Source organism: Spermophilus citellus, assembly GCF_964194105.1.
Source record: "Spermophilus citellus genome assembly, chromosome: X".
In the NCBI taxonomy this organism is placed as follows: domain Eukaryota; kingdom Metazoa; phylum Chordata; class Mammalia; order Rodentia; family Sciuridae; genus Spermophilus; species Spermophilus citellus.
In genome coordinates this window covers 146,873,555-146,994,456 of record NC_138190.1, presented here as the reverse complement: position 1 = coordinate 146,994,456, position 120,902 = coordinate 146,873,555, and the positions used below count along the sequence as shown (strand labels likewise).

Below are 120,902 nucleotides of genomic sequence, written 5' to 3'. Positions count from 1 at the left end.
GGTAATCCCCTCTCTCCAGCACCAGGCTAAGTCCTGCTTTGGCTCAGTCAATATTTTTGTGAAATGTCATTGTCAGTTCCCCTGCCCCAACACCATGTGAATGTAACCCAAGAACATTTCCATTCAGAGAAAGCACTGAACCTGTCTTCAGGTTGGATACAGGTGGTGGCTAAGGCGATTTCTCCCTGAGGGGCTTGGGAAGCTAGGTACACTCCTTTCCCAAATTGTTCCACAGCCAACCTCTTGCCCTCCTCCCCCACAACAGGACACAGGCAGGGAAGCGAGACTGCATTTTCTGTAGGATATTTTTACTGAGGGGACTAAGGGGGGTGCCCCCGCCCACGGGCTGAGGGCCCAGGAAAGGCACACAGCGGTGGTGGGGTCTCTCTTGGCGAGGGCTGGCTTGGTAGAGACAGCGCCCCCTAGGACCCCTCTTTGGCACTGAGCAGGAAACACTGTGCCCTTACTCCCCCTGGCAGGCAGAGCACGCCCCCCAGTGGCGGCTGGCAGTATAGGCTGGTGGGGGGGCCAGGCTTGGCACCCGTGGGAACAGGGCCTGTGGTCTCAGAGGCTGGGCAGCTGGAGGGACTGCGCCTGGTGGCCTTCCCTGCTGGCAGGGTGCTCACATTGGCAATTTAGATGACTACAAACAGGGAATCCAATAAATTAGGCTGTAGAAAGAGAGAAAGCAAGGGAGTGAACCAGCCAGGCTACATTCTTGTGGCTGGGAGGAATGCTGAGCCATTCTTTCTCCCCAGGGCTCTCTGCGACCACCATGGGGGAGAAGATGCACGCATGGGACTGGCTGGCCCTGGGCCCCATCTGGTTGCTTCTATGGCAGGAAAGATGCTTCCCGGAACAGGGGCCTTGGCTGGCTACCCTGGAAGGTGGCAATAGAAGGAAGGACCAGGGGGTCTGCAAGGTATTGAAGAGGTAATAACAGGAACTTGAATTTCAGGAGGAAGATGACACACAGTCACCAGGCTTGCCAGTCTCTGGCTGGTGGCAGTGAGCAGGGGCCTGAGGGGTCCCTGATTGCTTCCTGTGTATGGCTCAACCATACATAGGTGCAGGGTCAGGACTGTGGGCTCACCCCCCCCCCCCAGAGAAAAGTAAAGGACTTGCTGCCCTGAACAGGACAGTTACTGTGGAGCAGCCCCCAGAGTGATAGACAGTTGGGGGCAGGAAGTAGGGTGCCACCCTCCATTCCTACTTGCCTGGGGGTGGTGGTATGGGGAAGAGGACAGGTTCCCTGGGGTCTTCTACAAAGGGCAGACCCACAGCAAGGAGGCCAGGAAGAGGTAAAGGCATGCAGGGACTGTGAGGACAGGGTGGGAGCTGCAGTTTCCTTCATGTGATCAGAGAGCCTGGGGAGGGGGAGGGGCAAGGGACTGGGTCTTCATCAAGGGCCTGGGAGGCTGGCTGCTGGGGGCTGCTGTGGTGCCATGGCCTCTCCCAGGATTTGGCGGAGCTCCTGGAGGCGCCGCTGCATCTTGGGAATGCCAGCCAGCTGCTGCTCCAGACGCTGTTTCTCCTCGGTCAGGCTCAGGCGGGCAGCTGAGTCCAGCTTCTCGAACTTCCAGCCCCCCTCCCCATCAAACTGCAGCAAATGTGTGTGGTACTTCCTGGCCGGGAGAAGGACAGGGATGTTTGCTGGTAGCTGCCCTCCCCTCCTTGGGTGGCAGCCCCATCCCCCTCCTCCAAGAGTGGACCTCTCTGAGGCACCTACCACAGGGAGGGCCGGTGGGTAATGGAGAGCAGCGCGATGCCTGCATCCTTGGCTGCCTGGAAGATCTTGCCTTCCACGTCTATGCTTACAGCACTGGTGCACTCGTCCAAGAGGGCATACTTGGGCCTTGGTGGAAGACGGCCGACAGGGAGAGATTGTGACCCTCCATTGCCAACCCCTGACCAGGCTCCAACCCCACCCAGCTACGTTCAGGGTAGAATCAAGGCTCCTCCTGGAAGGTGCCTTTGTCTTGAGGAAGGCCCTAGGGAGCACCAATTTCTCTCTGTTGCTGGCTTGGACCACCCCAGATGGCCCGACCACCAGAGGCTTACCTGTGGTAGAACATGCGGGCCATGCCGATTCTTTGCTTCTCACCCCCTGACAGGACATCCTTCCAGTCACATATGGCCTCCCAACCTGGCCAGAGGGCAAGGAGCTCCACTCAATTCAATAGGACCCAGTGCATGTGTGTGAGGGGCAGGGGTGCTGGGGCTTATGCAGGGAGAGCTAGGGTAACAAGGATGATGGAAAGACAGGACACATGTGAACTCCAAAGGAGCTTGTCCAGTTGCCTACTTCTGCTGTGTCCTTGTCTGTCTGTGATACTTTAATAACTGAAAGAGTTGGGACCAGAATTCTTCCTCCCCAAAAAGACATATTAGAGTCCTATTTCTGAGAATGCAACCTTATTCGGAAATAGGGTTAGTGCAGGTGTAATTAGTTAATATGAGACCATTAGGGTGGTTCTAATCCAATAGGACTGGTGTGTTTATGAAAAGGGGAAGTTTGGACACAGAGACAAGCAGAGGTGGAAGACAGTATGAAGAGAAATGGAGAAGATGGCTTCCATTAGCCAAGAAGAGAGGTTTGGAGCAGATTCTTCCCTCACTGCCTCAGAAGGAATCAGCCTTGCCAACTCCTTGAACTTGGATGTCCAGCCTCCTGAACTGGGAGAAGATGCACTTCTGTTGTTGAGGCTCCCTATGTGTAGCCCCAGTGGGGTGCCAACGAAGAGCTTGCCAATACCTCCTTTAGTGGGCAGCAGATGCCCATGGCAGAGAGCCCCAGGGATGGACAGAGTGGTCTCCCCTGAATGGAGCTCTTTGCTGGAAGGACTGAGCTACATAGCATGATCTGGTGCCAGTGCCTTGGCAGGGCTTCCAGGTTGTCTGAGCAGGCAGATGAGTAGGGTGATTTGTCAGGATGGTTGTGCAGAAGGGGTGCCTCCTCTCCTATCATCCATCTGCCTTCCCACAGGACTAGAAGTTTTGCCAGGGCACGTGGCAGCTCAGAATCAAAACATCAAGATTCTATTTTCCACCGGGTATGGTGGCATATGCCTGTAATCCCAGGGCCTTGGGAGGCTAAGGCAGGAAGATCACAAGTTCAAAGCCAGCCTTAGCAAAACCAAGATGCTAAGCAACTTAGTGAGACCCTGTCTCTAAATAAAATAAAAAATAGGGCTGAGGATGTGGCTCAGTGGCCGAGTGCCCTGAGTTCAATGCCCAGTACTCCTGCATCCCCCAAAAGAGTACTTTCTAGCTTGCCCTGCAGTGAGGTATTACTGTGTGACTAAATTCTGTACAATGGGATAGGAATGTGAGTGTCACACATGTGGCAGCTGATGGAACCTTCTTTGAAAGACAGAAGGCAAGCCTCTCCCCTCTACTTCCTTTATCTCATAGCAGGGGACATGTATGTGATGGCTGCCCCAGCTGTCTTGGATCATGAAGTGACTTTGGGAATGGAGGCCATACATAATAGAATAGCCTGGATTCCCAGAGCCTGCACAGAGAGGGGCCACCCCCTCCAACTGTGGCCTACTTTTTTGGGGACTCAGCACAGTAGGCTAAACTTTTGAATCACTATGGGACAGCATAATTCTGTTATAGCTAAACTCAATCCTAATAGGTTGTGATGACTGGCCACAGGTCCTAGGCCTTCAGGGGCACCATAGAGGGCAGGAGCAGGGATGTCCATCCAGGTTGAAGGTGGCAGGAACAAAAGAAGTAAGGCCAGGCCAGGGGAAATATGGGGATGAAGCTCCGAAGTGAGCAGAGCTGCAGTGACCTCACCTCTTGTTCCCCTTTTCTGTATGGGCAGGTGACAATACCTGGGAAAAATCTTCCTGAATCCTCATACCCCCTGCCATTTTTTGAAAATGCACTAGTGCTCCTCACAGGAGTTATTGCATTTAATGCTGCAGGTGAAGAGTCAGAGAAGTGAGGTCTTTGTGCAAGGGCATCTTCTATCTAAGTGGGGAAGGCAGGAAATGGAGCCCAGATGCTTAGACTTCATTAAGAAACTCAGCGATGACCTCCATTCTGTGCTTGTAGTTGGGTAGCCCTCTCTTTCTTCCCCTGGGCACAGTGGACATTGCAGACAAGCACTGTCCCTCCATAAGCCTTTTCTTCTCTGAAACAACTTCTTTTGCCAGCTGTCCCTCCCTCCTAAGGACTCTTCCAAGAGTCCCCTCTGACTCTGCTCTCCCCATCCACATTTCAAGCCTCTGCATACACAGCCTGGCTAGGGCACTTGCCCATTGCCTGGAGGAGGGCCATCTTGTTGAAATGCAAAAGTAACCTGTCACTTTCTCTGCTTATACCCTTCTAAGGGCTTTTGATGCCTCTCAGGGCAAGTCCAGGCTTCCATGGCCCACTGTTAGCCAGCATCTCCCTGCCACAGAGCCTATGCTATACTCTGCCCTGCTGTCCCTTGGTTCCCAGGTTGGGTGACTTCTTAATGTTCCACAGTTCTTGGCTCAGGCCTCTCTTCTCTGAAAAAGGGTGTCCTGGGCTCCTATAGAGAGCCTTGTTGAAAGTCCCCTTGGGGTTACCTGTTTACTGCCTGTCCTTCCTGGTAGGTGGGGCTTGCAGCAAGCACTTTGGACTCTTAGTTGCTGAGATAATCCTCATCCCCCTGGGCTGGGGGTGGCAAAAGGTTCCCCATCAGAGTCTTGGAACAAAGTGCAATTGATTGCTACCTGCAGTGGATGATAAACTGGATAGCAGCCCCACCCCTACCTCCTTCCCGCTGCAGGATATGGTGGAGGTGCACGATGTCCAGGATGGCTTCCAGCTGCTGCTCGGAGTAGCCCTTCCTCCGCATGTCCTCCACTGAGTCCGGGTAGATCACCTGGTCACGCAAGGAGCCCACGGACATGTAGGGCCTGTGGGAAGGCTGAGTGTTCACTGAGGGCAGCGTGGCCCTGTTTCTGTGAGGGTGTCTGTGCTTGAGTGGGCTCTATGGTGGCCCTGGCTGAACACAGAGCCTTCCAGGTGGTACATGCCCACCATGCCCATACACCCACCCACACTAACATGCGCACCACATATACATTAACATGTGCAGGCATACAGTGTGTGTGCACCCCCCAACATCTGTGGGTACCCGTGCACCAACCCTCCCACCCAGATCTTAAATGGACAGAGTGGATGGGGGTGGGAAGGGAGGGCACAGGCCTCATAGCCCCTGACCAGCTCAGAGATAATGTCTTGTATCTTTTCCTAAGGGGCAGATTCTAACATTTCCCTGGACCTCTGTTGTAAGCCTCCAAGTGCACAGGTGGGAAACGGTGGGGCACAGATATCTGGGAACAGGGCTCCATCTCCAGCAGCCTGCTGGGGAGGCCTCTCCTGTGGCTGGCCTCCTTACCTTTGTGGGATGTAGAACATACGCTGGGGTGGGGGCTTATAGAGTACACCACCGTACGTGGGCCAGAGCCCGCCCAAGATCCGGAAAAGAGAGCTCTTGCCACAGCCATTGGGGCCCGTGATGAGCAGGTGCATGCCTTCTTCTACCTGCAGAGGCAGCGAGGCAGCAGACTGTGACACCTAGGCATGGGCCTCCTTTGCCACACCCTGTGGCTTCCTTCCTAGCCTCAGAAGGCTCCCTCTGTCCTAGGCTGGCAGACAGGCCATTCTCAATCTTTTGATAAGGGATTTTAGGATCAGAGGGATGGGGTCCAGCATCCAGAGCCCTAAACGAACACCTGGCCCAACATGCAAGGAAATAGACAAGACCTGGTCCTGCCCAGAAAGCACAGGCCAGCATAAGAGGAAGGGTGTGTTCCAAGACAGTCAATGTTACCCTCAATTCCACTTCACTGGGAGTCCAAGCACAGGATCAAGAGGCCCAATCCCTTTTAGGAGCTGCCCAGGGCGAGGCACTTTCTTTACAGTTCTCACTTACAATCCAAATCTCCACTGCCCATCTCCCTGCCCCCATAGTCCTCTTCACGTCCACAGGTGCCAGGGGGACACAAAATGCCTGTGTGGCCCGTGGGCTTAGCATCAAGCACATCAGAGTCCTCCAGATTCCTGGTTAGCCTGCTGCGTTATCTGTGCTGGACTTAGGGAAATGTGGTGCATAGGAAGGAGGGGTCAGAGTGCAGCGAGGCTCTGTCCCAGCCTGCCAGATTCACAGTGAGCACCGGTGCTGGCAGGTGTTAGAGAGAGCCCAGGGCATGGAGTTAGGCACCGTGGAGCAGAGATTCCCTGGCCACCACCAGCATGGTCACACATTGTGTCTTCCCTCTCTCAGTGTGTGTTTCCTTATCTGTGAAAGCCACAGATAACAACACCATGCACAGGGCTCCTGGGAAGATTTAAGGTTCTAGCATTTGGTTTACTTTGGGCAGTGTAATGAGTCAAATTTTGTCCCCCAAATTCATGTGTTGGAATCCTCACCCCCACTACCTCCAAGTGTGACCTTATTTGGAGATTGGGTTGTTGCAGATACAACTGGTTAAATTAACAGGCAGTCCTACTGGAGTTGTCTCTAATCCAACAAGGCTGGTGTCCTTAGCAGAAGGGGAGATTTGCACACAGACACATGCAGAGGGAGGACGTCATGTGAAGACAGGTCGGGGTGGTGCAGCAGAAGCAAAGGAACGCCTAGGATTTGCTGCAAACCAGAAGCTGGGAGGGGCCCATGCCAGATTCTCCCACACAGCCCCCAGAGGGAACCCATCCTACCAGCACCTCAGCACCTTGATGTACACATCTGGCCTCCAGAACTGGGAAGAGTCCATTTCTGGTATTAAAACCACCCAGTCTGTGGTAACTTTGTAGGGCCAGCCCCAGAACATTCACACCATCATGTGACTCTTAACTCCAGAGAGCAAGAGGAGACAAGAGGGCTACAGGATCACTCAGGACTCTGCCCCTGCTCTTCCACCCACCACTTCCCCTTCTCCCCTGGCCTTGTTTTCTAACCAGCTGTGTCCCTTTTCACCTAGGATCTTTGCCTCCTTGGGCTTCTTCCAGGTTAGCCTGGAAACCACTCATCTTGGATCCACTAGCAGCTGGCTGCTCCCCAGCCCCTAGAGTGACCAATACTAGGGGTAAAGTGGATCACATCACTGAGTTGTGCTACGTTGGGTAGTGACACACGCCTGCCTCCATCTGGCTCTCAGGGGCCTTCTCCCATCTTCGTCCCCTCAAGGCCTAGGCACTCCCCCCTCCTCTTGCCCTTCCCTGCAGGAACATGGCAGGCCCTGGTGCCTCCTCCCTCAGTCCTTTGTTCTAGTCATGCCTACCCATCCTCCTGTCTGTGACTCCTAAGTGAAGCTTCACTGGACCTCCACTCACCCCTAGGATGGTGACCATTATTTTTTCAGCTCCTGTTATACTCTGGACAGCTGTCTAATTGGGGTCCTTTGTAACACTGTAGTGCCCCCCAGAGTGAGGACACCTTGAGGGCATGGGCCTCCTAATTTATCTCTGGCTTCCAGTACTCAGCCCAGAGTTCAGGGAACATTGGTCAAATGAATGAAGAAAGGAATGAATCCCTCTTACTTCCTCCCCATTCCCCTGCTCATTCTTCCTCTTACTCCATTGCTTCTTGACCTTACCCAAAGCCCTGATTGGGCACAAAGGTGATCAGTAGATGGTTTAGCTCCCAGAAATTCCATTCCACAACCTCTCCAGGGCCTGGGAGCACTCCTCAGTGAATAGCTCTGTGCCCACCACATAGACCCTGTATAGGGAGCTTCTCAAAGCAGATGGGACAGGTACCTAGCCTGGAGAGCAGAGGGCCCCAGATGGAGAGAGCAGCAATCTCCTCCCCTGCAGCTGGAGTGGAATGAGAGCCCCCAAATCTTAGCTCTTTCAGGGTGTTTGGAAGCTGGCAACAATCAGACCAGAAACACTTGTGTAACTGTTGGCCAATCTTGGTGATAGTTAGTCTCTTTTATCAGCTCTGATTCTATTGCCTCAGAACACAGAGGCACGTTGGTCTCTCATCTTGACCTTGACCCATCTGCCATGTACATCTGGGGACAATGGCTACTGCCAGCACAGTCAGATGGGAAGCCAAAGGCTTGGGCTTGCAGATGGCAGATGGCCAGGACCCAAAGCCATGTATCCTGGACCTGTCAACTAAGTCTATGTGATAAGCACTACCTGTGATTTATATTCATTCATTCATTCATTCATTCATTTATTTATTTATTTATTTATTTATTTATGCGTGCTGGAGATGGAACCCAGGGCCTCGCATAAGCAGGCAAGTACTCTATCACCTTCCCAGCCCACTGACCTACCCTCATGTTGAGGCTGGCCACTACGACCTCTCCTGTGGGCGTGATGATGGGGATGTTCTCGCAGATAATCCCCTGCTCCACGTCTACTACTTTGCCTGCAGAGAGAGTGCAAGGAGGAAGGACAGGCAGCAGTGTTTTGGTGAGTTCTGTGTGCCCCTGGCTGCCCTCCCTTGCTTCCCCAGTAGCAAACCAGTATATATTCAATTAGCATGGTGCAGTACTAGGTCCTTTGGTAAAACAGCCAGGCCTTCTGACAGGCAGATCTCCCCTTTCCCAGTGTCTAGTACTGTGTGTGGGCTGCCACCCTGTGGTCTTCTTGGAACCAGTAGCATTGAGTGTCTACTCCTGCTCTGTGGCCCTACCCTCCTGGCACCATGTCAAAGCCAACTCCAATGTCCAGGTCCCTCTTCTTATTGTATTATTATAATCCGACAGCTGGCTAAACTGTCGCTCCATGCTTGCACACTGCCTTGAATTTTCTCTGGCTGCCCTTCATGGATGCATGATCTCCTACACTCAAGGACTACCTGCCTTTCTCTCCTCTCTTCTCTTCTTCTTCCTCCTCCTCCCCTTCTTCTTCTTTCCTTCCTCACTTCCTTCCTTTCTTTGATATTGGAGATTGAATCCACGGGTGCTCTACCACTAGTCATATCCCTAGCCATTTAAATTTTTAATTTCGAAATAGAATCTCTCTGAGTTGCTAAGGCTGTCCTGGAACTTGCAATCCTCCCCTGACTCAGCCTCCTGAGTACCTGGATTATGGGCATATGCCACCATGCCTGGCTACACCCCCTTGTCCCCACTTTCTTAACCAATAATTCATCCAGGGCACTCAGGAGGCTACATTAGCAGTCTGGCTGGCAGCAACGACTCTAAGAAGGCATGTTGCTGAACCAGCACCTCTCCTGGAGAAACCCTCCCTAGGGACCCCACTAAACCTGGTGAAAGTTTTCAATGACCCTGCTGGGAAGCCCTCTCTCCTGGATAGACTGGATAATCCTTGAGTGTCAGGATGGGAACAAAGCCCAGGCAGCAAATAGTGAGGCAGGGATGAGAGGGGGTGCTCTGTGTGGGGGAGACTACCATACCTTGGATCTTCAAGGGCCCTTCCACACGAACACCAGATCGTACCATGGTCCCACACCATGCCTGACTGTCCTCTGTCTCGCCTGGTCTCTTGAAACGACAGTGCTGGACATCTTCAAATACCTGGAACATCTCATGAACCCGTGCTGTGTAGCCAGCTAGCTCTGTCACCTGGAAGAAGAGCAGCATGGACTTAGCCCTGGCCAGCTGTTTGCAGGGGTGGGGGCTGTGCTGTGGTTACCTCCTTGTAGGATGACATGATCCGCTCAGTGGCATCTGCAGCAGCTGTGAGGAGGTTTCGGGCAATAGTAAAGGCTTCTGTGCGCTCACTCACAAGCTCTTCCTTCTCCAAGGCTGCCTTCTTCATGTCTTCCGAGTCTGCCCACCAGTGGAAGAGGTGGAGGAGAGACAGTGGAAAGTCAAAATGAGCCACCAGGGGAAAGAAAGCTGGATACATACATGCACATAAGAGTGATCCCTACCTCACACCAAATACCAAAACTAACTTCAAGAGGATCAGAGGTTGATGTGTATAAGAGCTAAATCTATAAAATCAGAAGAAAACAAAGATAAAACTTCATGTTTTTGGATATGGCAACAGTTCCTTAACTATGACATCAAAAGCACAAGTAACTAAAGAAAAACAGATTAACTGAACAGCACCAAAATCCAACACTTCTGGACACCAAAGAACATCGTCAAGAAAGTGAAAAGGGCCAGTATGGTGGTGAATGCCCATAATCTCAGTGACTCAAGAGGCTGAGGCAAGAGGATTGTAAGTTTGAGAGCAACCTCAACAACTTAGTGACACCCCAAAGAATTAGTGAGACCCTGACTCAAAACAAAACAAAAAAAGTTTTAAAAGGGCTGGGGTTGTGGCTCAGTGGTTAAGTGCCCCTGGGTTCAATCCCTGGTCCCCAACCCCCTTCCCCCAAAAAGGACTGGGGATGCTGCTTGGTGGTAGAGCACCCTGGGTTCAATTCTCAGTACTGCCAGGAAAAAAAAAGAAAGAAAGAAAGAAGATAACATAGCACTGGGAGAAAACATTTGTAAGCCACATATCTGGTAAAGGTGTAGTATGCAGAATATATAAAGAACTTCCACAACTCAACCAAAGATAGACAACCCAATCAAACAACCAGCAAAAGATCTGAATAGATATTTGTTCAGAGAACGTATGCCAATGGCCATTAAGCTCATGAAAAAAAAAAATGTTCAACATCATTAGTTGATGTTGCAAATGAATACTACCCAGAGATAGCACCTCATCCCCACAAGTGTGGCTATAAAATAGGGAAATAATAAACACTTGCCAGGATGAGAGGTTGGACCCTCATCCACTGCACATGGGAGATAAAATGGTGCAGCTGCTCTAGAAAACAGTATGGCACTTCCTCACAAGTTAAAACTAGAATTACCAGAGGACCCACCCAGGAATTTCATTCCTAGCTATATATCTACAAGAAACAAAACTGTATGCCCACATAAAAATGCTCACAGCAGAACTATCCAGTATAGCCAAAAGGTGCAAACAATCCAGATGTCCATTGGTGGATGAATGGATAAAGAAATTGTGGTACAAGCTGGCAATGGTGTCACATGTCAGTAATCCTAGCAACTCAGGAGGCTGAAGCAGGAGGATTCCAAGTTTGAGGCCAGCCTCAACAACTTAGTGAGACACTGTTTCATAATAAAATAAAATTTTAAAAGGGCTGGGGATGTAGCTTAGCAGTAGAATGCTCCTGGGTTCAATCCCCAGTACTGCAAAGAAAAACATACACACACACAATGGAATATTATTTGGCTATAAAAAGGAATGATGTACTGATTCATCTCATCACATAGATGAACCTTGAAATAATTATGCTCAGTGAAAGAAGCCAGTCACAAAAGGTCACATATCATATGATTCTATTTCTATGAAATGTCCATAATGAGCAAATCCATAGATTGAATGTAAATTAGTGGGTGCCAGGGGCTGGGCAGGGAAGGATTAAGGAATGACTGATAGATAATGGGTCTGCAGTTTATTTTTAGGGTGTAAAAATGTTCTGTATGTAGATAGTGGTGATGGTTGCACAACTCTGTGGATATATTAAAAAAAAAACACTTAATTGTCCATTTTTAAAGGCTGATTGATCCCAGTGCAGTGGTGCATGCCTGTAATCCCAGATATACAGGAGAGCAAGGCAAAAGGATCACAAGTTGGAGGCCACCTGGGCAATTTAGTGAGACCCTGTCTCAAAACAACAAATAGAAATGGCTGTGGATTAGGTCAGTGGTAGAGCACCCCCCAAAAACAACAACAACAACAACAACAACAACAAGCAACAAAAGGCTAAATTACATGGTCTGTTAATCACATCTCAATAACTTTAAGAAAATAAGTTACAGGAACATGACTTTGTTTCTTGACACAACCAGCTCCTCTCACCTGGACTGTCCCAGCCCCTCTGTACTGTACCATATCAGCCTCTGGATTTCCTCATCTAATGCCCAGAGCTGTCTTTGAAACATGAATATCTCACTTCCTGACCTCCCTGGGGCCCATTCTCCCTCATGGCCCTTTGAGCTATGATCTCTGACCTCTGTGGCAATGGCTATCTTGTTTGCTCCTAAGAACTGCTCCAGTCTGAACCTGCTTTTCTGTCTGTCTAAATCCCATTGTATGCCCTTCAACCATGCTTGACCTTGGGAGTCTCCAGAGGAGCAGGGTTTTTACACAAGGAATCTGGAAATCTGGCAGTGAGGAGTGTGGGTGGGTGAGTAGTGAGCAACTACCAGAGAAGCTCCAGGGCCCAGGGCCCCTGGGACTGAACTGGGAAGGAACACTATCCAAGGACATATGTGATCCTGAAGTGACAGCCTCAGAGATCAATGACAGGGAGGGGAGGAAAAGGGATAGTGCAAGGGGAAAAAAATAGATGGACAGAGCACCTCACATTGCCTACTGGGGCCTGGCCCAGGAAACCAGGTATATAAACTGGGTGTGGGGTAAATATCAATCCTCCAAATCTAAGGTCCTGAGCCTTTCTTCCCACAGTGCCCTCTAGGAAGGGTAGGAATACAAGTCCTCTTCCTCAAGGTCCTGATAGAGTGGACAAAGGGAAGGGGTCCACAAGTCTGGCACCTTCCTGGAGACAGAACTCACACAACTAATTGCCCTCTGCAGGTCCCTTTTAGTACCTTAGGAAGCTGAAGGCCTGGCTGCAGCAGAGCAAGCCAGACCTTTGGGCTGGAGTGGGTGATAGGTTGTGTTCCTTTCCTGGGCCCTCCAGGCCTGTCACATAGGCTTATCTAAATCTTCCCTAGTAGTTAAGTGCCTGTCTTCTCCCACTGGCTCTCTTTGAAGCACCTGGAGCCCTCACTTGCCTCCAGGTACTAGGGGTACTGCAGGGATAAAACAGACAAACATCTCTACCCTTATACAGCTCTCAGTGGAAGGCGGGGAGAAAAGGAAGAATTCCACAAAGAAGTGACACATGCTGTTTGGGAGAGGGGAAAGGAAGGAGAGAGGGATGGTGGTCAAGGCAGGCCTTGCTTACCTGATACCTGAGAGCAAAGCTCTGGCAGAGAAAGGGACAGAGCCTCGGGGGCAGCAGAGGAAAGAACATTCCTGGCAGGGCACACAGCAGGCGCAAGGACCCTGAGTCCATGAATGCGTGGTATTTAGGAAAATAACAAGGAGGCCCCTAAGACATAAGTGGGGCCAGCAAGGAGGATGGGAACATTCTTTGTATATTTTCTAAAGGTTACTAGCTATGAGGGCCAGGTGGCAGGGGCAGGAGCTCACTCTTTTTTTTTTTTTTTTTTTTTTTTTGATACTGAGGCTTGATCCCAGGGGTGATTTACCACTTTATTTATTTATTTACTTACTTACTTACTTTGGTGCCAGGGATTGAACTCAGGATCATTTGGCCACCAAGCTACATCCCTAGCCCTATTTTTTTAAAAAAAAATTTAAATATTTATTTTTTAGTTGTACTTGGACACAATACCTTTATTTCACTTATTTATTTTTATGTGGTGCTGAGGATCAAACCTGCGAGCACTCTACTGCTGAGCCACAATCCCAGCCCCCTAATTTGTATTTTATTTAGAGACAAAGTCTCACTGAGTTGCTTATCACCTCACCATTACTGAGGCTGGCTTTGAACTTGCGGTTCTCCTACCTCAGCCTCCTGAGCCGCTGGGATTACAGGTGTGTGCTACTGCGCCTGGCCCCTTTTATTTTTATTTGAAGACAGGGTCTTGCTAAACTACTGAGGCTGTCCTTAAACTTTCCATCCTCCTGCCTCCAACTCCTGAGTTGCTATAATTATAGATGTGTGCCACCACGCCTGGCAGTAGCTTGCCCGTCTTTGAATCTCCTACAAGCCTAGTTGGTTTCCTCATGGCTGGCTCCATGTGCCATGGGCCAGGTATGCTGGCTGTGCCAGGCACCCATGACTGAATCAAAGCGTCCCTTTGCATGTAGAACCCCCAGAGTTAGATTTCTTTACTGGAAGGGAGGGTTGGGGGTGGTGTCACCCAGAGAGGGACACAGAGCTGAAGGTATGCAAGCCCCAAAGTGAAAAAAAAAAAGAGGGAAAAAAATAAGAGAGACTTCGGTTTCTAAAACAAGTCAGGCTTAGATATATATATGTATAACTGAAAACCCTCTTATCAAACTAGCTAAACTAGAACACCTTTTAAAGCAGAACTGTGCTTGAAAGAAAGCAGATGGGAAGAAGACAGGGAGTCTCACCAACCTTGCCTGGGTTCTAGGTGCCCTGAGCAAAAGATCTTCTCTAAGAATTGGTAATTATATATCTGGGCTTCAAATGAACATTGCCTCCAAGCCCTGGAACCACCCTTTTCCTGCCCAAGCTGAGAGCTTAACATGAACATACCTACAACTAGTTAATTACCCCTGGTGCACGTGCCCAAAAGAAAAGAAGAGAGGCACACAGGAATTACACCCTCCATGGATGCCACAGCTATTCCCACAAGGGAATGATCCACCATGAGTGAGGACCAGCAGGGAAGATGATGGTGGATTAGACCCCCAAGAACTTCAGATCATCAAGTCTTTGGATAGATACTGTGAAATAAGCATGACTAATATGATATGCAGCATAAAAGGAGCAGACAAAAGAGGAGCAAATAAGATACAAAAACAGTTTAAAATTTCAATCTGAAAAGTTTCATTTTCAAATTTCTATCTGAAGTAGAATCAAATAGAACTTATAGAAAATAGTCAATGAGAAGTAAAAAAAATCAACTTAGATGTGATTAAAAACTGGTGAGCTGGAGAATTAGTGAGCAGAAAAAACACTGAAAACCCTGAATTTTCGAAGGATACAGAAGTCTCCAGCAGGAGAAACAGAAACCTACACCTAAACGCAGAATGCTACAGGGAAAGAGAAAATTATAAAGGCACCCAGAGAGAAAATGCAGGTTACTAACAATTAAACCAATCACAGTTTTTTTTCCAACAGTAATGGAAGTGAGTCGACAATGGAATACCGACAAAGGGCTGAGAGAAATTAACTGTCCACCTAGATTTCTGTACCCAACCTAAACTTAGCTCAGGAATAAAGACAATTGCAGACAACAAAATAATTGAGAATATCCCAGGTTGAAATGCATCCTGAAAGAGATTTTTAAAAATGTCTACCTGGAAGAAGGAAATGGAACATGGAGAGGCAGACTGAGGTATAATGACTGAATGCCAAGCAGGTAAGTCTACACACCCAAGGGACTTTGGTTCATTTTCCATTTAGCTGGTGGCAGCTAAAGCATAGCTAAGAACAAAAACCATGTGAAACCAAACTTCATGCTGGGCTGTGCAATGGGGATTGGTTCTCCAAGGTCCTATGTTCTAAAGTCTAGGAAGAAGGGAGATATTGATTAATATTGATTAATTAGTCTCAGGACTTAGAAACTTCTCAAGAGTAACTGCTGAAAGTCTGAAATTAAAATGAATGAGCTGCAAATCAGTAAAGGAACAAAATGGGAACAAAGACAACCTGACCAATAACAGGATGCGCTTACTGCTTCCCCAAAAGGCTTCAGGGAAGAGAGATAGATCTCTATCCTCTGAAACCTGCAAGAACTACTTTAGAGGTGGGAAAACCAAGGCTGGGCCCATGAAGGGGCTCACCCAAGGTACTCTCCAAATCCTCCCACCTCCAAGTTATAGTTGGGCTGAGGACAGGTGGGCAAGGGTGCACGTGCATGGTGGAGTGGCATGCAGTGTTCCTGGGTTGTGGTCCCAGGCTTGGTTGGGCAGTACAAGGAATGTGCTGGGTGAACGGCAACAAGGAGCTATGAAAAGAGCTTGACTTCTGGTAATCTTTTGATGCCATCAGGGGCTCAACATCCCCAGTCAAATGGGGAGGCGGCCAGCTGAGCACTGGGTCCTTGCAAACCTAGCATCCAGTACTACAGGAAAAAACAGGGACCCTGTCTCATTTTCCCACAGCCCCGGCTCTCACCTGACTCTGAGTAGCCAGTTGCAGTGATAATGGGGACGGCCACCATGAGAAGGCCCGAGGCACTCCACACATACTTCATGAGGAATTGCTCCAGCATGACGTACCACAGACGTTCCAAAAGGATGAGGTTGATCTGCGAAGCCAGGTTCTGGTAGGAGTGCTGCAGCTGTGCCAGCTCCACCTGCCAGGATGACACATACCAAGAGGCCCTGTGGCAACTCTTGTGGGGGTGATGGTGAGAATCTCCAAGTACTGCTCACACATACTTCACCGTTTAATGGCCATGACCAGGCTAAGAGCTGGGGGTTACAATTGGGGTGAGGCCATGTCCCAATGTGGGTAGTGGTGATGAGAAGGGACTGCCTGAAGTCATAGTGTAGTACCTGTCCCCTCTTCCCACTATCTCTCTAGCTAGGATACTCACCACTCCCCTCTCTGTACCCTGGGTGGCCTCTGCATGAGGGGCTCTGGACTCCCTCAGCACCACCCCCATCAGTTCTAATTTTTCTTTCTTTTTTTGGTACTGGGGATTAAACTCAGGAGCACTTAACCACTGAGCCACATCCCCAGCCCTTTTTGATACATTATTTAGAGACAGGGTCTCACTGAGTTGCTTACAGCCTACCTAAGTTGCTGAGGCTGGCTTTGAACTTGAAATATTCCTGCCTCAGCTTCCTGAGCCACTGGGATTACAGGTATGTGACACCGCACAGGCTAGCTCTAACTTTTCTACCCTAAACTAAGCAAAGAGCAGTACACGAGAGCAAAAGGTAGTGTTCTTGGCTTTGACAACCTCCGGCTACTTTCCAGGGTTCCTCTCCATGAGAAACTTGCACTGCTTTTCCCCACCAAAACCAGGAGGGTATGTTCCCCTGCGGTCTGCATCCCAGCCTGGCTCTCCCTCCCTCAGCAATGGGTAGGCCCTTGTGCATTGGCTACTACTTCCTGCTAGGTTAGGATTGGGTAGGTGCCTCTGCAGGGAACTGAGTGCAGTCAGATAGGTAGGGGAGGACAGAGGTATTGGAAAGTGCTCCTAGCAAGGTGGCTACTGGGTCCTATATTTTCTGGTTCAGTACAGGTACACATCCTTGGCCCTGACTTCCATGCTTAACTGATGAGGGATGCCCAGCCTGGCACCATTTGCCAAGTGCTTTCACATCTATTTGATTTACACCCATATCACAGCATGTGTATTCTCATGTCCACTGTAGGACACTGAGGCCCAGAGAGACAAAGTGCTCTGCCCAAGCTCACATTGCCTGCAGGAAGCAGGCAGTACAGGAATGTGGAACACACGGGCAGGGCTGTTAGGAGAACCAGATTCTTATAAATGGTGCTTTGACTTGTTAAGAAAGGTTTACTTTGTTCTCTAGCAAGAGGTTGTGTGCATGTGTGTGTATTTAAATGAGCGGCCTCATTGAAACCTTAGTAAAAGGAGAATACTCTGCTGTTTGGCCATTGGAGTAACCTTTCCCAGTCCGTCACTTCTGTCCTAACCTGTTGATCTGAACCCAGGCCCTTGTCCATGGGGACATCAGCCAGTGGGACTTGAGTGAGCCACATGCCTGAACAGCAAGGGCAATCAACCCACCTATGGGGGCCTGTCACCCCACACAGCTTTCCAGCTGAGGCCTATCCAGACTGGCCAAGAATGCACACAGGGCCCTCCACCCTGGCAAATGAATGACTTCATGAAGCCAGGACCAGAGGAAGTCCTTCAAAGAACCTGCCCCTAGCACCTGGTGCTGCTCCCATAGCTAAGCTTTTCTCAGGCCCAATTTCCTGTTCCTGAAGTGACAGTGTCTCCTCTGAGCACCCTGATGATCCAGGCTCGTGCTGGGAGTTGGCAGGAGTGCCAGCCAAGGCTGACGATGTAGCTGCAGGTGATGTGCCAAGCACCTCACCCAAGGCCACGGCTGCCTGCCAAGGCCCTGCAGCCTGGCATGCAGGAGAAGAGGGAAGCGGGAGAGGGGATACCGAAGAAGGCCAGGCACTTTTCTCCTAATCTGAAACCTGATCCCACCTGGAATGTCTCTGAAGTTCAGAGTTTAGGGACAAGCCCTCTTAAAAAAAAAAAAAAAACAGATGCAACCCTGCTTCTCTACTTGATGTGCAACCAATGAGACAGGGTCCAGGGGCAAGAGGCCACCTGACCTAGGGAACACACACTGGCCTTTAGGAGTTGGATGTTACCGCGCCCCTCCCCCCAAGGCATTCAGGAACCGAAAATGGAGTTGCAGAGAATAAGACCTGAGGCAGCTGCAACCCCAGGCACGAGGAAGGGGAGGGGCTGCAATGATAAAGGGAGCATTGGCCTGGAGTAACCTTTCCCAGTGCCTGCCCATCGGCGTAGGCCCACCAGGGAGCCTTGAGCCTGGGACCTAGGCGGAAGGGCGGCCACGCTGGGGGCAGGGCTGCTGCCGGGTGGGCAGGAAGTGTGTCCTGCCGCGGTGGCGGCTGGGGCTAGGCATACACAGCCCAGGGCAGCGGGGAGGAGGCTAGGTTGGTCTGTAACTCGGCAGACCCACGGCCTTGGGCCTTGACCCTGACTGCTGCCACCGCCTCCACCAAGTGGCCGCTGAGCTGGGCGATGCTCGTTAACCTCGGCTTGGGCTGAGTCATGCCCATAATGCCGGCCAGCTCTGGTGGACGCCAGCCTTCAAAGGGCCCAGGGAGAGGCTGGGCAGCAGGCTGCGTCCTACCGTCTCTGCTCCCAGATGGCAGGAGTCTCCTCCTGGCTGGCTGCAGCATTGGGGTGAGCCAGAATGCTAGCGTCTCAAACCGCTAGGATCTGCAGCTCCAAGTCCAGGGCAAGCTCATCAAGGTAGCAAAGCAAAGAAGCAGAAGTGGATCAGAGTTGCACAGGCAGCCGGCACAGGCCTGCTCCTACCTGGTTGTCCTGCTTTTCCTTTTCTGCACCTAAGACCACAGCCATCCAAGGCCTCACCCATCCCCAGGCCCCTTTCCATGGCCTACTGCACCTTTAGCATCAGCCCCAATCAGCCCTGGGCTTTCCCCACCATGCCCAGCTGCCTGCCCTGGGCCTCCCAGCTGCATGCTCTATTACATGCCCAAAACTGCCCCACCTCATGGCCCCCATAGAAGGCGATTTCTTCCGAGTTGGCCACTACACGAGAGTGCATGTAGCGCAGCTCCCCCTTCCGACGTGCCTCCTCTGCCACCAACTCTCCAAACTTGGGTGAGAAGGCCCGTAGCACGTTTGCCGTGAGGAACACCACGAGGCCAGCAATGGCCGAGGGCCAAGCAGTACCAGCTCCACGCGAGCGGGCTGCACGAAGCAGCGTGTAGGAGGTCACAGCCACGTCCAGGAGTGGCTTGGTCAGGTTAGAATAGAGGTGGGCCACAGAGGCAGCGAAGGCCACCACATCCTCTGTCAGAGACTGGTCAGGATTGCGCAGCCGCCCGTCCATGTTGCTCACTCTATAGTAGGTCTGCTGGGAGAAGTAGAGGCTATAGGCATGGGCCACCAGACGGCTGCGGAAAGACAGGGCCAGCTGACCCTCCAGGTAGCGGATGGCGCTGTTGATGAAGGTGGCAGGGAGAGCGATGAGGAGCCACTGTAGCAGCTGCCAGCTGAAGGCCCGTGGGTCCTTGCGCACGATGCAGCGGGCCAGCCGACCATCCAGGCGGGCCACATATACCGACAGGAAAGTCCGGCTCACCAGGGCAGCAGAGTGCAGTACCAGCAGCGCCGTCTCCCGGCACAGGACTCGAGGGAACAGCAGCCGCAGAAGCACCAGGAGCCGCTGCAGAAATACTCGGTTCATGCCAGCCTTGGCCGCTGTGGCCCCCAGGGCCTCTTGCGTGGGGTCTCCAGCCGGCACCTGAGGGCCCCTGGACGAAGCCAGGCACTGGCGCACCAGAGGGTAGATTTTGTGGACTCCGTAGGCTGTGAGGGCCAGGACCACAGCTGTGCGCCTCAGCATGGTCACCCTCGAGGGCCGTGGGGTGGAGAGCACCGGCATGTCACCTGGACTGGCAGGCACGCTTGGGGCTGGGAGTGATGCCTGAGGCAGGTGCTGGAAAGGGCTGTTGCTGACCCCTAGGTTCGTTGTCTAGGCAACTGGTAACCTTGCAGTGGTCCCTAAGACTGTCGCTTTAGGCCCTCGGGGTGGTCCTAGGGCCCCTGATGTGGGTGGGCTCAGGGCCCTCCAGGGTCGCGGCCTCTTCAGGCAGAGCAGATAGAGGAACTTGGCTTCCCTCTCCTGTCAATCCCCTAGTCCCTGAGATGAGAGCCTCGAGAGATCTCAGGCAGAGGGTATCTCTTCCCCTTCTCCTCCTCCCCTGGTGGCGCCCCTTCCCGGGGCACGGGGTGCGTCCGTCCGCTTCGCAGCCTGGCTGAAGCGACAGTGACTCCGCCACCGGCCCAGAATCCCCACCCATCCAGCCCTCCCCAGGGGCGAGCCAGGGGAAGGAGAGGAGGCGGAGGAGGGGCGAGAGGCGGAGTCCAGGCGCGGGGCGCTCCACCCCGTTCTCGCTGCACGCCGGTCCCGCCCCCCACCACAGAGACGAGGGACGACCCGGCCGGCTAGAGCAGTTGCCCTTGTTTTCCCGCCAAGGCTCCGCCCCATCCCGCCCCCTGTGCATCCGGAGTGCCCAAGGCACCGCGGACAGCCGCCCGCTGCGAGGCGCCGCTTCCTCTCCAGCCCTTGGAGACAGGCCCTAAACTGGCGATCGAGGCGGAAAGAAGCCGTGGGCGGAGCCGCCGGGGCCTCGCGAGGGCTGGTGGGCGTGGCCCTGTAGGCAGTTCCGGTTTCCGGCCGCGGGAAAGGGGCGGGGCTGGGACTGTGGTGAGAGATTTTGGTGGTTGCGGCAGGGTGTGCGTAGATTGTGAGGAACTCGGTGAGTGGGGTCCATGCGTCTGGCTGGGCTCTGGGGTTGCGAAGGCTACCCCATCCCCTCAGCGAGGGAAAGGGACCAGCAGCGTGGAGACACCGAGGGGTCTGCGGAATCTAGGGATCTGGGGCCGACAAGGGAGTGTGGGAGAGGGCTGGGCTGAGAGAAATGGGCCCGCGGCGACGGTTGGAGCGGGGCTTTCGGGGATTGAGGGCCAGGGGACGGTGGCGAACCCCACTCGTAGGAGCTCTGGGAAAGCCTTTGGGGAGAGTGCCGGGCCAGGGCTACTCCCAGGCCGCCTGATGCTGCGTGGGCGGCTCGTGAGCTGGGTGGCGTTGTGACCCACTAGGGCTTCGAGGAGACTCGCTTCTTCTGGAACTTTCTTTGGATGAGGGCTTGGGATGCTCAGTCGAGACCTGAGTTTGCTCTTGGCCCTGACTCCTGCCCTCTAGGAGTCGCTGTCTTGGGCCTTTTCAAGGCATCTCGAGGCCTCCGGCCCCATGGAAGGCAGGAATAGTCGAAAGGCTTTTTTAGCTCCTGAAAATGGTTCCAGAAGGAGGCGCTGTGTTTTTATCTATGGGTCGGAAGGGTTGGGGACCGAAGGGACTTCTGTTTCTGTGGGGGAGTAGGTGGTGGTCGCAGGGTGCAGTTATTAAAATACTGTGGTCCCGGGGCTGGCTGTAGCAGGGTTTTGAAAAATGCCCAGCCTCTGCAGCACGGTGCAGCTTGCCTGGGAAGGGAACCCCAGTGGGTGCTGAGGATTTCCTCCTGCTCATGTACTGTTGTTTATGGAATACGTTTTCTTAGTTAAACAGGCCCAAGGAGTCTCTGGGACTCCCCGGGGAAAGGAATCGTCAACAAAGGTGGCTCTGGACGTGTTAACACACATGCTGGAGGGCGGCAAGTAACTGTCCCCGTAAGCGGAAGTTTGTCAGGCGGTTGGGCGCCATTGGCCAAGTAGTTACGGTGGTCCGTTGAATCCCGATTTATCCGGTGATTTAAGGGCTCTGAAGCAGAGTGCTGGGGTCCAGGGTGATGAGTGGCAACCTTAGCCTCTCCAAATACCTAAACTCGAGGTCAGTGGTTGCCCAGTTCTCATAGCTTCTGTTCCTTCTGTTCCCTGCTAGGAAACAAGCTCACATCTCTGTTGGAAACCTGCTAACCACAGGATGAGTCTGCAGTGGACTGCAGTTGCCACCTTCCTCTATGCAGAGGTCTTTGCTGTGTTGCTTCTCTGCATTCCCTTCATTTCTCCCAAAAGGTATGGCCTGTGGAGTAAGCTGGAGGGTGCCTGCCACTGAGCCCTGTGGCTTGTGCATGTGCAGCATTGGTGGACCCTGGAATTGGGGCCAGATGAAAACAGGTAGAACCTGTCTGGGTTGGAGGTGGCATGGGTATGTTTTTTACCATTGTGCTTTGTCACATTTTGTTGAATTCCTTTCTTACGCACCCTATTTTCTGGTGTTCACAATGCTCCAAAAGGAGTTTTTACAAACTCCTACTGCCTACCCTTGGGCCCCAGGTTGCGGAGGAGGTTGGCTGTGTGTGGGATCCAGAACACTTGCACCACTGGGTCACATTGTTGCTGATTTGCTGACTTTTGTCCTAACTAGCTTCACTGGCATTGCATAGTAGCCTCATGAGCATTACTCAGCCTGTGAAGGATGAAGCCATATTCCCTTTTAATGAGCAAAGGAACTGTTAAAAGTTAATTTGAAGTTAATTTTTAATTATACACAGAACACAAACACATTATCCTTGTCTAAACTTGAATGTTAACAACTAAGGCTAAGTAGCCACAGATATCTTTTTTATCATTTTTTTTTAAATGAAAAATAGAGTCCTGATGTAAGGGCCTGAAGAAAAATGCAATATCACCTAAGGAATGCTTTTGTTTGCTACAAACCAAATCTGTGCACAGATTAGCAGGAAATGTAGAGCCCCTTGAAGCTGTAATCTGGGAAGCTTCCTAGGGCAAACTTCTTCCTTCCTACGCAGTGGTGATGGCAAATGCCTGAGGCAGGAGGATTACAAGTTCCAGGTTAGCCTGGCAACTTAAGACCCCTTTTCAAAATAAGAAGAGATGGGGTATAGCTCAAAGGTAGGGCTCTGCTTTGCATAGAGGAGGCCCTGACTTTAATCTCATATCAGAAAACAAAAAGGGGGTGGATGGGTGGAACTTGCAGAGTAAGACAGACTTACTTACCAGATGCCAAGTCAGAACCTTGTTGGCTCGTAACAAAGCAACTGTTAAAACAATTGGGCTTTCAAACGCTGCCTCTGATAATGAGGGTGCCTTTCTAATTTTAACAATATGTAAACATTTCTGAAGATAATTCTCCACATCCCACAATATTCGTGGATGGACATGGTGGCAGCTCTGGAGTGTTTTTATAATCAGAGTGGGAAGAACTAGACAAACCAAAATTTATCACATAGAAAGTTTAAAGAAATACCAGTTGTGGGGCTGGGGATGTGGCTCAAGCGGTAGCGCGCTCTCCTGGCATGTGTGCGGCCCGGGTTCGATCCTCAGCACCACATACCAACAAAGATGTTATGTCCACCGAAAACTGAAAAATAAATATTGAAATTAAAAAAAAAAAGAAATACCAGTTGTATAGGGCAAACACTTAAATACTGTGAAGCAGGATATGATGAAAATTGTTTCTCCTCACTAGAGAAGGCCTGTGGTTTGTTTTTTTTTTAAAGAGAGAGGAGAGGGGGAGAGAGAGAGAATTTATTTATTTATTTATTTTAGTTCTCAGCGGACACAACATCTTTGATTGTATGTGGTGCTGAGGATCGAACCCGGGCCGCACGCATGCCAGGCGAGCGCACTACCGCTTGAGCCACATCCCCAGCCCCAGAAGGCCTGTGTTTTAAGACTTGTGTTTTAGATTTTTTTTTATGTGTGGGCAGACATCTTTTTATTAACACCCTCCCCCTTCCTTTTTTTTTTTTTTTTCCTCGTACCAAGGATTGAACGCAGGGGCACTTAACCACTGAGCCACATCCCTAGAACTTTTCTATGTTTTACTTTGAAACAGGGTCTCACTAAGTTGCTGGGGCTGGCTTTGAACTTGGGATCCTCCTGCCTGAGCCTCCCAAGCCCCTGGGATTACAGGCATGCAGCACCATTCCTGGCTTATTAAACACTCTTGAAGGGACATCATTAATTGGAGAATTACAGGCAGTTGAGGTTGACTTCGTATGGGCTGTTTGGCCACAGGAGAACAGCTGGTTTTCTGTTTTGCTTAGGGCCTACATCTCGTGTGTGTGTGTGTGTGTGTGTGTGTGTGTGTGTGATTTTAGTTCCTATGCTTTTTATTTCCTTTACAGATGGCAGAAGATTTTCAAGTCTCGTTTGGTGGAGTTAGTAGTGACCTATGGCAACACCTTCTTCGTAGTTCTCATTGTCATCCTTGTGCTGCTGGTTATTGGTGAGTGAGCTGGGTCTAGGGACAACTGCTTGTCACACGCCTTGTGCCATGGCCTCTGCTGCAAAACCCTGTGCCACTTTGGACATATAGAGAACAGCTTTGGCTTCTCAGAGACAGAGACTGATATAAGTGCCCTGATCATTTGCTTGGCTCTGCTGCAGATAGCAGTCCCATTTGAGAGCTGTGACACTTGCTTAGGTAATGAGTACTTCTGTCCCTTGGTGCCCAGCATTTCTACCTTAGTGTGAGGGACATAGGTCAGAGGACTGTACAGAGCCCCACCCACTAGCTACATTATTGGGTATTTCTCTTTCCTGATGTCTTGGGGCCCGTGGGATTTGTTCAGGCAAGACTGTTTCTGAACAGGCCAGGTGTGGCCTGCCAGTTCCCAGGCATATAGAGTAGGTGCCAGCTGCCCACATACCTCACTGTTCTTGAAATACTTGGCAAGCTCTCTAGAAGCAGCTCTTTTCAATCAGGGTTCTCTCCCTGAGCAGCCTCTGAGCCAGGAGTCGGTAGGGAATATTTGTGTCAATCTTGGTTCTGAGCTGCAAAGCCAGGCTACAGAGTTTTTGAATTGAATTGAGTGTCAGTTTGGGAAGAGGGCAAGAACTGGAGGAAGGATGGACCATGTTGGGCTTATTCCCTCAGGGTCTTGCCCCTTCCCCAAACCAGAGCCATTGTGTCTGTTTTCTAGTGCAGCTTACCACTAGAAAAGCTAGCTTACCAGAGAGACCTTTTGGTAGTTGGCAAAGCATTCTTTTTGGGGATCATGGGTCTGCTGTGAGTTCTAGAGAGACGTATGACTATGATTTAGAGACATAATTTAGAGACATCTGCAGATCTTCTGCAGGTATAAGTGTTAATAGTAGAACTACTGAAAGGTTATAGGTATAACTAGCATGAGCTACAGCGCTGGCCAGCACTATTCACCAGGAGTGGTCTATATCAGATGTGATTGGGAGAGTAGAGGTGATGAGGTAGGGTCCATCTACCTGGGCTGGGACCCAACCTGGGGGTGGGGGCTGGGTTCTGCTGTGGGCCTTGGGTTGTAGTACTCAACCTCCCCCCAACTCCAGTCTCCTCTCGGCTGTTAGTCAATGTAGTCTTTAGGATGATGGCATTCTTGGATTGCAACAACAATGTGAGAATTGATATTTTTAATCTTGTTTTTCTGATTACAAAATAGTGTAAAGTTATTATTAAGGATGCAGAAATTGCTGGGTATGGTGGCACTTGCCAATAAGCACAATGACTCAGGAGGATTGCAAGTTCAGGGCCAGGCTTGGCAACTTAGGGAGGCCCTAAACAACTTGGAGAGAACCTGTCTCAGAATAAATGAAAAGGACTATGAATGTAGCTCAGTGGTAACTTGCTCCTGGGTTAAATCTTAAGTACGCCCCCCCCCCCTGAAAAGATGGAGAAATTAAAGATAGGGAAGTTGAAGTCCCCCATGATCCCATGTCCCATAGGTAACCATTATGAATATTTTGTGGTGCATTGAAATGTATACAGTGCTTGGGTCATATGCACATTGTTCTGGGTTGTGCTTTTTTTGTTTACCTTAGGAATCTTTTATAGCAATCTCATTGTTTTTAAAGATTGCATAGTGCGAGGTGTGTTATTGCATGCCTGAAATCTTGGCACATTGAAGGCTGAGGCAGGAGGATCCCAAGTTGGAGACCAGCCTCAACAACTTAGGGAGGCCCTTAGCAACTTGGCCAGATCCTGTCTCAAAGGGGGGGAGGTGCTGGGGGTGTGGCTTAGCAGTTAAGCACCCCAGTTCATCCCCAGCATGAATCAATCAGTTGGGTTGGGGATGTAGCTCGGTGGTGAAGTGCCCCTGAGTTCAATCCTCAGTACTGCCCCCCCCCCAAAAAAAAAAAAGTTAGATAAAAGATTGCATATTGATATGGCTGTGCTATAGTTTAATTCCCTTATAGGCATCCTTGTATTGTACATGCTTCTGTGGGATAAATTCATAAAGGCAGAGTTGCTGAACCTGAGGGTATGAACATTTTACATTTCTTAATGGATATGTTGTTGTACCAGCTTATACTCCTACTGGCAGTGTTTGAGAGTGCTTACATCATGACACAGATTTAACACACAGACACCAGGAAGGGCAGGTAGATTTTTGTAATGCAAGATCAACATGAAAACCAACCTGTCCAAACCAAAAATTATAAACCAAACAATACCTAGACATTAAAACTCCCCACCTTTTTGGGGCGGGGGTCATACTGGGGATGGTATCCATGGACTTGAACATGCAAGGCAAGCACTGTACCACTGAGCCAAACCCTCAGTACCAGATAGTGATCTCTTGCCCTCTTACATGGGGGTCTATTAAGAGTATTCTTCAGGTAGATTTTATGTACTTAAAAAGCTATCTCATGATAAGTGGGGAAAAATAGTAGGTGTGCTCTAGTTCCATGTACATCTGAATGGAACCATAGAATTGTGCATCTGACAGTAGCCCTTTTGGAGGCAGAGTTATTCAATAATTATTTTGAATAATTTCAAAAATTATTCTTTTTGAATACTCACTCTGTACCCAGAGGTATGCTAGCTCTTGGGGGAAATGGTGGAAAAGGCTTCTGCTTTCATAAATAAAGTCTACTTTGGGGAAGACAGACAAGAAACATGTTCTAAGATAATTTCAGAGTCAGATTTGTATTATAAAGCAGATAATAGGGTGATGTGACTGATAGTGACTTTATATGAGGGGACCACATACTTATATATGTATCTTTTCATTTTTTCCTGGTACTAGATGTTGAACCCAGGGGTGCTCTATCACTGAACTACAGCCAGTTCTTATTTTGAGACAGGGTCTTGCTAAATTGCCCAGGCTGGCCCTAAGCTCGAAATCCTCCTGCCTTGGCCTCCCAAGTAGCTGGGATTACAAGAGTGCACCACCGTATTGAACTTTTTTTGTTGTTGGGGGAGGGGGTCCTGGGGATTGAACTCAGGGATAGTCGGCCACTGAGCCACATCCCCAGCCCTATTTTGTATTTTATTTAGAGACAGGGTCTCACTGAGTTGCTTAGCACCTTGCTTTTGCTGAAGCTAGCTTTGAACTTGTGATCCTCCTGCCTCAGACTCCTGAGCCTCTGGGATTACAGACATGTGCCACTGGGCCCAGCATGTTTGAGCTTTTGATGAGCATAAGTTCCTTTTCTATTCAAAATAAGACATAAATAATAAAGCCTATTGTAAAACTTAAAAACAGAAACCCTTGATTCCAAGGCATCTCCATGCTTCTTAAGCAGGCATTTCCACAAATAGGATACCTGGCTTGCCAGTGGGGTAGTTGGCAGCCTGACTTAAAAGAAGGAGAACAAGCTGAGATTGGGGGCACAATAGGAAAGGGATGCTGCCACTGTTGCTAGCAATACCTAACCTGGGTTAGTGTCTTGAAGTATAGAGCAAGCTTGTGGTCTGGATAGAATGGAGCAGGTATTGATGTGCAAAAAGCCAGAGCAGAGAGGAGGCCTGAGGGAGGAAGCTTTTGATAAAGCCTCCCATGGGTGTGTGTGGAAGTAGAAGTAATTAGGGAGATGGATATGAGGGAAGTGAGGCCAGCCCATTTTATAGTACCTGTTTCCCTTGCCCAAGTGACAGCTAAATATTTCTGTCTTCTCTCTGCTTCACCATAGATGCCGTACGTGAAATTCGGAAGTATGATGATGTGACAGAAAAGGTGAACCTCCAGAACAATCCTGGGGCCATGGAACATTTCCACATGAAGCTTTTCCGTGCCCAGAGGAATCTCTACATTGCTGGCTTTTCGTTGCTGCTGTCCTTGTGAGTGGGGAGAGGCCAGGGGCTGTGAAGTGAACCCTAGCCTAGTCGGCGACATGGAGCTGTGTGGGCTCAGCCTCCTGTGGCTTCAACTATTCCTCAGGCTGTGGCCTGGACCCAGCGACCCTGTTTGTGTTTATGGAGCCACAAAGTTGACTCCTCATCTCCAGAGGCAGCATGGAGCATGGGAAGGGATTGACTGAATGTCAAAAGACCCTGACTCACTCTCTGGTCTCTGGGAAAAAAAATGTATTACCATCTTACAGTCTCTTTGCATGTAGATCAAAGTAAATGACAAAGCCCTTCCCTCATTTCCCTCCTCTGGAAGAAGACATGTGGAGCCCATCTCATAAGGGACTGACTGACCAAGGGCCTTTTCTGTATGGGGTGCTTGAGAAGAGTACACAAAAGTGACCCTTTCCCTAAAGCCTTTCCAGGTGTAAGTCTGTATTGGCTGCATGTTGTATTCCATGATGCCCTGAGTATTTTTGGTGTTTTGTTTGTTTTGTTTTGGACAATGCCAAGAGTCTTGGTCAGGGCCTGGGGTGGCTAATTAGGCAAGACTGGACTAGTAGGAAGTGCCAATTACAGTCTTGGGCCTTTTTTGCTGCCTCCTGTTTCATACATGGGTTCTGATCAATGGGGCCTGGCAGGGAAGTATATAGAAGCTCAGATTAAGGGTGAATAAAGATATTAGAAAGATTTGCTGCTATGTGATTCAGGGCTAAAAAAGCCAAGTATCTTACTTATTCCATCTGTGCTGCTGTAACAGAATACCTGAGACTGGTAAGTTATAACAGAAAAATTATTTCTTACAGTTCTAGAAGCTGGGAATCTTAAGATCCAAGACACTGGCATGTTTGATGTCTGGTGAGGATTATTTTCTACTTCTAAGATGGTGCCTTATTGCTTCATCCTTTGGAAAGGAGGAATACTGTCCTCATGTGACAACATGGCCAAAGAAAGCCTTAGCTGGTTCCCTCCAGGTCTTTTCACTACTGGAGATTGAACCCAGGGGTACTCTACCACTGAGCTACACACCCAGCCTGCCCTCCACCCCTTTTTTGAGACAGGGTATTGCTAAGTTGCTGAGGCTTATCTTGAACTTGGAATCTTCCTGCCTCAGCCTCCCAAGTTGCTAACCTCCCGGCCTTTAAAAGGCACTAATCCATTTATGAGGACAGGGCTTTCAAGAGTCACTTCCAAATAGGTACCACCTCTTAATTCTACCACAATAGGAATTAAGTTTTTTTTTTTTTTTTAATATGTGGCCTTTTAAAAAAAATCTTTGTTTATTTTTAATGTGGTGCTGGGAATCAAACCTAGTGCCTCACATGTGCGAGGCAAACGCTGTACCATTAAGCTACAACCCTAGCTCTCTCTATTTAGTCTTTTAATGTGCTGAATCGTGTGTGTGTGTGTGTGTGTGTGTGTTGCTAAGGATTGAACCCAGGGCCTTGTGACTGCTAAACACATACGCTCCCATTGAGCTATACCCTCAGTTCTAACATCTTTTTAAGGTGATATATTTGATTGCAGATATAATCTGCAATTCCTCAGTCTTAGGAAAGTCAGGAAATGAGAAGGCCAGGAGGAGTCAGACACATACTCTAAAGTTTTAGGAAGGTCCAAAAAAGTATGATGTTGTGGTCTGAGAATGAAAGGGAAGCATACTCAGAGGACTGAGGCTCACAAACAAGGTTCTGAGTATGACTATGATCTAAATGAGGAAGGAAAGAGACCAGAGAGGAAGCTGAGGGAGGATGCCTGCCAGCAGCACCTAGGTCTTTGGGGGGTTGGGGGTGTAGCTTTAGATAGTGGTAGAGTACTTGCCTGATACGCAAAAGTCTGTGGGTTCCATCTCCAGCACTTGCTAGGGGAAAGGAATGGGAAGGGCAAAATCCTTCCATGAGCTCTGAATGGGGAAACAGGAAGAACTGGGGGGATAGCAGGTTGCTTTACACGATTGCTAAGTAAAGAGATGGGGGACAGAAGGAAACATGGTAAGAGAATTGAAATCCCTGGTGGACAAAGTTCTGCTAGATTGCCTAGCTTCTCCAAATGGTGTAATTTCTTAGACTTGGTGGAATTATGTACAGAAACTATTAAGGTTGGCTGCAGGTGGAATTGCTGCTGATCCTTAAGGAATTATAGGTTGGAAGAGATGCTGAAGGGCTGTAGATAGGCCAGCCTCCCAATTTTCAAAGGAAGGAGGTGGGTGAGGAAATGACCAAAATGGGAGGGTTTGATTGATCTCAAGCTGTACTCTAGAAAGAAAAGCTTATGTGCTTTTAGAAAAGATAGGGATTATTGGCAACTGCTATGAATTCTGGAGAAGTTCATCAACCTTAGCCCTGCCTGTTGTAGATCAAGCATAGATGGAGTGTTCACTAAGCTCCAAATCTGTTCTCATAGACCAAATGCTGAGGTGTGGGCAGGGCGCCAGCCTAACATTGTACTTAGGCGTGGCCATAACTCACATGAGTGGCTGCTGTGTGGATCCATACAAACCAATTAGAGGCCTCAGGAGGTCTGCTGCCTTCTTCTGGCCTATTCCATGTTTATCTGCTTGAAGGCATGATGGGCAGATGTGAAGACAAGTGGAATGGTAGAAAGACTAGCAGGTAGGCTAGTGGCATGTCAGTGCTTCCCATCTTTCTAGCTTCTTTTCTCTTATGACTCTGTTTTGCTTCTGGAAGGACACATCCAGCTCAGGTGCCATAGGTATTGTCTGACCATGCCAGGGCATAGTGGTCACCTCTCTTCTGCACCTTTGGGTGGCCAGGCTACCAGAAGAATATGTGCCCAGTGTAGTCCTCTTTGTGCATTACTATTGGGCCAGGATATTCAGTTTATACTTATGTGCCATGTAATGACAGGACATGTTCTGAGAAATGTATTGTTAGACAATTTCTTTTTTTCAAAGGGTGCTGGGAATCAAAACCAGGGCCTCACACCTGCCAGGCAAACACTGTACCTGTGAGCCACATCCCCAGCCCCCAATAGGCAATTTCATTGTGGTAACGCAGAGCACATAAGCCTAGAGATATAGCTTATGCACCTAGACTATGTGTTCTAGCATGTTTCTTTTAAGCTAAATCCTGTACAACATGCTACTTTGTGGAAGTATTTGTGTATCTAAACTTAGAAAAGGTATAGGGCTTGGAATGTAGATCAGTGGTAGAGTGCTCACCTAGTACAAGGCCTTTGGTTCAGTCCTCAGCACTGCAAATAAACAAAACCCCCAAAACAATGTTGATTAGAAAAGATACAAAAAGATGAAAGTTCGTATACCTCTGTGGGGCACATCCCATAAATGGAACAGCTGCTCTGGGTTAATTGGCTAATGAGTAGTGAGTGGTTGTGAAGGCTTAGGACATTACTGTATACTGCTGTAGACTTTATAAACACTGTACACGTGGGCTACACTGTGAATTCATAATATGTTTTTCTTTAATAATAAACAAGTTTTAGCTTAATGTAAATTTTAAACTTTTTAATTTTAACTCTTGTAATACATGGGATAAACCAAAAACCTATTGTACAGTATAGCTGTACTAAAGTATTTTCTTTTTTTATGTTCTTATTCCTATCTCTTTCCTCTTAAAATTTTTATTATTACTTTTCAAATGTTATAAATAATGACAAACACAATCAGCCTAGGCCTATACAAGGTCAGGATCTTCAGGATCACTCTTCTACCTCCACATCTTGTCCTACCATTAGGTCTTCAGGGGCAATAACATGCATAGTGCTGTCACCTCCTTTGATGACAATGCCACCTTCTGCATCTCCAGAATGACATAGCCTAAGGCTCTCTTTGAGGATGTTACTCCTTTTAGAAATATGTCCATGATGGTTTGCTTGATTTTTTTTTTTTATCATAGATTTGCTTGTAAGCAGATTATGTGTGAAAATTCCACTCTCTCAATGAAAACTCTTAGGGATTGTGATCCATATCTTCAAACTTTTTTAAAAAAATATAGTGTTGGAGATGGAACCCAGGGTCTTGCACATGGTAGGTAAGTGTTCTACCACTGAGCTACAACCCCAGACCCATGTTTTCAAACTTTTCAAGGAGCTTGTTGAGGTCTACAAAAGCTTCTGCTAAATGCTTCACTGTGAATTTTCTTAGGGAGTTTTCTTCTCCTACAGTTTGCCTTTCTTTTGCTATGCGTTCACTATAGGCAGCCTTTTCAGTACATGTGGTCCATTGTTGCCTGAAATGTCATTATATGGCACATGACTGTGTAGCAAAATTTGCCATTTTTGACATACAGTTCTATGAGGTTTTGGGTTTTATTTATTTATTTATTTGCCATGTTGGGTATCCATCCTTGAGCCTTGCTTATGCCAGGCAAACACTGTACCATAGAGCTATATCCCGAGCCCTGAAAGCTTTTGGACAAATATGCATTTGTCCATCACAATCATGATGCAGAACAGTTTGAGATTTTCTTTCTAACTTAAATGCTTCAAATAAGGCAGCCCACATTTACCCCATAAAATATTCCCAAAGTGATGCATGGGGGTGGAAGAATGGAGTTCAGTTTGATTGTGCTGTTCACAGTCTGTTCTTATGGTCCTAATCCTTTCTCTGTTGTGTTGGCAACCTACTCCACTTCACTGTCATCTCTTCCATTGACAAGCATCTAAGGCTTTACCTAATTTCCTTTTAAATGTGTCAGACAAGATAAATAGCTGATGTCCCTTCTTGTTCAGATTGTTCAAGCAGCCACACATCCCACCTCTCCATCTTTTTTTTAATATTTTTTAGTTGTCAGTGGGCTTTAATTATTTATATGTGGTGCTGAGAATCAAACCCAGTGCCTCACACATGCTAGGCAAGCGCTCTACCACTGAGCCACAACCCCAGCCCTTACCTCTCTATCTTAGCTGTGGAAACTCATGTCAGCTATCTTATTGTTCCTGCAGCACCCTTCTGTGGCTCCATCCAGTCACAAGGTGGGTCTTGTGGGACATCTACTTAGAAAAAGGCACAGTGATCTCAGGAATCATTATGGGTTCATCAGTTGCACACAAATGATCTATTTAGTCACTTCTAGAATTTTTCCAGAAATACATACTTCCTAGTCTAAGGGTTAGAGCCTATGATGATGGCTATCGCGCATAAGGAATTCATCGTTTTTAATTTTTAATTCTTTTTAAAAAAGAGCTGGACATGGTAGCACATGCCTGTAATCCCAGTGACTCTGGAGGCTGAGGCAGGAGGATCACAAGTTCAAGACCAGCCTTAGCAACTTAGTAAGGCCCTAAGCAACTTGGTGAAACTCTGTCTTAAAATAAAAAGGGTCCACATCTTATCTCTGCAACCCATATGTGACTTGCAGGAAACACCTAAAGATACAAAGCCATCCTCTATTATTTTGTTCCAATTACAAACATTGTACCTGGTCATAAACAGGTATAAATAAATGAAGCTCTCCTCAAATATACTATAAATAATGCAAAACTTTAAAACTACAGGTAGTAGTTTTAAATCATTTTTACACATGTGCAACACTTTCCTTATAAGTGCCATGTTTTTTAACTCAACCATGTCTCTTAGCGGTTTTTCCAGATGACTCACACAGACCTCCCTCATTCTTGACAGCTGTGTAGTGTTGTTTGTGAGAGGAGCATCATTGGTTTAATGAATTCCCTGCTTAGATATGTGAGCTAGCTTGAAATTTAGGGGAAAAAAATTCACATGCAGTGTCATGATGTTGTCCAGACTGGTCTCGTTGAACTTCTGAGCTCAAGTATCCTAAGCTTTATCTTTCTGAGTAGTTGGGACTAGGGCTGGGGATGTAGCACAGTAGTAAAGTGTTTTCCTGGAATGCATGAGGCCCTGGGTTCCATCCCCAGTACTGCAAACAACAACAAAGTTGTGGCCAAGTAGCTTGGACTACAGGTGTGTGCCACTGTATCCTGCCAACATTTTTACTACTGAAAATCCAGCATTCCATTCTGTGGTTTCCAGCTTACCCTCTGCATGTTGGGTTCCCACTTTCCTTTTTTTCTAATCATTGGAAATGGGCCACTGCCACGTGGTGCCTTAGCACCTTGCTACTGTAAGTGTGGCGTGGAGCCCGGTAGCCTTGGGAGGACCTGAACTTGCTGGGAGTGCAGCATCTTGAGCCTGCTGGCGAGCACCTATGAGTGGATGAGTTTCCTGGTTAACCAGAGCACTTCACAGCTTGTATGGTGCTGTCCTGTACCTTGTATGTCTGTGACCGGTAGGCCACCTCAGAGCTTCCTGGCTGCATTATGAAGTTTCACTGTCTGAGGTATACTTTATCTAGGCCTGGACTCCTTCAGATTCATCACAGTACTTACCTCCTCACACACCTGGGCTGCTCCTTTCAGAAACCCAGTTACTGGCTACTGTTTATGTGTTTGAAGCATGCCTCGCACATCTGTCAACACATGCTGTCAGCCCTGGGTAAATGGTAAATAAATAGGCTAATCCCTCTTATAGGCTAATCCTTTGTTTTTGTTTTGTGTCCCTGTGTGTGCGCGTGTGCGTGCCTCTCCAGATTTTATACTCACTCTTTTAAAAATGATCCACTGGTAGCTGGGTGTAGTGGCACACACCTGAAGTCCCAGGCTGAGGCAGGAGGATCACGAGTTCAAAGCCAGCCTCAGCAACAGCGAGTTGCTAAACAACTCAATGACCCTGTCTCTAAATAAAATACAAAACAGGGCTAGGGATGTGACTCAGTGGTTCAGTGCCTCTGGGTTCAATTCCTGGTCCAAAAAAAAAATGACCCACTGTTGGCCATCTGTGTGCCCATGTGGAAGATGGAGAGTGATCTCTATCTTTGTTGGGGCTAGTTTGGTTGTATTATGAGAATTGTTTGGGGAGCAAACCTTGGAGCATTATAATGTATAAGATATGGCTGGTTCTCACAGAAAGATGGGTAAGGTAGTATAGTTAGGAGACCAGCACTTGATTAGCTTTTAGCACATTGTGTTGGAGTCAAGGCAGAGCTGCTTTGGGAGCACAGCTGGATAGCACACACTTCATACTGTCCAGGTGTGTGTGTGCACTTGGTAAGTCATTGGCATGGGAATCAGAAGTCAGGAAACTTGTGTTCCTGTATAAAAGGTACCCCTTCAGCAGCTGTGTGGCCTTGGATAAGCAACTTACTCCTCAAAAACAAGGGCTTTTCTAGCACTGGTCTACCACAAGGCTTCACCGTGTGTGTGAGCTCTTACATGGTATGTTTTGGGTCTACATGCTTCTTAAACACAAGATCAAGGTTTAACTGTCACATGTAGTGACTTGCATTTGCCACTGAGTTTAGCATGAATATTTTTTTCCTGGACTACTGATCTGTCTCTAGCATTCTTGTTTGCTGCCTCCCAATTCCTCATTGGTGGACATTGAGCCTGTTGCTCAATGGGGTTTTTTCCCCCAACATACAAACAGTTGAAAACAACTGTCAATTGTCATTTTTCCTGCACTTTGGCTAGTCCCACTTTCTTTGGGCATCCTGTCCAGTTTATCTCTATTCTTTCTTTGTGTGCCACCTCACTAGGAATAGCTGGCTCAGGATTTGAACATATGCAGGCCCCAGCCTGTAGAGCAGGGTAGATGGGTCAGAAGAGGTGGGGGACAGGGCAGAGGGTTTCAGAGTGAATTTGTTTGAAACTTCTATGGGTGGTAGAGAGAAAAGTGGGTTTTCCACTAGTGATGTGGCCTGGTCAGTGTCCTGTATTGAAATTTGTAAGGATGTGTGGGATAGAATGGAACAGGAGTCATTACGAAAGATTCTGTTGTCCTCAGTCAGGGCACTCGTAGCTAGAGGGAAGGAGGGAACAGGTCTAAGAGGCACTGGTGGCTAGGAGGTTCTTTTCTCAGCACGTTGAATGTGAAAGATCTGTCACCTTCTGGAAAGAGAATTCTCCACTGGTAGCTTCATAAGTACATGGTGAGATGAAGCCACTGAGAGGGAGCTGCCCACAGACCCAGAGATGTCAAGGGAAGGAGGCCAGCAGAACCCACTAAGAGGACATGCTGGGAAGAACAGGGAAAGAAAGGTTGAACACAGGCAGGTCAAATAGATCAATAGGAAAGGGTATGTTGAGGAATGGGTGAAAGGACCAGGAGTCACAAAAGGGAAATGGAGAAGAAAGATGCAAGTTGGAGTGCCCATGGTAGGGGAGAGAACCAGGTAGAGGAGAAAGCCTGGGTGGCCACTGGCTCCTAGCAGGCCAGGGTCAGGACACGTGGGGATTAGCCTGTATTCCTGTCCTTGTCACAGTTGCTGCTATTGCTGGGGGTAGGGGGGAGTGGGAAGTTCGGACTTCAGAACCAAGGTATTCTGAAATTTTACCTGGCTCAGCTGCCTGTTCATGAGGCTTGGGGAAAGTACCTTGTTACCTCTTAAGTTCTTGGGTTCCTTTTCCTGCCACAAAGTTTGAGAACCACTGCTTCAGCCCTATCCCTTGACTCAGGAACTAGGAGTGCTCTGCCCCATCTCCCTGTCCCACATTACCCCCTGGTCCTGTGGGGGTTTTTAATGGGAAATACACAACCAAAGACTTCTCATGGTCACCATCTCTTAGGGTACAGTTCAGCAGCGTTACAGACCTTCTATTCCTGTGCAGTGACCTCCAGAACTCTTCTCCTGCAAAACCAAAACTTTGTATCTGTTACATAGCCTATGGTTCTTGCCTTGCCCAAGCTTCTCTTCCTCTGTACCCTCAGAACCATCGCCATAGCAGGACCACCAGTACTTTTTGTAGATCCCAATAGGACCCTCCATACTAGGCTTCCTGCTACCAGCCTTGTTCCGTCTAACCTGTCCACCATGCCCCAGCCAAGTGACCTTCCTTCCAGTGGCCTCAAGGCTCAACACACAGATCCTTGGTGATGTGACCCTAACATTCTCTGCTTTAGAGGCTTTTTCCTGTTTGGAGCCAGCAACATGGGTGTACTTGGAGAACCTTGAGTGATACACACCTTTCTCTGAGCATTTCTGACGCATTTGCCTTGCACATGCTCTGTGAGTGCTTGCACAGCCAGTGCCATCAGTTCAGGATGCTTTGAGGTTTCCCTCTGGAGGCTACTCTGAGGCCCGCCCATGCTTGCTGGCCTGTAGAACTGTCCTCAGGTCCCAGGGTAGCTGACACATTGGGCTGTGGGAGTAGTACTTGGCACATTGGTCCCACACAGGGAACCTAGACTTTTCCCCTTTGGACTGGTTAGCTTGTGCCAAGGGCCTGGCACCCAAGAGGAGCAGCCAGAACATTGTTGACTGACTGGGTTGTCATGGGTTGATGGTAACAGCTGTAGGTGCATGTCTGATTTGAACTTGTCAGACTGCCAGGCCAGGCATTTTCAATTTGAAGCCCAGTCTTTCATGTCTTAGGAGTGATGACTGTGTGAAGATGTGCACATCTGGGCCCCTCCAGGGGACCACACTGGGGGATCCCACTGGCTATAGATTCGGTCTTTTTTTTTTTTTGGGGGGGGGGTGGTGGTGCTGGGGATTGAACCCAGGACCTTGTGCATGCAAGGCAAGCACTCTACCAACTGAGCTGTATCCCCAGCCCCAGGTTCTGTCTTTTATATCATTGTTCCTGTTACCTTGCTGCCTGCTTTGGTACCTTGGGAACACAGGTGGCAGGGGTCCTTTTGTGAGAGGATCTGATTTATTCCAATTTCTGTGCTTTCCTGTGAAACAGATCTGTTTCATAGAAATCGAACAGTACTGCCAATAGAACTTTGATGATGGAAAACTCCTAGAGCTGCAGTGTCATAGGCATTGGTGGTTCAGTGGTAGAATTCTCATCGCCATGCAGGAGGCCTGGGTTCGATTCCCAGCCAATGCAAGCTTTTCCTCTTAAACCTTGTTCCAGACTCCTAGAGCTACAAGTGTCTCCTCATGTGATTGTTTGAGCACTTGAAATGTGACTATTTGATCAAGAAACAAGACTTTTTAATCTTAGTTTCAGTTTCGCCACATGCATCTATTGACTAATGTATTGAACAGTGCAGGTCTAAACCAGTGGTTCTCAGGGGTGGTTTTGCTCCCATAAGGGACATTTGTATCTGGGGACATTTTTTGGTTGTCACAATTGAAAGGGGGTCTATTGGCATCTAGTAGACAGAGAGATGTTGCTGAACAAACTAATACACAGGACAGTTCCCAGAGCAAAGAATATTCTGTCCCCAGATGTCAGTAGTGCCAAAGTTGAAAATTCCTGGGCTTAACCATCTGGTACCTGCCCTGTGACTTAGCAGACCTCCAGCATAGGCCAGGAACTGGGATTGTTCACAAGACAGAGGGGCCCAGAACGCCTCAGGAAACTCCTTAAGCCCTTGCCCCCATCAGGCAAGTAACAGGCATTTACTAAGCATTGGCTTGGCACATATTGATGTGCTGAGCCATGCCTGAGTTGTAGGACAGGATGGAACTGGACCTCGTCCTCAGTGTGGGACATGGGGTGTCAGTGCAGGGAGTATCAAAGCTATTGGCTATTCCTAAGTCTGTCTGTCTTTGGCTGCTTCCTCTCACAGGAGATGACAATCCTTCATCGTCTCTCACGGCTTGTCACTGGCATCTGATCCAGGCGGGGCTATAGCCCCTGCCAGCTCCAGGAACTAGGGAGTGAATGTGGCTGTTGAGGGAGGGGCCCAGGCTGAGTGGTCTGAATCTGAGAAAGAATTCACCTGGGATGGAACTGGCACACTTATTTGCAGGCTTCTCTCAGCAGCTCCAGCTGGAGCTATGGATCAGGTCCAAAGCTCTAGGATTGTTTGGTGGCTTATAGGCAGGTTGGGGTCAGAGCTAAACTCCTCCTGTGTGTCGGAGGCCGGGGGGGAGGGGCTACTGGTGATTGAATCCAGGGCTTGTGTATGCTAGGCAAGTACTGTACCACTAAGCTACATCCCCAGCCCATTTAATTTTAGAGAGGACAGGGTCTTGCCAAACTGCTCAGGATTACCTCAAAGTTGTGATCCTCTTGCCTCAGGCATGTGCCATGGCACTGGGCTTAAATCTCTTCTTCTTAACTGTGAGGCTGAAGAGTTCCCCTGTGGGGGCCTGGGTTATTTGTTGGAAGGCAGTGGAGCCTTTTTAACCCACAGGATGTAGTTCACTCAGACCCTTGAGTGAGCTGCTCTGCTTTCCTTTGGGTCAGTCCTGCTCATCAATAGCATTTTGTCCATGCAGATAGTTAGCACTCCTATGATTACCAGGGCTAGTGCTCAGTGGTGAGAGGAGGTAGAGCTGCCATGTAAGCTGGCACAGCATGTGCCAGCCACGAGGGTAGAAGGCCAATATTCATTCTGGCCTTTGCTGCTGATGTGCCTTGGCCATGGGGTACTTCCTGTTTGCCCAGGGACCATAGTGGCCCCTGGTAGCTCTGTTAGGCAGGTTGACATGATGAGAGTAGAGCTTAAAATCATATCTGGGTTTGAATTCTGGTTGTTACTGGTTAGCTGTATGATTTCAGGCCAGTTACTTCCCCTCCCTGAGCCTTTTTCCTAAACCCTAAAGCAGAGATGAGGATATAGGTGATTCATGTTAACATTCTCAGCTATGCCTGCAGGTAGGAGGTGTTTGATGCCTGATAGCTGTTATCAGTCTCATTCCTGCTGGTGATGGAGTTTGGTGGGATGTTTTTCCTCATGATTGGTAGATTGGCAGGTCCAGAGAGAGTTAAAGAGAAAGTTCATTCTTTTTTTTTTAATATTTATTTTTTATTTGTAGTTGGACACCATACCTTTATTTTATTTATTTTTATGTAGTGCTGAGGATTGAACCCAGGGCCTCACACATGCTAGGCGAATGCTCTACCACTGAGCCACAACCCCAGCCCGAGAAAGTTCATTCTTGACCTTCTGTAGGAGGCAGAGTCCAGCAGAACCATTATGACAGGTACTGTAGCCAAAGCAAGGGCTAATGTTGTTCTGCCTACTCAAAGAGCAGAGGTTTAGGGAAAGGACCTCCTTGCAGTAGTCTAAACAGAAGTTGAAGATGAACCAGTCTACGTATCTTCAGGGAGCTCCAGACATCTAGATGGGTAATGTCCTGGTCACATTAGAACCACGCAGGGTGAGCTCCACTTTATTGACTTGGAAAAGCAGGTGTGTATATAATCAGAATAGTAAGCACAGGTCCACTTTTAGCACTGGGCATCTCACATCTCCCAAATGATTCCCCACTCTGGATTATTTTGAAGCAAATCCCAGACAATATGTTGCTGACACCTTATGTACAAGATATTTGTAATAGTTTTTTTACATAAAGTCTTTAGTGTCTATCCACATTCCCTTGATTGTCTTTACAATTTGGGTATCTAAGCCCATATCTAGATAAGGTAACTAGGAATTTAAAAAAAAATACAGGTGCTGGGCCCACCCTAAGATGGTGATTAAATTGGTGATTTCTGCCATGCAGCCAGAACTGAGGGCCACTGCTATTGAAGGCCAGCAGAGGAATTTTTTTAACTTAAGTTCCACTTGATGTTCTCTCTCTCTCTCCCTTTGTCCATCTGTCCCTCCCTCCATCAATCCATCCACTGGTTGCCACCTTTTCTTAACCCACTAACTTCTAAGTTTTCAATTTTGTGAACATATTTAGTATTCAAATATTTTAAGTTAGCATAAGTGGTGTATTTCTTGCTCAGTTTAAGTTTTTATAGGTGTTCCACATCTGGAATGATGGGACAAAATGGGTTAAGAGTACAAACACTGGAATAGCATTTCCCTATATAATATGGAAGAGCCTTTTTGAGAACCCCTTGATTCCTAGTGCCTCCCCTCAAGTCAAAATCATCTAACTGTGCTGTGTCCTTTGGTGCTGGGTCTTGGGGATTCTTACAAAGAGGTTCCCTATGAGTGGCCTGGAAGGGACTGCTTGACAAGCATCCAACTGAACAACCACCACCTGCTTTCAAAATAATAAACACTGTTTAGTCTCTTAAATTTAGGCCAAAGTAGTCTTTCTCTCACACACTCTTAAAAGCAAATGGTGGGAATGGGGTGGTGGCTCAGTGGTAGAGTGCTTGCCTAGTGTGTGTGAGGCACTGGATTTAATTCTCAGCACTACATAAAAATAAGTAAAATAAAGGTCCATCTGCAACTAAAAAAATTTTTTTTAAAGGGTGGAACCAGGTGCCATGGCACATGCCTATAATCCCAGTGTTGGGAGGCTAAGGCAGGAGGATCATGAGTTAAAAACCAACTTTAGCAAAAAGCAAGGTGCTAAGCAACTCAGTGAGACCCTGTCTCTAAATAAAATACAGAATAGGGCTGGGGAAGTGGCTCAGTGGTTGAGTTCCCAAGTTCAATCCCCAGTATTCCCTCCCACCAAAAAATTGTGAATGAACTCCTTTGGGGCAGGATGCTAAACAAGCAGAGGCCCTTCTCTGTTTGAAGATCCTTGGAAATTTATTTTCCTAGGAGATCCCCTTTGAGTACCTCTGTGGTCTGGTCACACAAGCAGGGTATGTGGGGGGAGGACAAGACTCAGGGTTCCTTTCAGCAGTGTCTGTAGACACATGTGTGGTTCACTGCTCATTGGCAGGAAACTTGAGCTTCGTATGTCCCTTGTGTACAGAGTGTTTCAACAAGAATACCATACAGTCGAGCTCATACTTGTCCACTGTGGTGGTTCTCCCTGGGCTCTGAGCACCATCTTCAACCTACTGGAGGCCCTTAGCTGTGACAGGCACCAGTGCCAGGCACATCTGGGGGGTGACAACTTCCTGACTCACACCATCATGGAGATTACTTCTCCAGAAACAAGGCAGGCCACCAGCATCTTTTAGTTTGAGTGAACTAATTACAGAATGTCTTTATCAAAGTTGTCTGGCCTCCTGTTGCTTTCTGCCTCCTCCCATGTCACCCCAAAGTCCTCAACTGGTTTCAAGAAAGAAGCATGAGAAAACCTCTGAAGTAGCTCATTCACATCATTTGTTCTCTACCTTTTTTCTTTCTTTTTTTTTTTTTTTTTTTTTTTTTGATAATGGGGATTTAACTTGGGGGCAGTCAACTACTGAGCCTGAGCCACATCCTCAGCCTGTTTTTAATTTTGAGACATGGCCTCACTAAGTAGCTGAGGCCAGAAGGGTCTTGGCTGCCCTTTGGGGTGACCTTCCTTGGATCTTTCCTAGGGAAATTCTGTTTCTTTTTTTGGTACTGGTGAATTGAACCCAGGGATGTTCTACCTCTGAGCTACACCCGCCCCCAGCCCTTTTATTTACTTTTTATTTTGAGACAGTCTCATGAAGTTTCTCATGCTGGCCTCAAACTTGCCATCCTCCTGCCTTGGCCTCTCAAGTAGCTGGGATTGCAAAACTTTCCTAGTCTTAATTGACCCTCCTGTTCAAAGCTTCCTTAGTTTCAAGACTGCAGGCTCTTGAGAGAGAGAGTCCTGGAGCAGTAGAAGCCCTGGTATTATCACTGCTGCACCGAAGCCTTTCCTGGGCGTCACCTGGTTTTGGTTCCTTGCCAGGGAGGCTGCCTCATTTTTTTCTTATAACAGCTAAGGTATGTTTCACCCAATGTCTTCTGGCCACACTGCCAGGCTCTAATGGGCTATGACAGCGTGGAGTCAGCAGGTGGCGCTGTGACACTGGGGCCACACTTGTGGGGAGCAGAGCAGAGCTTGTGTGCATAACCTATGCCTGCAGGGGTGTTGTCTCACCTGACACCCCTGGGGCCTCACTGAAGGACCTTTCATGGAGGCTTGCTCCTTTCCCACTTCCTGTTAAGCCCCTATCTTCCTCCTCCTGTTTGTTCACAGGGGAGACAGGATTGGTGAAAAGTGCCTCCCCACTTGATATGCTTGGCCCTGTTTCTCTAGAGTCCAGAGAGAGATTGTATTTCTCCTGCCTTCTCTTGTTTACTCAACCTTTTATAAAAGCATGATAGCCCTGCTCAGCATCCAAGAACATTTTACCAAGAAAGCCAAGCCGAGTTCAGGTATTTGGGGTTGACATTTGTTTGCCAAGGACACATCTGGATTCTATTAAGTTCACTGGCTTTTCCTACTGTCATTAGATGCAGTTAATCTGGATCCTGGGTTGTTTTGTCGGTGACTACTCTATTCCTTTAGGAAATTTCTTTGGCTCTCAGGTTCTCATCTATTCTCCTTAAATGAATAGCGAAGAACAGCTATCTGGGTGACAGCTCTCAGGAGATAAAGTAGAGAGCTGGAAGAGAACGTGGCAGGAGAGAGAGGCAGTATGGTGGTCAGCAGGCTGGTGTGTCTTGGGGCCTTTGAAGCCTGGAAATTCTGAAGGTTACCCCTGCTCACTGTGCTGTACTTAGTCCCAGGGCCCTGGCAAATCTCATAGAGAACAGTGTGGAGGAGTGCCAGGGTGAGGATGTGGGAGGTGGAGGGTCATTGAGGGGACTGTTGAGTGGGATCTGGATGAATGACCCAGTGGGTGAAGGAGCAACAAAATGTTCTAGAAGGCCGACTCCCAAGCTGGCAAATGCTGATGAGCCCACTGGGAAGGGCCTGACATGCCTTGCTGAGTCCTCAAGGGAACAGACTGGGGACAGAAGCCAGAGCTCAGGTCTGCCCCAGCTCATGGCAGATTGCTTGTCTTATGTGCTTTCTCTGCAGCCACCGAGGCTCCAAGCCTGATTTGCTCACCAACAGGGTCTGAGCTGATACTTTCCCACTACTGTCTCTTCTGTTGTGGGACAGATTGGTGAGCACTCTCTGTGCCTTCCTTAGTGCCAGGCCTGTAGGTGGACATGGGTGTAGCAAGGTGAAAGGGCAGGCTTAGACCTGATGAGCAGCCTCAAACATGTCCCCTCACTCATCAGGGAGTGTTTCCTATTACAGGAGTGAGGTAAGGTCACCTGGAAGGCCCCTTTTCATTGTGCCAGCTACAGGGGCGTAGAGATGAAAGGAACAGTGCTGGCTCGAAGGTGTTCATAGCCTGGTAAGGCAGCCACATGAAGTGAGAAGGATGCAGAAGATTGAGAAAGAACCATTCAGCCCTGTGGATATGTAGGGGGCCACTGTGGGAACACCTAAAGGGCAGGCAGTGGGCTGAGAAAGGCCTTCTCTAGTTGAGCTGGGTAGGAGACACTGCAGCCCGGAGGACTCACATGCAGAACCAGATGTGTTCTGGGGGTGGTGAAGGCTCCATATTACTCAAGCAATGGCTTGACAGGAGGAGTAGTGGGTGATCTGGGGTAGATGGGAATGCTGGACTGCTATTGATAGGGAGATAGTACTGGTGGTAGGGATGACTGGTAGGTGACCTAAGAGTTGACAGGGAAGGCCCTGGATGGTGGCCTGGGCTGAGGAGCAAGGAGGGTGGATCCTAAGATGGCTTATGTGTCCACCACCATGGCATGGATGCGTGAAATGATTGGCTCAGATTAGGTAAGGAAAGGATTGTTTTGGAAAGACTGAGTTTGGAGGTCTCTAGGGACATCCAAGAGCTGATGTTTTATGGGCAGCTGAATATGAGTCTGAGTGGTATATAAAACCTTTCAGGTTTAAGATTGGTCAGAAGGAAGTTCGAGGTACAGATCAGACCCCCAAGGAGCAGAGTACTGGGTGGTAGGAGAGGAGCTGTGGAAATTGGGGGGACATCATGAGGGTGACTTGTCAGCAGTGCTATATGCTGCAGAATGTGAATGCTGTGAGGTCTTCAGGGTGGTCACAGGATCTGGCAGTTAGGGGAACACTGGTGGCCCTGCTGGTAGCCTTGACTGGAGTGGGGACTGGTGGGAGAGAGGGAGGAGATGGGCTTGAGCTTGATAACTGCAGGAAGGAGATTGAGGGGTAGATTCCCAGGGGGAAGACAGATCACAGCAGGGAGAATTATCCAGAATCACAGTTGAATCAATGGATGTTATGGAAGAGAACTATCCTGGCTGGAGTGGACAATGGGGGTATCTGCCCTGAGGTGAATCAGGGTGCTCAGCATGTGGGGAGCGTCTGTGATAGTCTCCCAGAGGAAAGGGAACCAGGGCCTGTGGTGGGAACATTCACTGTTTACTGCTGCAAGCCGAAGGCCTTGTTGGGGCTCAGTAGAGCTGGGATTATGAGTGAATACTGCACAGGTCTTGTGCTGGATTCTGTGGGTGATGTAGCCCAACCAGGAAACTTTCTCAATAGCTAGAGAAGGCCTGAGACAGCACAGAGAAGAGCCTGGGCCCCTGCTGCACTGCCACTGTCATCTCAGTCTGCTGGCTTCCCTGGGTAACTGAGGCAACAGCCGTGGGCATTCCCAGTGGCCACCTGCACTGCCTGAGTGGGGGTTGGGGAGGTAACCCATAGTCCTGCCTGCCTGTCTATGCTGGGTCCCCACAGGTTCCATCTCTACCACCAGGTGGCACACATGCCCCCTCCCCCCATTTCCAGCTGGGAGGAGGGGCCTGCTCAGGAGCCAGGGAGGTCTGTGCTGGAGGTTGGGGCTAGTCACACTTGCCTTTCTTTCTGGCCTCTCCATGACTTCTGGCCATGCTGCTGTGAGTCAGATGCGTGGCTTCTCCCTGGCTCCCAGGGCACTCTGTAGCTCCCTCCACCTTCAGGGCTCCAACCCAGTGGGGGGCAGGCTGGTGGGCAGCTGGGGGCTGAGGCAGGGAAACCTGAGCCCTAGGCCACGAGGTCCAGATGCTAATTTTAGAGAGCACATGCCACTGGAAACTCTCCTCTCCTGCCAGGAATCAATGGCCTGGCTCTCCCTGTGCTGCCAGGGGCCCCTGGGAGCCTCTCCCCAAACCAAGAACCATGGGCCTCTCCATCCCATTTGTGCATTCCTGAAAGGGGCTCTGCCAGGGCCCTGGAGAACCCTGGGTCAGGCCAGAGAGAGCTCACCTCTGCTTTCCTGTTTTTGCCCACCTGTGCTGCAGGTGGGGATTGACAGAGCATGCCAAGATCTGGCAGGGCCAGAGAGGACAGCGTAGGAGCAGACTGCTGAGGTTTTGAGCAAGAGTGTTTCGTTGGAGTGCCCTGAGGGAAGCAACTTTTCTTCCTTTTTCCCTGGGCCTCTACGCACCTTGCCTGTGTCTGGACTTGGCCCCTTTGCATGACATGGGGAAAGCACCCCTGCCCCCATCTTTTTTCGTCCTTTCCCTGCCAGCCCATTCCTACTACTTGGAAAGGGGTCTGCCACCAGTTGCCACCTGTTTTCCTCTCTGCTTTAGATAGGCAGTGGGCACCTGTGCCCATCTTTTTTTTTTTTTTTTAAGAGAGAGTGAGAGAGGAGAGAGAGAGAGAATTTTTAATATTTATTTTTAGTTCTCAGCGGACACAACATCTTTGTTGGTATGTGGTGCTGAGGATCGAACCCGGGCCGCACGCATGCCAGGCGAGCGTGCTACTGCTTGAGCAACATCCCCAGCCCTGTGCCCATCTTTTATGTAACAGATGCCTGGATGGTGGGTTTGCAAAAGGGGTTGAGGGGAGAAAAGTCCTTTCTGCCTCATGTCAGGACCCAAGAGTAAAGAAAGTATGGTGGTTTCGATTGCAGGCTTTGGAGTAACACAGATGTAAGCTGAAATTCCAGCCATGTCCATTTCTCACTCTTGACCCTGTGCACATTACTCTGCTGTACCTCAGTTTCCTCTTCTGTAAAGTAGGAGCAGTCGTAGTAACTACCTTATAAGGTAGATAGAGGATTGGGTGTGGTGTGTTGGCTGTTGTTCTTTTACAGAGGCAAGCCCGGCCTTGTGGGGAAGAGAACTGTGCTGAGGCTTGTCTAGCATGTCCAAGCCCTGACCTGGGACCTTGTGCTGTAGATAGGCTGTGCCCTGGATGTCCCCAGGCTCCTACTTTGAACCTCCCTGAGACACCTATAAGAGGCCAGCCAGGTCCAGCCTGGAAGCAGGCTGGGGCGGCGGGCAGCCAAGAGGAATTCTTGCCAGCCAATTTGATCTCTTATTTTTTCTCACTTCTCCCTTTTTGTAAACAATTGCAGCCTGCTTAGGCGCTTGGTGACACTCATCTCCCAGCAGGCCACACTGCTGGCCTCCAATGAAGCCTTTAAAAAACAGGCAGAGAGTGCAAGTGAGGCAGCAAAGAAGTATATGGAAGAAAATGACCAGCTCAAGAAGGTGAGTCCTGCCTTTGCCACCCACTGTGGGATGCCTGGGGTCATGGCCACATTCCCACTGTTAGTAGGCTGGGAATTCTGTGAGACTGCTACTACCTGAGAAGCTGAAGAGTTGGGCAGAAGCGCAAAGGAGAAGTTGTCAGTGGGGAGGGTGTACCTGCTAGAAGGACCTGGGGTGACTCTGACATCCTCCTCTAGCTCCCAGGGATGAGGTAGAGAATGGGGCATTGCTGCCACTGTCTCCTTTCCATTCTCCAGAAGATGGCTATCAGCCATGACCCTTCAGGAACTCAGGGGCCAATAACATTCTTCAGTGCTAGGGAAGAGGCAGGGACAGGGTTGTTGGCCAAGTCCTCGAAGGCTTGTTAGGAGGTGAGGTGTGAGCCAAGCTCAGGAGTCACCAGTGGGATGCAGCTGGATGGGCAGGGGTGAATTTGGGGTCATTGGCTACAGTGAGCTGCTAGAGCCTGGAGAAAGGAAGGGATGATAAATGGTTAGTTGGGGGTGACTAGCAGAGAGCTCCAGATGACAGCAAGTTGAGACATTGGAGGGACCAGTTAACCCCGTGAAGCTGCTGAGTCTTGCTGGTGAGGAAGGAAGCGGGGCCAGGGCAGGCAGGGCATGTGGCCTGTGAGCCTGTAGCAGGTGGCTCCACTGACACTTCTCTGTTCCTCGGCAGCCAGCCACACCCTGGCCTTTGCCTGGAAGCTGGGAGCAAGTGGTGGCCCAGTTCTGTGTTGACATTTCTGAAGGGACAAGTGCCCAGGGCAGCTTGAGGAACTGTGACTTGGTGGGGAGGATCGAGCTGGAACCTCACCCTCCCTCCCTCCCAAGTAACCTGGGCCTTCCATACTTTTTCCAGGGAGCTGCTATGGATGTAGGCAAGTTGGATCTTGAGGATGCTGAGGCAAAGCTAAAGGAAGAAAACAAGAACCTGAAGGCTGACCTGAAGAAGCTAAAGGATGAGTTGACCGGCACCAAGCAAAGTGAGGGTTGTCTTCTGTGTTCTCTACCCCTTAGAGGCCTGGAAGCTGTGTTGTTCGCTGCTGCCTGTTTTATACCAAAGTATTCATAACAAACCTCACATGCAACCTCAAGATCTGGGTGGAAACACACATAGCACCCTTATGTCTGCCAAACCAAATGCAGCCGAGCTTGGCCCCCAGCTAGGTGGGGCTCAGTGATTTGAGCTGGCCCTGGAGAAGCTCTGGCAGCTGCCCCACATGCCATAGCGGTGTCTGCTGGGGGTTTTCCCATCAAGAAAGGCAGGCAGGGGGAACCCAAAGTTGTTTTGGAGCTGAGAACGAAAGGAATGTCAGGGAATGGACAGGAATTCATGGTGTTTTAATAATCTAAACTGGCTTTTTTTCTTTATTCTTTTTAGATATGCTTGACGGTAGAGTGTATTTTGATGTATTATGCATACATGGAGTATAACTGATTCTAATTTAGATCTCATTCTTGTGGTTGTACATGATTTAGACTAAGTCAGCTCTTAACTGGCATGTCCCCCTTCATACTCTCCAACTCAGTCCAGAGTGCCTGTACTTCACATGCTTTGGCTGTGTCTTCATGCTGAGGTATCATCATCATTAGGGGTTCTTTCTTTGAGTCTAGGATTTTTCTCACTCTCAGGTGTCCCTGAAGGTCACCCCTGCTGAGAGGCTCTGGGGTTCTCTTCTTTAAAAGAACCAAGGAGTTTCTTTGTATTTTTTTTTCCCCTTCATCTAGCTGTTTTCTTAATCTATGCTCTGGGGGCTGTAAAGGCAGAGAGAGGGGTTTTATTTAGAAACAGAAGTAATTTCCCAAGAGACTGTCGGCAGTGTCCTCTGTCTTCAGCAAGTAGGTTTTTCCTCCCTGGTCCCAGTCCTTAATTTCTTTCTGTCTTCTTCATTTCTATCATTTTCAGAACTAGAGAAAGCTGAAAATGAGGCTCTGGCCATGCACAAGCAGTCTGAGGGCCTTACCAAGGAGTATGACCGCCTGCTGGAGGAGCATGCCAAGCTGCAGGTCAGTGTCTGTGCCTATGCCTGCCAGATATGGGTTAGAGTTAGGGCCTTGTAGCAGAGCCCCTCTATGTATGGAGGAGTCTGTTGCCTCTGCCCAAAAGGTCCTGCTAGGAGTCTAGGGGACCAGCCAGTGGTATGCTTCCTCTTCCTGCTTCCTTTATTGCTAAGTCTGGGCCCAGAGCAGACCCGGCAGCTAGAACCCTTCATGGTGGGGTGTGGCCTGGCAGTGAATGGTGGACGCCTGCTGAGGTGGCCCTCTGCGGTAGGTTGGCTCTCTGCTCTGGGCCTTCCTCTTGAGCCCAACCTCAGGGCTCTCAAGAGGGGCTACTCCTTACCTTTCAGACCACCCCAGCCCATGATATGGGGCCCCATCAAGAATAGATAATGCAGGTCAAACAGTGGGACCTGCTGCTGGCTACCTTTCCCTTGAGGTTGGGGAGAAAGTCTTGAAGGCCACTAATTAGGTACTAGTTGCTGCCATTGCCTGCCACTGCAGGCCTGGGCTAAGTCCTCAGGCTAGCTTGGGAACTCCAGGTGCAGCTGGATCTTAGATGGTTTGGAAGTTGGGCTATAGGGCCAGGTAAACACCCTAGTGTTCAAACAGCTTGCCTTGGTGCTTGGCAGTCCAAGCTTAGGCACCGCAGTGGGCAAGGAAAGGGGGCTCAGCTCCATAGCGGGGATCCATACCCTCAGTGTAGGACAGGCTCTCTGGGAAGGACTTGGGTTTTGAGAGGATCTATGGAAGGTATGCAGAGTTGGGAACAGCCTGAATCAGGACTTGAAACAAACAGCTTGCTGTTTGTCTGAGAGAGAGGAGATCCTGGTTCTGATCCAGCTGCTGTAAAAACCATAATGGAGGCCTCCAGCTGCTCCCCCAGCTGGAGAACCTCAGTAGTCCTGGCAGTCCTCCACCCTGGCAAGCCTTTGGGTGCTGTCAAGGGTGGGGCACCTTGCTTGCCTGGATACCTGTCATTTATGGGAGAAGGGAACCAGGCTGAGCCTCTGGGCATATGTAGGGCTAAAGCTGAAGGGGAGGAATGGGCACTGCCAACCTACTGCTTTGGGGTTTCTGTTTCTTTTCAGGCCTCAGTAGATGGTCCCACAGATAAGAAGGAGGAGTGAGGGCCTGCCTCCTTCTCTGCCTGCAGCTGGCTTCCACCTGGCCTGTGTGCTGCTTCCTGGGAGCCCAGCCTCTCCTCTGGTACTTCAGTTCTCTCCCTCTGCTTGCCTCATTGCCTTCCACAACCAATAGCTCATTTAGGCCCCTTTCACCTTGCCAGCATACCACAGGGGCCTTGATTGTCGCTCATTCAAGATTGAGTTTCCTGTTGTCCTGCCCTGCTGGGCTGTTTCCACTCTTAGGAGTGTAGAGGGCACTTGTGTCCAGCCCAAGTTGAGCCCCTTTTGTTTTGCCATGTTTGTGTGCTCTGTAGTCCTGCAGGAGTTCTGTGAAGCAGGCCATCTAGTTCTCCTGAGGCAATAAAGGTCATTATCATGTGTGTGTGGTACTTGTGTGTAACTGGGGCTGCCGGGAGGACTGCTACCTCCCCTTGCCACTCCAGAGCATCCAGGAAGGCATGTTATGGTCTCTGTGCAGCACCCTTCATTTCCTTCAGTTGCTTCCAGCCCCGAAGGCCAGGCTCACACTTGCCCTTAAAGGTCCTGCCCTCTCTGCCCTTCCCCCTTCTCCCCCAGGCCTAGACAGGCCTCACTTTATGGCTCTTGGGGAGTGTCTGTCCTGCCAGTCTCCCTGGGGGTTGGCAGCCATCCTAGGAGCTTGGGAAGCTCGGTAAACCGGCAGGACTTCCTGATGGCAAACTTGCCTGCCTTCTCTGGGTTCCTGTTCATCACAGTTGGGACAGATACAACGTGGCAGAATGCCACCAGTCACTCCCTGCCCTACCCCCTCCTGAAGGTTTGCAGCATGACCTCTGACTAATGCAGACTGGGAGAGGAGACTTGTCCTTGGTAGTGACCTAGAGCTGGCCCAGGGCAGAGTGAGGCAGTAGAGATGGGCTGTGAATGGGTTGGGGCCTCTTTGTTGACCCCAGCCTTGAGGACACGCTGGGCATAGGCTTGACACTGTGCATTGGCTTGCTGGTGGTTCCCCCATGGCTTTCCCAGAGCAGACCCTAGTGCAGGGTCAGCCTGCAGCTGAACTTCTCTCCAGGAGGGCACAAGAAAGAGCCTATGTCCAATGAGGTGCTTGTCCTCTGTCCCCAACCTCCTTCCTTTGCAGGGTGCCTGCCATGCCTGATATCTGTGAGGATTGGGTGGAGGGGTCGATGTGCAGGTTGGAGGTATGTGTCTTGGAATCAGGGTGATCCCTATAGATGTTGACACTGGCAGGATGGCTGATGGCCAGCTGTGTGTTCCCACTCCTGCCTGCCCAGTTTGGGGCCCAGGCCAGCGGCTACCTTTTCCCTCACCCTCTCACCCTTCCCTGTGCTCAGAGCGTGGCTGCCTTGGGAAGAGCCCCAGCCCTTTCTCAGCAGTCTAAGAGGTGGTAGCCGTGGGGAGAGGGGGCATTCAAGTGACACCCTCTGATTGATATGCCAAGGCTGAGTTAGGGCTAGTCCACTTTTCCAGGAAGTGTTCCTGGACTCCTTTGGGCCTCCCCAAGCTTGCCTGTCTATGTTTCAACAGGCTGAAGTCCAGATAGCTTCTCCTGCTGTTCCACCCTGGCCCTGGCACAGCCCCTCTGCCCTAGCTTCTGAGGCATGTCATCTAATGGGACAGAAGGTGCTGTAGCACTCCATTTTCCCACCCATGTCTCCCACTATACTTCAAGAGACTTGAGAACTAAGAGTTCTTGTTGATTTCCATGTCCTGACCCCTAGGGAGGGAGCAGATTCCTGAGTAAATGGCACCTGTCTGCTACTGCAGAAATCCAGTTTAAATGGCATACCTCTGTGAAATTGCCTTTTTGTGATGTCACTGTTTTCTGTGTCTTTGGCATTGTGGCATGTGGCTTGGAGGGCATTTGGCCTGGAGGCAAGAACAGCAGACCAGGATTCTTACCCAGGCAAAAAACCTGGCTGAGAGCTGTTCAGAAGTTGATGTAAGCCTGGCAGGGGTTGGGTGGGGCCCTGAGGGTGACACTGGCTGTTGGCTCCTTCTGATGGGTGGAGTTGGTTAGGCACAGTATATAGGGCCTAGGACACCCTGGGAGAGATCTAACACACACTTAGGGCCTTTGCAGCTGTGGAAGAAAAGGTGGCAATTGGGGAGCAGTGAGCAGGCAGGGGTTCTGTGGAGAGGGAAACTGCTGAAGAGAAAGATGGCAGGGAGGCTGTGCAGGCTCCCACTTGCCTACCTGAAGACTGTGCTTCCCATTCTGCACATGACAAAACTGGGGCTTCCTGGCTTCCCTCCTGCCCATGGTGCCACACGCTCATTGAAGGCCGCCTTCTGCATGTGTTGAATGTCCCATCCCTCTGAGGACCTGTCTGAACTGATTATTCTCTGCCTCCCTTTGCTTTTTTTTTTTTTTGGCAGGGGGTGGGGGGGCATTGTACTGGAGAGTAAACCCACGGCCTCATGCATACTAGGAAAGCACTGTGGGGGCTGGGAATGTGGCTCAGGCGGTAACGCGCTCGCCTGGCATGCGTGCGGCCCGGGTTCGATCCTCAGCACCACATACCAACAAAGATGTTGTGTCCGCCCAGAACTAAAATAAATAAATAAATAAATAAATAAATATTAAAGATTCTTAAAAAAAAAAAAGAAAAAGAAAAGAAAGCACTGTGCCACTGAGCTACACCCCTATCCATTTTTAAATTTTATTTTTGATACAGAGTCACCAAGTTGCCCAGGCTGTCCCCTGAACTTGTGATTCTCCTGCCTCAGCCTCCTGAGTCACTAGGATTATAGGTGTGTGCCACTGTGCCCAGTGGAATGTTATTCATATATAACAGAAGACATTATCATCTCCATTTTTTTGTTTTTTTATTGGTAGTTGTTAAAAACATTACAAAGCTCTTGACATATCATATTTCATACATTTGATTCAAGTGGATTATGAACTCCCATTTTTACCCTGTATACATATTGCAGAATCACATCGGTTACACATCCACTGTTTTACATATTGCCATACTAGTGTCTGTTGTATTCTGCTGCCCTTCCTATCCTCTACTATCCCCCCTCCCCTCTTCTCTCTCTACCCCATCTACTGTAATTCATTTCTCTCTCTTGTTTTTTTCCCCTTTCCCCTCACTTCCTCTTATATGTAATTTTGTATAACAATGAGGGTCTCCTTCCATTTCCATGCAATTTCACTTCTCTCTCCCTTTCCCTCCCACTTCTCTTCCCTGTTTAATGGTAATCTTATGCTCTTCCTCCCTGCTCTGTTCTTAGTTGCCCTCCTTATATCAAAGCAGACATTTGGCATTTGTTTTTTAGGGATTGGCTAGCTTCCCTTAGCATAATCTGCTCTGATGCCATCCATTTCCCTCCAAATGCCATGATTTTGTCATTTTTTAGTGCTGAGTAATACTCCATTGTGTATAAATGCCACATTTTTTTATCCATTCATCTATTGAAGGGCATCTAGGTTGGTTCCACTATCATCTCCATTTTTAATTGTACACATAGTCCAGTGGTATTAAACACATCCACATTCTGCTTCTATTGCCACCATCTGTCTCCAGAATTGCTCATCTTCCTGCATTGAAACCTTGTTCCTGTTAGACACTAACATTGCCCTCCCCCCAGCCTCTGGCACCTACCATTCTACTCTGTCTCTATGGATTTGGCTGCTGTAGGGACCTCCTGTGAGAGGAATCATGCAGTGTTTGCCCTTTTGTGACTGGCTCATTTCACCGAGCATCATGTTCTCAAGGGTCATCCATGTTGAAGCATGTGTCAGAATTTTCTTTTTGGGGGGGTAGGGGGGTGGGTACTGGGGAGTGAACTCAGAGGCACTCGACCTCTGAGCCACATCCCCAGCCCTATTTTGTATTTTATTTAGAGACAGGGTCTCGCTGAGTAGCTTAGCACCTCACCATTGCTGAGGCTGGCTTTCAACTCAGGATCCCCCTGCCTCAGCCTCCCAAGCTGCTGAGATTACAGGTGCATACCATACACCCAGCCAGAATTTTCTTACTCTTTGAGGTGAAATAATATGCTATTTTATGGACATGCCAAACTTTATCCATTCATATGTCTCCGGACACTTTGGTTCCTTCCACCCCCTTGTTAATCCCACTGCAGTCAGGCTCCTCCCCCAAACCTCTTGTCCAGGTCTCCATGATCTCACTGCCAGAACCAGCAAGTGCTTTAGCACTGTATTCCTTGACCAGGAGCAGTAGCCAGCAGAGCAGGCCATTTTCTCCTCTATGACCCTTGCAGGGTGGCCTAGGACCCTGTGCTTGGGCCCTGTCTCCCTCTATACCTATCCACCTCACCCCCTACTGTGAACCCATGGATACTGAGGCAGGGCTTTCAGCACCATGTGTGGTGAGAACTTCCAAAGTTCTAGCTCCAGGCCAGACTTTCCATAACTGCATATTCTGGTGTCCAGCTGCCAACTAGACATCTCCACTTGGATGACACTTCCTGGATGACATACCCAAAGCCAACTCCCAATCATCCCCATTGCAGGACCTGGCAATGCCAGTCTTCCTGTGGCTCAGAATATCTGGTGTCCTCCTTGACTATTCAATTCTGCATCCCAGAATTGCCGGCCCTGCCCTCAAAGTAGACCCTAATCTGAAGATGTTATACCCTTCCATGACTACTACGACTTGGGTCCAAGTACCACCCCTCACTTTCTTCAGATCTTAGGTCACCTGCTCTGTGACATATTCTTGGGCAACCTCTTGAATTCAAAATTCCAGTGGCATGGTTACACACCCATCCTCTATTGGATATGCTCCTGAGATGACCATTACCCTCTTCCCTTGTGTACATTGGATCCAGGGGGCTGAGGCTTTCTGCAGCTTCCTTTCTTGCTCTATTCCCAGCTCCTGGAATGGTGCTGGGTGCAAAACCTTCAGAACAGGTCCTTGCGGAAGGCAGCAGCTAGAGCTGGAGGGAAGCCCCCTATACCTCTTGCATCCCAAGCCAAACCCCTTTTCAGAGAAGCAGAGGCAGAAGCAGAAGCCAGCTTTGGAAAATGATGTGTTTTTATTGCTATGTTTGCAGTGGCTTTTTAGCACAGTAAGAACGTCCCTGCAGCCCTGTGCCCTCACTCAGCCCCACTCCTCCAGCCTAGGTCTCTGGGTGGGGTAAGCCTTTCTAGGGGCCACTAAGCCATTTGGGGCTTGACGGGACACAGAGGTGGGTTAAAGCTGCTACACGGAAGACTCAAGATGTGGAAAGTGCATCAGCCTTAAGCTTGGAGGTGGGAGCTGTGCCCGGGATCCCTTCCCTGGGCTGTGCCCATGGATGATCCCTGCAATGGAGCCCAGCCCAGGGAGCAGGGTGTGGGCAAGCCTAAGCATGCCAGGTGAGCAGCCCCAGATCCTGGGACAGGGTGCTGCAGCCTCCCCCTCCCACAGACTTGGGGACAAAGGAGCAGTGTGGGGACACCTTTGAGGCCCCCACCATGCACTTTCCCACCCCAGTGTGGGGCTGGGGGCCACACACGCACATCCACTCAACAGACTCACACGCTCAAACAGCTTGAAGCTTTTGTTTTGCCTATGAAAATTAGACCTATAAATTCACACTCCTTGGCTAGGGGCAAGAGGAAGGATGGGCTGAGAGGGAAGGGAGTGGTAAGGAGAGGGGACGGTTAGGGCTCTCTTTTTAGAAATATACAAGCAGAAATCTCACTCCTCAAGTTTTTATAAAATGTGCAAAATACAAGCCTCTGTTGTCCAGAGGCACAGTTAACATCTGGTATTCGCCTTCGCTAAGAGAGATCTACACATCCTCTACACTCACACGTGCACTCGGACCCAAGCTCACACAATTGATATTGGTGGCAATTGGCGCAGGAACCAGAAGGTTCCATTGCTGGCTGGCTCTCTAAGCTTCTAGAACAGGGATAGGGGTGGGGAGAAGGGCGCAGTCCAGCTTAAACATTCACCTAGGATCCCCTGCACACCCCTCCCCCCCATCCTGCCTCCCCCTTCCCTCCTGTTCCCCAAGCTACCACTGCTGCTTCTGGGGGTGAGGGGCCACCCAAGGATGTTTAACAGAGCAGAGCCTAGGGATGGGGGCAGGATGGGCCTAGCAGGGGTAGGAGATGGGTCCTGGAGAGGAGAGTTGGGAGGCAGGGCCTGGGAGCAACGCATGGACCAGCTTGGCTAGGGCCCAGAGGTTGGGGGGAGAGGCATCTATTTTTGGTGGGTTGTGATATTTTTGGCGTTTTATTAAAAATGGAAAAAAGTTATTTTAGCACTCAAGGTGCTTCCTCCCCTCCCCCCAGGCAGACCCCAAAACTTGTCAGGGAAAGGCAAGCCCCCTGGAGGGGTGGGGTGGGGGCTAAAGCAGGGGCTGCTATGGCTACCAGAGGATGAGCTGGTGATGTGAGCTGGGGTTGCCCGTCACATGACACTCTCCACCACGACAACTTTGCTGCTCTCAGACACTGGAGTCAGGGTGGTCAGGCCCCTGACATCTGCATCCTGAGCTCTGTACTCCAAATGGTGAAGGCCCCAGATAGGCTGGGTCAGGTGCTGCCAGCGCTGTGGAGAAGAAGACATATTGAGCACCCCCAAGGGTCACCACTCCCCATGGCAATGGTTTCTGCCTCTCTCCAATTTCTACCATCTGCCACTAAATTAGGGCTGCTCCTCCAAGGGTACCCTTCAAAGCTTCAGTCCCTGCACCAGAAAACAGGAATGGGTGGGTATTTTCCTCAGAGGGAAGGAAGCTAGATGTGGGCCCTGTTCCCCTGCCACCACCCCTAGCCCAAAGAGGCCAGTCTTCAGGTTGATCACCTGGAGGGAGGGTTGGAATGGGTCTTACCTCTGCCATGGTTCCCTTGGCCCTGAGGAGGCAGCCCAGCAGGTAGAGGGGCACACACAGCATGGAGGAGAGTGCAAAGGCCCAGCCCATGGCCTCGCCCCACCACGGGTACACGTAGGTATTGTTGTAGACCAGCGGCTCATAGTACACAACATTGAAGATGAAGATACCCTGTGGACATGGACACCTGCAGTCAGCGTGGCTCTCCACACTGCCTTACCTGCCCAGCCTTTCCCAGCCCTTACCATGCAGACCAGCGGGGTAAAGAAGGACCAGCACCATTTCATCCAGGGGCAAGGTCGGTACCCAATCATACAGGCAATGTCATCCATGAAGCGATCAGCTCCTGGGGTTGGGCAAAGCAACAGGGCCCAGAGCTGGAGACCACCTGCCCCCACCTTACCTCATATCCCAGCCCGGCCCTTGGCCCAGACTTACCATACACCCAGGCTACCACCACACACTCCCAGAAGGCCTGCCAGAGCAGGGTGGTGCCACTGGCCGAGTAGTAGTCAAACAGCTGGAAGACATACATCCCACCCTGGGGGATGGAGACAGGTTAGGGAAGATGGTGGCCATTGGCTGAAGACCACTGGCAGCCCCACCTGGCCCCCACTCACATCTGTCACCATGGAGAGGTCGATGACAAAGCAGAGGGCGCAGCAGAGGGCCACGGAGATCTCCCTTTGGAAACGGAAGTAGTAGGAAGCCGGGAGGAGGTCGAGGAGGCCGGTGATGAAGCCCTCCACACCTACAAACTGTGGCCAGGGCAGCTCAGGCCCAGCCCTCTCCCTACCAGCACTTCTTGCCCAGTTTGCCAGGCCCCTGCCCACCAGCCCCAGCTCCTGTCCTGGAGCACCCCGCAAACCTGGCTGTCCAGGCCGAGCAGCAGCAGCATGAAGAAGAACAGAGCAGCCCAGAGTGGGGCCACAGGCATCAGCGTGACAGCCCGGGGGTAGGCGATGAAGGCCAGGCCTGGCCCTGAGGAGTAAAGGTGCAGGGTGAGCTGGCACCCCCCTGAGCTGTGCATACCCTGAACCTATCTTGACGTTCTTGCTTACATGGCCTTCAGAGACACCAGAGGCACAGGCAAAGCCTGGGCACCTAGGGGCCAAGAGCTACACCCTCCAATTCCATTTGTTTCTAGGCATGGCCAGGCACACTCAGGCCCCTGCAGGCACCTCACACTGTCTGAAGGCTCAGCAGGACCCCACCACCATGTAAGTGGGGCATCTGGCTCAGGCTTTTCCCTGGGTTCCAGCAGCCATCACTGTCAGGTCTCTGGTTCCCCTATGTGAACCAGCAGGGCTGCAGGAGACCCTTTTTCCCTCCTGAAGCTCTGGGACAACTACAAAGACACACCCTGTGGCCCTTTTTGAAGGGTGGAAGGGGGTTCCTTGAGCTGCCAAAACAGCTGTGCCTCACAGTGGCTCTGCCTACTGCCCTCTGGCACAGAGCAATCTGACAAGCTCAGCTGAACTTGTCTGTCACTTTTCAGAACTGGTTTGCATGTGTTTGCTTGTCATACATCAGGACAGTGTTGCTGCTCCGGAGGAGGGCAGAAGCTGAGGCTTTACCTGATTCAGCCACTTTGGAGATATGCACACCCTGCTCTGTGGCCATAAAGCCCAGGATGGAGAAGACCACAAAGCCAGCAAAGAAGCTGGTCCCGCTGTTGATGAGTGCCAGGATGATGGCATCCCTGGGTGGTGGAGAGGGGGACGGAGTAGACTGGTTAGATCTCCTGGTGCTCCCAGGCAAGGGAGGACAGAGGTGGGCCTGGGCTGTGGTGCTTACTTGTAACAGTTGTTGTTGAAGCGGTTGTAGCTGCCCAGGGCTGTGAGGGCCCCCAGGCCGATGGCGTAAGAGAAGAAAATCTGGGTCCCAGCATCTATCCATACCTGGAGATGGGTCAGGAAAGAATGGGCATGAGGGCCCCAGCCCAGTAGCACCATCTCCCACTCCTATTGCTTCACAGGTCCTCCCCTCACCTGAGGTGACCCCAGCTTTGACCAGTCAGGCTTGAGATAATAGATGATGCCATCCAAGGCCCCAGGCAGTAGCACTCCACGCACCAGCAGCACGACGAGGACCACATAGGGGAATGTAGCAGTGAAGTACACGATCTGAAGGGGTGGGATGTTCAGAAGGGCCTGTGCCCCTACCTCCCCCTGAGCCTGGCATCTGACCAGGGGAGCCATGGTGTGCCCTTGTGGTCAGAGGGAGGGCGAGCACTGGTGCCCCATTCTTCTCAGAGCTAGGGCTCCCCTGAGGGAAGATAGAGGCCTGGGCAGCTCTACAGCATGCACAGGCCAGCTGCAGAGGGAGGGGAGAGACTAGACCGTGGCTCTTACAGAGGAGGATCCCTAGGCACATCTAATGTCTTGCAGGGAAGGGCGCTCACAGGGAGTGAGTGAGCCCATGTGAACTCAGTCTTGAGGATCAGAATTGAGGCAGCTTCTGGGGTTTGTCCATGCAAGATTGGGAAGGTGTTGGGGTGTGGGGATGAATGAGCAAGGAGTCTAATGCTGGCAGTGTAGCATGGGGTGACAAGCCATGTCCCTCTCAGAGCCCTGTGGGGCCTCAAACTCCAGGTCATCCTCTGTACAGAGGTAGGGTCCTTACTAGTTGAGGATTCTAACTGGGCCACATAGAAAGGAAAGGGAAAGGGGAAAAGGTGTGGCTCAGAGGTAAAGCACTTGCCTATTAAATATAAAGAACCTGCGTTTCATCCCCTGTACTTTTTAGAGAAAGGGACAGCAAAGGCCTCTGCTTCCTTGCCCAGTATCCAAGCTCTGGGGACCCTACTATGAATGCATCCAGCCCTACCCTCCTGGGACTGACCTGGCCATTTCCCACAGTGACACACTGTCCTATTATGTATCTGTTCATGCATTGGTCTCCATGACCTGACAACCCCTGAAGGAGGAAGTGTGTGAAGATTTCCCTCCGGGCCCTCAGCACTGGAAACCATAGACCAGGTCCACCCAGACCATAGAAACAGGCTGAGGTAGTGAGGAAGGAATAAAGGAACTAAAAAGGGAAAAAGTGTGAGGGTGGGGACAGAGGATGGGCACAGGGAAGGAAGGAGCAGCTACTGCATGGGTCTTTCCCCTCTGGAGTGAAGGCTGCTGCTCCCTGGATTGGGAGGGTAGGATGGAATATCCTGTGATGGGGTGTGATAAAGTGGTCTGGATTTAAGGACCTCTCCATTCCTTAGTCCTTAGTTCCAGTCTGGACACCCCCCTTTTTTTTTGGTACTGGGAATTGAACTCGGGCACTCAACCACTGAGCCACACCCCTAGCCCTATTTTGTATTTTATTTTGAGACAGCGTCTTACTGAGTTACTTAGTGCCTTGTTAAGTTGCTGAGGCTGCCTGTGAACTCACGACCCTCCTGTCTCAGCCTCCTGAGCCACTGGGATTACAGGCATGCACCACTGTGCCTGGCTGGACACCCCATTTTGTAATGTCCTTGCAGGGACACACCTCTCCCAGGGCAATGCTGGCCCCACCCTGCCCACATCCAGCTGTACCTTTCCTGTTGACTTGACTCCCTTCCACACACAGAAGTAGACCAGGACCCAGCAGGCCAGCAGACATAGGGTCACCTCCCAGTTGAGGGCCCCTGGCACCTCCAGCCCTGCAGAGAGCCTCAAGACTTTGTTCCTAGGGGGAGAGAAGGAGGACACCTGTGGGCCCTGCCAGCAGAGGGCATAGTGGATGGGATATGCCCCCAGGAATGGTGGCTCCTCTGTCCCACCTACAGACCCTGGTCCAGGTCTTGTAATGTGCCTGAAGCTTGGCAGGCCCCGGCTTGTGTGCTGCCAGCTGACCCCACCCACACCCCCTGCATACACGCAACCCCAGCTCCCTCACCAAGTGGGTCTGGTGGAAGAACAGTGACAAGTGTCACTGAAGAAGCAAGCCCCACCACCCCCAGTAGCAGGCCTGGATACTCCTCTAGAACAGGGAGAGGCAGGGCCTGGAGTGGCTGTTCCTGCATCCCTGGCTATGTTTCCCCAGGACTGGACTACCTGTGGGGGACTGTAGGGATGGGATGGGGCACCAGACTCACTCCCAGAACTCGATGACAGGGGACCGACGATCAGCAAGCTGGTCACATGTGAGATTGGCCAGGCTGGCATTGGCACAGTCTTCGTGGCGAAATATCTCCACACAGTCAGGAGTGTTCCAGGTATGGCCACACGTGGCCCAGGGCAGAGTAGTGGTGAAGGACTTTACCAGGTAATAGAAGCCCCAGGCCAGCACCATGATGTAGTAGGTGTTGCAGTAGAAGACGATCACCATGGAGGCATAGCCCAGGCCTGAGGGTGAGCCAGGGCTTCCTTTACATGTGGGTTCTTTTCTGGCTACCTCCTGGCACCCCCATTCGCTCTGCTCCCCTTCCAGGGCTGCTGAGCCCCTAAGAACCGCTCCCTGTGCCCACATCCTCCCCCTCCCTTATCCTCCCAGGGCCTGTGCTATTGTGCTCCATAGACTTCTCCGAGCACCTGGAGCACCCCTGTGTGTCCCAACAGTGTGCCACCTCCCCAGTCTGTCCCCCATCAACACTCCCCCTGCTCCTTGTCCACCTTCTGTTCTTCATCTCCTCCATCCACTCCAGAGCCAAGGTGGAACCCTCCCCTCCTGCCCCATCTGGTCACTAGTCTGTCAATTCTCCAGCTTCGGGTACCTGGCCCCTCTCCTAGGTCCCACTGCCACCACTGTGGTCACTGGAGGCAAGCCTCCACCTGGCCCCCCCGCAGCCTCCAGTACATAGCAGCTGGGGGAGATTTTTAGTAACCTGAGGCAACATGGGAGATAGTCATCCTCCCTCAGTGGACAACCGGGCAAGTTACTTCCCCTCTCCATGCCCTGCTTCCTCAATAACAATAGCAAGACCTCCCTAATAAGCCAAGCATGTACAGCAGGTCCTATCCCCAGTCTCCCCAAGTTTGCTATATGGTCTGCACATCCTTCATATTGTCCCTTGAGACTGAGGGCCATCACCTGTCCCCAGGCCAGGACAGAACAAGATCTCAAATGGGAAAGGGGAGTAGTCCCTGGGGGGAGGGAACTGGCCCAGAGCTGCTCACCTTTGAATAAAGGACAGATGTTCCAGACGTTGATGCTACCGGCCTTCATGAACTGGCCCAGTGAGATCTCCAGGAAGAAAATGGGGATTCCTCCGACCAGGGCAATGAGGACATAGGGAATAAGGAACACACCTGGGGAAAGAGCCATGGGAGGGGGTTCAGAAGACAGACCACAACCACACCTCTTCAGTACCCCACGAAGACCATGGGCACTGGCACAGGGTAGCCCCAAGCCAGAAGCAGATCAAAATTTGTCAGCCAGCCTGTCCAGGCCCAGCTGGCTAACCCAGACTTCAGAAGCCCTAGGAGATCCAGGTGGAGCCCCAGCTCTGGCCTCTACTCTGGTCCCATAACTTCCCACTGGGTGAATCAGTGCACGGATGGTCGCTGACTCAGAAGCCCAAGGTGAACAGTCTTTGGGGGTGGGTTCTGGATCTGTTGACAGGAGGGACTATAGCTTCCCCTGGCCATTACAGCCCAGTCCCTGTGTGGGCCATGCCCATGGAGGTTCCATCCCCCTGGACACCTAGAGTGACCTAATGGGCACGGAGGACATGCACTCATGCATGCAGGCCATCCCTTGTGCCCGTTTTGCTTGCCGGGCAGCAGCTGGAGGAATGGTGAAGACACATGGTCAGGCCTGGGGGCTTGTCAAAAGACAAGGAGGGGGTGAGTGGGTGGCGGTCCTTTGCTGTTAGGAGTGTCTGTGTACAAGGACAGAGGAGGACAGGTGGAGGAAAGGGACCAAGTTAAGCACAGCAAGCTCCAGTGAGCCAGGCTCTGGAGGAGGCAGGCAGGATATAGTCGGAGATAGGCTATCAGTAGGCTGGGTAGGTGGCAGAAGGGGAGCTGGGTACCAGCAGTCCCTGCCCACTCCCCCCTACTTCTCTCTACTACACTTGCCCCTGGCTCAGGTTTCTCCACTATTCACTGGCCAAGTTAACTACAGCCTGCCAGGCTCCTAGTCCCAGCATCCTTCTTGTGTGTGACCTTGGGCAAAGGCCTTCCCTCTGGGCCTCAGTTTCCCACCCATCACATAGTTGCTCTACTTCCCAGCGACCCAGTGCTGCTTTGCAGTCACAGGACACATGCGTGTCCATCACTGTTGCTAAGCTGGGCTTCGGCGGATGGGCATGGGGTGTGCATGCCGTGTGTCCAGCAGCGGCGCCAGGCGGGCCAGGCCGCAGGCTTCCCAAGCCTGGCTCAGGCACCCAGTGTTCCAGGCCCAGGCCAGAGGAGAGGGGAGGGAATGGAAGAGAAGAGAAGGGAGGGGAGGGGAGGACATGGGGGAGGGACAGAGTGGCCCATTGTGTGTGTGTGTTCGTGTGTGCACACGTGGGGGGCCCACACAATGTGCCATTTGTGTCTGATCCGTGGGGGCAGCCAGGACTCCTCACCTCTTGGAGCCCCTCTAGTGGGCAGGCTTCCCCTTCCCATCTCAGTGACCAATCGCTCTGGGCCTCAGCTGGGAGTCTGGGGGGCAGCTCCTCAGTTCGGCAGGAGGCTTGCCGGCCGCCTTCCCCCACAGTGCCAGGCACATGACTGGTGAGGGGGGTGGAGGCCACCGAGCTGTGCCACCCAGCGGCCCAGCCGGCGAGGGGCACCTCGGCCTCCGTGCACCCTGGGGGGCCTCCCCACCCCCTGGACTTCGCCCCTCCGCTCCGATGGGCCGGCGGCAGGCTGGGGGAGGGGCCACGGCCAGAAGCGGGGATGCAGCGGGGCGGGGGCGCTTACCTCCGCCGTTCTTGTAGCACAGGTAGGGGAAGCGCCACACGTTGCCCAGGCCCACGGCGAAGCCCACGCACGACATGATGAAGTCCATCTGGCGCGTCCAAGTCTCTCGTGGTGGTACAGCCAGGCGGCCGCCAGGCGCCCCCAGGCCGGCGGGGCCATCGCCCTTGGCCGGGGCCCCGTCGGGCCCGGGCGCGATGAGGGGGCCCTTCTTCTCGTCGCCGGACACGCTGTAGATGCCGTTCTCGGCACTCTTCTTCGCCATGGCCCAGAAGGGCCGCGCGGCCGGGCCAGGGGTCGCGGCGCCTCGCGGGGGCGGGCGGGCAAGGGGCGCCGGCGGCACCCGGGGGAAGGGCCCCGAAGGCGCGGGCCCGCCCGGGGGCCTCGGGAGCGGCCGGGCCGGGGGACGGGGCGGCGGGCGGGCGGGCGGGGTGCGGGACGGCGGGGGCGGCGCAGTCAGAAGCAGTCCACGAAGCACTTGAAAGTGAGCCTGAAGAATCTCATGTGTGTCGGGGGCCCGGGGGCGCGCGGGCGGCGGCGGGGCTCGGCCGGGCGGCGGCGGCGGCTCCCGAGGCTCCTGCCCGCGGCTCCGGCGGCGGCGGCGGCGGCGGCGGCTGCTCTCCCGGCGTGAGGCTCAGCCTAGCGGGGCGCGGGCGGCATCGGGCGCCCACTGTTTGCAAGTGGCGGCCGGAGCAGGGGCCTGTGGCCCGCGCCCCCCGCCCCGGCCCTGGCCAGCAGCGGCTGCACTCCTCGTCCGCGGCTCTCGCGGCTCTGGCGGCTCCGGCGGCTCCAGCGGCCCGGGCGCGCCTCGCCCCCTCCTTCCCGGCAGCGGCTCAAGCCGCTCTCGGGGCCGCGGCGGGCTCAGCGACTCGCCACCGCACTCCCACCGTCCCTCTCTTCCCCGTTGCGACCGGCCGCAGCTTAAGAACCGACTCCCGGGTGATGTCACTGTCGCCCCACCCCCACGACCGGGCTGGTCCCCCTCCCCCCTCCATCCCTCGCTCCCGCCCTCCCCGTCACTCCGCCCACCTCCTCCCGCCCTCCTCCCGAGAAGAAGACGCGGCTCCAACCACGGGCAGGATGGCTGCTACCTGGGGTGCCGTCCAGCACCGCCCTTCCCTGGGGCTGAACCGCCCCTCTCCCTGGGCTCACCTGGCCCCGGCCCGGCCCACTTCTCCCCTCTGTCTTCTTACTGGCCCTTCCCAGCTCTGGGAAGACGGCTCCCCTGGCCCGCTTCCAGCCATCCTTGGCTCTCCCTCTCCCCTCTCTATGTTCCTTCCAGACTGGAGTCTTTTCCTCCTGCTCGAGATCGGTCCTGATCTCCCCATCTCGAGCCCTTTTCTGGCTCCCAGCTGGGATTTGGACAGTGTTGGATACCCAAGTCTAAAGCTCGCCAACTCCCTGCCCGAAAAGGGGTCCAGGGTGCTTTGAACTTCCGAAGGGCTGGGCTCCCAGCTGGCCTGGAGGGATAGGGTTGGAGGTGTATCTACATCCACGTGAGCTGCTGGGCGGTCAGTCCTCCCCAAGGGTATAGCCCTGGAAGCTGGACGTGGGATCTGAACTTGGGCTAACCGATTTTTGTGAGTCTCCAAGGTGGGCAAAGAGGAACCTGTTTGACAAGTAAAGGTACACTTTGTCTCCAAGATAGGTGGGCTGCATGATGATCCCTGCCACCCCACCCCTCCCTGGAGTGGGCCGCTAAGGGCGTGTGACCTGCCAGACTGGGGCAGGAATAGCATAAGGCTGCCCCCTGGTGCCTGGCCGGTGCACAGACCCTCCCCCAAAGGCCTCTGCTTGGAGGACCCAGCTCCCCATGCCTGTGCTCCTGTCCACAGGGACCTGCAGGCCTCCCCAGTAAAGGCAAGGTTGTTGTGAATTTTCCTAGGGCCAAGACTACACTGAGAGTGGGTGGGGAAGGAAGGAGTGGTTATTGTCCTGTCTGGGAAAATAAGGTGTGCCATGCTCAATCCCAGGCTCCCTGATGTGATCTCAGACACTGGAGTCACCAGATGGCTCATCCGGTTAAGCTAAGCCTGCAGTCATCCGGTCAGCTTTAGGAAGAAAAGCAATTCTGGCCTGAGCCAGATTGTGCCTGTAAGTGAGGGAGGGGCAGCATCTCCACCCCTCTAGCAGGAGGAGCCTCAAGAGGTGTGCCTTGTCCCTTGTGCTTAGGCTAGGGGGAGGGTAGAGATAGCAGGGTCACATTGCTCATCAGAGGACTCTAACTTGGGTCTTCTTTGGCTCAGCCTGGAACTAAATCCTGTCTGGAGACAAAAAAGATTTTAACGAAGTGACCCACAGATGGGATGAAAGAGTTGTGGCCAGCTGGGTATGGTGACACTTGCCTGTAATCCCAGCGACTTGGGAGGCTGAGGCAAGAGGATCACGAGTTTAAAGCCAGTCTCAGTAAAAATGAGGCACTAAGCAACTTAGTAAGACCCAGTCTCTAAAAAAATATACAGAGTGGGCTGGGGATGTGGCTCAGTGGCCGAGTGTCCCTGAGTTCAATCCCTGGTATCCCCCCTAAAAAAAAAAAAAAAAAAAAAAAAAAGAGCTGAGGCCATCCAGAGATCCAGGACAGAGAACGTTTCAGAGACACAAGAAGAGGATCCCATGAAGTAGACAGCAAGAGGACAGAGTGGGGGTGTGATGTCCACAAAAAGAGGACAGTGGCTGCAGCAGTGACCTGGGTGAAGCTGCTTGAAGGAAGCACTGTGGGCAGTGCCAGGAGAAACAGGTGAAGAAGTGAGAAGTGGAGGGGTGTGTGCAACTCTCAAAAACTGCTTGTCCAGAGAGCAGGGGTGGGAGGGAGAGAACACGGTGAGCTGGTGACACTTTTGGGAAATGACCACTGCTGTAGGGAGGGCAGAAGGTGAAGAGAGCAAGGCCAGGAGCCAAAGGTGGGCATATTCCTCTGCCCTATGACAGCCAGCTGGCTGGGGAGGCATGTGCTAAGGCCAGTGGCAGGAACATGAGGGAGCTGCCACTTGGCACTGCCATTGTCTCTGTGGGGGACTGGCTGAAGGTTGCTGGAAACAGAATGATTTTTGTGACTCCTGAGACTTCCACCTTCATGGGGGTGGCATGTCCAACAGGCCCCCCAGACCCGACTCAACAGGGACATACCCTTCCAGCTGTCTACCAACCTAAGAGACACCCAGGCCTCTTTATGGGCCTGCTATAGCCAGCCCCTCTCACATTCATCGCCAACCCCCCATTGTCAATAGGGCCTGCAGAGCCCTCTCCAAACCCTTCTGCATTCCAGTCACTTCTGTGGACCCCACTGGCAGCCAATGACTAGGAGCCCCATGGCTCTCTGGAACCCTGCAGTGGCCCCCCTCCACATGGCCTAGTACAACCCCACACTACATTCTTCTCTCAGCAGCCAGAGGGACCCTGTGGAAGAATGAATCCAACCAGTCCCTCCTCAGTCTGATCTCCTTCTTTGGGCTTTTCTGGAAATAAAACTAAATTCCAGACTGGGGGTGTAGCTCAGTGTTGTGTTTGTCTAGCCTGGGCAAGGTCCTGGGTTCCATTCCCAGTGCTGCAAAGCAAAAACACTCCCCAAAAGCCAACCAAATGCACACACAAAAGAACTAAATTTGGGCTGGAGTTGTTGGTCAGTGGTAGAGCACTTGCCTAGCACGTGTGAGGCACTGGGTTGGATCCTCAGCACCACATATAAATAAATAAAATAAAGGTCCATCAACAACTAAAAAATATTGAAAACATTGAAAAAAATACACAAACAACTAAATTATTCTCCAAGGCATTCAAGATCAAGTATGACCCAAACCATGGCTTCCCCAGTCTGGGGTCAGTGGCAGAGGAGCACTTAAGCTTCCCTCCAGGCTGGGCCTCAGTCCCCAGCTCCCAATTGTCTTTCTTTTCTGACCTCCTGCTGATGCTCACGACTGGGCTCCTGGAGGACTTGGGAGCCCTCCCCCACTCCCATCAGCCACCGGTGAGCTTCCTATACCCGCGCTCTGCCTCCTCCCTCCCAGGGGACTGGCTAGGCAATTTCCCAAGAGGAGCCAAGGTGGTGCTCCGACGTGAGCAGTCTGGGGTGGGGGGGTGTGAGTGTACCTTGGAGGGGTGGGGAGAGTACAGCTCCCTGAGGTGCTGACTGCCTGAGGAACAAAGGCACAGGGATTTCAAGTCGTGGGTGGATTGTCTCCAAGGTGCTTTCAGGGCTTTGCCAGGAAGGAGCAGGGTGGACTCTCCAGGATTCCAGCTGATGGCCAGAAACTGTTCCTGGCCAGCCCTGTCCAAGCCTCCCCCTGTGCTGCCAGGTGTTACTCACCAAAGGGGTCCTGAGCATGCACAGAATGGGTTGCAGGGACCTGCAACCTATGCCCAGCCCAGAGCCCCTGCTGCAGCTCCTAGGAGAAGGAGCCAACTCTACCCCAGAACAGAAGTGATAGAGGGACAGCTGTGTCCTCCCCCTGTAGTGTTGCAGGGAACTGGGCCCTGTTTAGACCCCAGCTAGGGCTGGAGGTAGGGTAGGAGCTGATGATGGGGAGGGGCCCAGAGGGGTGAGGTGGAGGAAGGACCTATGGGAAAGCCTGAGAAGTGGGGCTGGAAGTTGGATTCAGTGCCCACCCAGGCCTAAGGCAGCCTTGGACTGGGAGTGAGCTGGGTTGAGGCAGTCCTGCCCCGGGGTAACTGTTTATCCCAGAGGCAGGATCTTGGCAGCTGGAGACTGGATAGGGGCGCCTCCTCTTCTGGAGGCAGTGGCAAGATGAGCTTTGGAATTACAATGAGCTGGGAACAAAGAAGAAGCTGGGATCCACCTGGTGGGGCTTTATACTTCCAGTTCCTGAGCCCAGCAGGTGAGGGAGACCAATGGGGCTGGGGTCTTGGGCCCTGGTGCTGAGGGTGCAACCTGAGAGGCCTGGCCCCTCTCCAGCACAGCACCCTCTGTCCACAAGCTGTAATCATTCATGGAAACCTTCTGAAAGGATTTTTTAAATGTTTTATGTAAATGTTTCATATTAGATTACTTTGGATGTACAGAAAAATCGCAGAGATCGCAGCAAGAGTTCCCACAGCACCCACAGTCAACTTCCCTGTTATTGATCTCTTAACACAAGCATAGTGGTTTGTTGCAGTTAATGAATCAATCGTGGTCCATTATTATTAAGTAAAGCCTGGCTGTCCCAGGATCCCATCCAGGAATCCCACATTGCACTTCCTTGTCATATCTCTTGACTGTGACTGTTTCTCAGATTACAGGTGTGTGCCACCATGCCCAACTATTGTTTGTTCTTGATGACCAAAACACTGACTTTTTTTTTTTTTTTTTTGTACTGGGGATTGAGCCTGAGGGGCATTTGACCTCTGAGCTATATCCCCAACCCTTTTTATTATTTTATTATTATTTTTTTTAATTTTGAGACAGGGTCTGGCCAAATTGCTGAAGCTGGCCTCCAATTTTCAATTCTCCTGCCTTAGCCTCCCAAATTACTGGACTTACAGGTGTGCACCACCATGTCCAGTGACCCTGGCTGTTTTGAGGAGAGCTGATTTTGTGTAGAATGCCTCTCTGCTGGGAATACTGATTTCCCTTATGATTAGACTAGGCTTATTCAGAGAAAGATCACTGAAGTAAACTACCAGGCTTATCAGTCCTATCAGGGGGTCTGTGCTGTCCACGTGACTGATGACTATTGATGTTGACCTTGATCACCTGGCTGAGGTGTGTGTTTCAGGTGTCTCTCTACTGTAAACTGACTCTTTGTTTCACTTTCCATACTGTACTCTTTGGAAGGAAGTCACTATGAGCAGCCCACAGTTAAGGGGTACGGGTGATGTCCCACCTTTGAGGATGTGTTAGGCAACTGTTATTGTAACAAATATCTGGAATAATCAGTTTATAAGAAGGAAAGGTTTATTTTGGCTTGCAATTTCAGAAGTTTCAGTCCATAGTCACTTGGCCCTGTTATGTTTGGGCCTGTGGCAAGGCAGAACACCTCTCACTTTATTGTGACTGGGAAACAAAAAGAAAGGAAGGGGCTGGGGGTCCCAGGATCCTCTTAAAGGGCTGCCCCCAGTTGATACTGATAATGAAAGTCAATCAGCGCCAAGTTCTGTTTTGAAACAAGCATAGAAAGCAAGTTTTATTTAAAGGATAGAACAGAGACAGACTTCTGTGCAGAAAAGGAGCCCCAGAGCAGGATGGCAGAGGAAGTGGGGGTGTCCTGCCCCTTTTATACTTCTTAAGTTTCCTTAAGTTCTCATGTTCTCTCCTCCCCCATCCTGCCTACGTGATGTGACTTTGACTTGTGATGTGACTCTGACTCGTGACCAAAGTGACCAAAGTGACTCGTGACCAAAAGGTGGGCCAAAGGTGGAGTGATCCTGGGCTGGAAAGGAAGGGAGTGGCTCAGGAGACATTCATTCATTAACAATCCCTGGAGACAGGTCAGCTTGGCCACAGGTGGAGGAGGGGGAATTGGGAAGCAAAAAAAGTCGAAGGTGCTGGGGGTCTCAAGATCCTCTTCAAGGGAAGCCCCCAATGATTTAACTTCCTTCCATCAGACCCCACTGCTTGAAGGTTCCATCACCTCCTAATAGTGCCACAGGCTGGAGAATAAACCTCTAATACATGGGTCTTTGGGGGTCACCTAGCATACAAACCATGGGGGGACAGCCACATAATTTATTTGGAATTTTTCTGCACAGGAGTTTATTCTTCTACATTTATTGATTTATTAGTCATTTATGGACTCATGGATATTTCCTTTATACTTTTGATTACATGTAATACTATTATTTTGTTCGAATTTTCTTTATCTAATCATTGGGAACTCTTTCAGTTGGCTCCTGTGTTCCTTTTCTTAAAAAAAAAAAAATCAATACTAGGGATACAACACAGGGCCTTGCACATGTTAGGCACATACTACCATTGAGCTACTGAGCCAGCTCCTGTGTTCCCTTGACACCTCCCACCACTGTGTGTGTGTGTGTGTGTGTGTGTGTGTGTGTGTGTGTGTGGTGGTGGGGGTGTATACTTCTTGACCTTTTGGCTCCAGGTTTGGCTTATGCATCTCATACTCTAGTCCTAGAATCAGCCATTTCTTCAAGGAGCCATTTATTTGAGAATAGTATAGCACTGTTGTTTCCAGGCCCAGTTGTAACAGGGGTTCACTTGATGCTTTGACTATATCCTTTGTGGCTTTGATTTGAAACTTACATGTTTGTTTTTTTTCCTTTTTCCCCCGTCTTTTTCCCCCTAAACTTCTCTCTGATCTCTTTTTCCCGGATCTTCTCCTTCCTGATCCCGCCTCCCTAATCTCATTTTCTCTGAATCACCCCTATGAAAGCCCCCTTTTCCTGCAGTTGGGCAGAATGACAGCCTTTGGGACAGGAGTCCCCTGTGTTTCTCCTTTGCTAGCAAAGCAATAAACCTTCTTTTTCCTTTGTCTCAAAACATGTCCTCGTTATTCGATTGGCATCTGGGACAAAGACCAAGCTTTCAACAACACTCTTAGCTGACAGAACAAGGAAATTGATGTAGGCACTCACCTGCATAGATACTTGTGTATGAACACACAGATGCATTGATGTGTGGATAACACTAATGTCTGCACCAACACAGGGATCATTCTAGCCTCCTCCCTTTGCTTCTTTGTAAAGGAAACTGGGCTCCCACCATCAGCCACCATTTGCATTGTTGTAACGTCCACCAATTCCTTAACAATTATCTTTAAATCTTTATGTATCCTTTCACTCTTCTTCTGTGACCTTCTATGGCATACCCAAGTGGCAGGGGTCTGCCGTCACAATTTCAGAATAGTTTCATTACCCTCAAATGTTTTTGTGGTCCCTAAGTTGAACACCATCTTCTCTGGTGACAACTGATCTGTATACTGTTTCTATGGTTTCACTCTGGAATGTCACATACATGCAATCATAAAATATGTAACTTTTCAGATTGGCTTATTTAACTTAGCATCATGAGTGGAAGGTTCATCCATTTCTCTGCAGTTTCTTAGCTCTGTCCTCTTTACCACCAAGTAGTATTCCTCATCTGGATGTGCCACTTTATCTGCCAGCCACAGAAGGACATCCTTGGTCACTTCCAGTTTTTGCCAATTATTAGTAAAGCTGCTGTAAATATTTCCGTGCTGGTTTTTGTGTGCCAGACTATCACTGCTGCATCATGTGGTAAGAATATGTTTAGCTTCATTAGGAACTGCCAACTGTCTTCCCCAGGGGCTACACCATTTTGTATTCCCATCAGTAATGAATAAGTGTTCCTGTTGCTTCACATTCTTGCTGGCATTAGGTATTGTCCGGTTTTTAAATTTCAGTCATTTTAATAGGGCAGGTACATAGTAGTATATTGTTGTAGTTACAGTTTGCAATTTCCTAATCAGGTATGTGTTGGTTTTTCATTGCTGTGACAAAATACTTCAGAAAATCAACCTAGAGGAGAAAAGACTGATTTGGACTCATGGATTCAGAGGTTTTAGCCCATGGTTGGCTGGTTCTATTCTTTCTGGGCCTGAGGTAAGACAAAACATTATGGTGGAAGGGCATAGTGGAAGAAAGTTGCTCACCTCATGGTGGCCAGAAAGCAGAGAAAGCTAGAGAGGAAGGGACCAGGAACAGGATATACCCATCCAGGGCACGCCCCCTAGTGACCCACTCACTTCAACTGTGCCTCACCTCCTGCAGTTTCCACCACCTCCCAATGATGCCATCAAATCACGAATTTATCAATGGATTAATCCACTGGTGAGATCAGAGCCCTTGTGATCCAATCACTTCCCAAAAGTTTTTTTTTTAGTTATAAATGGACACAATATCTTTCTTTTACTTTTATGTGGTGCTGAGGGATCCAACCCAGTGCCTTCCACATGTGAGGCGAGTGTTCTACTACTGAGCCCCAACCTCAGCCCCATAAAAGTTTCTATGACAGCAATTTCATACATTTATGGCTGAACTATTATTTTGCAGTACAGGGAACTGAAGCCAGAGGCACTCTTCCAAATCCCCAGTCCTTTTTATGTTTGGAGACAGGGTCTCATTAAGTTGCTGAGGCTGGCTTTGAATTTATGATCCTCCTGCCTTAGCCTCCAGAATTGCTGGGATTACAGGAATGCACCAAGCACCTGGCCTTGTGCGGGCCTGCTTGCTGAGTCATGCATCACTTGGGTAAACTTTGATGCTAAGTATCTTCTTTTTTTTTGGTGTTGATGGACCTTTATTTACTTATTTTCATGTGATACTGAGGATTGAACCCAGTGCCTCACACATGGTAGGCAAGTGCTCCACCACTGAGCCCCAGCCCCAGCCCACTGAGTATCTTTCCATATGCTTATTTGCGTTTTGTATTTTCTTCTTTCATGAGGTATCTTTTAGATCTTTTGCTCATATTTTAAATCGGGTTGTTTGTTTTCTTATTGTTGAGTTCAAAGAGTTCTTTGTACATTTTGGATAACCAGTCTTTTGTCAGATAATCACATTGCAAAGATTTTTTTTCCCCAGCCTATAATTTGTTCCCTTATTCTTTCAATGGTGTTATTTGCAGGATACATGTGTTTAGTTTTGTTACAATGGGATTTATCATTTTTCTTTCATGGGTCATGTTTTTCAAATTGTACTTAAGGAATCATCGACAAACCTGAAGTAACCTAGATTGTCTTCTATGTTTTCTTGTAGAAGTTTATAGTTTGGCATCTTACATTTGGGTTTATGACCCATTTTTGAGTTAAGTTTTGTATAAACCTCCTGAAAGCATTTTGAAAAGCTGTTTATCCGGGGCTGGGGATGTGGCTCGGGCAGTAGCGCGCTCGCCTGCCATGCGTGCGGCCTGGGTTCGATCCTCAGCACCACATACCAACAAAGATGTTGTGTCCGCCAAAAACTAAAAAATAAATATTAAAAATTCTCTCTGTCTCTCTCTCTCTCTCTCTCTCTCTCTCTCTCTCTAAAAAAAAAAAGAGAGAGAGAGAAAAGCTGTTTATCCATCACACACAGGCATGTTGAAATTGACATTTACAGTATTTCAACAATTGTGTAAACAGTTGCAAATAGTGTACTTTCTGTTCCATCATGAATACTGGTGTAAAACAAACTTTTTTTTTTTTTAGATGGACGCTTGTTATATTGGCCAGCTGGCCTCAAACCCCTGGGGCTCAAGTGATCCTCCTGCCTCATCCTCCCCACTGACTGGGATCACCTTGCATGTGGAAGCATTTTCTGTGTGTCTCACTAAGTAGCTGAGGCTGGCCTCAAACTCATGATCCCCCTGTGTCAGCCTCCTGAGTTACTGGGATTACAGGTGTGCACCACTGTGCCTGGCTTGTGATATCATTTTTTATACAGGGTGTAAACCCTGAAGACTCCATTGGCATAGTTGAGTAATTGGGATTAGGGCCCATACTCCTGATTGGGAAGCTTCTGCAGCCTTCTGAGGTGAGCTGGGAGGGAGATCTTGGGAAAGGTCAGGGTCAGAAGCTGGTAGAAGCCTTCTCAGATTTCTTTTTGTGTACTGGGGATTGAACCCAGAAGTGCTCCATCACTGAGTTACATTCCCCTGACTGTCTTGTCTTATCTTGCCTTTGCTTTTCCCTCCCTCCCTCCCTCCCTTCCTCTCTCCCTCTTTCTTTCTCTCCTTCCCAGTTTGTTTGTTTGTTTCTTTCTTTTCTTCCTTCCTTCCTTCCTCCCTCCCTCCCTTCCTTTCTTATACTGGGGATTGAACCCAGAGGCTTGATCTGAGCTACACCGCAGCCCTTTCTGTCTCTCTTTCTTTCCTCTTTTTTTTTTTTTTTTTTGTACCAGGGATTGAACACAGAGGCACTTAACCCCTGAGCCACACCCCCAGCCCTTTTGTATTTTGTTTAGAGACACGGTCTCACTGAGGTGCTTAGTGCCTTGCTTTGAACTCAAGATCTTCCTGCCTCAGCATCCCAAGTCACTGGAATTACAGGTGTATGCCCCCACACCAGCTAGATTTCTCATTTTTTCTACAAAACACGTTTGGGAGGTGAGGTTTGGAAAGATGATGTTTTAAAAAACTTTTCCCACTCTGGGACACTGTTGAAGACTTCGTGTTATGCTATAAACCCATGGACTGCTCTTAAGATTGGATTAAGTAAACCACTCCTGGCCCCCGTGACTTGGCAGGGTCCTTGTGACACAGGCCACTGTACATGTGCTCCTGATACAACCAGGGCACCCATCCCCCATTCCTGGTGGGGCACAGATCCCAGTGAAGCCAGATTTACAGATAGGTAGTTAGTGTAGTTAGGTGAATCATGTCTAATATTGAGTAAAGAAAATGGAGACCATGATTGAGAATGGAGTCCAGGAAACCAGAGCTGCACTTGGGGAAATTGAAATGTTAATGTCCCCAAGGCCCAGAACCCATCCTAAGGAACTGTTAATGAAGTAGCTCCCAGTAAACAGGGAGGTGCTAATCAAAAAACACCCCAGGCCCTTCCTGGTCAGATTACTCCTTCAGCCCACCCAGGCCCCTCCTTTTGGCCTTTCCATCTGCATTCTAGCACTGAAAGATAAAGGGAAACAAAGGAAATGAGTGTGGGAAAGCTGAAAGAAGACCTTAGCTGTAAAAAAGGGAAGACCTCACCCTTCCATGGATTCCAACTTTGCCTTTTAGGGTCCCCTTCTTCCTCCGGGGAGAAGTCTTTTCTGCTGTCCTTTAATAAAGCTTCCACTTTGCACTCTACACTTGTCTTGCGTGCTTCTCCGGTAAACAGTGGTAACACTGGGATTGGGGTGAGGATGGGGAGGTGTGGTGGTAATCTACTGATGAAGGGTGGACCCCCCACCTTTTGGTGAGGAAGAGTAGACAAAGAAGATGATTTTTGCAGTGATGGATTTTCTAAAGAGCCCGCAGAGTTCTGTTCCAGTTCTGGCAGGGTTGGGGGAGGGGAGGCCTTTTTAGGAGGCAGAGGAAGAACCTCCAGAGCAGACCTCAGGCCATTCAAGGGCTCATGCTTTGACTAGCAGTGACATGCCGGGGCCTGGAGAATTCCCAGCACCAGGGTGACATAATCTTAAAGAAGAGAATGCTCAGGCTGCTGGTTAAGAAAAGAAGGAGGGTGAAAGGTTAAGGGTGGAGGTAGAAAGAACCCAATGAGTGCTGATGGGGCTTCAGGCCAGGGCAGCAGAGTGGTGGTGGCAGGTCAGTAGGGAAGAAGCTTGTTATAGACCAAATGGCCTGGAGGGCCTGTCTGAGGAGAGGCCATAAAAGCAGAGACCACAACGCAGAGAGCCATGCCACTATGTGGGTGAAGAAATTTCTGGACAGAAGACACCGGTGGTGCAAAGGCCCTGTGGCCACCTATTCAGACCAGAGCCTCAGGATACTGGAGAGCATAACTGAGGAGCGAGGATCAGGGCAGTGGCAGCAGTGGAGCCCAGAGGATTGCCTTACAAGGCGCCCTGCCGCGTTGCAGCCGGCCGTACTCATCCACCAAGTGCTTGGCTGGCAGCGGCCCGCGGGGGCGCGCAGAGGGGGCGGGGCCGGCGGGGCGCGGGCGGGGGGCTCGGCGCTGCGGCCACTGCGCGAGGTGACGCTGCTGCATCCGCTCCAGGTCCGCACCTGCCAGGTCCGTTCGGGCCAGGGGCACACAGGGTCCAGGCCCGCAGCCGCTGAAGACTCTAAAAACCCTCGCACACACCTGTCACGCCCGGCGCGCCCCCTGCCCGCACACGCGGCCCACGCAGCTCGGGACTCTGAGGGCCCACGCTGCGGAGTCCCCTTACTCCGTGGCACCAAGGGCTGAGTTGTAGCAACGCGGCCGCGTGGGTGGCCGTGGTCGTGACAGGTGGTTGTGAGCGGGGTCGCAGATGCATTTGGGTGGGTGGGTGGGTGGTCTAGGTGGCGCGTGCATGTGGGCGCTGTGTCTTGGTGGTAGGTCTGGTGGGGGAGGGGTCTGGGCCCTGTAGATGGAGGTGGGCTAGAGGGGCCAGAGTAGGGGTGCACAGAGCCTTCTAGAAAGCCGCTGCTCATGTAGGTTCCAATACGTGGAAGCAGAGAGCGGATGCCCAGGTGTTGGTTGCCTAGGGATGTTGAGGTGGGGAAGCACTGGATGTCAGCAGCGGACCCGGGATGGGGAATTGTCCATGTGGGAGTGGGCGGGGGGGAGGGGCAAGATGTACCTCGACTGTGGGGTGGCCCTGACGGAGGTGGGGGCCGAGGGGGGGGCGATGATGGATTGGCAGTGGGATGAAGGTGGCTATCTCCGAGGACACCGATGGCGGGAGGAGGGAGCTGCCATGCCCAGGGTCCTTCTCCACCTCCCACTGCAGACATGCTGCTGCTCAAGAAACAGACGGAGGACATCAGCAGCGTCTATGACATCCGGGAGAAGCTTGGCTCGTGAGTGTGATGCAGTGTGAATATGTGTGTGGACATGCGTGTGCATGTGTGCGTGAACATGTGAGTGTGGGGAGGAGTATGTGGGGACATGTAAGCATGTGATGCGGAATAGATGTGTGTAACTGTGTAGGTAAATTGTGACGCGTTTGCACATCTGAGTGTGTGAATACGTGTGCGTGTGTGCATAAGTGCTGGGGAGGGGGGCAAGGGCCTCCCTATCTCCCTCAGCCCTCTCCTTCCCCTCCCTTCCCCCTCATTGGTCTCCCACCGTCTGGCTCTGTGGCAGGGGTGCCTTCTCCGAGGTAGTGCTGGCCCAGGAGCGGGGCTCTGCACACCTTGTGGCCCTCAAGTGCATCCCCAAGAAGGCGCTGCGGGGCAAGGAAGCCCTGGTGGAGAATGAGATTGCGGTACTCCGCAGGTGCGCCCATGCCTGGCCTGGGACCTAGAAGTTAGTGGGGATGCTCAGAGCCCCTTGGTCTGGGACCCCTGCTGGTCTAGCCTGAGCTTTGTTGCTAACCTGCTGGAGGGCCTGGGGCAGTTCTCTTTCCCTGCCTGGGCCTGAATGTCCCCAACAAGAAAGGGTCAATATTGATCTGTGCTTTTCAGATAGGATTTAGAATTGTGTGTCCTAGGAAGGCCTGGGCTGGGGTAGGCCAGGGTGGTCCGTGGTTAGGAATGGGGAGTCCATGCGGGAGCAAGAGAGGAAGAAGGTGGCTCAGGACAAAGCTTTCCCAGACCCTGCTGTGCTCCCCAAGGAGGCTGCTGCAGCCTGGACTTGTGCTTTCCTACAAGGGCTACTTCTTCCTGTTCCAGGGTCAGCCACCCCAACATTGTGGCGCTGGAGGATGTCCACGAGAGCCCTTCCCACCTGTATCTCGCTATGGAGCTGTGAGGAGGGCCAGTGGGGGCTGGATAGGCGTGGGGGCTGAAGCTTGGGCTCAGGAGCCTGGGTTGGCTGAACTCCGGACTCCCCTCAGGGTGACGGGTGGCGAGTTGTTTGACCGCATCATGGAGCGAGGCTCCTACACGGAGAAGGATGCCAGCCACCTGGTGGCTCAGGTCCTCGGCGCTGTTTCCTACCTGCACAGCCTGGGCATTGTGCACCGGGACCTCAAGGTGCCTGGCTGGGAGCCCTCACACCTTGCCTACCTGGCCCTTCGTGTGTTTCCCCAGGCGCATGACTGGGGCCTTTCCCAGCATCCCTCTCCACTGAGGGTCTGGGGAATTTGAGAGTGCTGAGGCCCACCCTGTTCCAGTGCCGGTGCCATGCCGAGCCTGACCTGGCCCCCCTGTGTCACAGCCTGAAAACCTCCTCTACGCCACGCCCTTTGAGGACTCCAAGATCATGGTCTCTGACTTTGGCCTCTCCAAAATCCAGGCTGGCAACATGTTAGGCACTGCTTGTGGAACCCCGGGATATGTTGGTAAGAGGGGGGAAACTCTGGGCCTCACTGGCTGGTAGGAGGGGGCAGGGACCCTGGGGGAGCCAAGGTGCTAGGATCTGGGGTGACTGTTGCTGCAGCTGGGTTATTCCTGGGGCTGAGTCACACATGCATGTTGTGTGCGTGCACAGTAGAATGTGTCTGTTTGTGACCTCCAGCTCCAGAGCTTTTGGAGCAGAAACCGTATGGGAAAGCTGTAGATGTGTGGGCCCTGGGTGTCATCTCCTACATCTTGTGAGTGACCAGTGGGAAGCCTCAACTCCTGCCTGCCTGCCCCCTGCTGGGTTGGGGAGGGGAAAACAGCTGGTGATTCATCTGTGGGTGCCAGGCTGTGTGGGTACCCGCCCTTCTACGACGAGAGCGATCCTGAACTCTTCAGCCAGATACTGAAAGCCAGCTATGAGTTTGACTCTCCCTTTTGGGATGACATCTCGGAATCAGGTGAGCTTGATGCTGACCCTCTGCTTGGTAGTGACCAGGGGTAGTAGGGACTGGGCAGGCTGACCTGGTCTCCCCTGCTCCAGCCAAAGACTTCATCCGGCACCTTCTGGAACGAGATCCGCAGAAGAGGTTCACCTGCCAGCAGGCCTTACAGCATCTTTGGTGAGTGGGACCCCTGGCAAGTTGTCCCAGGCCAGAGAGACAGTCTTCCATACACCACTGACCTCAGGCTTCCTTCAGGATCTCTGGGGATGTGGCTTTGGACAAGGATATCCTGGGCTCAGTCAGTGAGCAGATTCAAAAGAATTTTGCCCGGACCCACTGGAAGGTCAGCACTATTCTCCTGCTTCAGGGCATAGCCTCCACTACCTACAGGTCACTATAGTCCTTGCAGTCTTGGGGCTGGGGCCCAGGCATGGCCTGACACACACCACCCACACTTCTTCCCACAGAGAGCTTTCAATGCTACCTCCTTCCTGCGCCATATCCGGAAGCTGGGGCAGAGTCCAGAGGGGGAGGAGGCCTCCAGGCAGAGTATGGCCCGACACAGCCACCCAGGCCTCCCAACTGGCCAGCCCCCCAAGTGGTGACGCCCAGGTGTGTGTGCCTTTCATCCCCGGAGCTTATAGGCTGGTGGTGCTCCATTTGGCCAAGAGCTAAGGGGGTGGGCCCTACAGAGTTTGCCTGGCCCTTCCTGTCCCCATTCTGCATGGCCTAGGGCCCCACGGTCCTGCCTCACTGGCCCCCAGTCTCTCCTGGTCCCTCTCAGGGAAAGACCTCCAGGACCACTCCTTGGCCCCTGAGGGCTGAGGGCACAGAGTGCAGGAGGAGGAGATGGGTAGGGGCACAGGGAGGCCAGTCTGGCTCCTGACTGCCCCCTTCCTCTGCCTCTCTCTCCTCCCCTCCACCCCAGGCAGATGCTGAGGCCAAGTGGACAGACCCTGATTTCCTTCCTTTGAGTCCTTTCAGTCCCCTTCCCCCACCCCTTATGCCCCTGGCTGGTCTCTGCTGGGGTGTGTGAGTCGTGCACGTGGCGCATGGCTGGGGCAGGGATGGGGCACTCCTTGTCACTGCCTCCAGAAGCCTGGGAGGTGTTGGCAGGTGGGCTCCAGGGGCCGTCCTTCCTGCACTGTTCTGTGCTTTGCTGACTGTGGGTGGTTCTGCTTGTGTTGTGGCCCTCCAGCCCCCTTGTTTTCTCCAAACCAATAAAGACAGACAGAGCAATGGGCCAGTGGTGAGCTGGGGGCGGACATGTGTGGGGTTGGGGGATCACCTGGGGGAAGGGAATGAAGAAGGAAGAATGGACCCCATTGCCGCCTGAACCCCTGCTCTCTGGGATCATGGCAGACAAGGTCCCAATCGCCCAAGAATTTCCTAAGTACCAGCAAGAGGCCACCTGGCAGCCAGCTCTGCTACCCTACAGATCTGACTGCCTGTGACCCTCGGTCAGCAGCAGAGGCTCGCTGGGCTGCCAGCAGGGGACAATGGCGGGAAGCCAAATCCCTATCCCCAATGCAAAGAACAGCACTGTCTCTGGGCCTTCTCCCACCTCTTCCTACCTCCTTCCCCTTCCAGTGGGCAGCTTGTGTGAAATCCTAGGAACCTCAGTGTCAGAGGATGAAAAGGAGCCCCTCAACCAGGAGAGGGTACCACAGGGGCCTCTACCCCCTGTACTGTGCTGGGGCTTTGGAACTATGGGCATCACGCCCGAGCGGACCCAGGCTAGCAGCTGGAACACAAGGAGCTGTGACGGATGGCATGAAGAACTGTGGTCTTTGTTCTGGTGTAGCGGCTCCCAGGTCTTCCATCACCACCTATGATGGATCAGGGCTTCAATGGCTGGCCTTGCTGGTTCCATCAGGGAAGACCCCCAGGGCTACTCCTTGGCCTCAGCCAGAATTCCAGGCTAGCAGGCCACCCCTTCCCCTCGGAAAATCCTTCCCCTGAGCCCCCAGGGGATGAGCTAAATGGCCAGGGTACATGTTAAAAAAGATTCCTCTCCTTTTCAAAGTTTGGGATCAAAAGGAGGCCATGAGGCCCAATCCGAGGCTGGACTGGTCTTGGATATGACGGGGTTTGGCGTTGTTTCCAGGAAGGAGAGCAGTCATGGCACCTGTGCTCTGGGTATACGGTAGTGAAGACAGCTGCTCTTCTGTCCTAACATTCTGCCATCCCCTCCCAAGACCAGGGGGAATTCTGGAAGCTGGTGGGCAGCTCCTCCCTCCTCACATCTACCCACATGCCATCCTACACTTCAGGCTTTGAGTCACACAACTCAGAGGGGGAACCTCAGCTAACCAGTATCACAGCCAGGTCTCAGCACCTTGGCCTCCTTTCCTCAAAAGGCCTCTCCTGCCACCCCTCTGCCCCTACCTGGGGCCTTGTCATTATTTGGACATCTTTACCAGCATCTTGCTGGCTGGCTTGCTGTGTTTCCCATCTTATCACTCACTCATACAGGACACTTATTTGTTCTCCTTTGGTTTGCAAAGTATTGGTTGGGCCTGTACTGAATGCCAGATGCTGGAAATGCGGTGGGCTCCTCAGACTAGTGCAGGGGATAGTTTTCCTGGGATGCTAAGAATGATCTGTGCGGGGAAAGCACCATGCTTGCCGCTCCAGGAGCCCTGAGCATGAGTACTAGAGCCAACTTTCCAGAAAGAATAAACGCTCGTTCAGAGTGGCCAGCTCTTCCAAGTCAGGCGTGAGGCCAGATCCCTTCTGCAGAGTTGGGACCCAGCCCAGCAGCCCTGTCATATGGTGCAATTTGGCCTCCTGACAGCAGGGGGCGCCACGGTTACGTCTTTAGACATCCATTAGCCACCTCTGGTTCCTTCAGTACCTGGAGCAGTGGCTCAAATCTGTATTCCCCTCCACATCTCCCAAAATCCTGCCCTGGAGAAGTCCTCATTCAACAAAGAGGTCCTGTCAATCTGGGGGCGGGGTGAGAAGGGAGACCCCTAAGTTAGGTAGAGTGGCACCCCTACTTCATCTCTCCCAGACTTTCTCATCTGAGTCCAGTTCCGGAGAGGAAAGTTTTGGGTCACTTGGGCAGAAGGAGAGAAGAAGGGCTCCTTTACTAGAAGGCAAAGGGTGGTGTGAGGTAGGTGGAGAGGGAGCTGGGTGGGGGTACTGGGGAACATTCCAGCTTGTGTCTGGAGGAAAGGGCCCTAGTAACCCTGGCAAGGTAAGGGGTTCAGGCCTTAGTCTATGAGCATGGGGAGCTATTGAAGGGGTTTGGACCAAAGCATGCCTTTGTCCAGTTTGGGAGAAGCTTGAACTGGCTGTAAAGCTCAGGTGCTGTGAAGCTGGTGGAGTGCAGCCCCTCAGAGCAGGTTGATCTTCCCGGGTGTCAGCAGATCTGACCAGAATTGAGCAGGGGAACCCTTGTGGAGGATACAAGAAGAAACTGTCTCCCCAGATCTGGGCCAAACAGGGTAGATGACATGCTGTGTCTTGGAGCAAACGTGTGGGTGGCAGAGGTTTCAAGGAGGCTCAACCTGTACAGTGTCATTGAGGACAGGGAGACCCAGAGGTTATCCTAGAAGCTCTTTAGGAATTGATGGTGGATTTGGGGTGGGGAATGAAGGAGGTAGGGTGAATAGCCTGTGTGTCTCTAGGTGGACATGGAACCATTCATAAAGAAGGGTTCAACTGGGGTACCTTTGGGGGAGACATAATGACATTGGTTTGGGATATGGTGAGTTTGAGGGGACTGAGGGACATAAAAGTAGAGAAAATTTGACTTATTCCTCATACTTATCTTTGCAAATATGTGTCTACCTTTATACTTATTTTTTTTAAAGAGAGAGTGAGAGAGGAGAGAGAGAGAGAAGAGAATTTTTAATATTTATTTTTTAGTTCTCGGCAGACACAACATCTTTGTTGGTATGTGGTGCTGAGGATCGAACCCGGGCCGCACGCATGCCAGGCGAGCGCGCTACGGCTTGAGCCACATCCCCAGCCCTATACTTATTATTTTTAAGAAATATTTATTTCTTAGTTGTAGTTGAACACAATGCATTTATTTTATTTATTTATTTTTATGTGGTGCTGAGGATCAAACCCAGGGACTTGCACGTGCTAGGTGAGTGCTCTACCACTGAGCCACAACCCCCAACCCCTATACTTATTATTAATGAAGGTTTCTTCTTTCTAATTGTTTACTTTTTTTTTTTGGTAGTGTTGGGGATTGAACCTAGGGCCTTGTGCATGCAAGGCAAGCACTCTACCAACTGAGCTATATCCCCAGCCCCTCGGAATCTTTCTTCTTTCTAATAAAAAGGATGCTAATGCTGACTCTTGATTGCACACTTAGTCTGTGCCAGAGACTGTTCTGGAGAACTTCACATATATTGACTTGAATCTCACATGTGAATGAGGTAGCTGACATTGTTATCATCTCCCCTACTTTCCATTTGGGGAAACTGAGGCTGAGTAACTGAGCCAAAGCTATGTCACTTGTAACAGTGAGCATTGAACTCACACTCTCTTACTACGTCTTCCTACTTGCTTCCATATAAGTGATGTCTTGCTTGGGTCTTAATGACTGGGGAATTGAGGTAAGCAAGAGCACTTCTTTCCACCCATCTTTTCGTGAATGCTAAGAGTGTGCTAAGGAAGAGAGAACTCTGGGATGGGAAAACCCACTGTGGATTTCAGTTTGGTCCTTGCAGGTGGCTAGTGTTGTCTTTACTGTTCTCTGTGCCTCAGTTGCAGATCTCACTTAATGGCAACCAGGCAGGTTTTCCCCGCAGTGGCAGGGATGGGGTGTGGGATCTGGACCCTCTGAAGTTCTCTTTGGAGTTCAGTATGAGGTGTGGTCCAGAAGTGGAGCAGGGTTGGTGACTGGGAGACACATCTGGGTCTGTGAAAGGAACAAGGCAAGAGATGTAGAGGGCCTTTGCCAAAGCAGCTGAAGTGGGACTGACACTGGAAGGATGGAGCTCAGTTGAAGTGGGCTGACCACGGGCAGGCCCGGTGGGTTGTGAAGGAGAACACAGGAGAGAGGCTGAAGACAAAGGGGCCAAGCCATGTCAGGTGCTGACTGACTTGGCTCCATAAACTGTGCATTCCTTCCGGCCAGACACTGTTTAGGTGCATGACAATCATTCTCCACCCAATCCCAGCTTCCTCCAGGCATTCCTGTCTCCATCCCTAACCACAGGTGGGCAAGATAAAAAGTACTGGGTGTTCAAGAAATAACAAACTAATTTGGTTGATTGAGGAGACTTGTGAGAGGAAGTGGCTAGGGAACAGCTTGGGAAGTGAACTTTCTGAAGAGGACACTAGGGAGCCACTGAAGGTTTAAGCAGGACAGTGACAAGATGTGAGTTTTGTTTTAAAGATGTTTTCCCAACATTTTCCAATCCTATCTGGTCCCTCTTGATAATCATGAAAACCTTACATCCATTCCTCCAATTCTTTCCCCTCACACCTCACTGAGATTTTGATAGATCTTCGAGCCTCAGGGAGCCAAGTCTTGTCTCACATGATGCTCTGAGTAGGTCCCAACTTCTTTATGCCAATTTCTCCTTGTAGTTGTTTCATTTATTGCTTACTGAATTTTTGAAGTTATGTTATTAAGTGCATATGAATTCACATTTGCTATATATTTCAAGTAAGTTAAACATTTTATCAAAATTTAATGAAGAATACAAGCTAACACGTGTATTAGTTTCAGCATTGCTTTTTGCCTTTATTATAATTTACTTTATCTGATATTAATATAGCAGCTATACCTTTTTATTTATATTAGCCTGCTATGTCTTTTTTAATCCTTTACTTTTCAAGCTTAAAATTTGTCTTCTTTTTAAAAAATATTTTTAGTTGTCAATGGATTTTTATCTATCTATCTATCTATCTATCTATCTATGGTGGTGAGAATCAAACCCAGATTCTCACACATGCTAGGCAAGTGCTCTACCACTGAGCTACAACCCAGCCCTAAAATTTGTTTTCTTATTAATATATAATTCATATACTATAAATTTCACCCTTTAAAATATATAATTTAATGAATTTTAGTATATTTAAAAAGTTTCATAACCAACCCTATGATATAATTCCAGAAACTTTTCATTATCCCAAATGGAAATCCCATTACCCCGTAACTCTTCCCTCAGCCTCTGACAACCACTAATCTACTTTCTGTCTTTGTGGATTTGTTTATTCTAATATTTCAAATAAATGTAAGCATACCATATGGAAACTTTTGTGTTTGACCTCTTACCCTTAGCATATGTTTTTAGGGTTCATCACATTGTAGCATCTATGGTAAATGTACCAATTATTCCTTTTTGCAGATGAATAGTATTCCATGGTATTGATAGGCTACATGTTATCTATCCATTTATGGACATTTGAATTGCTTCCACCTTTTAGCTATCCTAAATAATAGTGCTGTGAAATTTTTGTATGGATATATATTTTCAGTTTTCTTGAGTATATACCTAGAAGAGGAATTGCTGGATCCTCCATGTTTACTTTTTGAAGGAAATTTCAATGATTTAGTTGCTGTTTTCCAAAGCAACTAAACCATTTTGCATTGCACAGGGTTTCCTATTTCACTACATCCTTGTTAACACATTTCTTTTGCAGTACTGAAGTTGGGACTCAGGGCCTCATACATGCTAGGCAAGTGCTCTACCGCTCAGCTACATCCCCCCTTGATAACACTTGTTATTGTCTTTTTTTTTGTGGGGGTGGTACCAGGGATTGAACTCAGGGGCCCTTGACCACTGACCTCATCCTCAGCTCTACTTTGTATTTTATTTAGAGACAGGGTCTCACTGAGTTGCTTCAGGCTTCACCGAGTTGCTGAGGCTGGCTTTGAACTTGTGATTCTCCTGTCTCAGTATCCTGAGCTGATGGGATTACAGGCATGCCACCTCACCTAGCAGATTTTTGTTTATAGCCATTCTAGGGTATTCTGTGGTTTTGATTGGCATTGCTCCAATGACCAATGATATTTTTTTTTAAAGAGAGAGTGAAAGAGGAGGGAGGGAGGGAGGGGGAGAGAGAAGAGAGAGAGAGAGAGAGAGAGAGAGAGAGAGAGAGAGAGAGAGAGAGAGAGAATTTTTAAATATTTATTATTATTTTTTTTAGTTCTTGGCGGACACAACATCTTTGTTGGTATGTGGTGCTGAGGATCGAACCCCGGGCCGCACGCATGCCAGACGAGCGTGCTACCGCTTGAGCCACATCCCCAGCCCCATGATTTGTAAATGTTTTCTCCCATTCCACAGGTTGTCTTTTTGTTCTTTCATAGAGTCCTTTGATGCACTACATATTTTTTTTTTTTTTGTCTTTGTACTAAGGATTAAACCCAGGGTTGGTTGCTTTATCGCTGAACTTCATCCACAGCCCTTTTTATTCTTATTTAGAGACAGGGTTTCACTGAGTTGCTTAGGGCCTAGCTAAGTTTCTGAGGCTAGCTTTGAACTTGTGATCCTCCTGCCTCAGCCTCCCAAGCTGCTGGGATTATAGGCATGCACCACTGTGCTGGGCTGCACAAAAAGTTTTTTTTTTTTTTTTTTAAGAAAATTTGCTCTAATTAGTTATATATAACAGTAGAATACATTTTGACACATTGTACACAAATGGAGCGTAACTTCTCCTTCCTCTGGCTGTACATAGTGCAGAGTCACTCCAGTAGTGTGATCATACATGTATATAGGGTGATAATGTCTGTCTCTTTGCACCATCCTTTTCATCCCCACTGCACAAAAGTCTTAAAACTGTGAAATGCAATAAGTTTCTTTGGCTGCTTTTACTGTTGTAGCCAAAACAAAACAAAACAAAACAAAACAAAACAAAAAAAAAAATTGTTTAATCCTGACTACAAAGATTTACATCTCTATTTTCTTCTAAATTGTTGAACTCTTTCGTTTAACTTTTTGATCCATTTCAAGTTGATTTTTGTATGTGGTGTGAGGTTAGGGTCCCACTTCATTCTTGTTTTCATGGTTGTCCAAAACCATTTGAGAAGCCCATTGTTTTCCTGTGGATTTATCTTGACTCCCTTGTTGAAAATCGATTGAACATCAATCTAAGTTTTTATTTTCTGCACTTTCAATTTTGTTCCATTTATCTGAATATCTATCCTTATGCCAGTACCACACTGCCTTTGTGTGTGTGTGTGTGTGGGGGGGCACTAAGCATTGACCCCAGGGGCACTTATTCCTGAGACACTTAGGGAATTGTCCATTTTATCTGAGTTTATCCAATTTTTTGGCATAAAATTCTTCAAAACATCCTCTCATAATCCTTTCAATTTCTATAGGTCAGTAGGTGTTCTGTTTTCTTTCTAGATCTTGGAAATTTGATTCTCTTTTTTCTTGGTTAGTCTAGCTAAGATCAACTTTGTTGATTTTTGCAAAGAACCAACTTTTTCAAAATTGATTTTCTCTATTGTTTCCTGGTTTGGGTTTCATTTCTTTCTTTGCTAATATTAATTTTTTCTTCTGTTTCTTTGGATTCAGTCTGCTCATTTTTTTTTTTTTTCGTTTAAGATAGATACTTAGGTTATTTTTTTTTTTTTTTAGTGAGAGGAGAGAGAGAGAGAGAGAGAGAGAGAGAGAGAGAGAGAGAGAGAGAGAGAATTTTTAATATTTATTTTTTAGTTCTCGGCGGACACAACATCTTTGTTGGTATGTGGTGCTGAGGATCGAACCCAGGCCGCACGCATACCAGGCGGGCGCGCCACCGCCTGAGCCACATCCCCAGCCCCGATACTTAGGTTATTGATTTGAGACCTTTCCTTGTTATACATTTTCTTCTAAGACCTACCTTAGCTGTGCTCCATAAATTTTGATAAATCATGTTTTTATTTCCATTCTGCTAAAAGCCTTTTCTAATTTTCCTTGTTTTTTTTAAACCTGTAAGTTATTTAAAAGTATGTTGTTTACTTTTCAAAATTTTTGTAGTTTTCTAGTTTCCTCCCTTTTTTGACTTCTACTTTATTTCTGTTGTGGTCAGTGAGGATATTTTGTATTATTCAGTCTCTTTAAATGTATTGAGACTTATTTTATGACCTAAGTTATTTTTTATCCTGGAGGATGTTCCATATGTATTTGAAAATAATATGTATTCTGTGGTTGTTGAATGGTATGTTCTATAGGTATCAGTTTGGTCAATTTTGTTGATAATTTTGTTCAAATATTCTACATCCTTGCTAGTTTTCTGTGTAGTTCTATTGACTATTGAAAATGAGCATTGAAATATTCAACTACTATAGTTGAATTTTCTCTTTCTTCCTTCAGTTTCATGTGTTCTTGCTTCAGGTATTATGTATTTTGGGGTTGTGTTGTTAGAGACATATATGTTTATATCTTTCTGAAGAAATGACCTTTTATCATTAGGAAATGAATTTTTTCTTTAATTATATAGCTACTCCAGCTTGATGGTTACACTTTGCAAGGCATTTCTTTTTCTTTTTTTGTGTGCGTGTGTGTGGTACTGGGGATTAAACCCAGGGTGCTTTACCACTGAGCTACATTCTCAATTCCTTTTTTTTTTTTTTTTTTCATGTTTTGAGATAGGGTCTCGCAAAGCTGTTGAGACTGGCCTCAGCCTCTTGAGTAGCCGGTATTACAGGCATGTACCAGCACACCCAGATTTTTTCTGATGTTTTTTTTCCTTTGAACATAAGATCTGACCCTTGGAAACAATCTGTAGTATGCAGTTAGTTGAATCTTCCTTTTTTGAATCTTTGATTTTTTGTTGGAGGATTTAGATCACTCACACTTATTGTAATGACTGATATGGTTGGATTTACATTCGACATTTTGCTATTTATTTTCCTTGTCTCTTTGCTCTTGTCTTGGTTCTTGACCACCTTCTTTTTATTAAAAATTTTTACTGCACTATTTTATTTTCTTTGTTGGTTCTGTATTTTAGGGTTATTTTCCTAGTGTTTCCCCTAGTGTTTATGTTATGAATCTTAACTAATCACAATGTAGTTCAGGTTAATATTTACTTAATTTTGGTAAAAATACACAGCCATTGTTACAATATATGCTACCATTTTTCCCTTCTACTCTGTGCTAACAATGTCATATATAGTACATTTTTATAGGTTATAAGTCAGATAATACAGTGTTATAGCTATTGCTTTATGCAATCTTGTGTTTTTTAAAAGAAATTAATACAAGAAGTGAAGAAATAATGTAATAAAAGATTTTTTTGTGTGCAGTGCTTGAGATGGAGCCTAGGACTTCATGCATACCAGGCAAGCACTCTCCCACTGAGCTACATCCCAGTTCAAGAGAGACTTTTATATGAACTCATATGTTAACCACTTATCCTGGTCTTCATTTCTTACTTTTAATTCAAGTTGCTAGCTGATGTCATTTCCTTTCAGCCCGAAGATCCTCCTTGTGTAGTTCTTGTGAAGAGTTATGCTAATAGTGAATATTCTCTCAGCCTTTGTTTATCTGGGAATGATTTTTTTAGCTTTAAAGTTTTAAAGCATAGTTTTGCTACATATAGAATTTTTGTTTGGTAGCATGTTTTCCTTTTGGTTTGGAATACATTATCCCACTGCCTTCTGGCCTCAGGAGAAGGTAGGGCCTACTGAGGGGTTCATAGGTCACTGGGATATGCTCTTGGAAGGGAGTTCTTCGGTGACCCAAGAACTTTTGAGAGGGTTGTTATAAGGGGGAAATCCTGGCCCTTCTCTTTCTCTCTGTTCTTGGTATGATATGTAATCACCTACTTGCTCCCAGATGCACTCTTTCATTGAATCCCAGATCCAAAACGTTGTTTTTGTAAATTCCCTACAATTTTATAGTTGCTTTTGGGGGAGATTATTTGCTAATACACTCATTTGCCCACAGCTGGAATCGTCCCTTTAAACCTTCATTTGACACATTCTGTGGATGACTCTTTTTTTCCTGGCAGAAGGTGTACCAGGGATTGAACTCAGGGGTAGTCAACCATTGAGTCATATCCCAAGCCCTTTTTATCTATCTATCTATCTATCTATCTAAATATATTTTTTAGATGTAGATGGACACAATACCTTTATTTAATTAATTAATTAATTAATTTATTTTTTAGTTTTCGGCAGACACAACATCTTTTTTTTTTTTTTTTTTTTGTATGTGGTGCTGAGGATAGAACCCAGGCCGAACGCATGCCAGGTGAGCGTGCTACCGCTTGAGCCACATCCCCAGCCCCTATTTATTTATTTTTTATGTGGTGCTGAGGATTGAACCTAGTGACTCCTACTTGTGAGGCAAGTGTTCCACCACTGAGCTATTGCCCCAGCCCTCTCAGCCCTTTTTAATATATTTTTTATATTTATTTTTTAATTATCAGCGGACACAACATCTTTGTTTGTACGTGGTGCTGAGGATCGAACCCGGGCCGCACGCATGCCAGGCGAGCGTGCTACCGCTTAAGCCACATCCCCAGCCCCTTAATATTTTTTTAGAGACAGGGTCTCACTGAGTTGCTTAGGACCTCAATATTTTGCCAGTTTTCTAGTTGTTTATGGTAGGGGATGTAATCTGGACCCTGTTACTCCCTCATGGTCATATTGATATCGAATAACTTTAAGCTTTGTTAAAGTTCAATTCCTGGTATCAAAATAATAATAATAACAACAATAACAACAACAACAATAACAACAACAATAGTTTTCAGCTAATGAATAGCAGTCAGTAAAGGCCTGTGGTCTGCAAGGGAGTGAAACCAAACTAGGTGAGCTCTCCCAGCCAGGCTTTCTGGCCCAGGTAGAAGCAGCAACAAATGTGACCCATAATGGGAAGAAAAGTCAACCTATAAAAGTTTGGGTTTCCAGTTTGGTGTGGAAGAAGCTGACAAGTCCTCACACCATCCTAAACAAATGAGAAGCTGAACAAACTGAGAATGAACTACCCCTCTTAGTTCCATCAGACAATTGAGGTCACAAAGCAAACTGCTGCCTCTCAGGTGGAGTGACACAGGTGCACACAGAGATGCCAGCTACCCAGAGCAGAAACCCACAAGCACAAACCAATGCCAGGGCACAGAAACCTGCACTGTAATTGCTGGGTTGCTGGAGACTCAGTAAGGACAAGTCAGAGTTCTGCTGTGGGTGGGTAGTCTCAGGGCATCCCATGCTTTAGGGAGTTTTCTCTCCAGAAGTGCCATCAGATTCTCACAGGGAAGGATCTCATGCTTCTGGAAGGAGAAGGAGAGAAAAAAACCATTTTGAAATATGTCCTGAGCATTCTCTTAACAAGGCCTGTTCTCAAGAGAAACTAGTTAATAGGAACCTGTCCTTCTAGGCTTTTACTGAAGGCTCACCGAGCTGGGGGAATGGGCAAGCTCAGCTCCAGCCTGCCATAGCCATCCTATCCTATGTACCAGGGGCAGAGTCTGAGAAGCATTGGTGAAGGTCATGGGTCAGGGACACAGGCTTACCCAAGATGGAGACTTAGTCATTGAGTTGGACACTGCGTCCCCTCACCATCCCGTCACCACCACATCTCTAAAGACCCATTTACAGCAGTTCCTTTCACCCAGATCCAGCTCTCAAAAACAACAACAAACTTCAATGGCAAAAAACAGTTTGAAGAGACAAAGCGCCAGAACCAGAGTTAGATATGATAGGAATGTTGAATTGTCAGGCTGGGAATTTAAAGTGACTGTGATTAAAATGCTAAGAGTACTAGTGGAAAAAGCAGACGATGTGCAAGAACAGAGTCACCATTAGCAGTGATTTTACTTAGAAATAAAATTTCCAAAAGGGAGAAGGAGAAGATGGAGATTGGGGGACACTAAGCATCTCTTCTAGCATCTTTTCCAAAACCGATCCTTTACCACTTTTGGAAAATTCCATCTTTTAAAAGAAAAAAAAATTATTCTCTCTATTCTGTCCTTTACTGATCAATAGTTGTATCTTCAATTTCTAGAAATTCTATTTGGTCTTTTTTAAGAGTACCTGGTCATTTTATAGTTATTTTTCCTTTGTCACACCTTAAATACTTCCTTTGACTTCTTTTTCACCTTTTTTTTCTCATTCTTTCTCTCTCTCTCTCTCTCTCTCTCTCAAACTGGAGATTAAACCCAGGGGCAGTCTACTACTGGGATGCATCCCCAGCCCTTTTCATTTTATTTTGAGATAGGCTCTCACTAAGTTCACCAGTCTGGCCTCAAATTTGGGATCTTCTTGTCTCAGCCTCCCAAGTGGCTGATATACCACTACCTCTGGATTTTTATTTCTTTAAACATATTAATCATATACTGTGACATACAAGTTTTAAATCTGTTATCTTAGAATTGATAGTTAAGTTTTTATATTTGTATGTTTCTGTCACTCATGGTAGCTTGATTCCTTACACATTTTTTCATTATATATATTTAAAATTCCTGGGGCTGGGGATGTGGCTCAAGCGGTAGCGTGCTCGCCTGGCATGAGTGCGGCCTGGGTTGGATCCTCAGCACCACATACAAACAAAGATGTTGTGTCCGCCGAGAACTAAAAAATAAATATTAAAAAATTCTCTCTCTCTCTCTCTCTCTTTCTAAAAAATAAAAAAAATTAAAAAATAAAATTCCTATAGGAATTCTTTGTGGCCTGTGGTTAAAGGTCATCCCTTCAAAGAGGCAGTCTGCAGCCATTCTACCTCTGGACCATTTCATCTAGAACTTCCAATCTATTTTATTTTATTTCGGGTACCGGGGATTGAACCCAGGGGCACTTAACCACTGAGCCACATCCCCAGCCCTTTTTATATTTTATTTTGAGACAAGGTCTCACTGAGTTGTTGAGGCTACCTTTTAACTTGCCATCCTCCTGCTTTAGCCTCCTGAGCTGCTGGGATTACTAAACAGTGTATTTTATTAATGTTTTAAGCTTTCCTATTTTTATTAAGCTATCACAATCTAAGTGAAATCTGGGTGTAAGAGAGTTGAATGCAGTTTGAAGACCAATCCTGCAGCTTTCCACTGACTCTATCACTGTGTCTCTCCAAGAGACATTCTGGAACATCCATTACTCTGAATAGGCCCCTCTAATTGAGAATTTCCACTTGTGGCAATGAATTCTCAGGAGTGTCATTTTTCTTTTATTCTACTTTCACCCAAATCCAAGGTCAAGATAAACACACATCCTCACCTCTTTTTGTGGGGGTATTTTTTCAAGGTCATCTATTGTGTTTGTTTTCTATTGCTGCTGTCACAAGTTACCACAAGGTAGTAGCTTAAATTTTATCAAACAAAATTTTATCCTCTAACAGTTCTGGAGGTCAGCAAGGCTGTGTTCCTTGTGAAGGCTTCTGGCTCCTGGGCTAGGAGATGCCCTGTTGTCCCCTGGAGCAGCCCCTTTACTGGACTCCAGGATCCTCACTGTTCCTTACCTGAGAGCCTTTCTCTTATTTTCTCATCAGCTCAGCCATACAGTCACATGGTTTTAGATTTCATCCCAATTCCAGGGCCTGTGGAGCAGAAGGGCTGCCCGCATTTCTGTTCCATGTTACTCACAAGTCTTTGGCTGTGGTTGGGACCCTGAATGTCTCCAAACGGCTTGGCCCAGAGTGGTGCTATTTGGAAGTCGTGGGAACTCTGGGAGGTGGCGCTTGGTACGCAGTCCCTAGGTCCATTGGGGACATGCTCTTTTCCTTCCTGGCCATGGAGTGAGCAGTTTTGCTCTGACACATTCTCTCACTGTGATGTGTGGCCTCACCATGAGTGTAAAGCAACAGCACCAAGTGATCCCAGACTGGAGTCTCAGAAACTGGGAGCCAAAATAACCCCTCTCTCTCCTGAGTTGATTAGCCCAGGTATTTGTTGTAGTGACACAAAGCTGTTTTCTCAAGCTACACTTGTTCCCCACCCACCCTCCAGCTGCCCTTCCGCTCTGCCATCTCTGTGGTGCAGAATTGCAGTATTACCAGCACCTCCAGCCTGCTGTGCAGAAGGCATTGGCAATGTTCTGAATGGAGAGGCAGGCCCCATCTGTCACTTCAGATAGCCCAAAGACCCCCCAGGGCCCTCTCTGCCCCCTGTCTAGGCCTTCGAAGTCCAAAGTCCACATTATGTCAGTGAGAGTGCCCGTCCTCCCACTGCTTGGGCCACCCTACAGCTCCCGTCAACCTCATGACGCTGTCTAACCGGGGCTGCTGGGAGCTTGCCTTGAGGCAGGGTTTGGGTCTGATTCACATTGTGTTTTGGGGATTGGTTGCCAAACTTCCTGGCTGAATCTGGGTCCTCTCTTCCCTGCTGTCTGAGGCAATGGATACATACTGTGTGACTCACTCGCACTGAGTCCAGTCTTCCCCTCCAGGCAGCTCTGAGCAGCCAACCTCTTCTGTTTGGCTTGCTGATGGGTCCCGGTCTTTAGCAGGTGTGGCAGGGTGGGAGCTCAGATGTGTGGTGAGGGGATGGGGGCTCAGAGATTGGGAAATGACATGGAGGATGTGAAGTGGCACTGAGTCCCTGGCCAGCACAGCATGCCCTCCTAGGAGCAGGCAAAAAAGTCCTTCCCCACCTTCCCCCAGACCCTCTAAGGAGCTCATCAAGAAGCTTTCCTCTCTATTCAGTATCTTAAATAAACTGTTTATTCAGGAGGAACAATTAAAGAAAGCAATCATGATGTGGATTACAAAAACAAACAAGCATAGCCCCTCTTCCAGATTTGGGGGGGCGATGGGACTGCCAGCCCCAGGCGAGCGTGTAAGTGGAGGCTAGTGTGCATGTGTGAACTTGGATGTGCACGTGCGCGCACACGTACACTTCCTACAAGGGGTGTGGCCTGCAATGAATGACCGTGTGTGTCTGCAGCTTGCCCCCCCCAACAGCGGCTGTGGGACCCGCAGCAGCAAAATCAAGGCCTTCATCCTTCCCTCCCTCCCCTCCCAGCTCTTGCTCTGAGACCCCATCTCCTCTGGTGGCAGTTTGACCACCCTCAGTCACAAAGAGCCCCAGTGATCCTGTCAAGACATCTGGGGGAGGAGGAAGGAAACAGTCAGGGTGCCAGATGTGTGGCCGGGAACCCGCCCAGTGGCTCCCAGGCGCAGTAAGAAGCCACCCAGAGAGACTGTCCCCGTGGAGGCCTCCAGAGAGACTGTCCCTGTGGAGGCCGGGCAGTTGTTGCATCTTTGGGTCCACATCTCCTGGGAGGCTCTCAGCCCTAAGAGACCCAAGCCCTTAACAGACAAGCAGGGAGATGACTACCCTGGTGGTGGTGGTGGTGACTCTGTCCTCACAAGTGGCCATTTGGGACAGGGAAGGGCCTGGGAGCAGGTTCCTGTGGCAAAGGAAGTGGCACACAACTTTCCTGAAGGGGGAAATAGCAGGGAGGCCCAGGGCCTAGCATAGCTGGCGAGCACCCAGGGCCCCAGGGAACAGGCAGCCACCTGCAATGGTTCTTCAGATAGGGAACCCCACCCCACCCCCAAAAGAGTAAAGTAACAGTCGCAGAAGAGGCAGATTCTGGAGCGTGGTCCCACCCGAAAGCGCACGGGTAAGGCCGATGGCCCTGGGGCCGGCCCTTAGGCACGTTTAATAGGCTGAGAGTGGGTAGGGCAGGTCTTTGCTCTGGCCCCTGCCTTGCTCCACCGCCCCCGAGTGAGGTATTGAGCTTTCCCTCCCCCAGCACCCCCCACCCCCCTGCTTATGGCTGAGTCCCCTCCCCCCTTCTCCCCTACTATATGGGTGGTTAGAGCACCCACTGGGTGTGGGGTCATGGGTGGGGACCAGCCCTGCCAGCCCCACATGGTCTTATGTGGGGTCCAGCTCAAAGACCCCATCGCTGGTGGGGGTGGTAAAAAAGGAGGGGGGGTCAGAGGTGGCAGACTCCTGGCCCCCACTGCCCTGCCCCTGGGAGCGCCTCTCCTCCAAGCGCAGACTGCGCTCAAAGTCCAACAGCTGCCCCATGAAGTTGAAGTTGGGCGAGATGTTAGACTTCTTCCTCTTGACCAGGTCGTAGGCATCGTTGAGTGAGAGGTGGAGCTTCTGCATGAGGTAGGCCACGGTGACGGTGACAGAGCGGCTGACCCCTGCCAGGCAGTGGACGAGCACCCCGCAGTTCTGGGACAAGGCCTCGTCTAGGTGGGGGAGTGCAGAGCCACGGTGACCCAAGGACCAGTGTGAGACCATAGCCAGGTGACCTTCCAGAGGGGCCCTTGCAGCCCACCCCTCGCCCTCAGAGTTCTGGAGGTTTTGCTAGCAGGCTCTGGAGCTGGCTTGAGCCCTGTCCACCCCCACCCTAGAAGGGTTATCCCTGCTCTGGGAATGGCAGGGTAAGCCTGGGAAGAATTCTCTTAAGGGAGAGGGAGAAGAGATGGGAGAGGCTGGAGGTGAGGTGCAGTGGAGAGGAAGGAAGGAGAGGGCAAGGTAGACTCACCAATGAATGCAATGGCCTCTGGAAAGAACTGGGACAAGTTCTGGCTCCAGTGGTCAGAGATGGGGATCTGCTTGTAGTGAAAGTCACCATTCTTCTCAAAGAGGTTAGGGAGGTTGGGGGTGACATTGAGGATGTAGCGGATGCCCAACTTGGCCAGGCTCTCTAAGTTGGCTGAATCCCGGGCACTGCCCAGGTAGAGGTTGGGCAAGATCTGGACCGGGAAGGATGGCAGCAGCCCCACTGGGGGAGGCGTGGTGCCTTCTGAATCCAGGCCACAGCTCATGGAGTCGCGGTCAGCCTCAGATTCCGCGTCAGAGCAGTCGGAGCTCAGGCACAGGCCACCCAGTCCCACCACGGGCACTGGGCTGGGCACTGGGGCCATGCTTGAGCCAGCACCACCATTGAGGCTGGTCTCACACAGGTGAGGGCACTCGGCCTGAAATCTAGCAAAGCCACCTGTGGAGGGAGAAGCAAAGGGTCCTGCTGACCTGGCTTCCTGAGCAGCCAAGTGCCCCTGGCAGGGGTTAGGGAGCTGGCCCTATACAACCTAGGGGGTTTGCAGATCTTCCCAAACGGAACAAAAGAGCCAAAGGGCGTTTCATTTACACAGGGGGGGGGGGCATGTGTGGTACGCTTTGGACGCCCTAGCAATCCTCATGCAGCACTGGATGACAAGTGCCCACTGTGGCCACTGGAGATGCAAGAAGCTGAGTCCTGACAGAGCCACCCAAGAGGATCTTAGCGCTCCAGGGCTGAGAGCTAAGGCAGATGTGAGGGCTCAACTGAGGACAGCAATCATCAATTAAAGAAGAAGAAAGGTTTGGGTGTCAGTTCTCTACCTGGGCATCTCCTGATCGCGTGTGGCCAGGAGAATGCTAAGGGATGAAGTGGGACCCCAAGAAATGGGGAGCTTGGGAGAGAGTATGACATTCCATCTGAATGATTCCAAAGTCCTGAGAAGCCAGCAACTCTTTCGTCTACAGATTCCATCATTTCCCTGAGCTGGGGGTGGGGACCTGGAAATCTGACACTTTCTATATTTATATATTCTCATTACAGCCCAACTGACCTTTCTTGGTGACCAACTGATCAGGAGGTGGGGACAGCTGCCTCTATAGCTTCACAGGAACCTTGCCCCTGCACTGGGCCTCTGGGGAGGGGGCATCTGGCTTGAACAGGGCCAACAGACCTGTATCAACTTGCCTCCACTTTGTACATCCAGGGCCCTGCCCTGACTACAGGGAGGCTGGTCCCTTGTCCTCATGCCTTCTCCTGCCTGCACACCTTCTCCAGGATTTTCCCCCACCATCTCAGGGCCTGGGATTTTCCCTCCTGCTGTCTGGCCTCTGCCTCCTTTGAGGTACAGGGGAGCAGGGAGCACCAGGAAGGTGGGGAAGCTGTTGGCCAGACACAGGGATCCCAAACGTAGGACTTTGTTCTTGAGCATCCTGTTAACTAGGTCAGTTCGGCCCAGTTCTCCCCATTTTCTAGACTAAGAACTGGGGCTTCTCAAGGGTGAAGGACCTGCCCAAGGTCATGATCAGGCTCCCCTCCCCTGAAAGCAGCCTAGCAGCTGTTGGGAGAGGGAGTCTCACCTCCACTTTAGACAAAATAGACGGGGCTTACCCAAGGTCAAATTAATTATGAATCCCCTTGGAAGGCAAGGTCTTGCTTCCCTAGGCAGGGGTCCTCCCCTGGCAGGTGCCCACCAAGTCCACTCTATACCTACCTTGCAGGTAGTATGCCAGGTAGCCTTCCTCCCGCAGCTTCTGGAGCAGGGTGCCCAGCACCGACTCAGCCTCCCACTCCTCAGCCTCGGCCTCGCCCTCGCGCCGTCGCCTGCCCCCGCCTTGGTCGTACAGGAGCACCGGGGCAGGGGGAGGCGGCTGCAGCGGCGGCCCCGGCAGGAGCGCGCGCACCGACAGGCTCCCCCTCCGCAGGCGGCGCAGCAGCAGCGCAGGCAGGGCCACGCTCAGCGCCCCGCCGATGCGCGCCGACTCGTACAGCTCGCGGCTGCGGCAGTCCAGGAGCAGCAGCCGCGGCCGCGAGGGCGACAGCTCCCGGCGAAGCCACAGGCACGAGCGACCCAGGCTCTCCATGGGCGCGCGGTTCTCTGCACGTCGGGCAGGCGCTGCGGAGAGAGGGAAGGCGCGCGGTGTGAGCTCGGGTCCCCGCGGACCGCCGCTCCGGGGCTGAGATGTAAAGCTAGCCCCAAGTGCTGAAGGCGGGCGCCAAATCTCGCAGGGACACTCGTACACCTCCCGTACACCTCCCGTTCCTCTTCTCGCGCCCTACCCGCAGCGAGAACACAGAAAGAGGCGCCCCCAGAAAAGCACCGCGGCAGCCACTCGGGCGCCGGGGCGCTGCTCCCTGCCCGGGTTGGGGAGGCGCGAGGGTCTCCAAGAAGACAAGCGGGTGTCTAACAGCCCCTTCCAGGCTCCTCCCGGGGCGTCCCAGCCCTAGCCACCTCCTTCACACCTCCTTTCTGGCTCCTTCGTTCGGCCTGCCCGCTATCACGCCCCAAGTTTGAGCTTACGACTTTGGGGGGTGTGTGCGTGCGAAGGAATGGGGTTCAAAGCCTCGATCTCCCCCACGGCCAGACGCGCCCAGGGAAAAGGGGCGACGAGGTGACCGGCTTCGGCAAACCCTCTAGTAGCTGTTCCGGCCCCAGTCCTCCCCCCTAGGAGAGAACAAAAGGAGAGAGACCTGGATCTGGCGGCAGGCTGCCGCGCGTGGATGTCCCGGCCAGGGTTACTGCAATGGCAGGGCGCGGGGCGCCGTCCCAGAGCAGGGAGTCCCCAGGCCCGGCGGCCAGGAGGAGGCGGGGTGGCGGAGCAGGCTCGCACGTGGAAGCCAAGCCTCGCGCGCAGCTCGCGCGCCGGCAGCTTCCTGGCAGCAAGACTGAGCTTCCACCTAGGAAGGCTCGCCTCGGGACGTGGAGTAGCAGCTCAGAGGGGCGGGCCGGGGCGGGGCAGCGGGGCGGGCCCAGAGGGGTCGACGAGCCAACGGGTGCAAGAGAAAGGAGTCGGGTGGGACTCGCGAGTGGCAGGCTGAGCTGGGGCTTCCACCGAAGCGGGACAGGGTCAGGGCAGAGGCCAAGGGCAGGTCAGGGGCCCAGCAGGGAACCAGTTACAGCTCCCCTGGCCGGCGCCAGCCTGGCCCCTGGAGGCGGGGGGAGGGGTGGGGACAAAAGCCCCATGCTCCTGCTCCAGAAGCTGCTTCCAACAACCCACTCAGTGGTCCTGGACCACCGTATTTCCCACCGGGACCTCAGTGGCCCCATCCGTATAATGGGCTCATCAGAGCCACCACCTTGGGCCGATGTGGGGTGTTCCCTGAATTCATGGAGGAGAGGAAGAAGCAGGACTAGAAAACCTGCTGCTATCTTGGGTCCAAAGCTCTGCCCAAGACTCCTTGGTGGGATAGGCAGGCACAGGGAAGCTCCTCAGCACCCTATCCCCATACCGCCTTCTTTGCCCAGGCCTGAGTAAAGATGCCCAGGAGTTCTGAGCACCCAGCCTTAAACTGAGGCACTACATTCATATCACACTAAGCCTAGGAGTCACCCCTGGCTCCTCCACCTGCCTCCTTTCCTTAACCTCCTGGACAGATCCATCTGGAGGAAAGTACTTTCTACCAAAATCTCTATCCACCCACATCCCTCTGTTTGCACCACTAGCTGTGGGCTCATATTCACCATCTCTTGGCTAAGTCACTGTCATAGATTCCAAAATGGTCTCCCTGCCTCCTGCATCAACTTGTCCTTCACCCTGTCTTGTCCTGTGCCAGAATGCCATTCATTCTACAAAGGCTGTCCGCCTCCATCCTTTCCATGGACACAGGTGATGAACAGGCCTGACACACAAGGTTCCTGCATGCCTGGTGCTCCCTCCCAGACCAGCAGGACAGATCAACGATAAGCTAAGAGACTGAACAAAATATCAGGGATGATAAGTGCTGAGACAATGAAAGGAGGGCTGGAAGAGGTTTCTAAAATGCCCCATCTGGCTATGTGTCCTTTCTCTGCTTAAAGCCCAACAAAAGCAAATAACAGTGTTGAAGGAAAACATACAACAGATAAGATAAAGCTCATACAAAATAATCAAAAGGTTAAGACCCTGGTAGATAAATCTATAAGGAACTTAAAAAGACTGCAAACTGCATGAAGGAAGGAATGTGATGGGGTAAAAAATATTTGGAGGATGATTTAATCTCAGTCATGGAAGGAAAGCCAATTCAAAAAACAAGGTAACAACAGCAAAACAAGGTAACACTTCCCACTTGCTACATTAGTAGAATGTTCTCAAAATGAGAACACCCAGCATTGGCAAGGCTGCAGAGAAACTGCATGCTGTTCTCTTGCTGGGTGATTTTGGTCCTTTTGGAAATTAATCTGGCAATGTACGTGAAGAGCTAGACAAAAAATCCATACCTTTGGCCACTTCTGGGAATCTACCATAAGGAACTAAATAAAAGCAAGCAGACCTATTCACACAGGATGGGTACCACAAAACATTTTTCTAAGACGTAAAAAACGCAAAGCCACCGAGAAGCCCAACACTTAGAATTACTGCAGGCCGTTTCCATGCCTGTTGAAAAGCCTCCCTCATGAACCACATGGTAAGATGAGACATCATGTGAAGTGATGCTAAGGGAAGCAGCAGGCTATGGAAAGCTAGGTCACCTCTATGGGACCTAGGCCTGCCTTCTCCCTCCCTTCCTGCCCTGGGCTGTCAGCTTCAGACTCCTAGGCCATAGGTGGTGGGCTCATCTTTGGCCACACCCACCATGTCCCTTCCTCTACAGTACCAACACCTGCATGCAGGGGATCTGGGTGACTGGGCCATGCCCCTCTAGTCCTATGGGCAGGGGTCCCAGCCCAGGCCTCTCTCCTACATATAGGCTGCCTGCCCAGATTCTGCATTTTCTCCAGCCCCCTTCCTTGGGCCAGCCTGTAGGGTCCTTTTTTGGTGCTCCTGTGGCATGGCCCATTTCCCCTTTTCACAGTGCACTCCTGGAAGAGGGACTCTGCCTTCTACCTTCTCCATCTCTCACATTGTAGCTCCACTGACAGACGCAGGCACTAGTTGCCACCTGGCCATGGGTACCTAGCCTATGTGCTGCTTCCAGACCCCACTGCAGCTGTGGGTGGGACCTTGGGATGGACAGAAGTTGAAGGCACCACGGAAGTTCTGCAATGTCCTGGCCTGGCAAGCAGGGTTGGGGTTTAGTCACATTGTGGATGGGGTAGCAGCAGCATGGGGGTCTGGAGAGGCACGTGCCCCATCCACCCTGTCATGGGGGCTCAGTGTGCTCAGAGAGAATCGCCAACCCGAAGGAAATTGGTACTCCTGAGGTGCCCAGGCATTGCTGTCTGGAGAGGGCTTCCTGGAGGAGGTGACTGTAGCTGGAGCGGGAGGGAGATGAGGACGAGGAGGAAAGCAACCTCTGCAATGGCGAAGGAAAGGGAAGTCTAGACTCCAACAATCCTGCGTCTCCTAACACCTGAAGAGTGGTTGCCCTACACCTTGTTCCAGATCCCTGCTGGTGAGGCCTCCTACCGGGGAAACGGGAGGGAGTGAAGGGGGTGAGGGGCTCTCAATCACGAAAGTCAGTGCAGTGCTCTGTGCCCGGCGCCTGCAGCGCGCGCAACGCCAGCAACAGGACAAATGGGAACCTGTTGCCACCTCCGCACTGCAGGGCTGAGTGCGGCCAAGCCCCGGCCCCCTTCCCCCCCACCCTCGCCCGGCCCGCCCCTACTCAGGCCCCCTGCAGCGCCTGCTCCGGGCGCTAGCCCCGCCCCGCGACTGCTCCCCTGGCGGGCTGTGATACCGGAGACAGCCGCGCGCCCGGGCCTCGCCTAGCCCCCTCTGGCGGGCGGAGCCAGGCGGCGCGTTCGCAGCTCGCCGCAGGATGGGCGCTGCGCCCACCGCCGCCCCCGCTGGGTACCCCTGGCCTTCGCCTGGCCGGGCCAACGCCCCCTGGAGGCCGCCCGGACGCCGTCGCCCGCAGGCCCAGCGCGTGCCGCGTGCGCTCTCCGGTCCGGGTAGCCTCCCAGGAGCAGCGCCCCGCCTCCCCCGCCCCCCCCCCCCCACTCCAGCCAATTGCACCGTTCCCGCCGGGCCGAGTGGCAGGATTTCGGCTGTCGCGGCCCGGTCACATGGCTAGGAGCACAACTCCCAGCGACAGCATTCCTGCCAAATCCAGTGTCTTTTCCACCAAATCCACTTTCCGCTGGGGATGGCTTTTTGCTTTTCCTGGTCGGGTTCCTCGCGGGACTGGGAGTTCCTCCAAGGCAGGAACGGGTGTGTGCCCGGCCCCAAGCTGGCCCCAGCCCCCAGTGCAGGGCCTGGCACGCGCCCGGAGCTCACCGAAGAAATGCTCGTTAACAAAGAAGGCATGAATGAATGAAACCAATTGTTGCCTGGGGGAGCCCAGGAGGGTGCTGCTCCTGCTTTTTCCTTCTGCCGATCACACACTCCTCCCAGACACGCACAAGCACACGTGCACACACAGCCCTCCCCCCAGCACACACACAGACAGGGACACAAACAGTGCACGAGGACTCCAGCCCTCGTGAAACCAACCCACTACTTGCGGGCCGGGCAACTGGCACTCCTTTGGGCCCAGCTGGGCCTCCTCCATTTCAGTGCCTGCCCCTCTCTACACCCCCATCCCCGCAGCCCCTCGCCTCCACATCTAAGTACCATACCTTGGGCCCCAAGTGCCTTCTTTATCTTTTAGGGAAGAGGTCGTGCCAGACACTAGGGAGTCTCAAGGTCTGCTTAGGGAGGCACCTGGCAGGGTGAGGAGTGCCTAGGCTGGTGAGCCGCTGCTGAAGGAGAGCCAGAGGTGCCTGGCAGAGATGCCACCAAATGCTGCAGCCTCTAGAGCCCTCTGCCAGGTGTTGGGGAGGAGTGGTGGGAGGAACTCAGCGATGTGGTGGGGGAGTGTTGAGGGCTATTTGCGATGGGGGCGGGGCATGATGCTGGAGAGCATGCAATCAAGCAAGTGTGCGTGCATGTTGGGGTGTATGAGAGTGCTTGCTGGGGATGCTGGAAGTGCCTGCCTGGGGAGTGGGGAGTGTCAGCCACTGGGGTGTGGGTTTGTGTTGGGACTTCGCTCTCGGGTGGGTGGATTGCAGTGTTTCTGGGCTGGGAACGTGGGTGGGGTGTCTGTAATGGGCATATGGGGAGTTTAAGATGGTGAGGGCATGGTGGGGGGAGCTGTGTTCGTGCAGATATAGCAGGGATGTGTTGGCAGTGTCTGCGCGCCTGGGTGTGTACTGGGGCGTGGCAAGGTCTGGGATGGGTGTTGGCGTGAGTTGGGGACAGTGGGTGAGTGGTGGGCCAGGGGCTACTGGTGTGTGCACTACAGGGACTTGGGTTCATGGTGCATGGTTTGTGCACGCGCGATTGTGCATCTGGTGGTTGAACTGGCAGGGGACATGGGAGGTGCACTGGCAAGGTACGGGGTATGTGGTGGCAGAACCGAATGGGTCTTGCAAGGGTGAATGCGTCGCCCCGGCTGGACTGTGCACTGACAGGACTTTGGGGGTGCAGGGTGGAGGAATGCACGTCGGGGGGCAGCCAGGACGGGTGGGGGTGGGGTGGGGGGCCTGGGGTGCCGCGTGCTCCGCTCACCTCCTCTGGGCTCGGATCCCTGCACCCGCTCCGTGCGTCGCGGCTGGGAAGTTTCCGAAGCTCGGGCGGCGGGAAGCGCCACTGCCACTGCTGAACGCCACCAGAGCCCCGGGCGGCGGCCTCGCCTGGAGCCTAGGGGCCGCCGCCGCCGCTGCTGCGGAGGGAAACTCCAAATCCCGCCTCCGCCTCCACCGCCTCCTCCCCTCCCGTCGCGGTCTTCTCCGCCCCCTGCCCAGGAGGGGCAATGTCGCCGCCGGCACGCAGGGAGGGATCGGGGAGGGGCCGCGGCCTGCCCAGCGTCTCCCTCCGCCTCCCAAGCCCCCATCCGCCTTCCTCCCACCTGCAAGCCTCTGCCGGTTCCGCGCGTCCTGCCCGACGCGCCCAGAGGCCCTCAGCTCCTAGCCCCCAGCCCCCAACAGCGGTGCTGCACGGGGGCCCCTTGATCTCAGGCACCAAAGTGGGGTTGGGGGTGGCCCTGACCTACGCTGGGCCTGGGTTAGGGGAGGTTGCTCTACAGAGTCTACACTGGCATCCCTGCTTCCTGCAGGAGAGGTGAAGGGGCCTGTGACAGACCGGGCATAGGTTGGTCTCCAGGGCCACCCCTGGCTTTCACAGTGGAGAGGGCGTAAGTTCTGGCCGACTGCGCTGCAAGTGCCCCCACCCCAAGTCCTGCGGTATCTTTTCTTATTCTCATGTGTCAGATTTTGGCTAATAGGAATACCATGTGAACCTCAGTGCCTGGAAGGGGTGGAGCCAGAACGTTGGGGGAGGGGAGGGGAGCTAGTGGGGAAGGGGTCCTTGGCACCAGGTCCTATTGCTTTTCTCAGCACCAATGTTCACAAACATTCTCATCAAGGACCTCATTTTATCCTTAGGTCAGTTCTGTGAGTTCAGAGCAGACTGTTCCCATGCTACACTAGGGAAACTGAGGCAGTGGTTCCATGCCGTGGTCTAGTAATGTAATGGCAGAGCCACACAGGGCTCAGGCTGAGTTCAGAAGCCTAGAGCCTCAACCCAGTGTGGGTACAGGAGACCCACAGGGTCCAAGCCTTTGGCTCTGGCTGTAGGGGAGCAGAAGGCAGGGGCATAAGCCCAGTCTTTCCTCTGCTTTCAGGCCAGTTGTGGGTCAGCAGGGGCTCAGGCCTGCGCTGGGGAGATGCTGAGAACCAGTCTGTGACTCGGGGCTATCAAGGGATGGCTTCTCTGCCCGGAGATAGCAGAGTAGGGTGAGACAGGAAGGGCTGGGATGCCAGCATCTCCATGGATGAGGGGCAGCCAAGGGAGGCCTGGCTGCCTGGCTCCTGTCTGCAGCACTGCTGAATTCCCCTGAGTCATTACCCCTGGAAAAGAGAGGAAGCCAGCAGCTTTGCCTTTGGTGCTCAAGTCCCTGTTCCAACTCTGGGCCTCAGTTTCCTGGTCTGTACATTTGGGGAGAGATGGGATCCCATGATCTCAAAAGGCCCCCCTGACTTTGCTCCAGTTTCAGGCCACTATATGCAAGTCTAGGCAGAGTCTGGCCACCACCAGCTTGGCATGTCCACCCTGCCTGTGTGCCCTGACTGCCCCTCTTCACTTCTTCAGCTTCAGCAGCAGCTCCGCCCTCCCAGGTAGAGGACGGAAGCCCTACAACTTCTTTCTGCTCTGGAGCCCTAGGCCTTTGGGCCTGCTGTCTGGAATATGGCCTGCCCAACTCTTCTCCCTCAACATCAGGCAGCTGAAGTGCTCAGGACTTGGGCTTGCACCTGCCAAAATGACATCACATGGGCAAGTGTCTGTGTAGGCTCCCTGCCACTGGACCCAGTATTCTTTTGACAGCCTGTACTGCCAGTTGTTCCAAAGTTATGGGACCTTTTCTAAGAAATCAACCACAGTGAGACCCTTCCCTTTTATCTGTGGACATATAATAAATATGAATATACCAAGACAAAAATGATGGGGCTGGCTAACCCCCATACCATGCTCCTCCCATATGCAGAGGACATATGGCAGCTGTGTATATGACCTGGACACTCAGTTGGGCCCTGATGAAGGCTTGGTGAGCTGACTCAGAGGAGTTTCTAGGTAGTTTGGCTACCCCCTCCCCATATTGCACATTAGTGACTCAGGGCAGAAAGGCTGGGGGGGCATTTGGATTGAATAGTGCTGATCCCCTACCCCTGCAAAGCTCCTACCGCAGTCCTCTCACAGTGTCTCTGCTTTCCAAGCAACAAGAGCCACTACTGTTGGAGGAGAAAAAAAGTCTAGGGCTGGGCTGGTCCGAAGACACTTGGGAACTTGAAAGACATTGGCCTCCTCAGTCTTGGAAAATGGGGCCCCTCTTCTCATCTACATCACCTTCTTGGCTAGAAAGCCCAAGCCTTCACCCTGTTGGGGGCTGGGAGACTTGAAGGAGACTTGAGTGAGTGTAGGTTCCTATCACTGAATCAAGGGCCTAGCTGGGTCCCCAGCTCTGAAGCAACCAGGTCTATAGCTCGGGTCCTGCATGCTCCTGAAAGAAACCTGAGAGTGAGGTGGCTGGTCAGTTCCAGTCCTCATCCTTTCTATTTTAAAAATATTTTTACTCAACTTTTTATAACTGTATTTTTATGTGGTGTGGAGGAGCAAACCCAGCTCCTCACATGTGCTAGACAAGAGCTCTACCACTGAGCCACAACACCAGCTCCTTTCTGTGACACTGCCCCTCAATCCACTCCATGGTCCCCTTTCCACCCTGAAGACCCAGGCACTCAGTGTTAATTCAGGGATATCAGTAGGTCACTCCCTTCCCTTTTCTTCATTGAGGTTGGCCTTTGGAAAGGGGCCATCTCACTTCTTACTGACCCCGTACCCTCCTGAATCTCTCAGATACTCACCAAAGGCCCTGAAAGTAGCCCCAGGAACTGCCAGCCTTGGGAAAGTTGAAGGGTCATGAAGGTGGGCCTTGCTTGGAGTGGAGAGGTCTTCAGTCTGGCAGTGTCACTGGTGTCTGGCCCAGTTCTGACACTCTCTGATGTGGTGGCCGTTTGGCTGAGGCATCTGAACCTGTTAAGGCACACTTCTTTAGGTCCCAACTCTAGGCCACATTTCTGGTAAGTGAGACTTTGGAGAAAGGCAGTGGCCACCAAAGTCTTGGGCCTGGCACATTTCCCATGTTGGTTAGCCATGAAGGCTTCTGTCTGCCCTTGGGGCTCTGCCCATTCCATTTCCCTATGGGACAAATTTACCCTCCTCCTGGTTCAATAAAGTTTCCTCAGTGCGAGGTGGTGCTGTGATCTAAACCCTGGGCCCAGTCCTCTTGCTTCCTCTGTAGAACCTTGCTCTCATCTGGGAATTTGGCACTTGGGTGCACACACACCCAAAGCTTTATTTCTGGGTAACCATTGGGTCTTACAGAGAGCAATATCTGTAGCTGAATCCATCTGCTAATCTGACAACTGCTCTTGGCCACCATTGCTCCACCATTGTGCCCAGTTCAACTCCTCCCTTGGCATCCTTCCCTGGTCTGCAGTGCTTCAGCTAGAATCTTCTAGATGTGTCTTGCTACCAGTTGCTATGCCTTCAGGAACATATTCTAGCCCTGTTAAGAAGTACTCCATCTGCCCCTGGTGGCTTGCAAAATGACCACACCTAGACATTTTAAACAAAATGGCCCTGTGGCAGCTCCCAAAGCTGCACTTGCAGATGGGGTCAAAGGCAGGCCAACCAGGCAGCTGAGCCCCAAGGGTGAAAGCACCAAGCAGGGACAGCAGGAAGGCAAGAGGAGAGAAAGGAGGGGAGGGCAGGACAGAGAGAGCCAGGCTGTGCAGTGATTGCTTTCTGGGGGCCAGGACCTCAAGAGCCATTAACACCCCCATTCTAGGAGGCTCAGGTTCAGGTTCAATAACCTGGTTATAAAGCCCCTCTGGCCAGCTGCACGGCTCCCTCTCCTTGTCTTGTCCTCCCGAGACGCAGCGCGTGTGTCTGGATATACATTACAGATGATATAATCCTTTTACCAGGAGAGAGCCAGCCGCCCATGCCCATTGGCTGGACAGGCAAGGGGAGGTGAGGGAAGATGAGGAGCTTGCAGCCACACAAGGTGGAAGGAGAGGACAGGGAAGCCAGTGACTTTCTGGCTTATCCAAGAGAAGTGGAGGGCTGCATGGGGCCAGGAGAAAGGGGAACCACCAGGGGCAGAAGGACAGGGCTGGAGAGACTGGGAGCTCTGAGGGCTGCGTGGTACCCAGTACCCCTGATGAGATACCCCATTGCTCTGCCTGGCCCAGGAGGTAGGCCTCTGTGAGTGGCCTGCTGGCCTCTGGCCACATATCTCCATGTCCCCCACCCCCTACTCTCGCCAGCAATGTGCCTCGCTGGTCAAGCTGAGGAAACAAGATAACATGAAGCAAGCGGCCATGAGTGGGCCAGGCAGGAGCTTACTGCAAGCTCTCTTCCTGGCTGTGATGTCTATGGGGGTGGGTGGGGAAGGGGCTCCTGGGGAGGTCGTCTCATCTCCGTCCTCAAGGGCTTTTGCCTCTGAACCCTTCTGTCACAGTGCTGAGCACCTGCAAATGTCCTGCCTACTGGCTCATCTGGCTGTCTCACTGCCACTGTCCCTTCTCCTCCCAGCACTGTTTCCTGCCCCCAGACCAAGGTTGAGCTCTCAGGCTGGCTGCTCTGGGGTCAAGGAATCCCCCAGCTCCAGTCCTGCCCATCCTGAAACTTGCCCAAAACCTTGCAGTGAGCAGTGGCAAAGGGGTCAGAAGGAGGGCTTCAGATGCCAGGAGTCCCCAGGGAGAAGACTTGGAGTGAGGGGATACCACCTCATTGTTATGCATGCTGCCCAGCTGCCCTTTGAAGCACTACCATCTCCAAACTTTCCAACTGGAAGCTCACAAACTTCAGGAGGAGCCCTCCTTGCATGCTGGGAAGACTCTTTTGCAGGTCCCTTGTATAATGTTGGAAGCAGGTAGCTTGGGGGATGGAGGAGAGCTTCCTGATTTGTGGTGCTGTGACCATTGGCTAGTGGTGCACAGGGTGTCTGCGCTTTCACTGAATCCTCCAGGAAGCTCCTGATGCACTTTATGGATGAGGAAACTGAGGCACAGACAGAGGTGAGGCACTCAGAGGCCCACAATTAGCAGGCAATGAGCAGAGACCAGAGCAACAGCCTCCACCAGCTGGGGCACAGCCTGCAGCCTCAGGCCATTCTTTCCCACAGATGTGGGCCCAGGCAGGAAGGGAGCTTCTGGCCCAGACCTCAAGCCCCTGGCATCCCACCCAGTCAGCTATAGCAAGGAAGGAGGCTGCCATTGGCTGCAGGTGGGCTCTGGAGAGCTGTGAACGCAATCCAAATAGACAGAAGAGCCTGAGGGGGCCTGAGTCTCCCCGACAGGATGGAGCCCCAGGCTAAAGCTGCAGATGGACAGGGACTGGCCCCTGGAGTAGGTGCACCCCCACCCAGCAGGCCTACTCCTCTGTTACCCTGGGCCCTGCTGCCCCCTCTCCACAGGAAGGCTCAGGATATTTCTGCCAACTCTGTGGGGATTTTTCCCATCTAAATTTAGAGAGCAGCTATTACCCCTCAGTACCTGCTTCCCACATCACTAACTGATTTGCATCCCGAGAGCACCCTGCAAGGAGAGTGAGGAGAGTGCAGATGTGCCACCATATGACCTGCCTGCCCCTGGGGCCAGCTCCTGGGCAGGGAGGAGGTGGGGAGAGAGAGGCAGGTCAGGATGGGGTAGCAGTGAAACCAGGGAGATCTGTCACATCCTTGGGAGATCAGGGTCAGAGACCTGCCCTCAGCAGGGACAGCTGAAGCCCACTGCTCAGGGACAGGCCTTTCCAGTCACAGAACTCCTTCCAGGATCCTTGCTGTCCTGCCTGCAGGTCACAAGGTAACTATCTTCAGCACTCCTCCCTTCTGTCCCTGTGTACTTTGTGCCCAAATGCCATTTCATTATGGAGAGAAACAGAGGGCATGGTGGTTCTAGGAGTAGCTTGGGGGATGGAGGAGGGTCTCCATCTACTGGTTACTCTGCTGTTACCACCTGCAGAAGTGGCCTGAGACTCATTCTAGCAATGGAGGGAGGGAGGAGAGCTGCTGTGGTTGATATGGGATGGGACCATGAGGGCAACACAGGGTCCTGTTTGTCCTAGGGACACAGAGAACTGGCCAAAGCCACAGGAACCTTGGCTTTCTCATGGCACCTGAGGCCTGAACTGCAGGTGTTTGAAGTTCCAGAGGGACTGGGGGGCCAGGGATGGGGTCTCCAAGGCTATAAGCTTAGAGGACGTGTGAATTGTCAGATGGAGCAGTGAGGGCCAGCCAGAGGAAGACGTCACAGACGGCTCAGCATTAGGGCTTGTTTCCTGGTATCTGCGCAGGAACCTGGGTCCCCGCTCAGTGCTGGGCCAGCCTAGAGTGGATGGACAAGGCACAGGGCTGTTGGCCTTCATCTGTTCTTCTGCCCCTCTCCCCCATCTAAATTGTGCTGTGATGGATGTTTCTTCAGGAACTTGGAACACACTTCGCTTGCACGTATACAAGACAATACTTGGAAGTCAAACATGGAAGATATTGAACCTGGTGAGCTCCCCAGATGTTCTGGGGCTGGCTGGCAGGTCAGCATCCTTGCAATACACTTGGAACCTCTCCCTCACAGCCTCATTCCAGAGCCTCAAGGAATCTGTGGAAGCTATAGCAAAGACTTAGATTCCTAGGTGGTGGCTTCTAGATGTGACCTGTTCCTCTGTGGTCAAAGTGCAGGGCTCTGAAAGATGTTCTCTTTTATCCCTGGATTTCAGGTCTACTCCTGAGGCCTTGGCCCTGGATTCCTGGCCTCCTTCCCCCAATGCTGCTGATCCCTGCAATGACTGATAGTTCAGATGGACAAGGGGCAGGAGGTCCAAGGAGCAGGGAGCGCCAGGCTGGAGCTGGACTTTGCCACCAGAATTATTGAGCACCAGATGCAGGGGACAGGGGGTTCTATTCCTGTCCTGAATTGGCCTTTCACTTATGCCCCCCACCCCATTCACACTGGCCTCCTCCTTTCCCCTGCCACCCTGCCATGTTTACATCGGCGTGCAAATACGTCCATCCTTCCTGTCCTCACCAAGTCCTCCCTGGATGCTGCCTCAGCTGGTTCCCAGCTGGAAGAAATTATCTACAGGTGCAGCCTTGAGGGCTGATCTTTCCCAGCTGCTGAGGTGTCCCCAGCTAAGTCCAGAGGGCCTTCTTCAGTCTTGCACTTATTCCAACCCTCAGCAACAGTGGCCCACTCCCTCCTTCTGTAATATTCCCCTTCCTCACCTCCTACAACTTCCCATGCTCCTGCTTTTCTTTTCCTCTCTCTGGCCATTTATCCCAAGTCTCTTTCTCAGGCTCCATGCTTTTTTCTTGTCTCCCTCTACATGCCACCACTGGATGACCTCAGCTCTTCTCCTGGGTGACAACTGTGACATCAGTGTCTCCTGAGTGTCCTTGCTCACAGCTCTTACTGCCATTGCCATGTGGAAGTCCATGGTGCTTAACATACAGTACACCCAAAAGTGAGCTCACTGTCTTCTCTCCACATCTCAAGCTTGAGACACCCTCAATTTCTTTCCCCATTACCCCCTCCCATTGCCAGGTTCTGGTACTTTTTACCAGACCCTGTCCTCTTTTGCCTGGACAACTGTACCAGCTCCTCGGTGTGTCCTGCTTCCAGGCCCAGCCCCCATCCCTGCCCCCACCTGCACACCAAGGCCAGCTTGACTGACCTGAGACAGATGCCTCAGCTATTCCTCCCCTTAGGGCCCCTCAATGGCCCCTTGTGGCCTTGAGGACAAAGTCCAGCTCACAGATCCTGAATGATCCAGCTCCTACTCACCACCTGGCCTCCCCCATCCACCTCCTCTAAGCCCAGCTCTTAACTGGCCGTTACCAGAATGTACCAGGATGACTGGTGTCCCTTTGTCTTATTCTAAATAAGGTGCATTCTGAAGCTCCAGGTAGACACATATTTGGGGGGCTACTATTTAGCCTAATCAGTCCTCCTGTTGTCCTCCCAGATTCACATCCATCTCATGTGCAAAACACATTCATCCCTTCTCAACACCCCCTCAAATCATTACCTACTGTCCTTGCTGTGCACGTGGCCCTTCACATCCGTCTGGCAGGGGCATGCTCACTTTTTCAACCCCAGCCCTGCCTGCAGTGGCTCCACGAATCCTTTCTTCCCCTATGATGTTGGTATCTGGTTCCAAGAGGGGCTCTAGCAACGTGGGGAGACCCCAGGAAGGAAGGAATCTGAGAGTCTGGGACCTCTGTCTCAGCAGCTCATAGTGAGGCTGTCTGTAGGTGAGATATGGTGGTGGGTGGGTGACTCCAGGCAAGATCAGAGCTCTTGGGCCACTACCTGATGCCCTGTGCCCTTGACACCCTTATGTGGAGGAAGAAGCAGCTGTATAGGGAAATCATTGGAGATAAGGGCAGAATTCACTCACCTCTGAGAGGCAGCACTGGGGTGAGCATACTGGAATTCCCTCTGGTGTCCAGGTCCCTCGACTCCTCATGATGTTCCTCCATCCTGCTAGGGGAATGTTTTGAAGTTGACTTCCTGTGCCCACTGCTTCCTGCCCCAGCTATCATGAAGACAAGAGGGTGAGAAACTCAGGGGAGTGGAATTGACTCTTGACAGGGCTGTGAAGCATGCTGAAGGGGAGACTCAGCATGAGCCCCCTCCCTCCAGGAAGCCCCTGGGCCTGTACCAGGCATGCTTCTTACCCTCCCTCGCCAGGTCACTTCGTGGCTCAGTGCCTGGCACATAGTATATCTCCTATCTGCAGTGCTCTCCCCACCTTCAATTTGGCCTCATAGCGCTGGGCATGACCCTCAGGTGTCACCCTGCCCTCCTCCCTGTGTTATTAGGGCTTCCGTTGTCTGCTTCCTTCTGCATTTGGCCAGCTGACTGATTCATGGATGCTACGGATGCCTTTGTGCTCCAGTGTGGCTGGCATTGGGCCTGAGCACTGCAGGCATGCTACAAATGTCTCCTGCAGGAAGGATGTGAAGTTGAGGTGGCTGTGTAACCCCCCATAGACCTCCATGACACCCAGTGTATACCTGGCCCTGAGCAAGGCTGCCAGGGCCCAGAGAGAATTGAGCACTTGGTCAGCCTCCAGAAGCCCCCTGCCTATGGGCAGCACTCATGGCACATCCTGCTGTCCCAGCATCAATTGGCATCTTTCTGGTCATCTGACTGGCTTCTATGGCTGCTGCCATTTTCAGGAGGATTCCCTGTGTAGAGGCTCCCCATTCCACACTTTTGGTGGCCTTTTCTTACCTCCAGGTAAGGACTGTGAATTCCCAGGTGGGTCCAGAAACCTGCCTTCAAATACCTGCCTCCTGTGCTCTAGTGTACCCCAAAGCCTGAGGGTGCTGTCTGGCAGTCTTGACACCTAAGATTCTGTGGCCCTGCTGCCAGGTTCCCTCCCGGCATCATCTCCCATTGCCCCTCATTTACCCTCAGGCCCCCCCCCCTCCCACTTCCGTGTACACTGCCTGCTGGGTCCTGTTGCTGTTCCCTGTCGTAGCCTCTGTTTCTGCCATTCTCCTCCGCAGAATGTACCCCCAGACCTGCCAGAAACCCCTCCAGCCTCCCTCTCACCCAGCCTCAGCACTCTCACCTTCTGCCCTCTTTGGCTGGTGCCTGAATACCTCTCATGGCCTCCTGGTGCACCAGGAGTGTGCTTTCCAAGGCCTGGCTGGCCTCACCTGTCTCCCTCGGCTGGCTATCCTCCAGGTGCTGTAAGAGAAAAGGTGGGCAAGGGCAGGAGGAGGACGAGCTGCCATATTATCCTTGGTGGTCCCTGGGACACCTCTGCTGCGGGTTCTGTGACCAGTCAGCTGCAGGCCTTGGTTACTGAGGAAACCAAAGCCTCGTGTGAATGCTTGTTGTCAGGGAGGAGGGAGACAAACAGAGCATGCCTCTGTGAGGGATGAGGTGCCTGGGTGATTCCACAGAATCCCACTGGACAGATCTACAGATGTGCACTGAGAGCCACAGGATCCCTGGGTGGTTCGGGGCTGGATGTGGTGAGGAGGCCGGCCCTGTCTGGGGGCCTGGGCTTGCATTTACACTGAAGACCAGGACAGAAAGGCTGCACACGGACTGGAGCCAGACAATAACACTGTGTCCACATGTGGGTGTGTACACACCTTCCCAGGGACAGCAATATACCTCCATGCCATCAACCATCAAGGCAGATTGACAAGGAGGCTGCCAAGGTTGAGATATATGTACATTTTATGGCTGTAGCCAACAAAAAGGACAATAATAAAGACTACAGTTCTCTAGCATAAAATTGGCAGGGAGCTTGCTATGGGTTTAATTGCATGCCCCTGTACCAAATTCATGTCGAAGTTCTAACTTCCAGTGCCTGTGAACGTGACTTTATTTGGAAGTAAGCTCTTTGGGGGATATGATTAGTAGAATGAGATTACACTGAAGTAGGGTGGGCCCCTACTCCATTATGACTGGTGTTATAAAAGTGGGGGATTTGGGCACAGACACAAGCAGGGACAACACCACATGGAGACGGACTAGAGATCTACTAGTCAGAGAATGCCAAAGATCACCAGCAAACGAGCAGAACTCAGGGGTGAGCCCAGGAACACATCATTCCCTCGAAGCTTCAGAAGCAGCGTGGCCTTTTGAATACCTGGACCTTGGACTTTTGGCCTCCAGAATCAAGAGAGAATAAATGCCTGTTGTTTTAGGCCACCTTGTATGTGGTATTTGGTTATTGCATCTCTAGCAAACCAATCCAGAGCTTTACTATTTATGAAATACAACTCATATATACTTTCATTCCAAAATATCCTTAAGAAGTAGAATGTGTTAGTATTTCATAAATGAGGAAACTGAGATGTAGAACATTTGAATGGCTTCTTCAAAGTAACTTGATCAGTCTGAGGTAGATCCAGAGCTCAATTCAAATTAGGTTTTTGATTTTAGATTCAGTGAAATTTAAGAGATCTAAATTCTTCAGCTTCCTGATATATTCAGTTTTTAATTTTTGTACTGGGGCTTGAACCCAGGGGCGCTTAACCACTAAGCCACATCCCTAGCCCATTAAATTTTTTTTTTGTTGTTGTTTTGAGACAGGGTCTCACTAAGTTGTTGAGGCTGGACTGGAATTTAAAATCCTCCCACCTCACCCTCCCAAGTTGCTGGGCTTACAGACATGTGCCACCACACCCAGTGTATATTCAGGTTTTAATGTTCTTTTTACATTTTTTTTTAGTTTCAGATAAACATAATACCTTTATTTATTCATTTATTTATTTTTATGTGGTATTGAGGATTGAACCCAGTGCCTCATGCGTGCTAGACAAGGGCTCTACCACTGAGCCACAACCCCAGCCCCTTAATGTCATTTTAAAGTGTACATCACTCAAACTTTGGATCTGAGAGATATTTTTGATTCAGTGAGTCAGGCAAATTTCCAGCCCTAATTCATGTGCCATCCTGCCTTTGAGATATTGACTTCTCTTTAGGGAGAAAAAGAATCTCTCGGTGCTATAAATGTCCCTCTCAGAACTGCTTTAGCTACATTCCATAAATTTTGCAATGTTGCGTTATTATGTTCTTTCATTTCAATGTAGTTAAAATTTTTTTCTTCAGTCTTCCTCTTTGACCCGTGGATTATTTTTTAAGTGTGTTTTTTAAATTTCTTAGTGTGTGGAGATTTTTATTTTGGTTATTGATTTCTGGTTTGATTCTATTCTGATTGGAGAACAAACTCTGTATAATGTCAGTTCTTTTAAATTTGTTGAGGTTTGCCTGAGATATGGTTTATATTGGATGCGTTCCATGGGTACTCAGAAAAAATGGGCAACATGCTGTTGTGGGGTGGATTATTCTGTAAATTTACTGATAATGTTGTTGAGTTCTTTATATCCTTACTGACTTTCTATATAGTTATTGTGTCAATTATTGAGAGAGGTATCTTGAAGTCTCCAACTTTAATTGTGGATTTGTTCCTCTTTCCTTTCACTTTTTTCCATTTTTCTTCACATGTTTTTCAGCTTTGTTTTTTGGGTGCATACACATTTATGATCACTATGTCCTCTTGGGAGAATGACCCTTTTTCATGATAACATATTGTTTTTGAAATGAAGTTTTTAACATCTTTATAGAGATGATTATTATTTTCTTACCAGTCATAGTTTTCATGATGTTCAGGGCCTGGCAACAGAAAAGGATCTCAGGGGGGAAAGGGAACTTGATTCAGAGGAGATGATTATGCTTTCTTTTGCTATTCTGAACCCAGACTCATGAAAAGGAAGGATAAAAAGTTTGTGGGGCTGGGATGAAGCTCAGTGGCAAAGCACTTGCCTCACATTCGCAAAGCCCTGGGTTCAATCCCCAGTTCCAATAAAAAAATAAATAAAAGAAAAAAAAGTTTGTGCTGGGTGTTGTGGTTCATGCCTGTAATCCCAGTGACTCAGGAGGCTGAAGCAGGAGAATCACAAATTCAAAGCTAGCCTCAGCAACTTAGTGAGGCCCTAAGCAACTTAGACCTTGTCCTTAAATAAAATATGAAAAAGGGTCGGGGATATGGTTTGGTGCTTAAGTGCCCCTGGGTTCAATTCCCAGTATCATTCATAAATAAATAAATAAATAAATAAATAAATAAATAAATATGTAAAATGAAGAGGTTTTTGGTGAGTTGCTTGTTTTCCCTCTAAGACAGATCCAGTTTTTGTTAAAGTAACATAACAGCAGTTCATAATTGACATTGAAACAAAGTTCTTAGTTTATTAGTTAATAGCATTAAAATTTTTTTAGTTGTAGATGGACAAAATATCTTTATTTATTCATTTATTTTTATGTGATGCTGAGGATTGAACCCAGTGTCTCACTAAGTTGAGGTTGGTAGAGTGTGAAGCAAGCACTCTACCATTGAGCTGTATCCCCAGCCCAAAAGTCTAGCTCTTGATATAGTTACTGGGATAGTAGTTGAGGATCCAGGAGGAAGTTAAACACCCTCAACAAATAGCTCACTAAACTCACAGGTAGGGCAGGACCAGGGAAAAGTCTGAAAAGAGTGGGTCACTGAGCTGCCTGTTGAGGTGGGAGTTCATAAGGTGACTCAGGGAAGAAAGACATAAGAGGCAGGAGGAATGGTATGGGCAAGAGTGTCAAGGCCTAGAAGAGTTTCTCCTGCACAGGGACCTAGAATGCATGTCCATGTGCCTGGAGTATACTGTGCCTATGTGTGTTTGCAATCATGTGTGTGCATGAGTGTGTGAATGCATGAGTGTGTGTATTTGCAGTGAAGATGAAGCTGGAGATGTAAAGACCCTGGGCTCATACTACCACATGGCTGCTGAATCAGGGGACAGAAATGCGGGAGGATCCCTTTTGTTCAGGGCTTGAAGATGCTTCTTGAATGTTGCCAGCTTGGTTCTTGGAGTCCCTCAGAAAGAAGGTACTTGTTTGTTGGCTCATACACACATGTGTACACGCGCGCACACACACGGCTTCTTGCACTCTCCTGCCTGCTATTGCATGACCCCATGCCCTTATGCACCCAGAGTGTGTGCTGGAAGACCACCTTGCTGGGTGCTGCTGCTGCCATGCATATATGCACACTGGCACACACATGTACTCACATGCGCACACACAGCTCTGGGCCTGGGCTGAGTGCAGAGCTGCTGTGATGGTCCTTGCTGGCATCCCCTTCATGGCCTGTCCCTCCCTCCTGGGCCCTGTTTGAATTTGCTGCCTCAAGCTTATTCCTTCTTTGTCCCCTTATACTGCTGCTTGGCCCCTTGTCCTCCAAGGGTGAGTGAGGGGAGGCTGAGGAGGTGGCAGTGGCCTGCTGTAAAAGGGAGGCTCCCACCCATACATAGCCAGGCTGTGAGTGCCTAGCACCTGTTGCTGGCCCTGCTTGCCTTGTCTTCACTGGGAAGCTCACCTCTGGGACCAGCCACCTCCCTGGGCAACAGGAAGGGTACAGTCCAACTAAGTTGAGGCTGACAGGCTTCTTGAAGCTGTCCTCTGCCAATACCCAGTTGTGCAGAGTCTCAGGGCTGCAGGATCCAGTTGCCCTTCCTATACGCATTGGGGAGCAATGATTTTCACATGTATATAAAAGGTAGAGGCTGGTGTGTGTGCATCCATGTGCATAATAGTGTGGCATATGTGAGCATGTGTATGTGCATGCAAATATGTGCGTGGAGTATGTGTGAGGAGTGTGTGTGTGTGTGTGCATGTGTGTGCTTGTGTATATGCACATGTGTCTGCATATATGTGTCTGCATATTTGTGTATGAGATATGAATGTGTATCAGTGTGTGTGTGTCTCAACCTCAACCCTCAGTGAGCCCCTCAGGAAGCTGCTGGAGGAGAAAGGGGCAAAACTACCCAGGTCCCTCCAGCAGCCTGGTGCATACTGCATTGAGCAGGAGGCCCATGTGTGTACTCCAGAAGAGGTGTGCGGATGGGAAGTGGACAGGCATAAGCCAGGCTGAGTAGGGAGGAGTGGCAGGCAGTTGTGGAGAGCACCCCAGGCTCAGTGGCAGCCGTGTGCTGTGGGCCTCTTGGCTGCTGTGTCTCTCTTCAGCAGTCTCACCTGACCTTCATATGGTGTCACACACATTCCACCTTTTCCAACTTCAACCTTGCTTCCCCTTAACTCTGCGTCCCATGCAAGGGCAAATACCGGGATCAATTGCCATCTGGACCCTGCTTCTTGTGTGGCCCTTGCAGACCCCTCCTGTCCACACTGGTTCTGACTTGATCCAGAGGTTGGACACTAGGGCCTGATTTGGGGAGCTTGGGGAACCCCTGTGGAGTCCCCAGGTTGAGTGGGCCAGCCTCTTGCCCTCATTGGCACAAAGACCAAGGTGCTGAATCTGTGTTTGGTGCTGTGGAGGGCCTGTTCTCACTTGCAGGTGTGAGGCTGTCTATCTCAAAGGATAGATGAGCCGGGCTCAGGAGGCTGAGGCAGGATGATTTCAAGTTCAAAGCCAGCCTCAGCAGCAACTTAGTGAGGCCATAGGCAACTCAATGAGACCCTGTCTGTAAATAGAATGTAAAAAAGGCTGGGGATGTGGTTAAGTTGAGGCTCAGTGGTTAAGTGCCCCTGGGTTCAATCCCTGGTACCAAAAATAAATAAGGAGACATGAAGCAAGATGGCCACAACTGGGTCACTATTGGTACTGATTGATGGGGGGTCATTGGATGCTCATTCTCTGTAGATAGACCTGTGTCAAAAATTCCTCCTAATAAACATTGAACAAATTCTAGAATGTAATTCATCTGTCCATGTAAGTGTGGGCTTGTCAGTGTCCCCTGCACTTTGCTTCAGGGGTCGCATGCTCTGCAGATTGACCACAGCAAAGCCTCCTCCTCTGCCAAGAGGTAACCCCAAGTGGCTGAAGACAGCCATGCACATGGGCCCACCCAGTCCTTCCCATTTCTACAGTTGTGTCAGATGTGCATGCTCAGTACACAGGAATGTGAGTGCACCCTTAGGAACCCTGACTTCTATGATGGTTGCCACCCACACTCCTTGTGAACTGCCCAACTGGATGATGTGAGTACAAAGGCCCAGCCCTCCCCTCAGCTGGCCTAGGAGGGCTCCAGGCTCAGCCTGTTCCCTCCTGGATGAGTGTACTGAGGTGGCCACAGCAAATGACCACAAACCTGGTGGCTCAAAACAACAAGAATGTACTCTCATCATCCTGGAGGTCAGAGTCTGAAACCAAGGTGTGGGCACCCTTTGGAAGCTCTAAGGCAGGGTTCTTCCTGTCTCTTGTAGCAGCTTTGGGGGCTTCAGGCATCCCTTGGCTTATGGCTGTATCAATCCAATCTCCACCTCCACCTTCACACAGCCTTCTCTCTCTGTTCTGTCTCATAAGGACACCTGCACACCTGATGTTGGACTTAGGGCCCACCTGAATGATCTAGCTTATTGTATCTTTACATCCTTAATTTAGCAACATTTGTAAAGACCCCTTTTCCATGAGGTCACATTCACAGCGTCTGGGTGTGAAGAGGTGGGCACAGCTTTGGGGGAACCACCACTCACCCCAGTACAACTCAGGAGCTCAAGCCTGGGCCTGCCCAGCCAGTGTCCCAGCAAGGAGCATCTGGGGAATCAGGGCCCACAGCTGAGGGTCTTGGGAGTGGGTAATGAGGACGGCTCCCTGCCTGTGATTCAGGGAAGGGGCCCAGAAGTTGTGTCCCTATGTACCCCATATGGGTGTCCCAGACCTCACTTAAGCCTCCGATTGACAGGTTTCCTCCTGGAAGCATGGGCTTGCCAAGGGCTACTTGCCATGGGCCAAGTTGTTCTGGCCGGGGCCCAGGGCCCCCTGAAGACAAGAAATCCCAGGTCAGTTTTGTAAGGAAGGGTACATACAAGTCAGAGGGCTCACCTACTACTCAATTCCTAGCAGCCACAACAGGAAAGGAAGGGCTGGGGCATGGGAGCTCTGAACCCTCAGTATGCGATGGGGACAGCAGCACCTGGTGATTATAGAGTCCCCATGACCCTGTCCCTTAGACCAGGGCATTTCTACTCTTTGGACCTCATCTTTCTCTTAGATGGACATGTGAGAAAGGCCCCTGCTACAGGTGCCCCATAGCTAGCCTGACTAGCTAACGGATCTGAGACATTCACCCTCCTACATGTCCCAGCCCATGTGGCTCCCACACCTGTGCCCAGGACAGCATTCACTCTTTGTACCCCAGCAGCTGTCCATCTATTCCTGGTAAGCAAGGACAGGGGGAAATGAATCTGAGGAGCAGCAGGATAGCTGGAGCTGCAATGGCCAGCCAGGCAGGAGAGCACAACCTCCTTTATCCCTCTCCCAATCTTTTCCCCAGCTCCTCCTCACCCACTCAGCCACCCTCCTAGCCCAGCTCCCCCTCCCTGGACTCAGCAGGGGCTGCCTTCCTCCTACCCCTGTCCTTGGA

At 50.8% G+C, this 120,902-nt stretch overlaps 5 protein-coding genes and 1 long non-coding RNA gene across 12 annotated transcripts; 2 read left to right on the top strand and 4 right to left on the bottom strand.

The window, feature by feature from the left end:
* Window positions 1-287: 287 nt before the first annotated feature.
* ABCD1 (ATP binding cassette subfamily D member 1) lies at window positions 288-20,251 on the bottom strand. Of its 2 annotated transcripts, XM_081278396.1 has the most exons (10): window positions 18,925-20,250; window positions 15,839-16,019; window positions 9,601-9,737; window positions 9,362-9,530; window positions 8,274-8,368; window positions 5,384-5,529; window positions 4,753-4,898; window positions 2,062-2,146; window positions 1,730-1,855; window positions 288-1,625 (listed from the first exon to the last, which is right to left on the bottom strand). In XM_081278396.1, the coding sequence occupies exons 1-10, from the start codon at window positions 19,822-19,824 to the stop codon at window positions 1,403-1,405; spliced, it is 2,208 nt and encodes a 735-aa protein (XP_081134522.1). In that variant the 5' UTR covers window positions 19,825-20,250; the 3' UTR covers window positions 288-1,402. The 2 variants fall into 2 exon arrangements, with proteins under 2 accessions (XP_081134522.1, XP_081134523.1); XM_081278397.1 differs by lacking the exon at window positions 1,730-1,855 and having other exon boundaries at window positions 18,925-20,251.
* A 217-nt stretch (window positions 20,252-20,468) lies between these two features.
* Window positions 20,469-50,495, top strand: BCAP31 (B cell receptor associated protein 31). 4 transcript variants are annotated; one of them, XM_081278401.1, is made up of 9 exons: window positions 20,675-20,701; window positions 21,503-21,611; window positions 21,823-21,956; window positions 24,035-24,135; window positions 27,798-27,945; window positions 46,855-46,990; window positions 47,852-47,975; window positions 48,899-48,999; window positions 50,082-50,495. In XM_081278401.1, exons 3-9 carry the CDS (start codon window positions 21,865-21,867, stop codon window positions 50,118-50,120), a joined length of 741 nt encoding a protein of 246 aa, XP_081134527.1. In that variant the 5' UTR covers window positions 20,675-20,701; window positions 21,503-21,611; window positions 21,823-21,864; the 3' UTR covers window positions 50,121-50,495. The 4 variants fall into 4 exon arrangements, with proteins under 4 accessions (XP_081134528.1, XP_081134525.1, XP_081134527.1 ...); XM_081278402.1 differs by lacking the exons at window positions 20,675-20,701; window positions 21,503-21,611 and adding an exon at window positions 20,469-20,598; XM_081278399.1 differs by lacking the exon at window positions 21,503-21,611 and having other exon boundaries at window positions 20,551-20,701.
* Window positions 23,123-45,781, bottom strand: LOC308639979. 2 transcript variants are annotated; one of them, XR_014020142.1, is made up of 5 exons: window positions 45,364-45,781; window positions 36,542-36,578; window positions 32,826-32,925; window positions 31,136-31,167; window positions 23,123-23,265 (listed from the first exon to the last, which is right to left on the bottom strand). It is a non-coding gene; the product is annotated as an uncharacterized lncRNA (long non-coding RNA). The 2 variants fall into 2 exon arrangements; XR_014020143.1 differs by lacking the exon at window positions 31,136-31,167.
* A 5,699-nt stretch (window positions 50,496-56,194) lies between the features above and the next one.
* On the bottom strand, window positions 56,195-64,680 carry SLC6A8 (solute carrier family 6 member 8). The gene is made up of 13 exons (XM_081277460.1): window positions 63,752-64,680; window positions 62,018-62,149; window positions 60,997-61,246; window positions 60,455-60,587; window positions 58,910-59,044; window positions 58,716-58,819; window positions 58,496-58,620; window positions 57,787-57,899; window positions 57,539-57,676; window positions 57,357-57,459; window positions 57,164-57,264; window positions 56,919-57,089; window positions 56,195-56,635 (listed from the first exon to the last, which is right to left on the bottom strand). The coding sequence occupies exons 1-13, from the start codon at window positions 64,011-64,013 to the stop codon at window positions 56,495-56,497; spliced, it is 1,908 nt and encodes a 635-aa protein (XP_081133586.1). The 5' UTR covers window positions 64,014-64,680; the 3' UTR covers window positions 56,195-56,494.
* A 12,357-nt stretch (window positions 64,681-77,037) lies between these two features.
* PNCK (pregnancy up-regulated nonubiquitous CaM kinase) lies at window positions 77,038-79,578 on the top strand (the record flags this gene model as incomplete). Its single annotated transcript, XM_081278292.1, has 10 exons — window positions 77,038-77,105; window positions 77,392-77,523; window positions 77,919-77,993; window positions 78,083-78,221; window positions 78,406-78,529; window positions 78,706-78,781; window positions 78,876-78,988; window positions 79,072-79,150; window positions 79,229-79,316; window positions 79,441-79,578. The coding sequence occupies 10 exons, from the start codon at window positions 77,038-77,040 to the stop codon at window positions 79,576-79,578; spliced, it is 1,032 nt and encodes a 343-aa protein (XP_081134418.1).
* Window positions 79,579-95,063: 15,485 nt separating this feature from the next.
* DUSP9 (dual specificity phosphatase 9) lies at window positions 95,064-104,138 on the bottom strand. Of its 2 annotated transcripts, none has more exons than XM_081278165.1 (4): window positions 103,967-104,138; window positions 98,053-98,454; window positions 96,324-96,779; window positions 95,064-96,024 (listed from the first exon to the last, which is right to left on the bottom strand). In XM_081278165.1, the coding sequence occupies exons 2-4, from the start codon at window positions 98,420-98,422 to the stop codon at window positions 95,699-95,701; spliced, it is 1,152 nt and encodes a 383-aa protein (XP_081134291.1). In that variant the 5' UTR covers window positions 98,423-98,454; window positions 103,967-104,138; the 3' UTR covers window positions 95,064-95,698. The 2 variants fall into 2 exon arrangements, with proteins under 2 accessions (XP_081134291.1, XP_081134290.1); XM_081278164.1 differs by lacking the exon at window positions 103,967-104,138 and adding an exon at window positions 102,695-102,778.
* Window positions 104,139-120,902: the final 16,764 nt, after the last annotated feature.

Bases quoted from the DNA above. Each gene is read 5' to 3' on its own strand.
- SLC6A8 (XM_081277460.1), bottom strand. From the start codon at position 64,013: ATGGCGAAGAAGAGTGCCGAGAACGGCATCTACAGCGTGTCCGGCGAC. The intron at 57,677-57,786 runs GTTTGCGGGGTG...CCCTGGCCACAG, and splicing joins TGCTCGGCCTGGACAGCCAG to TTTGTAGGTGTGGAGGGCTT. The intron at 56,636-56,918 runs GTAAGACCCATT...TCTTCTCCACAG, and splicing joins CCAAGGGAACCATGGCAGAG to CGCTGGCAGCACCTGACCCA.
- DUSP9 (XM_081278165.1), bottom strand. From the start codon at position 98,422: ATGGAGAGCCTGGGTCGCTCGTGCCTGTGGCTTCGCCGGGAGCTGTCG. The intron at 96,780-98,052 runs GTAGGTATAGAG...CTCCCTCCACAG, and splicing joins CCTGGCATACTACCTGCAAG to GTGGCTTTGCTAGATTTCAG. The intron at 96,025-96,323 runs GTGAGTCTACCT...TCCCCCACCTAG, and splicing joins AGAGGCCATTGCATTCATTG to ACGAGGCCTTGTCCCAGAAC.
- BCAP31 (XM_081278402.1), top strand. From the start codon at position 21,865: ATGAGTCTGCAGTGGACTGCAGTTGCCACCTTCCTCTATGCAGAGGTC. The intron at 21,957-24,034 runs GTATGGCCTGTG...TTTCCTTTACAG, and splicing joins CCCTTCATTTCTCCCAAAAG to ATGGCAGAAGATTTTCAAGT. The intron at 47,976-48,898 runs GTGAGGGTTGTC...TATCATTTTCAG, and splicing joins GTTGACCGGCACCAAGCAAA to AACTAGAGAAAGCTGAAAAT.
- ABCD1 (XM_081278396.1), bottom strand. From the start codon at position 19,824: ATGCCGGTGCTCTCCACCCCACGGCCCTCGAGGGTGACCATGCTGAGG. The intron at 8,369-9,361 runs GTATGGTAGTCT...CTCTCTCTGCAG, and splicing joins AGGGCCCTTGAAGATCCAAG to GCAAAGTAGTAGACGTGGAG. The intron at 1,626-1,729 runs GTAGGTGCCTCA...TCTCCCGGCCAG, and splicing joins ACCCACCGGCCCTCCCTGTG to GAAGTACCACACACATTTGC.